This window comes from Myotis yumanensis, unplaced genomic scaffold (genome assembly GCF_028538775.1).
Source record: "Myotis yumanensis isolate MYYU_CA2020_CCGP unplaced genomic scaffold, mMyoYum1.0.hap1 SCAF_3, whole genome shotgun sequence".
Lineage (NCBI taxonomy): Eukaryota > Metazoa > Chordata > Mammalia > Chiroptera > Vespertilionidae > Myotis > Myotis yumanensis.
The window spans coordinates 15,414,276-15,558,454 of record NW_027223754.1 but is presented as its reverse complement, the minus strand read 5'-3'; the positions used below and the strand labels follow the sequence as shown (position 1 = coordinate 15,558,454).

Here is a 144,179-nt window from a genome sequence, read left to right as displayed (position 1 = left end):
CCAAGGATCACAGGACATATGAGGGAGATTCTAGAACAGACAAGCAGAAAAAAAGAACTTGAAGTAAACAGAAACTCTGCAAGGACATGAGAGTTACTCCTCACCCTTGTCAAAATAAACAACAAAAAATGATAATGATTATTCTCACAGAGATAACAACAGGTATTACCATGTAGAAACAAGAATAGAGTTAAGAAAAAAAAGAATAACAGAAAGGAAAGAAGAACCATATAGCGAGTATACTACATAGCTCAGCCATAAACAGTATTTATGGAGTCCAGTTAAGATAATCTGCTATGATAGCATCAAAACTATGATGTCACTATATCAGGAGAAGTGAGCAGTGATGGGAAGTGAAATCTATGCTTTCATTTTCCACATGGGAAGGTAAGAGCTAGTGCAGGAGATTCCAACCCACAGCAAAGATGGAACACCAGTGGTGTACAACCTAGAGGAAGTAACGGAGAACACAACTATTGCTAAAAATAGATGATTCCTGGAGGTTCCATTGTTATCATCCAACTTGAGCCCTACACCATCCAGAAGATAAAGAGATGGAATATTAACACCACACCATTTCTCATTTTGCAAAAGAGTTACCCATTTGAAAATGTGACTCTATAGAGACTTTTTTTTATATTAAACCTCATTTGCTTATTGAATTAAGTTTGATTTCAGACATAAATTCCCATTGGAGAATGCTGACCCTATGACATACCAAGACCTAAGGATGTAATAACAATTTTGAGAGAACACAATTTAAGAATAAACAATACTCTGACAAATAATAAGCTCTAAGATTTTGGGGGTTCAACTATTGGCATCTTCAGAGCACTTAGGTTGACCCAACATCAAAAACCTGGGGGGAAATTGATATATTTCATCTTTAAAGATTCACAGGGCTGCCCAAAATTTCCAGGTTTAAAAATGGCATCACTCCAACACAACTCAAACCAACTTATGCATAAGAAGTAATTTGCAGGCCCAGGTATCCGGGAAGGCCTCTGGGACAGCCGACAGAATGAAGGGCAGAGCTGAGGGAGGCCAGCATTAGGTGGGTGCTCATTATGTTCCAGGGTCCACTGGATACAGCAATGAAAACAACAGAAAAACAAAGAGATGAATATATACAGTGTGGGCAAAAGTAGACTTACAGTCATGTGTATGGAAAAATATATAATACAAGAATAAACTGTTTTACATACTCACAACTGTAAACCTACTTTTGCCCACCCCTGCAGTGTGCAAAAATAAAAGATAGTCTTGTCAGAGGACTGGGAATTGCTCGGGAGAGTAAAGAGGCCAACAGACTCCAAGGAGGAGTGGGACACGGACAGTAGGTTGCAGGGTAAACCACTGTAAGACTTTGGCTTTTGCTCTCTGTAAGATGGAAATCCTCTGGAGGGTTTGAGTAGAGCACTGACAGATGGAATAAGTGTTTCGAAACTGTGCAAGCAAACAACCACATGACCTCTTTGCTCTATGGAACATCAACTGTGGGAGGCAAAGCAGGAACAGGACAGGTAAAAAGCTACTGGAATTTTCCAGGGAGACACTTTGCTGTTTGGACTTGAGGTTGTCATGGCAGGGAGGGTGAGACCTCATCACAGCATGAGGACCTGGTTTTATTTCAACGGTGGAGATGAAAGGGCTGACGGACTCCACCTAGGCCTCCAGGAGAGAGTCGTGGTTGATTCCACGCTCCCAGGATTTTCTCTCTCCCCACACATGCCTGCATCTACCTTTCATCTCTGCCTGTCTCTTGAGTTCACCCTAACCTTCATATAGCAGGAAATAACAGTGTCCAAGAGTCCCGAATCATACCCTCCTGTTTAGCAACAGTGGAAGCAGACTTCATATTATACATCCGACCTCAGCAAGGTCCTATTTGGGTCATAATCTCAACCTTGGACCAATCACTGTGGTCAGGAAAAAAATGGGATATAATGATTGTCCAAGCCTAGAACACACACCCCCTTCCTAGGCCTGCTTGTGGAATTAGGGAGGTAGGAAAATTCTTTCAGGCAGGCACAAAACACCACCTACCATAGTCTAAGCCCCCAGCTAGAACCCAAATTGTTTTCCCTTTGAGTGCTGTCCTCTTTCCCTGGACGTTGAAGACCCTGCCTTTCCCCCAAGCCCTACACAGCTCCCAGCATGGGGCTCTCACCTCAAAGGGAACATTGTTCTTTCATTATCAAACAGGAAGAGGTCAGATTAAAAGCCATAGTAATTTTATTTTTTTAATATATTTTTTATTGATTTCAGAGAGGAAGGAAGAAGAAAAGAGAGATGGAAACATCAATGATGAGGATCATTGATCTGCTGCCTCCTGCAGGTCCCCTACTGGGGACTGAGCCTGCAACCCTCGCATGTGCCCTGACTGGGAATCAAACTATGACCTCCTGGTTCGTAGGTCGACACTCAACCACTGAGACACACCAGCCGGGCACAAGCCACAGTAATTTTAAATCCTGCCTCAGGATCCAGGTTAGTCTGCCATTTAAAAGCCGATAGAGTGCAGGAGGGGAGGAGGGAGGAAGGTCATCCCAAATTACCAGAAAGGTCCTCCATCCCCCACCAGCGTAATTGCTGACAGATAACCTGTCTCAAAGGCTTTTCTAAAACCTGCAGGGAGAAGCATTCCCAGTCTATTCTTTGAGCATCCTGAGATGGTTTGGAGCGAAGATATGCCTGCATTTTTTTTTTTTTTTTATCTTACTCAGGACTTTCTGCATTCTTTGTCAGTTAAGGATTCCTGGCCCCAAACCAATTCCACCACTAGCATTTGTATGTTTTGGATAAACTGCTGACGAATTGAGGAAATAATCTAAGGTCTGAAAGTATTTACACATTGTGGCAATACAGGATCTCAGACTGTTTACCAAATGGCAGGGGCACCGCTGGTGCGCATTAACATTCAGTGACTCACGCAATCAGGGTCTGATCACTGATCCCACCCGGCTGCCATCCTTATCCTCCCCTGCAACACCTGCTCCCACAGCCACCGAGAAAGAACTGATCTATGTTGACAGTTCTCCCTACCCCAAGCAACCTTGAGCTGTTTATAGTCAATATTGCACACCGGTGAGGTTTTATTGATCTCTTTTTTCCCAGACACCCCTCCAGCTCCTCCTGCCCTGCTCTCATTTTTGTTCATCTGCCACCTGGAAGCGGCAAAGGCTGCACCTCTTGCTTTTCTGCATTCCAGAGGCAACGATAATATTTACAGTGGCCGTTAAAGGGCCTTCCTGCTGTCTCCGCAGCGCTGGCTGGCGCTCAGACCTGCTGAGCCTGGGGGAGAGCTGAGCGCGGAGCCAGGCTCCTTCCCTCCACGCGCCCGGAGAGGCGAGGCGCTCAGTTCTGGCCCAAACTCCAGGTGCGGTTCTGTATGGGAGCCCCTCCCTCGGCCATCTGGGATGTGGCAGCCAGGAAACTCCTAAGTTTCCCAAAAGGAATCATGTCCTTGTTGGAAAAAAGGTTAGATTTCCTTTCGGAAGAGAGTTAAAGGGGAGATTAAAATATCTGATTGAATTTGATGCGTTGTCTCCAAAATAGATTTCCCGTACCCCAGAAGGAACAAAGACAACCCATTAGTGTACAGAAAGAAAACATAATACAATTTATTAAAAAAATTTTTTAGCCCTAACCAGTTTGGCTCAGTGAATAGAGCTTCGGCCTGCGGACAGAAGGGTCCCAGGTTCGATTCCGGTCAAGGGCATGTACCTGGGTTGCAGGCACATCCCCAGTAGGGGGCGTGCAGGAGGCGGCTGATCGATGTTTCTCTCTCATCGATGTTTCTAACTCTCTATCCCTCTCTCTTCCTTTCTGTAAAAAATCAATAAAATATATTTTTAAAAAAATTTTTAAATATAAGTTTTGTGTGTTTTAAAATAAACGTACTAGTGTAGAAGTGTAAGTAAAAATAAATAAGTATACATAAATGGAGGCTACATGCAATAAAATTATTATTTTCCAAAATGATCTTTATTGCTTAGGGTAGATGATCAAAACAGTTTGAAAACCATTAAATTAGGAGATACTTATGCTGCCTTCTCACACCGAAATTCTGCGGTTCTGTGGTTTTATGTCCTAGGAAAAACTGCCATGATAGGCCCGAGAAGGGGCAGTTAAAACAGATAACTGGTCTCCCAGCTGCAGCCAGATTCTGGTGGGCTTCCTGCCACCAGGACCCTTGGCCCCCTTCCCTCTCCTGGAGGGAGCTGAGTCTTGACCAGTTTGTGGGAAGGAGGTGAGCAGGTACAGACACAAGGCAGGGGATGGTCTTTGCTGCTGCCCCCCTGGAGCCATCAGCTCCACCAGGCATTGGGACCCGGCTGCACCTGATAAAAATGTGACCTCTAGTCTTTACAGACTGTGCCACCAAATGCCACCATTGTGCCCTAGTTAGGGGTAGGAGGTTTTCTACCATTCTGTTCTTTGTTTGGAGTATAATACATGATTTTTTTCTTAACCTTTCTACTTTTCTTTACTCCTTTCCCATTCAACTTTTCTCATTTACTTTTTTTTTTTTCATCATTTGCCTTGTTTTCATTATTCAATTTCACCTTCCTGCTACATTCTAAGGATCTGTGGCCAACTCCCTTCAGGCAGAACAAATTGTCAATGAGCCCATTCTGTTTGCAAGTCATTTTGTAAAGATTGTATAGGGACCCTGACCTTCATCTTAATTGCTCCCTGTTCCCTTCAATGCTTCTAAACTATCCCCCCAAACTCCTCCGGCGTGGAAAATTCTGATTTATTAGGACACACACACACACACACACACACACCACACTCCTTAGATGTCATCTCTTCCAAAAGCCCTCCCTGGTTCCTTACACACCACCCAAATATGCGCATCAATCCCTTCATTGTACTTTCTGCACACACTCTTCCTTTTTTAAATTGAGATAGTTACCATTTAGCATGATATTAATCTCAGGCGTATGCCAGAATTCAATATGAGCCTATGTTGCAAAACGATCGCCATGATCAATCTAGTTAAATCCATCACCACACAAAGCTACAGATTTTTTTCTTGTGATGAGAACTTTTAAGATCTACTCTCATAGCAACTTCCAGATATACAGTACAGAATTATTAACTACAGTCATCATGCTGTCCATTACATCCACATGGCCCTTTTATTTTATACCTGGAAGCTTATACCTTTTGACCACCTTCTGCACACACTTCTTACTAACCACACTTGGTTGCACTGATATACTTGCACGCCTGCCTCCCTCTGCTCATCCAAAAGGAAGCTCACCCAAAAGTCAAGGCTGACTCCCTGCCCCACAGCACAGTGCCTGGGACAAAGCAGTTCTTCATAAATGGAATGAAGGACAGAAGGATGTGTGAAGCCAACCACTCTTGGCTTCCCTGTTGATCCGCCAGAATGTGGCCAACTGCAGAGGTAACAACAAAGCTAATATTTATTGTATGCTTCCATTTTTTTCAGTGAGAAACCAATTAACTGTATATCTGGTTGAATGGAGACCAGTAGACCTAGTAATTGCACTCTGTTCACTAAGAAGCAGGCCCCTGCTCCAGACCGACTTTGATAAGTATGTTTCAGCCTAAATGATGGGATCCTACTTTCTTGGCACTAATTGCCAAATTGTTTCTTAGGTTCATCTCTAGCTTTTAATCACAGCCTCTACATGATTGGCCCTGGACCTTAGGGATTCAAACTGCACCAGGAATACTGACATTTTCTTGTTCCTGGAAATTCACTGGACATTTTCCAGTTGCCAAAAGGCTGAATCTAATTAAAACACTGCTTTATATGAATACAACTTCCTTTTCCAACAAGGAATATATTTTTTCAAGGCTCACCAAATTGAAAAAATAAATACAGTTTACTAACTTTGATTATTAACTTCTTCATCTGACACCTCATCCATAGGCAGGAAAAATTACACACTTTTTCTTTTACATATTTTATACACAAATTCTACCTAGTTCTCTCTCTCTCTCTTTCTCTCTCTCTCTCTCTCTCTCTCTCTCACACACACACACACACACACACACACACACTAGAGCCTGTAGCTTTAATTCCCAGGCCATGAAGCCCTTTGCACTTGTTAGTGCTCCTCTCTCAACCTGGTAACTAGCATGGACTTTGGAGCCAGGTGAGAGTTAATTAAATTAATGACGTGTGTGGAGTGCCAGCACCGTCTCTGGCAGAGTGCCCACAATTGCTAGCTATGATTTATCACCATTACTTGGGCCACTACGGCTCTCTGAGCATAATGGGCCTTTTCGGGGCAGAGTTCCAAATGTGAGTCCTGCTTGTTGGATTAGGGCAGGTCCAGAGCACAAGTTGGACTGGAGGGGTGCGTGGAAGAAAGGCTGAGCAGGCCTTTCTGCAGGACTCCATGCAGCTGGCTAACATAAGCCTGGGACACTAAGTTCCTTGGGATTACCTGACATCCACTATGGTAATGAGGTAGCTTCCCCCAAATCCACAAGAGCAGCAAAGACTAAAACCCTTACACTTCCAGGCTGCCCCCCATCAGTTGGCTTGTGGGATTGGGACAAATTCATGTGGGAGGTATTCTCCAAGCACATGTAAATGAGGTTCCACCGAGATCTGTCTTTCAGCTCTGGGGGGTACACAAGGAATGCTGAGTGACTTAATTGGCCCAAGACATAGTAACATAGGATCCAACCAGGCCAGTGGTCCTCAAAGAGTGATCCTCCAACCAGCCATGTCAGCATCACCTGGGAGCTCGTTACAAATGCAGAACTCTGGCCCCTTCCTGACCTACTAAATCAGAACCTCTGAGGATGGGCTCCAGGAAAAAAGTTAACCAAGATCTCCAGGTAATTCTTAGGCACATACAACTTGAGAACCATGGACCAAGAATCAGCCCATTCCTCCTGATTTCCTGATTGAGAGCACAGTGGCTATCAGTCTTGGCTGTACAGAAGCAGCCTAGTGCCAAAGCAACAACCCAGAGCAGTTAAATCAAAATATCTGGGATTGGACCCAGGCACCAGCTTTTTAAAGGCTCCCCAGGTAATTTCAATGTGCAGCCAAGCTTGAGACCCACTGCTTAGGAGCAAGAATTTTTTAAAAATATGTTTATATTGATTTCAGAGAGAGGAAGGGGAAGGGATAGAAACATCAATGATGAGAGAGAATCATTGATTGGCTGCCTCCCTGCATGCCCTGTACTGGGGATCGAGCCTGCAACCTGGGCATATGCCCTGGCTGGGAATCAAACCAAGAACCTTTTGGTTCATGGGTCTCGCAATGCTCGACCATTGAGCCACACCAGCTGGGCAGGAGTAAGAATTTGAAGAAAGCTGTAAGTCATTCATAGCACATGTACCTGAGAGAAAGCAGCAGTCAATCAATGCTGAGCATTCCCACCTTTCTCTTTGCTCTGGGTTTCTGTGTTTGCTTTCCCCACCACGATTTCCTTAACTGTCCCCTACAGGTTCTGTATCCCTACGAGAAATTCTGAACACACTCGTCCCCTCTTCCCATTCACCCACCCTGCCACCTTTGAATGGTTAACATTATTGAATTCGCTGACTAGTGTTAAGGAAGAGCTAAGAAGAGCTCCATTCACTCCAGGCCCTTCGGATCCAATGTGAATTTGCAAATTAAAAACAATTATGTTTCTGTCACATAAATGTCCCTTCGTCGGATGTTGTCTACAGTGTTCTTGTTATGTTTATGCATTTTATTCAGCAGGCTAATAAGACCCCATCAGATTTATGCATTCTTTGGCCTTTGGAACATTCAGACATTTCACCTGGTGCTTAACACTGGAGACAGTGGATGGCCCTTACCACACTGTTCCCTCCACTGGGCGAGGGTGGGAAGGAAAAGAGAACCCGTTCACTGTACTGCAAGAAAGCTGCTGAGTAGCCTTAAATGACACTCTCAGGTCCTAACACATGCTATATTTAAGAATGGGGCTACAGGATAGTATATCATAAAGCCTAGGCTTATGCTTTCAGCTGCATATCAATTACTTGGAAGTTTTTGAAATCTTCCAAGAAGTCCAATTTAGAAATGTGTACAGTTCATGGAGTGAACAGGTCTTAGTCGGCCAATGTAAGTCAAATGTTCCTTCTCAGTGGATTTCCTAGGTGCCATCTTCCACAAAGTCTCCAGGAGTTCTGAGATGACTCCATTTAGGGAGAAATGGATTTTGACTATTTGTCCATGTTTCTCCACGCTATCAGAGAGACCAATCCTCCTGATCTCCCTCAAACTTCCTCATTTTAGTTCTGAAAGTCCCATGTCCACTTACTATCCTGGGCAAACTGGGACAGTTGGTCACCCTACCTACTGCCCAGATTTTGCATACCAGCTCTTTCTGTAGAAATCCTCCCTGCTGTATGACTCAAGCATTGCCTCATCTCAAACCACCAGCTTAGTTAGAAAACACACACACACACACACACACACACACACACACACACACATGCTAAACACCCCCAGTTCCTTCCTCATGCTGTTAATGCAAATACATTCATTTATTTTACTTGAATTTCTACTTCTCATTTTTCTCATTGCCATCACCACCCTATGTCTCCAGTAAAATCATTCCAAAAACATCTTGTTCTGCCAGAAAAAATGTAGAGAGAAAAGGAAAGTGATTCCTGTGTTTCAGAGCTGAAACGAGATGAAAGAGCCCATCATAAAAGTTAAAGAGTGCCTTTTTATTCAGCGAAATAAATCTTTATTGCATATCCCTTAAGCGCCGGATACTGTGCTACACTACGTCCACAGTAAGTCAAGTCCTTGGTATGCAGCTAAGACATGAGACCAATGTGCTCCCTTAGCTCAGGAAGACTCACCAGCATCCTCGACTCCCTTGCTCCTTGACTTTCTAATGGCCTGAGCAAAGGCAGCTTTAGTTTCTGCCATTCCTTACCTTGGGCTGCTAGTAGCTCCTGAGTGAGTCCACTGCCAATTTATGTTTTCTAACCTCAGAGCTGCTCCAAAATTATTATAATAAACTTAACTAATTTCTCGTAGCTGTTGTGACTTCTTTCCACACTTAAGTTCCTTCATCCACCCTTAGGGCAGCACATGACTTTGTCATCTACTTTCTGAGTTCAATACCATTTGATGGAGTTTCAGCTAACTAGTACTCTCTCTTCTACATTTCCCTTTCCCTTTTTTAAGAGAAATAGTGTTCCTTTTTAAGATAACTAGCTGCCAATTTTACCCTTAGGTAACTGCAGAAGTACACTTGATGCTTGTCACTGTTTTAGATTCCATAATGCTGCACATTTATTGTTATAGATGGTGTATTTTATTTCTCTTCTGTTTCTATATCTATTGTTCCTGTGATTATTGACTTCATTCATCAGAAGATTTGTAAACATCCTGAATCGTAAATGAAGCGTACATGAATATGAATTCCATGCATGTATAAATTAAGCCTTCCACTGCAATATTTGCGAGATATTTGGGGGAGATATTTCTCCCAGGAGCGAATGCTGCCAACTGCAGGTGCATCATGAGATGCTATTTTCATCTTCCATCGTCTAGGATCTAGGAGGTTACTGGAAGCACCATGGGGTTGGGAGGGATTGCCTCAAGTCGCTGTTGGGAGAATTGTTTCTCTATGATCATACTCAGTTTGACTTGGGGATGAATTAAAGCAAATGTTCAAGAATGTTCTGCTTCCATGTTAGGTTATTTCATCTGATATCTTTTCCTCTCATACTTAAATGGGACCAAAAGATCTTCCAAAATGGAACACAGCCTTGTATAAAATCAAATTAATCTCTTATTTATGATTTATTAGAGCATATTTGTCCTCAATATTATTAGTCTGCACAGCTATTCTGTTATATTATTTTAAAGGCTATAGAAAAAAAAGGAATCGCCATTTGAAGTTTGATGTCAAAGAGAAAGCTAAACAGTGTGTTCTACATTTGAAATTCCACAAGCTGTCAATGAACTGGAATTTTCTGATAAAGAGAGATTGGTGTCCTTTGACTTAATTTCTCCACATTGATGTTTCACTTTTACCATCCCCAGCTCCCACATCCAGTCAAATGTGTACGAATCCAACACTTTCTAAGAAGCACCCTGCCCCAGCCAGGGTCAAAGGGATGCTTCTGAATTGACGATCAGTAAGGCAGCTCCCTGGCTTAACTGTTTTCACTCCACACTTTTTTATGGTTAGCAATGACCGCATCTCAGAAACACAGCCACCTGCTCTCAAGTACAGTGAAGGAAGCTGAGCCTCTGTGCGTTGGTATACATGCTGCCTCATAGAAGGAGTTATTTACATGTCTAGCCTCTTGGCAGGCTCTTTCAAAATATTCAGCAGGCTGGAGCTGACCTTTGGGGAGGGCGCTAAGACCCAAGTGGACATGATAGGAAGCAACCGCTCACTCACCTCTCGGTAGGATGGGCCAGGAGCCTGACTCATGCTAAGTGAGCACTGGCCTGCAGACAGGCAGGAGGCCCTTGCCTTTCTTAGCTGTGAAAATTGGGGCTTGAGACTCATACCTTCGGGAGCCTCGGTTTTCTAATGTGTGAAATGAAAAGTTGGGACAAAGTCAGGGGCCTCCACCCTGGCTGCACAGCAGACTCACTTGATTTTCTTTTTTTAATAGTCATGCAAAGGTCTTATTGTAGACCAGTTAAATTAAACCTCCTGGGACAGAGCCCAGAACCAGGTTTGTTTTTGTTGTTTTGTTTTGTGTTTTTGTTTTGTTTTGTTTTGTTTTGTTTTGTTTTGTTTTAAATCTCCCAGGTGAGTCTAGGTGTGGACCAGGTGGAAGGTGGCTGGGCTAGGTGACCTCCAGGGTCTCACCAGCACCACACTGCTGGCCCCGCCTGTCAGCTCTGTAGTTGTGAAGAGACTGCCCAGGCCTGAGTGCCTAAGTCATGCGGGCCACCACATCAACAGGATCTGCCGAAATCAGCAACGGAATTACCAGGACTATCCCAGCCCACGATGAGGGAGCGGAGGACCTATTGTTAAAAAGGACTCATGGTTCCCAGGAAAACTGCAGGCAGCACGGAGCCTGCTCTTCCTCAGGGAACTCTGCTTGGAGGGCTCCGGCTCCTCCTTCGCAGCCCAGCGCTGTGCTGGGAGATAAACTACTCTAATCAATAGCAAGAGCTGCATTTTGCTCTTGCAGTCATGTCACATACTTTCCTTTTCCAGGGCAGCGCCACACTTCTCTCCTCCCAGTTCTCTTGTGTCTCAGACTTGTTTTGCTCTGACTCCTTTTCAACCTATCCATCCCCGGGTCTCATCGTCCACAGATCGGCACCACTGTCATGCGCCCCCACCCCCTTGGCAGATTTTGCCTCTGGAATTTCCCATCCCCTGCTCCCCACTTCCCATGCTCTCGCCCTTCTTCCGGCTCCTTCCTTTCCCGGCCAATATTGCTGGGCCACTGATGGCTGTGAGAATGTGACAACCTGAGCCACGGCCATAAAGGGTGAATTGGGAAAGCCAGACCGAGGCCAGCAGGAACTGGGAAGACTATCTGAGAAATGCAGCACAATGCTTTAGTAAGAGGCGGGAGCACGTTACTCTCATCCTCAGAAGCCTGACACACTGTTAATTATGAAAATGCAGCTTTGACGAAGAAGAATCTACAGACATCCAAAAGCAGGCTGAGGCTTCATGCCCTGCTCGGGGGCTGAGGCTGGGAGCTCTGCACGGTGCAGACACCTGCCCACTGCACTGTACTGACCGACTAGCGCAAGGCCGGCTGGGTGCCTGCTTGCTCAGCCAAGAATATCACTGCCACGCCACGTGGGTGCAGCTGGCAGGGATGGCCAGGGGGGCTGTAAGTGGGAACTCCACACAGCAGCAAGGGCAGGAAGAAGGAAGTGGGGAAATCTGGATCTTGAGCTTATCGGAAGGGATACAGGCAGGAGGTCTGGAAGCGAGCGAAGGTTGTCTGTTGCTCTTTTGAGTCATTAGAAGCCAGCCCTCAGCTCAGATGTGTCTGATCCTAGGCTGTTCCCATTTAGAAACCCCCTTTGGACCTCCTTTTACAACCATGACTTGGTGGATGGATCTGGGAAGTGCACGGCCCAATCTGGGGACTTGCTAGAGCTGGTTGGTTGGTGAATGAGAGGATGGTAGAACAATCTTACTTTGTGTTCTTGCCACCCCTTGAGTCCTCTTCCATTTGTACTCCCAAATACTGCCAGATACATCTTTAAAATATAAACTTGGTTCTACCACTATCTTGCCAGAAATCTGTCGTCAGTAGCTGCCCATCAGCTCCAGAATAGACACTGCATTCCTAATCATAGCATCTAAGGTCCCCTATGACGTGGCCCGAACTTCCACCTCTCTCTACTCTGTGACTTGACCTGACAGTCCAGAGATGCTGAATGCTTTGTCCTTTCTGCACCCTCTGTGGCTCCGTTCCCGCATACCTTTGCTCAGGCTGTGTTCTCTGCCACCAATTTCTTTCCTACCCATCTCTGTCTGCTGAATGGACACTTCTGTATCCTCCAAGACCCAGCCTAGAAACCCTCTTTTCTAGGATTTGCTCAAGAGCCCCCATAGTGGACAAATTCTCTTCTCTTTGTGCCCCATGCTGCCTGCTGCCCACTTGACATTGAAGGATGTCTTTGTGAGCCTGGGATGGACATTCTGGGATCAGGGACCATATCCTCTTTACCCGGCAATGTTCCCAGCATCCAACACAGTTTATGGCACATAGTAGATTTGTCTAGAGAATACTGGCTAGAACAGAATAGGAATGTAGGATTACAATATTCCAATCTTACAGGCATGGATATTACCATAGTTCCTGCCTGGAACAGAGAAGTCCAGCAATCTCAGCAATGCTCCCATTCTCCATCTACCACATGGGGAGCTCCTTAGCACTTGCTCACAGTCCCCTCCCCAATCCCGATGTGCTAGGACTCTGATCTCATGGTATCAACTGCTCCCTAGTTCCCAGTCTCTTCTTGTCATCATGGGATCCTGATAGGCAGTGGAGACCCACCCTGGTGACTCATGGATTGCCAGTGCTGAACTAAATCTTTCAAGTCAACGCTTACTTCATTTTCCCTGGATGATGTCAATGTCTGAGTCAGGGAGAAAACAGGTAGAGCAGGTATGAATCTTCGTCTGCAAATTCTAATGTGCAAAGAAACACATCTTGGTTTTTTCATCACTCAAATGAATTTCTATTTCAAGTCCCATTTTTTTCCTAGGATGGCATAGTCAGTTTTCCCACCTCTCCCTTTATTCCTGGTGTGGCATCTGAGTGCCAGGAGGGTATATGAGGTGTATGGTGAGGGCGTACCTGATCTCCATTCTCACTGTCATCTATTCATTCTGGTTCCTGCTGGGAAGTGCCATCACATCTAGCACCACTGTCTACCCAGGGGGTTGCTGAGGCAGCCTCATTCCCAGCTTCTCTGCCACTACTGTGGGCCAAGAAACCATGTTGGGGTCATGGTGGGGCCTAGGGAACTCTGTAGGCTGACTAAAGCCACATATGCCAAGTCACACTATATAGTCATTGATTGCCACTTTCCCAGAACCTTAAAGAAATAGGGCATGGGTTCACTCTAGTCTCAAATCCTATGAACTTTTATGTGAGGATTTTTTGTTTGGTTGGTTGATTGGTTTTTGTTTGGTTGGTTTTAGGTTCCAGCATCCCTAACACTTGATGTGGTTACCAGGGGTCTTAGCCTCCTTTCTCAGAAACCTACCAGTGTCTATACCAGCCGTGGGCAAACTACGGCCCGTGGGCCTGATCCGGCCCGTTTGAAATTAATAAAACTAAAAAAAAAAAAAAAAAAAAAGACTGTACCCTTTTATGTAATGATGTTTACTTTGAATTTATATTAGTTCACACAAACACTCCATCCATGCTTTTGTTCCAGCCCTCCGGTCCAGTTTAAGAACCCATTGTGGCCCTCGAGTCATTGTGCCCACCCCTGGTCTATACACTCTCATAACTCTCAGTCTAATTCTCTTTCCTCCCAATCTATGACACCCTTTTCTAGGCAGTGTGTGTGTGAGGGTGAAGGGGAGAGGCACCTTCCTACTACTCATCTGACATTCTACCTATCTATTACCTCTATCCTGTTTTCAGTTCCTCAGAGTCTATTTTGAAACTCAATGCTCACAGACTCATTTTTTCTCTCTGATCTTTCCAGTGAAATCCCTTCCCAAAGTCAATTATCACCTACTGAAGTCTTGTTATTGAGTAGAGAGAAAGAGTAAGATGTAAGAGGGAATTGGAGGGGAGGTACTCTTAAGAAAGTTAGCAAACACTAATGCAGCATTTACAATGAATCAAGCACTGTGCTAAGACTTTATATACATTAGCTCATTAAATAACAGCAACCCAATAAGACAGATATGGTTATTAATCCCAATTTTAAAATGAGGAAATGGAGATAAAATAGGGACAAATTGAAGGACCCAAGACTTGAACCCAGGCAGTCTTGCTCCAGAGTCTGTGCTCTTAACCACTGAATGACAGTTTCTCATCCCTGCCACACATGTTATTCTTATTGTAGCTCCATCTTCCTTGAAGATGAGTAGGAAAAGAAAAGTTTTCAAATACTATGATAAACCCTTCTCTTTCTATTAAAAGTGCTTATGCTGGGATTTTTCAAATTTTAATTCTTATGAGAAATCTCTCACTCATCCATGTGAACATCAAAAAAGAAAAGAAAAGCCTAAAAAATGTTTAAAAATAGAAGGTGGGGGTGGGTGGGTGGGAAGAGATCAATCAAAAAACTTGTATGCATATATGTACAACCCATAGACACAGACTAGGGTGGTGAAGGCCTGGGGTGGGGCAGGGGAGCGAGGTTGGGCTAGAAAAGGTCCATGGGGGAAAGGGGGAACACATGTAATACTTTCAACAATAAAGATTAAAAAATAGAATCTTTTGCTACCGCCACCACCATCAATGCCACTGCCTCCACCTGCCTGGAAGCGTTTTATCACACCTTCTGCAGAGTTAGAGGGTGGACCTCTGGAAGGCATGTCAATACCATATATTTCACCCTATGTGTCCTTGATTTGTGGGCTTCTAATTCTTCTAGAACAAACATTCTTCATACAGGGTATCTTGGGGAGGAGTCACAGATCTTTTGCAATCTATGAAGTGCCTCCCAAGGAAAAGCAAATGCATAGAGCTGAATGCATACACAATTTGTCATAAAGTTTGAGTCAAAGTCCTGATCCCTGTCCTGTGGGTGAATTCTTCCTGGAAAGGAAGTTGCTCTGTTCATTTTAGTACCTTCAACCCCTGGCCGAGGGCAGACTGATTGAGTTAGGTGCATCCACTCCCACTCAGCCCGGCCCCCACAATGTCTCTGTGGTACCATAAGAGAGAGAAAATTTTTCTCCTTCCCTCCTCCAGCCCAGATTCTCTGCCAATGCTTGGTGCTAACAAGGACTTTGTTCTTTGTGCGTTTCAGGCCTGAGCATTTGCCAAAGAGAGACAAGCACTGTTTGCGGGAACTGAGTAGAAGCAGCCACTCTGAACTTAGGACAACTTGGGGGTTTCACATAAAACTCTACACGCCTCATGGTAGCCAGGTAGAAAAGGCTCTGCCAGCCCATAAAGAACTACTCTCCACCCTTTACTGAAGGATAACCTATCGCTGACACATGAATTGTAACATATCTTCTTGAAGAAAACAATTCATGGGGTTTCCTACATTCGAGAGTGGCATGGGAATGCAGTCAACTCAGCTCTCAGTTCTCTTATCAAGCAGCAGAGAGACCTTTTGGGTCAAGCCAGATATCATTCTTTCATTGAAGGAAACACAGAAATGGTTTGGGATAAACTCTGTGCAACTCCGAGCCCTCTGCAAGAAATCATTGTGCCCTGCAAGTGCAAACACTGGCACGATTATCACTTGTGGTTGGTTGGAGTCATGCCACCAAGTTGATTATTAAGAATAAGTGGGGCAAACAAAGCCAACAGCTAAAAGATATTGTGAAATAATAAGCATACCTTCCTCCTTCTCCTTTTCCTTTCCTCTAGAGTTGGAGATGCATGGTTTATCCCTTCCATCAACATTTTCTATTTCTTTGATGATTTTTGTGTGTGATCTCCTCTTGCTATCAAGCTTCAGGATCTTAACTGTGTTCATGAATTTCTACACCATGAAAAAGGCCATCTTTGTTCCTTTTTTTTCATCTTTGTTTCTTACACATGGTCTCAAGCCTTTGTGACTGCGCAGCCATCAGTACCTATGCCAGACATGTTCCTCATTATATTTATGATTATATACATCATGTGCATATAAACCGAACTAATACATTCCATATATTATAAAATACCACAAAAATACATTGTAGAAGGATGAGATAGGATAATTATAAATAGGCCTATAATATTTCATATTTTTCTTAATAATTTATCCATTCCCCTTTGGGATTTAAGCATCCTTCTTTGAATCACAGGCCTAGTATAATATCCAGCAAGTAAACATCAGAGCAAGGTCCTGCAAAAATTTAAAAACTGGCTGTCACTGCTTCAAATTGTGGCTTGTAATACTTCCCTAACACCTTCCATTTGTATAAGTGAACTGATAAGAAACTCTCTATTATGAAATGAATGGTTGTGTGAGCCCTGCCTCTCCCCCCCCCCCCCCCCCCCGCCCCCAAAGTCACATGTTAAAGCTCTAAGCCCCAATGTTTGGAGATGGAGCATCTAAGGATATAATTAAGGTCATAACAGTATAGCTCTGATTCAACTGGATTAGATAGGTTTGGGGACCTTATAAAAGAGACTCAAGAAAACTCATGCTCTCTCTCTCTCTTCAAGTGCTTGCACAGAGGAAAGACTACCTGAGCACTCAGCAAGATGCTGGCCATCTGCAAGCCAGGAAGAAAGCTCTTCTTAGGCACCAGCCCTGCTAGACCTTGATCTGGGACTTCTCGTCGCCAGAGCTGTAAGAAAATCAATTTGTCTTGTTCAAGTCTGTGGTATTTTGTTATGGCAGTCCAAGCAGACAATTACATTCTAAGAAAACTCACCAGATTATTAATGTACCCTAAACTTTATAAATACAGGTGTATGTGTGTGTGTATGTGTGTGGTGTGTGTGTGCGTGTGTGGAGAGAGAGAGAGAGAGAGAGAGAGAGAGAGAGAGAGAGAGAGAGAGAGAATTATGGGTAGAATTCTATAAATAGAATTCAGATAATAGAATGCTATGCAGCCACTTAAAATGCAATAGCTACTTATCATTTTATTTGAAATAATCTCCAAGGTAAAATACATTATGCTTATATTTTCACAGAATATCTCTGAAAGATACCTAGGAAATTGACAACAGTAATTGACTCTGAGTTAACTTTTTAAAAAATATTTTTATTGGGTTTTGAGAGAGAGGAAGGGATGGAAAAGAGATAGAAACATTGATGAGAGAGAAATATAGATCATCTGCCTCCTGCATGTCCCCTTCTGGGGATGAAGCCTACAACGCAGGAGTGTGCCCTGACTGGGAATTGAACCAGCGACCTTTTGGTGCATGGGGTGATGTTCAATCAACTGAGCCACATCAGCCAGGGTGAGTCTGGGTTAACTCTTGAATTTTTCTAGTGCATATGTATTAAAAAGGAGAATTTAAAAAAAAACATAGCATAAAAGAGGAGAAAAATACACACAGAACTGAATACCCAGAGAAACACACACACACACACACACACACACACACACACATGCATGCACTCACGCACAAATACAACAAGGAACCCATGGCAAAGCTACCATCATTAAACAGTATATCTCACCTTCGTAGGAGTAAAACACCTAAAAGAAGCACTCTGACTTCTCTTCTCTCGTATGTAATGACAGGACTCTAGTCTTTGCATTTGCTATAGGGTGTAGTTTGAACATTACTCCTCTCCTTTATATTCTGTCCCATCGTACATTTCTTGAAGGCCTGACTCAATCTATTATTTCCTTTGTAGTTATTATAAAATATGTAATAATATGGAGCTTTGTATATAGTTGGTACTTAATAAATTAAGATACATGAGTTACTATGTGCCATATTTTACGAGTTCGAAGTTTTTTTATGCTACTAAACTTATCTGAATCATATTACTGAGTTTTTATACTATATAAAAGTCAATGGAATACTATATTAGCTTTGAATGGTTTTAAAATTTGAAATTTCACTAATTTCTGTCATCTTCTAGGTTGCTTGCTAAGTTTGACACTATAGGAGAGATTACTTCAGGCATTTAGGAAAGCAAAATACCACAATGCAAAATTATCTTACAAGCAACCATATTAACATGTTCTTAATGTCTTCATTCTGTGTGACTTAAATACCAGCATATGGAATGCATTCTTTGATTATGTTTGTATATGTCACATTCCTAAACTTCATCTGCAATGAGGAACTCTTGGGCTGAAGGCCAGATCTGAGTATTGGATGTAGGATAGGTCCTGGGTGTGCAACTGTGGGTAGAGCATTAGACCAGATAGCCAAGCCAACCTTCATGGGGGGCCTGTCTTCAGGGACCCCTGAGTTGTGCAAATCAGTTGCAGCTGGAAATGTGAAATTGCATCCTTGGGATAGATGAAGTAAGTGGCTTTCTATGCCCCAGAGTTATCTGGACAAAATCACTTTCTTACGCTTTCATTTGTATTCCACCCAGAAAGAAATCACCAGTGAATATAAGCATGAACAGGTCTCTTTCAGATGTTTATGCTGGAGTAACTGTCCAACTTTTTTTTTTTTTTAACACACAAGTGTTTCTTCAAATGAAAGTATAAGGGAGATCCCAATGTGTAAAATAGAGGAATGTGGAATGGGGGTGGGGCACTCCAGAATTCCAATTTCTAACTCCTAGGTCTGTGGCCTCCTGGTCAGCAGTGGTTCTCAAGATTAGGTGTGTATAAGAAGCACCTGGTAGTTCATTAATAAGTATAGGGCACTGGGTCTGACCCCTGGAGAATCTGATCAGAAGATCTGAGTGGGGTCTGAGAACCTAAATCTTGACAAGCACCCCAGTGGCTGTAGAGGCTGTGGCCCACCCCACCTTCTCACAATCTGTCAGCCTTTACATGATACTCAGAGGAGCCCAACCCAATGTAAAAGTTACCATAAGGACAATCCAAAGGGAAGCTCACTGTCTGAGTTACTGAAGGGGATAGAGACCCAAGATTCTCAATTCACTGGAGTTTATTTTCCCATCACTTCCTAAGCCCACCAATGCTGAGGCAACAACCAAATTTTGTCAGGCTGGTGGAAAGAATTCTAAGAACCTGTTTACTTTAAAGCAGCAATAATGATAGATGCAGACTAAAATTCCACCCACCACTCATTTCCCAAATTATTTCAATAGAAGGAAGTGTGGCAACGGTTTGGATCATTCTAGGAACTGCTAAGGACATCAGCTGGACCCTAAAAATAGCTGGTCATGTACCGAGCCAGATCAGGGAATTCCTTCCCGACATTTGACTTCAGTGGGTGGCCCTGAACGCACAGCTGCCTGGGTGAGGCACATGGTGCGGGAACAAAGGGGCTTAGACTTTAGACACGCGGGTCATTCGTGACCGTACACTGGACTGGCTGTTTTCTTGTCTGAAAAATTGACTTTGGCTCTGGTGGGGGAGATGTTGGCGGGGGCAGGGAGGGATTGAGTAAAAAGAGAAAAAAAGAGAGAAAGAACTCATGGACACGAATAACAGTGTGGTGATTCTGGGGTGGAGGGGAGGAGGTGGTAGAGGGTATGGAGGGATAACTGGTGATGGGGAAATAAATAAATAAATACGAAAAACACAAACTAAAAAAAAAAAAAAAAAATGGCGTGGCTGTCCAGAATAGGAGAGTCGTGCAGAGCAGGAAATGCCGTTGTTCCCATTTTGGGGGTGGTTATACATCACATCAGGGTGCCCACTTGTCACTCAAATGAAACAGCAGAAAAATTACAGGGTAGGAACCAGTATATGTGTCCTTCCTTATCCAGATTCTATCATAACGTTTACATGGCAACACCTAGCGATTCGGTCCGTAGGAAAAGCCCAGATTAACAGAGGCTCCTGCTAATCCTGCTGTAAGATGGGTCCAACATCCCTTTTCTTTCAGAAGTCATGAATCACTTAGCTATGTCTGCAGAAGCTGCAGAGGCACAGTTTTATAAACATAACACCTGGGACTATATGTTGCCTAAAAACAACAACAACAAAAATCACTAAACTGTGGTAAATTACATTTGCTATTTCTCCAGGACCTGAAATTTCAGAGAACCTGAGAATCCATATAAAGAGATAGTATATAACTTTGAAATAGTCACCCTAGAAGTCTATACCTGTATTTCAGTCAAGGTAACTGCCATTTCTCAAAATATTTTTGGGGTCCTATTTTGTGAATTGCCTTTAAAGACAGGTTAGGAGCCACACAAGAAAAACTTTTTTCTCATAGATTGTGGGAAATTTGTCTAAAATCTGCAAAGCCCTTCAACTCTTGGAAGGAACATCTGGAAAAGAAAGACAATTATAAGTATTAATCTTATTTTAAAGTGAAAATTCCAGACCTTTAACATTAAAATAAGCACTAACCTTTGAAATAGTCACCCTAGACGACTATACCTATATTTCAAATGTAACTGCCATTTCTCAAAATATTTTTGGGTCCTATTTTATGAATTGTCTTTAAAGTCAGGTTAAGGAGCCCATATACAAAAAATCTATTTTATTACAACAAAATCTTTCTAATATTGTTTTATCCATTTCAGAGAGGAACAAGGAGGGAGAGAGATATATAAACATCAATGATGAGAATTATTGATTGGCTGCCTCCTGCACACCCCACACTGGGGATGGAGCCTGAAACCCAGGCATGTGCCCTGACCAAGAAACCAACCGTGACCTCCTGGTTCACAGGTCAACACTCAACCACTGAGCCACGCCGGCCAGGCCAAAATTTTTTGACCTTTTAAAACATATACACCTTTCTGAAATGTGAAAAAAAAAAATGTAAAAAGACCCTCAGCTACTCTCTATCCTGAACCTCAGATTACTGATAATTCAAGGAAGTTTAAAGTTGAAATTTATTTTTTTTCTTGTTTATTTAATGACATTAAGACTTTCTTTTTCTATTTTCCATCTGTGAATGCATTTTCAATATATATCACCAGCTCACCATCCCCGGAATTTTACTTCTCACTGATTAGCAATATGTACTATAGTTTAGTAAAAGCTTTTTTTTAGTAAAATTAATACTCAACTTGATGATTTATTTTCTTCACTCAACAGCCTACCTCTAAATGAGGCCTTAAAAAATCAAATCCTGTTTGAATAGGAGAGAATTTGCCACCAGAAAATAAGTCACATTAATTGAGGGCAGTTTCAAATGGATTTTTAGACTTTTTATATGGATATTCAAAAAAGGACAATAATTGTGTGTTCAACATCTAATAGGGTGATTAAGAAAATCAATTTTAATAGCCATATCTTCTAGATACAATTCTTTATAATACAGGTCATTATAGATTAGAGAGCAAAGTCTAATCTCCAGTTTAGTATTAGTCATAGACTGTATTAATCTAGGACTTTGAAAGACAAGCAATGGGAGAAGACATTCATATTTATATAGCATAAATCCATAAGCAAGAGCCAACTGTTATTCTAGAAACAAGTGTGTACATATGTTTGGGGAGGTAGGGGAGATGAGTTGGGAAAAGTATATATTCAAGTTTACTTCAAAGACATTTTTGAAGGCTGACCACTTCCAAATAAACAATGAGAAGAATTTGACTGATCAAAGAGAGAAGTTTGTAAACTACCTCCGCCATTTATGCAGCTTGGATATTTGTTTTTACTTAATCTGTATCCTATCAAAGTCATGCTTAAGATATTTGAAGTTTGAACAGGCATGGGTATTTATGGGATACAACTTTTTAGTGAAAGGAAAATCATAAATGTGACATTCACATGAGGAAGAGAATACCTCTGTTTTGTCCAAAGAAAACCTGATGATGATGGTGGTGATGGTGATGACCACCGTCACGGTGGTCATGTTGGTGGTATTGGTGGTGGTGATGGTTAAGCAGCTGTATCTGCTGGTGGCGGTGTGCTGGTTGAATTTTTGGTAGTGGGAGTGATCTTTCAAATTATTCTTGTACCTTTTCCCCAGAATTGAATAATGTCAATTCCTGAAGTTTCATATTATCTCAGAAGCAAAAATACAGATAACAGATTGCTTAAGTTTTGAAAGAGTAGAAGAAAATGGACCCAAAGGTGAGCCCATGTATCTTTTCAGAAGTAATACTTTTAGTCCATAGTGAACCTGGGACCAGAGCCTTCATTTCCAGACATGGCACGCCAGCCAGCCCTGTGAACTCACTGGGACATTCAGTGGTGTATTTATGCTTTGTTTTTCTCTGGTAAAGATCACCAAAATGTTCATTTTCAAGTGCTACTATGGGTTTGTCATGAAGTACATTTTTTATCAGCAGCAGGATTAACAGGAGCCTCCCAGAAGTCAAACAGATAAATCATGGACAACATGGAATTATAGAGTTGAAATCTCAGGAATTTGGTTCAAATCCCAGCTCTCTCACTTTCAAGCTGTGTGAAGTTAAACGAATTAACCACTCTGAGCCTCTATAAACCATTTTTACTCATAACACTGTGACACAAAACACCAAGCAACTCCCTAACTCTCTGGAGACCAGATGTGTGTTCTACAATTCAGTTCAATTCTTACACTAGCTGCCCGAGTAAGCATCAGACCCCACAGGTTAAGGGCTCAGTTTCACAAAACTGCTCCCATTTCAGACACCAATTGCCAGTACCTGGTTTCCCAGACTTCTGAGCAACTGGCTATAAATCAGGGTTCTCCAGACCCCTTCCTCAGGTTTAGTAATTTGCTAGAAGGCTCACAAAACTCAGGAAGGCACTATACTATTACCGGCTCATTATCTATATATATAAAAGCTTAAGCGACCAAATGACCAAACGACCGGTTGACCGGTCATTATGATGCACACTGACCACCAGGGGACAGATGCTCAATGCACAGGATTGGGCTCCCTCCTGTCTGGATCGGGCCTGCAGGGATCAGGCTGAAACTGGCTATCTGACATCCCCTGAGGGGTCCCAGATTGCAAGAGGGCACAGGCCGGGCCGAGGGACCCCACCAGTGCATGAATCTGTGCACTGGGCCTCTAGTACATCTATAATAATAAAAGCGTAATATGCTAATTAGACTGGACATCCTTCCGGATGTTCTTCCCAGGCGAAGCTGGGGCTGCAGCCACGGGATCCAGGCAGCTGCCTGGGCTGTGAGGGAGGGATCCAGGCAGCCACAGCAGCTGCAAAGGCCTACTCTTGCACGAATTTCATGCATTGGGCCTCTAGTTATAATATATTATATGCAACTCAAGACAGCCAAATGGAAGAGATACAGAGGGCAAGGTATATGAGAAGGGGTCTGGGACTTCCATGTCCTCTCCCACTCTCCCAGCACCTTGAGGTCTTCACCAGCCAGGAAGCTCTCTGACCCCCACGGATACTCCTACCCCTACAACCACAGTTTAAGGATTTTTTTATGGAGCTTTCATTATGTAGGCATGATTGATTAAATTATGGCCATTGGTGATTAACTCAATCTCCAGCTCCTTCTCTCTCCTGGGAAATCAGGGGGTGAGGATAAAAGTTCCAATCCTCTAGTCCTGCCTTGGTCTTTCTGACAAACAGCCCCCCTCCTGAAGCTATTTCGAGGATGACCCCACCCCCCACCCCCAATCCTCACCCCAGCCACCAGTCATCTCATTAGCATACAAAAATACATTCTTATCATTCCAGAATCCCAAGGGTCTTAAAAGATTTGTGTCAGGAACCAGGGACTAATACCAAATATTTTAACAGCAGATGCTCTTATCACCCCAGCACTCAGGAAACTGGGTTTCGGGAGCTCTGATCCAGGCACTGAGGACAAAGATCAAATCTATTTCTTGCTCTATCACAGCCTCCGTTTCTTCACCTACAATCGATCCATCACATGGTTTTAAGAGGATTCCATCTGTCACTTGTTGGCAAGCACCTAAGACTGGAGGAGGGCTCCTTTGTGGCAATTACCACCCGCCCCCACGCCCACACCCACCCCCTGTGGAACAACTCCCTGCATGCCATTCTCTGAGCTGGGCACTCTGAGAGGTGCCGAAAAAGGAGCAAGGAGCGGACAGGTTGCAGTCTGCCAAACACCTCAGCAGGGCTGTGTGGGCCCCTTAAGGGGACAGTTCTTTGCCGCAGGAGAAACCTCGTCTGCAGAGCAGCTGGGCATTTCTTGTTTCAGTGCAGGTAGCAGAGTGTCTCCGATGTCAATGATTAGCTAACTTCCACCCAGGGTTTAGAGACATACTTCGTGTATTTGTTTAGAGATCAAGGCCTGGGATACCAAAAAAGGAAATTGAACACAGTCCTCCCATGTGCTAAATCTAGAAAGCTAGTCAGAGCTAACGCCCGCCTCGTCTTTAAAATGGTCGTATATGTCTGTTTTAAAATCAAACAAAAAAGCAAGAAACCAAAAAAAGGAAAAGAAAGAAACCTATACAGCTACACTGGCAAGAAAGTGTTATTCAAATGAGGTCAAATATTTTTCAAGGGCTCTCTGAATAACACAGTACTCTGCAAATGTTTGGCAAGCTTCCACCTACACATTGTATTGCCTTTGTTATTTTAGCGTGGGTTGCAATCGGAGTTTTAAGGTTGAAGGAACAGGAGTCTGTCACCGCGCTGGGGAGGTTTGGGAGGGAGGGAACAGCCAGCGTGCACACATGGACCCAGGTAGGTTAGGGGCTCTGTGAAGGAGAGAAAGGGGCTGTGTGGCTCCTATAGAATGCTGTTAGCTTAAAATGCTTGAAATATTATTCTATTTTTTAAATGTCAGGGTTGTTGTTTTGTTTTTTTTCAAATTAGGTACTGAATTTGTTTTTGATGTGCAATTGAGTGCCTTTCATGGTGACCGTTTGGTGCACAGGACAATGCTCAACCAAATGAGCCACACCAGCCAGGGCTTCAGAATATTTTTCTTCAACTTTTTAACTGGATCATACACCTCCAGAGCATTGTTCCTATCAGCTCCCCAATCTGTTATGGCAGCTGTAGAAACAAATATTCCTCACGGGACCATCTATTACCACCATGGGGTACGTGGTCATGCCGGGAGTTAGACAAGATGGAGTTGGAAAGATTTATGAAGCACTCATATCCTTAAGGACAATAACCTATGTGTCAACGTGCTAATGCCAGCAATTCAATCCCCCACCCCACTGCCAATGGTAGGAACAACAGCGATTGCCTTTCCTCCTTTATTGGCATAATTTTGCACATGCAGTTCCATTAGCTGTTTAGATACTGTGGATGGTACAACAAATAAAGCCCATAAAAATACCATAGAGCAGATCGCTAGGGAGTATGGAGCAACTTAATTGTTGTTTTCAGCAAACTCGGATTGACAAACGGATTATAATTTAAGTCGTGCTGAAGGCATTCGTAGTAGACAAAAGCTGGCATTGACTTTAGTAGTTATTACTCTCCCCTGCAGTTTAAATTACTTTTTTTACTAAGAGCAAAAGAGCAATAAGAAACAGCACACACAATTCTAACTTTATGTAAATGCAGTTCTCTGAATAGATTATTTTTGCAGATTCTGGAACCACGGAGGGAGGTGCGGTTACACAAATCTAAGGAATCTTAGGGTTTCAGAGATGTGGCCACAAATATGACAGTCCAGTTCCTTAGTCAGTGCTTAGTCACCGCTTCCTAAACCGCCTGGTCATGCAGAGCCATGGCAGGGACGCTCCAAGGAAGCTGCAAGAGAAAGGGGCCTGGCACCAGGTGGGCATTCGGGAAATAGTGTTGAACTAATAAATCTCCATGGCTTATCAGTGTTGCTGATGTGAACTAATTAAAAACTTTATTTTAATAGCATAGCAAATCTGCACTAAGCATAAACCTGTTATGTGCATATACAACAAAATGTGTATTCAAATTTTTAAAAATCATCTAGGACAGCGGTTCTCAACCTGTGGGTCATGACCCTTTTGGCGGTCGAACGACCCTTTCACAGAGGTCGCCTAAGACCATCCTGCATATCAGATATTTACATGTTGATTCATAACAGTAGCAACATTACAGTTATGAAGTAGCAACGAAAATAATTTTATGGTTGGGTCACAACATGAGGAACTATATTTAAAGGGCCAGAAGGTTGAGAACCACTGATCTAGGAGATGGGGGACCCCAGGGTGGAATGCAGAGTGTGATAAAGAATCTAACTGAATGGTAAATGTATGACACAGCCCCACAGCGGGGACGGGGTGCCAAAGGTGCTGAGTAACTTTGGAAATAAGTGGAATCTGTAAGACCAAAAACAAAGGAAGTGTGCGGAAGATTGCGCTCTGGTTGATAGTTGTTTCTCATGGAGAACAGGCTAACAGTTCAGTCCTGCTATACGTGGGCACTGGGAATAGACAAGTACGCAAATACACAGCCAGGGGTGGGAGTCAGACTTTTCACTATTGGAATGAGAGTTTACAGATCAGCAGAGGGGGAAGACTGTAATGATCTATGTATTCATGGATTTACATTGGAACCTTGTATGAACTTGTTTAGCTTAATATATGTATAGGTTTATCAGTATGTACTTTGGTCACATAAAGAAACATTTATAAACATGGGAATCTGTACAAGTTAGTACACACTCCCCTATCTATTCATTGCTCTAGACAGGACCTGGCACTCAGATCTTGGTTTCTAATGGCATTCTCCAACAAAGGAGCCACGACTCATGGAGAAATGGGGCAAGAAACACTAGATGAGCCTGGAGGGTCTGAGAGTGCCAGAGAGTAAGGAAGTTCTAAGAAACAAACAGACAAAACCAACAAAACAAAACGCAATGGTAGGGGGATGTCAAAAACACGGGTGCCAACTGAAAGAGTTCCTACAGGCCAGAATTGGAATCACTTGAGTAACGAAATAAATAAAGTAGGACCTGATTCTAACCAAAGTAAAAATGAATATGCATGAGTCTATGCGAATGTAAATAAATGACTGACTGAATGAATGAATAATCGGGAAGAAGAGACATATGGCCAGTGCAGAAAGTAATTTCTGTCCTCTGCCCTCCAGGAGGCAGAGCACCGCTGTCCACGTATTAAGTGCGGGTTGTGCTTAGTGACTTCCTTCCCAAGAGGACCGTATGGGGAGGGGGAAGAAGAGTGACTGCAGAGGAGAAAGCTGACAAGCACTGCCCCAGCCAGGAGACCCAGCTCAACGTCAAAGGGGCACGTCCCTTCGATACTACGTTCTCTTGCTACCATGGGAAGAGAAGTGCCCATTATCTGTGGTCTTCCTCCTAAAACCCACCACCCCAGTCTACCCACGAGAAAAACAATTCTACAAATACCCTTCCACGAGTCCTCAAACCTGTCAAAATGATCCAAGACAGGAAAGTCTAAATGCCTGGCACAGCCAAGGGGAAGCGAGGAATATTTGACAACTCAACATAATGTGGTGTCCGGGACTGGATCCTGGAAGAGAACATGAATATTAGGGAAAGCTAAGGAGATCCGAATAAACGATGGCTTTAGTTCATAATAATGTAACAATATTGGTCCATTGGTTGAAACAAATGTACCATACTAATGTAAAATGTTAACACTAGGAGAGACTGGGTACAGGGCGTGCGGGAACACTCTGTACTACTGTTGTAGTTTTTCTATAAATATAAGCCTGTTCTAAAATAAAAGGTTTAGTTTTCAAAATTCTAAACAGGTTACGGGTAAGCAGCGAGGTATTGATGGATCTTTCAAGAAATGGTTTGAAGGCGGAGGAGGGACTGCCCAGAATGTCAGCGCGCTTTGACTTCTCTCCAGTCAGGGTTCCTCTGGCGGCGAGGTTTATGGTTTACCTGAAACTTTGGACTTTACCTAAGATAACTCCAAGGAAACTTCAAGGATTTACAATCTTGCTGTTTAAGGAGTGGAACAAAGAGGAAAACTGGGAGTTCTCTAATGATTAACCAATACACTTACATTATGCAGGTTTAAAAAAAATGTATTTACAAAGAATTAACCTCTTATCAGTAAGACTTACAAAATATTTTATTTTCATAATATACAACGACAATAAAGTAGAGCTGCTTTATTTTAGCAATAGTTCCCTGTTTGCTTTTAAAGTCTTTTGGAAGTTTTTAGTGGTGACTGTAACTATTTACGCAAATAATCCATTTAACCTCATTTCAGCAATTTCCCTCTTTTAACCTTTTACTCATTACAAAGCTAATATCCCCGGTTATTCTTGAGGATGAAAAATCTTACCAGTTTAGTTTATTTAAAAAGCCTTTTAAAATGTATTGTGCTTATTTTTCATTATATAAGGCCCATAGAAACTGTTTAATTATAACTTGTATTTTAATTCTAAGTAAACCATACTTCATCATTAATGAAATAACTCCTCAAACTAACTCCCTTGTCCAATAGCTTTGTAGACATTATAAGTAAATGATTACTTCCCCCCCTTCTTTCTTTTCTTCCTTCCTTTCTTCTCCCCACCCCCACCCTTCTCCCTCCTTCCTTCCTTCCTTGCAAAATGCTTATTGAGCATCTACTCTGGGCAGGATTTAGGAATACAATATAAATAACATATGGCTGGTATGAAGGAGCCACACACAGTCTGGTAGAAGAAGATAAACGGGCAGGTAATTAAGCCTCATTCTATGACCACTAGGCTCAGCTCTCACTTTCAGATCGCTTCTTCTGTCCCAGGTACATTCTGAAATCTGATCATTTTGCTCAACTGGCAAATACAGTTATAATGGAATCAGCCAAGACATCTTTCTTATCATGCCCCATCTCCCCTTCGTAATGCCTCCTAGGAGTGAAAAGCAAGGTGCTAGTGAAATTTTCTGGAAGGAGCAGTGACCCTCTTTCTGTCCCCTGGCCCTCTCCACAGGAAATACATAACACAGAAGGGGTTTAGAAAAGTGATTAGATTGAACTGTTTTCCATAGGAGTTAGCCAAATACTCGAGCGGAAAGCCAGATTTCTTTAAGGGTTTAAAAAGTTAGTCAAATAATTTTTACAAATATTTCTTTACAACTTCCTTCTCTGATTACGTTGTTTTGTTTTCTAAGTTCCGAGTGGGGGTGCCTGGTTTTTCGCATCAACCAAAGTGACAGCCAGTTATTCAGCCACAATTCGATCGTGCTGGTCTCAAAGACTGTGTTGGAAAAAGAATGTCCCCTTTGTACAGCTGCAAGGGGCGAAGCAGGAGCCAGTCACAAGGGTCTTGGTGTCATACTTTTGCTCCAAACGGTGCTGAATAGCACGGGCTCATGCCGTGTTCCTATGTAAGGCAGAGCCCATGTTGCCAAATAAGGGCCACCGGCAAAATATTAACAGACAATGTGAGTTCTGAAACTATTAACCAGCAACCTTCTCCAACAATCAAACTTAGCAGTAGGCTTTCTAAAGTTTGTATTCAGGGAGCGTTTACTTAAACTTCATATTTATTATTTAATTCAGGAAAAAGATGTTTCTAAGTTTGTGAACATGAGAGAGAAAAAAATTATATACATGTCAATTACTGTATACATGCCCCGCTGTACTTTATCGCATGTTTAGATGGGATCCTGCGGAGACTTGGCTAACACTGACTCTTAATCAAAGACATATATGAAACGCCCGGACTGACAGCAGAACTGTTTTCCCGAGCCCAGGGTTTCTGGAAAGAAGCTGTTACTTACAGGATGTGCTGAGTATGTTACCTGGCTTGAGTATTGGGTGTGAGTCTGCAGATGCCATTTTGGTTTACCAACAATAGTTTCGCTAAATAAGGAAAGTCCCGAAGGCAGTTCTTTGATTGAGCTCCAGATCATGCCTCTAATCTAGTCCAGATAGAGAGTTCCGTGGAGCAACTATAACCTGCACCACCCAGGGCGAGCCAGCCCTGCACGGCCTGTGGAGGAAAAGGCTGATGTGTGTATAGGCACTGTTACCGGAGAAAGCACAGAAGTTAAGGCCCAACAGAGCTCAGAGGCCTGAAGGCACTTCCTCAAATCAAAGGATGGCTTCATTCACCTCCCCTGGCAGCGGCCGCAGTGTGGCAGAGGGGAGTAGGGTGAGGCAGGAATTCAGCCAAGGGGAAGGCTGTCCAGAACCAAGGACCAAGTTCCTGCCAGCAACTCCTGAGCACTTGCACCCTCCTGCCTGAACCTTTCCCTGCCCTTCCCTCCTGTCCCCCCCATCCACTTTCCTGGGAATGACCATTACTCATCCTTTTAGATTCTAATCAGACACCACCCCTACCAGGAAATATCCCTCTGTCAGGGTGACTAATTGTCCCCATCTTCAGTCGCATGTTCCTATCACATCTTGTAGCAGATACCACCCTTGGGTGGGTGGGCACCCTGTGAATCTTCCTTATGGTGTCATTGCTCCAGCCGTGCGTGACTATCCCAGTCACTGGGTTGACCATTTGTCCAGAAAACAAATTTAAAGAGAAGTGAGAATGGTGATTGGAAGAGGCAACAGGAAATTGCTGGGCAAGAGAATGATTTGCAAGAGTGAATGCAAATTACTCTGAAATCACTGTGGGTTTCAACAAGAGAGGGGAAAAGTCTTCGGTCTGGGGTTGGAAAAGAAGAGGAACATAGACAAGATAAGGCTAATTCTGTCTCTTGGAAGCCATAGAGAGATTATAACAAAATAAATCTCAACAGGGAGAAGGTTGGAGTGCCTGAAGAGTGTGTGTGTGTGTGTGTGTGTGTGTGTGAGTGTGTGTTTACATGTATGGATATGTATCTATGCATAAAGCATATATATTGTTTTGTAAATGAGTGTACACCCTAGACATGTTTCCTTTTGCCTTTGAAAGAAATTTTCTTGGCATGCCATGACTGGCACTAATTCAAAAGAGATAATCCCAGCAGCATCAGTCACCTTGTTGCTCTCAAACCCAGATAATGTTCCAAGTTTTAAAGTAATTATTTCTGTCCTTCTCTCACATATGGTTAGGCCATCTTAATAATTCTCAAACTAATCAAAAAATGAGATTCTCGAGAAGTCTGTTACTCATGATATTGACACTTTTCATAAATTCAGGAAGACACTACTCAAGAACACGTAAGGATGACTAATTTCTGCTCAAACATGATGAACTGGGTCACAGAGACCCAGCAAGATTGTCGGATGCCTCTTCAATCCTCTAAATCTAATAGCAAGAGACCACTTCAAGATAGATATGGGAGAATGTGGTTCCCGATGAAAAAGAACATTATCTAGGCAAGTTATTTGTGAAGTATTGTTATCATATTTTTCCATAGCATAGTGCAGGGGTCAGCAAACTTTTCCTAGAATGGGCCAAATCGTGAGCATTTCAGTTTTGCAGGCCCCACTGTTTCTGTCACAACTACTCAACTCTGATATTGAGGCATCAAGTAGCCATAGAGAAATGTGTAAACAAATAGGAATGTTTTCATGCCTGTGGCTATGTCGATAAAACTTTATTTACAAAAACAGGCAAAGGGTTTGCTGATCCTTATTAATAGCTGATGTGGTATAAGAAAAAGTTTATAACTTTGGGCTTTCAAATGCCCTGTGTGCATTTTCCAGCACGCAATAATATCTGGTAGGAAAAGGATTTTCTTCTGAATCAGATCTGGATTTGAATTTTTGTTCTGCCCCTGCTTGCCTGTGTGACACTAGGCAGGTTATTAACCTTCTTAGCCTTGATTTCCTTATCAATAATACAGGTGAACAATGGTACTTGTTCCATTGGTTGCTGTGAGGATTAAATAAAATAATATGTGCCAAGCACGGAGCATAGCTGCTCAACAATGTTCTCTAACTCATGCATTTGCACTGTCCTAGGAAATGCCATGGTTGTCACCAAGAAAGCCCAGCTCTGCCGCGCCTGCCTGTGAACTGTGAGTGATTCACACATTACAGGGTGGCCCCAACCATTATGAAGTTCAGCTTCCTCCAATTCCATCCCCCCACCATCTCCTTCGGGATCTCACAGGCTTCAAGAGATAGATGTAATGGCACCTTGGTTATCTAATGATCACTTTTAAGGGTAAAAGTTCAAGCGAGTGCCTCTAAGCAGGTCTGCATAGGAAAGGAGCCTGAGGACTTATTTACATGTTTTTAAACCAATTCAGTATTGCCACTTAATTGCACATGCTCACATTTTAGTGTTTTCCTGGGAACAAGGACTCTTTTGTCTTTGATTTCCTGATGGGAAGTGTAGAGCTTAGCATACACCAGTCATTTAATAAGTGGCTTTTGAAGGAATGTGGGTAACTGGATCAGATGAGCTGAGGAACCAATAGACAATAAGTACCTGCCTGTAACTCGAAGGGTGTTTCCTGGGGACCCTGATTTCTCACCTTCATAGAGGGACCCTTCCAGAGACGGCACTGATGTCAAAAATCAAAGAATCATTTTCTCTAGCTCCTTTTCAGGGATGGATCAAAGCCAATGTCGATCTCATTCTGTACAGTCTGTTGGGGAAGAAATATGACTTGATTTTTCCCTAAACCAACTAAAATTGTGTTTCATGCCTTTACTTAGCGGTAGAGACGTCAGCCCATTCAGTTCATTTCCCTTTCTTGCCCCACTGTTGTGTCTAAGGCATTGCAGGGTCTGGGGTTCTTCTAATCCTTGGCCATCACCCATCCAAGCTGGCATCCCTGAGGCCCACTACCCTCCCTGCCTGGCCAGGAGCCACACATGTCGCATGTGCTGTCCCTCACTGCTATGCAGGCAGTTCCTTCTGAAGCAGCCCTCTTCCTGCTCCATCCCTGCTCCTGCCAGCACCCTGAATGGTCTGTGTCCTCTGTCATCTGCTGTCTACCCTTCTCTGGGACAGTAGGCAAGACTGTCCTTGGTGATTTAGAGGAAGGACAAAGAGATTCATGGAAATGTAGTGGGAACAAACGAGTTAATACTTCAGAATTATTCTGCCACATACATCATTCAAATTGAGCTGAGTGGGATAAGGGGAATGTACACCTATCTGTGTGCAAATAGCCTGCATGGCCCTCAGGTACAGGATGGGGCTGAAGGGGAGACAACATCGGGAAGTAGACTGGGCTTGCTATACCACCAAGCAACAAAACTCCGAATCAGCAGACCTACCCAAAAATGAAAGGAGCTGCTTCAGTGGCCAGTGGGTTCCTGGGCAGAAAATATTCAGCCGCAGCTCAGTGCTTGCTTAGGCAGATGCTGGAGAAGAGATTTAAGGCTTGGGGGAGGGTGGGAATAAATTGTCTTTAATATTTCCTCTAATGCAGACATTCTGCAATTCTTTAGGAAGGTGTGTGTGTGTGTGTGTGTGTGTGTGTGTGTGTGTGTTTGCCTTTGGTTTGACATTGTGGTGATGAATCCCACAAGATCTAGCCTATTGCCTTGTCATATGACCTCAGGTGAGGCTCTTCACCTCCCTGGCCTGTTTCCTCACCCACACAGTTGAGACAACAGTGCTTACTTTTTGTGTTTGTTGGGAGGCTTACATTAGGTAAAACACTTCGCAAGTGAGAGCTGCCTTGTAAGAACTCAATAGCAAGTAGAAATGCCTGGATGGAAATGCTTGCCTCTCTGTAACTGTTCGGTCCTCCCAAAACTTTTGGGTGCTGCCATTTTCAGAGTTTCCAGAAGCAACATATCTCTTTGATAGTGTGGGCCAGGAAGGTGCCACTAGGACTCGGATAGTAACGATAATGGCGGCTGCCCCTTCACATTTCCATAAGGTAGATAGGACTGCCGCCCAGGTAAGGTGACCAAGTACATGGCTGACGACTGTCAGGGCCTTACTTAGAAGTCAGGTAACCTGGCTGCAGAGCCTCTGCCATCAGCCACTGCACTCTCCTGCCTTCACCCAGATGGCTGTTCTCCCGTCACTGACTGTACATGTGAATTACGTTCAAGGTTCTCCAGCAGAATATGTGTACATATGTATGTACATAAGTGTGTGCGTGTCTATATCTATACCTATGTCTATATATGGTATCTGTATGTCAAGAGAGAGAGATTTATTTTAAGGAATTAGTTCACGAGATTGAAGAGGCTGGTAGGGTAGGCTGGCAGACTGGAGACCGAGGCAAGAGTTGCAGTTCAAGCCCAAAGGCAGTCTGCTGGCAGAACGCCCTCTTGTTCCTGGGAGCTCAGTCTTCATTCTATTCAGGCCTTCAACTGACTGGGCGGGGCCCACCCACATTATGGAGATAACCTGCTTTACTCAAAGTCCATCCAGAGCAATGTTTGACCAAATATCGGAGCACCCATGTTCCAGCCAAGTTGACACATAAATTAACACCATGGTCCACAGAACTCACCTAGGTCCTCCCTAGTGTCCCACAGCCTGACAATCAGGTGAGATCAAGTGAGTTGATTTTGAAAATAACTTCTGAGATTCTAAGATGAAAGGTGCTGTTTCATTACCCAGGTTTTCTTCTTTCTTCTCCACTTTCTACCCCCTCCTACCCCTTTTTCTCTTCTTCTTCCTGTCGCCTCCCCCACCCCACCCCCTTTTTTTTTCTGGGAAAAGGAAGAGGTTGGAGAGGGAGAAGTTTTAGCAGCAGTAGTTTTGCAATATGATACCACAGCATGTTGCAACACTATCCTGCCCGAGGCAAGTGCATCTAAAAGACAAATTCCATTTTAAGCGCATGTACTATATAATAAACCAGCATTTACATATCTTAGAACTGTTTTTCTTCTCAGGCAGGTAATTTCTAAAATGTAACAGAGTTTGAAGAATTAAAGTATGGCTCCCAATTTCCTGTGGGTAAAGTTAGAGCCCCATTCACTTGTGAAGATTTGCATCATAGCCTTATTGCAAAAGGGACTATGGGTGTCTCTCAGGCAGCCACTGCCTGCTGGGTCCCTTCAGCGGCATCTGCGCCTGCTCAGATATGGATAGAAAGCAGTGCTTTCTATCCAGGTGGGAAGCCAAAAGCCTGGGACAACAGTGCAAAAAGAAGGCTACCTATTGGACCATCTAGGACAAGTTCCCATGACCAGCCTGTCCTAGTTATGATCATATTTCAGAACAACTACGTCAGCTATGAGGGCAAAGGATAACTCCTCAGTATCAAATCAAACTAAAAGGGCAATTGTTAACCATTGCATAAACAAGTGATAGTAAATTGCTCAAAGGCCAGATTGACTTAACTTGAAAAGCAACCCTTAAAAGATGAATTCTTATTTCAAATCACCAAAACCCACAAACAAATGAAATGTTCATCAACTGGTGGAATGGGTAAACAAACTGTGGTATATCCACATAGTGGAATACTACTTAGTATTAGAAAAGAACAACTTACTACTTCATGGAACAACATGGATAAATCTCAAATGCATTAAAGACAGACTCAAAATGCTACTCACTGTAGGATCTACTAATATAACTTTTTGGAGGAGGCAAACCTATAGGGACAGAAATCAGGTCAGCGATCACCAGGGACTAGAGTTGGAATCTAGGGGATGACCTCAAAGCAGCACGAGGGAATTTGGGGGGTGACGGAACTATTCTACATCTTGATTGTTGTGGTAGTGATGTGACTATATACCTTCATCAAAATTCATAGAGCTGCAAAGCCTAAAAAGGATGAATTTACTGTAAATAAATTATGCCTCAATAAATATGACTTATAAAAAAAAGATGCATGCTAATGCAAATGCCCGGAGAGAGAGAGAAAGACAATGATTTTGGCAAAGTGTTTTCAGAGGGAAAGCAATGGGAGTTATAAAAGCCTTCCCGACCTGGCAGCTCCGCCAGAGCTCAGCTCAGCGGTGAGGTCAGGACACTGTGCAGGGATCTGGCAGGTAAAGCAGCAGACGGCAAACTCTGTTCTCCATCCAAGTCTAAATATCTCTGTCAGCGCTTTGCTTATTTATTGCACACGGTCACTATCTATTTGAAGGTTGAAAGCATGCAGTCAGTGTATACCTTCGTGGTGTGTGGAGATGCTATGGGCTGAACTCCCGGGAAGAGGAGTCCCATTTCCATCCCAGCTGGTATCATTTCTCCAGGAGGGTACCAAGCGAATGCCAGCAGAGTGTCTGTCTCTGGCCTGCATCTCAGGAAGGTATAGTACCAGTGAAACAAAAAAGAACAAGTTTTTTATTTGCCTTAAAAAACTTGCTTTAAAAAAAGTGGGGGAGAGGGAGTTGCCAAAATAAGTTAGCAAAGGAGTTTCAGGTCAAAGATGCATTGGGATTCAAAAGCAAGGACTGTTCGCAGAAACGGCATGATGAAATCCCAACTGCCTTAAGAAGATGAGGGCAGTGCCATGGGAGGCTTGACACGAGGCTCGCTGGGGGTGGCAAAGGGGAGTTGAAGAAAAAATGACAAGATCATCCAGGTCTTCATAGTTGAAAGGTACCACCCCAAATTGTATCAATGGTGACTAGAGCGACTGACTGCTTCCAGAGGATAACTTAAAGATTTTCCCTAGTGTCGAGCATGCCCCTGATGTGTGGGGTTTACCTCTGTTTTCTCTGCAGACTGAGATCATTTATACATGCTATACTGCCTCCCCACAGGGAGGCCATTTTTACAGCCCAACACACTGCTAACTGCCATTGGGATTGCAGTCTTAACTGGCTTTGAGATCCATAGACAAATACGCCATATCCTCATTACCAAGGTTGTCCATCACCTCAGTCTGCATTGCGTATAAGCTGCTGATCCCTGCCTTTCCCAAGCTGTGTGTTCTTTTCTTCCCATAGCCAGACCATTCACTGGGCTCACCTCTCTCACTGTGAATCAGGCATTGGAGCACTGTGCTAGGCAGGGAAGATGGGAAGATTATCAGAACCATTGATAGAAAATAACCTTTTATGAATAAATTAATTAGGGCCAGTAAGAGGGCTATTGTGGTCAACAAGTCTAGCTTCCAAGGAACAGCCTGCTTGTCTTGCTTTTCTCTTCTATGGTGCTTCCCTATTCATTGGCCCTTTCCCGATTTCATGTCCAGTTAAAAGCAGCCCTCTGAGAAGATACCATTCGCACTCTCATTGTCAGGTAAGGATACAGAGACCTAGAGAAGTTAATCAACTTGCTGAAGGGCACTCAGCTATTTAGAGGGCAGAACTGATATCCAAACCCATGCCAGCTCATTACCAAAGCCAGCATGCCTACCCACTAAGCGAAGACTGCCTCATCCTTGTGAAACCAACCCACCGGGCACCCCTAAACATTGCCTTCTATATTTCAAAAATATGCAGGATCCATGATTAGGAGCTGGCCATGGGATTCTGTGGAAAGGGCTGTGGCATCATATAAACCTAGATTCAAATACCAGCTCAACAACTCAGTGGCTGTGTGAACCTGAGTGAGCTGCTTGCTTTCTCCAGCTCCATCAACTCTAACATTGGAGTAACAATGCTTAACTCATAGAATTATTTTAGAGATTAAATGTGATATATGTTTTAAAATCAGTCAATAAATGGTACTTTGTTCTCCAAAAAATAATTCCCCAAAAGTCTAATTATTTGATATTCCTAGCCATTGTAAATTGGCATTAAATGAAAGCTGGACACGTTTAGAGCAACCAATTACTGTTTTTTAAATTTTTTAATGCCTAACATCCTGATGTATGTATCGAGTTCTGTACTGGAGGTACAGGAGGGGACAAAATTAGCATTGCCTTCTGAATGATCACCATGTTTTTAAGAAAGATCCATTAGAATGAAGACATCAAAACTGATATTGGGGAAACCCACACTTTCTCCAAATCTGACCTTGCACAAAATCTTGATTCATTTCTGTGTCTGAAGCTGGAATTTTATTTGTTTATAGGTGTTACATCTCAGGAAGAACATAAATGAATTGGAAACCATCATAGATTAGAAGAACCTTGGCAAGAGATTAGACTTAGAATAAAGTATTTTCTTGACAAGGATGGACAGGGAAACCATCAAAGACTCTAAAACATACCATATGGTTCCTTTTATATGCAAAGCCCACCCCTACTGAGTAAGAGGAGTGTGAATCAAGATATCTGACCTTTGGGCTCTTCCTCTCCAGGCAAGAGAGAAACCTGTGAAATGGTTAAGAACAGTTAAAGGGGCCATGGAAGTAACATGAAAGGACCAACACAAATAGTGTATGAGTTCAGAGTGGATTGGATTAAGAAGGAAAGACATGGGGGGTGGGGGCACGCAGAGAATGGCCTAGAAATGAACCTTGAAGGGTGAATAAAATGTAGATTGGAGGTGGAGCCAGTTTTATAGGTAGAACTGATTAAAATAGAAAATACGGAAGGAAAAACTCATTGGTAGGGTGAATGCGTTCTGTCAATCAGACAGATGTAAGGAGGCGGATCTAGGATGAACTTGTGTAATGAAGCTTAGGGGAAGACCAAGAGAGACTCAAGGAAAACCTGCAGCAGTAGTGGGAGAACATGAACTGCTTCCCTGGAGCCCGAAGGGGAAGACAGGTTAACCTTTGGAGGTGGAAAATGACAGTACTTGGAGAAAGTAAAATAAAGAATGTATTACTTTGCAAAGCAATTGGAAACTTTAAAGAACTTGTTAAGCTTAAAAGATATTGACTAAATATACACATTCAAAACTGTGAATACAAACTCATAGTTTATATACTCAGCATGGGTAATTAAGAGAAGTTAGAGCCTGGCCAGTGTGGCTCAGTGGTTGAGCATCGACCTATGAACCAGGAGGTCATGGTTTGATTCTTGGTCAGAGCACAGGCCAGGTTGCAGGCCTGATCCCCAGAGTGGAGTGTGCAGGAGGCAGCCAATCAATGATTATATCTCATCATTGATCTTTCTCTTTGTCTCTCTCTCTTTCCCCCCCTTTTTCTCTGAAATCAAAAAATTTTTTTTAAATAATAAAATTTAAAAAGGAGAAGTTAGACATGTGCCTGCATTTCAAAGGCAACAATATCTTTTCTAAAGTCAATGAGGTTACTCTCCAGTGACAAGACCCAATATATCCAGTCTCAAGTTACATAAGAGACTGGGGACTCCATGACACACAGATGGCATTTCTGAACAGAAATGTTTTCTAATGGCCTAGTCCCTAAAATAGGGTCCCTTGCTTCTCAAAACGTGTCTAGTTTTCTTTGAAGTAGTTTGTGTGCTGGTAGGAACTGAGCTTATTTTGTCTCTTGACTGTCTTATAAATCACTGTGCTTTCTGATCTGTTCATTTCTAGCTATTCCTCCAACATTTGAAAAGGCTTGAACGATGGAATTCGGGGTAAGTGTGGAGAAGATCCTTCTGTTTTTCTTTAACTTTGGTTAAAAATAGGTGTGTTACTAATGCGCTGTTTTTGTAGATGATTTATTTTTGTATGTAGTGTCACGTCAGAGTAGCTCACATTTAGTTCCTAGCTTTCTCTCTCTGCATCAGAGAGCCTGGGAGCTGTTGCTCTGTATTGTTAATAACAAGTTTCAATGTCATGCCCGAGTACTCCACAGAAAAGAACAGATTCTACTGTGTTAAACATTTGCTTTATTAAATGAGGGACTTTCTGGTGAGGAGGGGATGTGTGTCTCTTACCAACATTTTATTTTAAAAATATTGAAATTCCACTAGAACCACAAAGCACTATTTTTATCATGATTCCTTTCCATTAATAGAGAAACAGAAATAAACACCTTGGGGCCTTTGATATTATGTTTAACTGGCAACACATTTAAATTTTTTACAAAAGTGTAAACAGAAAAAGTGTGTGTGTGTCGCAGGGGAGGGCAGCGAAGCAGACATTGGCCCGAAGAACCCTGTCTTTGGTCATTGCGGCTTAGGGAGGGAGGATATGCCAAAGGCCTCGAGGACAAGCACATTTGCCTCATATCTGGGGCAGCCAAAAAGGAAGTTTGGTTCAAGTTATAAAAAGACAAGGCATTGCCCTAGCTGGTTTGGCTCAGTGGTTAGAGTGTCCACCCGTGGACTGAAGGATCTCAGGTTCAATTTCGGTCAAGGGCACGTACCTCAGTTATGAGTATGGAGAAGGCAACCAATCGATGTGTCTCTTTCACATCGACGTTTCTCTCTTTCTGTCTCTTCCCCTCCCTTCCACTCTCTAAAAATCCATGGAAAATATACCCTTTGATGTTTTGGAGGTTGGGGTGAGTTTTATAGGTAGAACTGATTAAAATAGAAAATATGGAAGAGAAAACTCATTGGCAGGGTGAATACATTCTGTCAATGATGACATATCTAGGGAGGCGTATCTACAAAAACAACAACAAAAACAACAACAAAAAGACAAGGCATTGCCTCCCCTCAAGACCCTAATTTCAGCCAGTGATGTCACCTGCTGCCTGTCCTGAATGCAGAGTGAGTTGTTTCTTTGCTGTGTGCCAGCTCTAACTTCTTAGCCTATAAGCTCAAACCATAGCCTGGAAGTGGTTAAGAGAATGAAGTTCAGCAGAAACCACCAGCCTGGGTGCCTTTGGAGCTGCACGAATTATTGGAGCTAATGACTCAGAATGGTTTTGAACTCTCCGAGAGGTTCGTGTCTCCGCGGCTGGCTCTGCGTTTGGCACAGATAATCAAGCATTGGCTGAAATAATCATTATGATAATACAGTGGAGAAGTTCCTCATCTCTCCCAGTGACCGCCCGCCCTTACAGGGGGATGGACACAGAACACTCCACTGGTGATCACGCTGATGTGGAATTTAATGGCTCTACAAATGGTTAAACTGGACATGTTCCCAAGCTGAAAAGTCATCGATAGAATTTAAGATTTTTTTTCTTTTATTTTATCCTCTTTCTCTCTCCTTTATTTCTGTCTCTATTGCTGTCTCTGATTGTTCCTGTTTCTTTCCTTCTTTGTTTACCTCCCTTTTCTTTTCCTTTCCTTTTCTTTCTTTCTTTCTTTTTTTTTTTTTTGAGGAAGCACCATAGGAATGTTTCCATAATATCAAACTTTAGACCTGAAAGGAACCTTAGCAGTTATTTTCTCAAATTTTCCATTTGTGGCGTGGAATAAAAAGGCCTGGGTTTTAGTCTAAGTTCCACAACCTAGTAGGTGTGCATCCTGGGTAAAACAATCTTTTTGCACCCTAGTTTTCTCGTCTGTAAACCAAGACTGCTAGCCAGGGACAGGACTGAGCTCTGCGGGCTCTCAGCCCAGTGCTCCTTGTGTTTACCCCAGGATCCTATTGGCACCTCCCCAGTTGCCTCCATAATCCTCCCTAAGGTGTCTTCCTGCAGACCCAAACTTCCCCCCTTGCATTGTCTACATTCCCTCCATACCCATCCTTGTGATGTCAAAGGATAGCTACTCATGTGCCAGAAAAGGCACTGGAATTTAGCTCTTCCAAGTTCTCAGCAATAAATATCCTGATCCTCCAAAAGGATGAAAATGAAACCACTACAGAACAGACACCCTTTTCCAAATCCTGCTTCTGTCTCAGGTCCCAGCCACCAAGTGGTCAGCCTTGATCCTTGTAATCTCTGTGACCTTGTCCGTTCATGAGGAAGACCTCTTTGACTCCCTACATGATGGGATTCCCCTACTCTATGACCTTATAGAGCATTCTGCCTTCAGAATACCTGATACAATTTGCCATCAGAAATGCGTGGTCCTGTTTGGCTCTGGCACAAACACACAACACCCCTTTATACTGTCTGATTCAGAAAATCAGAACATATCTCTGTTTGGCTCATCACTGTCTCATCAGAACATTGTTCAGAGTCTGTTTTCACCATAAAAAAATGTGCTGAATGAGTGAATGAATGGATTTAACTTTCGGATGAATGTTCTGATGATAGCCATCATTTATCAAGAGTGTAGTATATGCCAAATGCTATAGATTGGTTGTTTGGGTCTCTCTCTCTCCCCTCCCCCTACCCCAGATTTGTATACTGTAACCTAACTCCCCAAGTGGTGATATTAGGATGTGGGGGTCTTTGGGGATGATTAAGTGAAAAAGGTGGGATGCCCATGAATGGGATTTGTACCTTTATAAAGAGGTCCCTGAGAGCTCCCACGCCTCTTCCACCACATGAGGACACAGAAAAAAAGACACCTTCTATGAACCAGGAAGCCTGCTCTCACCAGATACTGAATCTCCTGGTGTCTTCATCTTGGGCTTTCCAGAGTCCTGACTGTGAAAAATAAATGTTTGCTGTGTATAAGCCCACCAGTCTACTGAACTTTGATTATAGCAGCCCAAAGGGACTAGGATACCTGGTTCTAAACTGGGCATTTTATATAGCTTAGCTTCCTTAATTTTCAAAACACCCTTTTGAGGAAGGTCTCACTGACTGTTTTATAGACAAGGACATTGAAGCCAGTGAAAGCACCGAGAATGGACAGTCACCTCAACTTCCAGAGTCAGCGAAGGCTTTCCAAAGAGTGGCAGTGATGACACCCCACTTAGTTCCTTCCACGTCCTGCTGAAACCAAGTGTAAGAGGCTGAACTTACCTGGCAACTTGGCATCTCAACCGGGAGCGATAGAGAGATCGCCCGCTGGTGTGGCTCCGTGGTTGAGGGTGCCCTAGGAACCAGGAGGTCACGGTTGGATTCCCTTGAGGCACATACTCTAGTTTCAGGCTTTGTCCACAGTAGGGGGCATTCAGAAAACAGCTGGTCAATGATCCTCTCTCATCATTGATGTTTCTCTCTCTCTTTCCTTCTCTCTTCTTCTCTGAAAACAGTAAAAATATGTATTTTTAAAAAGATAGCTATCTCACATGTATGATCACACAATCGATGTTTTTCAAAGCTCTGGTTCTCAACCTTCCTAATGCCATGACCCTTTAATACAGTTCCTCAAGTTGTGGTGATTCCCAATATCATTGTTACAATTTGAACATAATTAAAGTATAGTGATCAATCACAAAAACAATATGTAATTATATATGTGTTTTCCGATGGTCTTAGGCGACCCCTGTGAAAGGGTCGTTTGACCCCCAAAGAGGTCGCGACCCACAGGTTGAGAACCGCTGCTCTATTAGCTATGGGATCTATTAGTAAGTGAGACATAACCATCTGGAAATAGATCTGGGCTAAGCTAGTTGACCAAGGAAGGTATGGGGATTTTTTTCTTTTGCTCTCCCCTCCCCACCCACAAGGATAGCCCCTTGGAAACCAAAAACTGTCCCCTTCCGGCTCTCTGAAGATACGAACGCCAATCTGTCAAGCACAGGTTTAGCTGTATTGCAGCCCCAGAGACGTGGATCTCTGTATTATCCCCTTGGCCATACAACAGCACTGTGATGCCTGCTCTTTAATTGAATTACACACAAAGCAACACTATGCCCTGATATGAAAAGTCACATTTATCTCCATTCTGGACACTAGCTCTGTGGGATTATGTCAGTGAATGTGGCTGTCATCCCCACTCGGACTTAGTCAGCTGAGTTGGAAGAGATTTTGTATTTGTTTTATTTTATTTTTTTTGAAAGAAAAGAGATTGGTGAATACATGTCTGTTTGAAAGCAAATTCCTTTTTGAGCGAAACACCAGCTCTCCTCATCCCGGGAGCCCTGACCTACGGGTGAGAATATTAGATAATAAAAGGTTTATTTAAAGAAGAATCAGAGATAAAACTCTACAATTCCCTCATCTCACAATTGCACACTTTTCTTTTCCTTTTATGTTCTAGTGTTACATCTTTTTGGAAGCTGTTTTCTCATTCAAACAGCCCCTACTGGGCAAGCGTGTCTGGGAGAGCTGCAGGTGTCCCCTGGCCGCTGCATAAAAGCCTGCTTGTTAATCAGCCCCATCACGTGGCTTTTGACTCCCTTCCTACCCTGCCCTCTCCTCAGGTCTCCCAGACATCCACCACTGCTACTTCTAAAAGGGGGAAAAACTGAACAGCCGGTTCAAAGAGCTATTATCCTAAAGGCTCCTTAACAAGGCCTGGGCTTTCCAATAAATTAATTCAAGCTTTTGCTCCCCTCCCCCTCTCTAGACACGGTGCCCCCGTCACTGCAAAGCTTGTTGACTGCTTACATTCTGTGGGCACTGGACATTCTACTACCAAGCGTCCCTCTGGAAGCCACTCAGCACCATTACTGTACGTCAGGACCAGTTGGGAACACAAATCCTCAAGCAGATCATCCTGACTCGGATGAGGGCGGCAATGGTGACATCGTGTGCTCTCTGGGGTTTATACAGAGGATCTGGGAGACAAATTAATTCCTCCCCCCGCCCTTCAATCTTTTCTACTTGATTATTGACTGGTTTGATTGTGCAAATCCTCCCCACATCACTTTATTGAGATTCAAAATGAGAATATTAATTCTATGACATGATGACTCCGGGAGAAGTAATTTGCTAATAAAAGTCAGTGTTTGTAGGAGGCTCTGGGGTTGGCATAGATAGAGATAGGTTATCTATAATCTATGTCAATTACGTACTGTGGACCTGGAATTGAAGGAAGAGTGCCCGTATCTGCAGGTCCTAGAGGGGAGGTTTATTTGCTCCCCCACGTCACCTACCCCACCCCATGCAGAAATCAGGCAACATCTGTCTCTTGACTGAGTTCATGCTCTCAGAAACCTGAAAGGAGGAAGCAGATTAAAGGTTTTGGTTTTTGTTATTGTTATTTGGGATATTTGGGGGGGGGGGGTCACCATGTGGGGTACCATTGGAAGAAATAAGACTTTTCCCCAGAGTTACTTGTGCTGTATCAACATGGAATTTTACTCCTGGGAAGGGCTGATGCTGGTTATTAGTAAAATGCTTTAAGTGTCCAAAAGTCTGTCTTAAGATCCTTTCATGGTATATTTCCTTTGAGAACCATAAGAATATAGGTAGCAAAAGAGAAGAAAAGGCCACCTCACTTCAAGGGTGAGTAAGCAAAGGAAACACTTTGTTTTCAACAGGTTTATAAAACTTTACAACAGATGGCAAATGACATGTTCTCTTTTGATAACTAGGACGGACACACACACACACACACACACACAGACACACACACACCTGGTCTCCCCCATTGAACAATCCTCAGGAAGACTTGATTTAGAACACTGGCTTACCTTTGTGAGTCAAACCCTAAGCTATGGCCCGAGTAACAACACTCACATGGCTGGGTTTTGGCAAATGATAACTAGGTCTCAGAGGTAACATTACACAGAAGGCTCCAGGAGGAGTCAACAAAGACAACACAAAGGTCAGGGCAAGGAAGCCTACTGACCTAGTCAAACCAGAACCACCGCTGCCCTGGAGAAGGCGAGGGGAAAGTGATGGGATAATGGGACTGTGGTGCTTTTCATCCACGATTTATCAGGCAGCAATAGGCCTGGAGCTTCTGTGATTTTATAGAATTATGGATTGACCTATTCCCTACAGGAGTTTAATAACAAACGGCCTCGGGAATGACTAAGGCGCATTGACCTAAAGATAACATGAGATTTCTCAGACCTGGTTCATCTTTCACAAGGAAGGCACTTCACTTACAGGAACATAGGTGGTTTTTCTCTCTCTCTCCTTCAATTGTGATGAAATATGTATAACACAAAGTTTACCATTTTTACTTTTTTTAAGGGTATGGCTCCATGGCATTAAGCACATTAACATTGTCATTCAACCATCATCACCATCCATCGCAAAAACTTTATCTTTCCAAACTGAATCTCTACCCATTAAACAGTAATGTGCCATTCCCTCCTCCCCAGGCCCTGGCAACCACCATTCTACTTTCTGCTGTATAAATTTGACTAGTTTAGGTGCCTCATATAAATGGAATTATATAGTATTTATAGCATAATGTCCTCAAGGCTCATCCATGTGGTAGCATGTGCTAGAATTTTTTTCCTTTTGAAGGCTGAATTATATTCTATTTTTTTTTTATGTTTATTGACTTTAAAGAGACAGGAGGAAGGGAAAGGGAAGGAATAAAAGAGGGAGGAGAGGGGGGAGAAAAAGAGAGAGAGGAACATTGATGTGAGAGAGAAACATCAATAGGTTGCCTCTGACATGCCCCCTGACTGGGGGATCAAACCTGCAACCATTTGGCGTATGGGATGGTTCTCCACCCAACTGAGCTGCCTGTCCAGAGCAATATTCTATTTTTTAACAGACAACTTTATTGAGGTATAATTTATATACCACAAAGTTCAGCTATTTGAAGCGTGCAATTCAATAGTTTTAGTAAATTTGTCAAATTGTTCAATCATCACAATCCAATTTTAAAACATTTCCATCAGCTCAAGATTCCTCATGCTTATTTATAGTTAATCCTTGTTCCCATACCTCTTTCCCACCTCATACCTAGGCAATCACTAATCTATTTTTTTTCTCTAACAGAGTTGCCTTTTCTGGATATCCTATCTAATAAAGAGAGAATATGCTAATTAACCCTCATGCTGTTGCAAAGATGGTGGTGCCCACAGTCAATAAGGAGGGAATATGCTAATTGCCTTCCACGCTCTCAAAGATGGTGGTGCCCACAGTCAATAAGGAGGGAATATGCTAATTGCCTTCCATGCCCTCAAAGATGGCGGTGGCCACAGCCACAAGATGGAGGCGCCCAGTACCCTCAGCCTCCCAGCTGCCCAGAGTCGGCCCAAGGTGCAGGTAACCAGGGCCGGCCGAGGCTTGCGCTGCCAGCAGTGGCAGCGGCAGAGGTGTGATGGGGCGTCGCCTTCCCCTGATGACTGGGTTGCCTCCCACCCCTGAGGACTCCTGGACTGTGAGAGGGGGCAGGCCAGGCTGAGGGAACCCCCCTCCAGTGCATGAATTTTCATGCACCGAGCCTCTAGTTTCATATAAATGGAATCAACATATCAAGAAGTCTTTTGTGTTTGGCTTCTTTCACTTAGCTTAATGTCTTTGAGATCCATGAATGTTTTCACATGTATCAGCTTATCAGTTTTTCATTCTTTTTAAAATACTGACAAAATATTCCATTATGTGGCTGTCTACACATTGTTTATTCACTCACCAGTTGATGGACATTTGGGTTATTTCCACTCTTTATTATAAATAATGCTGTAGGGACATATGTGTACACGTTATTGACTGGACATATTTTCATTTCTCTTAGGTAGATATCTAGGGGTAAAATCGCTGGGCCTTATGACAACTTTATGATAAACTCCCGAAGAAACTGTCAAATTGTTTTCCAAAGTGGCTGTACCATCGGGGGATTTTCTTTAGGGTAACTAAACAAACCTTTCAATGTGTTTGTTTTCTCCCTGTGACCCTTCCTAATGTAAAATATTCTGCTTCTTCCCAACTCTGACCCCAGCTCAGTCAGAAAGCCAAGCAGTGGGAGTTATGAGTTAATTCCTCAAATAGTTCTAATTTTCACATCCTTAACACACAGCTGAGCTCACGTTAAAACCAAACAACCTTGCAAGTTCAGAAGAACTGTGTTATGAAATGTCCTATGAGACCTTGGACAAGTCACATTGGTCATTCGGGGCCTCGGCATCCCCATTTGTCACTGAAAGTTTAGACCTAGGTGATCGCTAATGTCCATTACTGCTATCTCTGGAAATGCATGTGGACCCAGGAAGATCCCTTTGAGGGATCCAACGGGCTTTGAGATACGCCTTAGTTCACACCACCTGCATGTGGAGGTAAAGAATTTCTCAACTGTGCACATTCCAGCTCAGTGAAGACTTAGCCCTAACTGTAGACCTTAAAAACTGGAGAAAAGGGAGGTATAGATGAAAGAATGAGCATTCTCTTCCTAGGGCACATTGAATGAAAGGACACTGCCCTTCTTACAGTGAACTGTCAGGCATTACATCTGTAGACATTAATTAGCATGTCTCCTGTATGTCATGCTCTTTTGAGTTGATTTTTAACATTTTTTTATTTATTGATTTTAGAAACAGAGAGGGAGAGAGGGAGGGAGGGGGGGAGAGAGAGAGAGAGAGAGAGAGAGAGAGAGAGAGAGAGAGAGATATTTCTTGTTTCACTTATTTATGCATTCATTGGTTGCTTCTTGTATGTGTCCTTACTTGAGATCGAACCAGCAACCTTGGCATATCAGGAGGACGCTCTAACCAGCTGAGCTACCCAGCCAGAGCTTGAGCTGATTTTTGAAAAATCTTTATTTTCTGCCCAGAAGCAATATATTCCTCATTGGAACATTTTTATTTTAGGAACTACATCCGTTTCCTAATTCTATTTCAGCCGCCGTAACAAAAATTGGGTGGCTTAAAACAACAGAAATGTATGTCTCACAGTTCTGGAGGCCTAGACATCCAAAATCAAGGTGTGGCGAGGGCCAGGCTCTTTTTGACAGCTCAAGGGAAGAATCCTTCTTTGTGTCTCCTTGCACCTGGTGTATTCTGGCAATCCTTGGTGTTCCTTGGCTAGTAGATGAGGTATTGAGGGTTAGGACTTCAATATATCTTTTTTGGGGAGGTGGAGGAACACAATTCAACCCATAACAATAACATTTTGGGGGGAAATGAGGTTTGCAATAAAGTAACTGTCATGAATACACATCTAACTGTAATTATATTATAAAGGGGGAGAAAACTGTGTTCCTTCTGCAACACCTCACATCGGAGCTCTATGACACTTGATCCCAAAGACAGATCATAACCATCTTGAACCTTTGGCCCTGAGTCCCATGTGGTTTGACATCCAGATATCCTGCAGTTATTTAAATAAAAGTGTCCAGTTTAGGAAGGAAATCTATTTGGTGCTTGGAATGTGCTACTTTAAATTATTTAGAATATTTCCTCCTGTGGAGAACTGCCTAGGACTAAAGTCAGGGAGAATGGGATGTTGAAAATGGTTTTAACAAAAGGTTGGGACACAGGACAGGGATTAACCGATAAGATTGCTTGAATTTCCACACCTCAGAGAAGAAAAAGATAAATTTGGGTTGGCAACTGAAAGCTGATTATCACTGGGAGGAAAGGGGTGGAGGGGCGTGGGGGCTGTGTATGCTTGCTAGACCAACCTCTAACTGGCTTGCTGAGATCATCTAGAACAGTGGTTCTCAACCTTCTGGCCCTTTAAATACAGTTCCTCATGTTGTGACCCAACCATAAAATTATTTTCGTTGCTACTTCATAACTGTAATGTTGCTACTGTTGTGAATCATAATGTAAATATCTGATATGCAGGATGGTCTTAGGCGACCCCTGTGAAAGGGTTGTTCCACCACCAAAGGGGTCGCGACCCACAAGTTGAGAACCGCTGATCTAGAAGGAAGCCAGAAGGGCTCCTCACAGCAATATTTTTAAAGACATTTTCCTTCCTCCCCTCCCAATCCCTCCAGGGTGGTTTTCGGACCCCAAATGCCACCAATGCAGGTCCAGGACATGTCCATGGCTTCCAGGTGTGCCAACTCTCTCACCTGGAGTCACCCTCCTCCCCTTGTTAAATGCTCCTTGTCCCACTTGCATCCTTATCAAGCCCACCTTTTCATCCCATTTGCCCTCCCTCTAATTTAGTTCTTTCATGGAGTCCTTTGGCACGCTCTCCCCCTCCCTCCGCCCCACTGATATAAACAAAGTCACTAAGAGCTCAAGCTGGTCTCAAACACTCCCCACCTCACACAATTAACTGAAGCCTGGACTTCCCTTGACAACACCTCCTCCCTGGTTATCTTGCCAAGACACTTCTCTTCCTACTGCTCTGGATTTTAAAAGTCCAGAAGAGAGGGTCCACATTTCTTTTCTTCAGGGCTTCCTCTAGATTCCTGTGTCCCCAATTTTTCATCTCTTCAACTCATCTTTGCTCCTTCTTCACCATACTCCTCCGACCTCTTTCGTTTTTCCTATAGCTCTGGACACCACCTCTGGCAGGATCACTTCATTCACCGGATGGCTACCATACACTTCAGACTCGGGAGACCACACATTAAATCCTCTGACCTCCCTGTTTGCGCTGATGATACCATCATTAATACTGCCAATCTCTGAGGGTACAGTTCTATTGGTCACCTTCTATTCCTTTCTCTCCTTCAGTAATAGCACCTACCTCAGAGTTTCTGGGAGGTTTAAATGAGAGAAAGCATTCAGCACACAGGGCCTGAGACAGAGTAAGTGCTCCCTAATGTAACTATGATTAATGAATATCTTATTGCTCATAATGAATCAGTACGTAACCAATGCCCATAACTCCCCCTTTGTGTCTTTCAAAATCACCCATCCAACATCTATCCTTCCATTCCCCCTGCCACCTCCTTATCAAGGCGCTTCACTTCCCATCTGGACCAGAGATAGAAACTCGAAGCCAATCTCCCCTCCCACTTCCTAATCCATCTGAGATAGAAGATCTCGATGGAGCTGCTCAGAAATGTCAGTGCCCTGCTGTTGGCTCACTTGGAAACCAAGCCTTTTCTGTCCAGTGTCACAATATACTCCCAGCCTTGTCGCCAACAACCACGCTCCAGCCAGACTGGTTAGCCGATCTCTGAGAAAGTCTCCGCCCCTCCCACGTCCATTCCTTGGTAGATACCATTCTCTCAGTCTGGAAAGTCCCCATTGTCCAAATCAAAATCCTCGTGTTTCAAGTTCTCTTCCTTCATGAAGCCAGGTTTGTGTTTCTGTCTTTTAACTCCCTCTCACAGGCCTTATATTTGGACTCTTACTCATGTTTCTTTTTCTCCCTGTAGGACCTCATCCAGTGCTTCATATGTAGAAGACACTCCATACATGTTTTCTGACTAAAATTGACCACCTTTCTCACTTTCAGGTGAGAGGCCTTTCTCTGGTTTTTGAGGTCTGTGCTCTGACTGGGGACATGTCATGCATGGGATCACCTTGGTCCAATCTTCACGCTGTCTAACATCTCAAATACCCTAACTAGCATTTTCTCAGTATAGTCATGAGCCACTTAACAATGTTGATAGAGTCTGAGAAATGTGTTGTTGGGTGATTTCATCATTGTGTGAACACCCCAGAGTGCGCTTACACAAACCTAGATGCTACAGCCTACACACTCAGTCTATGTGGTGTAGCTCACTGGTCCTAAGCTACAAGCCTGTACGGCAGGTTACTGTACAAAACAACACGAGATTAAATCAAATGCAAGAGAAAATGATGCAATCAAGAGCCCATTGGGAAATACCAGGTCTATGAGGCATAATATGACATACTGTTTTACAGCAAACATTTTTTAGAGTAGAAAGACTACACTCTAAAATAACAATAAATAGTATAGCAAATACATAAATCAGTAATAAAGTCATTTATCATCATTATCCAGTAGCGTGTACATAATTGTGCTATACTTTTAGGCGACTGGCAATGCAGTAAGTTTATGTCAGCAGCACCACAAACACATGGTAATGCGTTGCCCTACAACGTTATGATGGCTACAGCGTCACTAGGCTATAAGAATTTTTTAGCTTCATTATAATATTACTAGAGGCCCAGTGCACAAATTCGTGCACGAGTGGGGTCTGGCCAGCCTGCCCTGATTAGAGCCAACCTGGATGGGGGTGGTGGGGGGTGGGGGGGCAGAGCCAGCAGGGGGTGGGAGGGCTGCAGGCGATTGGCCGAACTCCAGGTTGAGGGGGCAATTTGCATATTAGCCTTTTATTATGTAGGATGGGACCACACCCATATAGGTGGTCGATCAAGTCAATGACTGAAATGTGGTTGTTAAGCCGCGTGTGCCTAACATAATGCTATGCACTTCCCCATTCTGCCCTTGTTACCTTCCCCACCCCCAAGCCCTACCTGTCCCAGCCTGTGTCCTTATTTCCTGCAATTTAACTGATCTTGTGTACAGTATGGTGCTCATGGACTAAAACCCTGAAGGGAATCACTCTTCTTCAAGATCTGATCTGTATCAGGGAACCCAAGCCCTGCAGTGAAAAGTGTCCTGAAAAATGAACTGATAAGCAGGTAGAAGCAGGATGCTGTGGATACACAAATCGCACTGCATTGCAGGATGCAGTTGGGAAGTTCAAGCGAGGCTTGTTTATTAAAATGCATGAGCTTCCCATAGCTTCACTGAGGAGATAACATACTCAACGGTCACTGGCGGAGCACTGCCTAAGAAAATGGGCATTTCATGTGGGTCTAAGGGAGCCTTTTGAAGTGCTTTTTTAAAAATTTCTTTTCATTAGGCAAGATGAAACCATCCTAAGGCCACGTTGCTGGCATAAAAAGGATGCACATTATATGTCAGCAACTACAGTTTAACGCATTTATTTTGTGTGAGCCCAGCAAAACACTTGAGAACAGTTTATTTTGCAGAAAGACCGAATTAACCCTTCAAGTGCTGTTCCTTGCCATGGAACCACCAATCTTGTCACACTAGCGAACCCTTGCTTCTTATATCTGCGTTCTTTAGCCTGTTCTTGTATTAAGAATAAATTAGGTGAAGGGAAGAAAATAAAGTGGGAAGGAAGGCGAGTGCTTCCCATGTAATCATTCCTGTCAGGTGGGCATCCCCACTGGGGCCTCACAGAGGGAGAACCTAGCCTGAAGCATGGGCACCCAGAACGTCTCAAACATTCGGATTTGCCCTCTCACATTGTAACTGAATTGCATGCACCTGCTGATGTCATGTATGTCTCCAGCACAGACCACTTTGTACCCACCTGCCTCCTGGGTGTTGGTCGATGAATGGGCTGGACCCTTCAGCTTTGCTGGACGCTGATGGAGCCCAACCACTTTTTCTTTCCTGTTTGGTCAGATGGTTTTCCCTCGCTTTGGAAAGAAAGGATAATTGGGCTGGACCCTCAGGACTCTGAGAGGGCATTGTGGCAGAGTGGAACCGCCCATCCGTGGTAGCTCTGGGTTCCAACCTCATCCTTTCCAGCTGCGGGCTTTGCATCTGTTTATGTCTATAAAATGGGGATGATGTCCCTCATATGGGGTTGCTTGGCACCAGGTAGGTACTTAAGGAATGTTAGTTCCACTCCATCCCTACGCTTTCCCCCAAATTCTATTCATACTCAGGAGAAACCCGAGACATTGGAGCACGAGGAAGTATCCTCCCTGTCCCTTCCACGTGTTTCCTTTTTCACAGAAGCCAAACCTAAAACACCTGTCTTCTCCCTCTCTCTCCCTCGGAGTACAGCTAGGTCAAGCCAGATCACAGGGAGGCGCAGGAACCAGCCTTCCTTTCTCAGCCCGGTGGGGACCCTAATTGGAATTACAATGCACCGTCTCCCCAGGAGGCCTGGAGCAGAGAGGAGGCCGCAGGTGTTTTTCCGGGTCTTCTTCCTGTTTCATCTCACCACATTCCTCCAACCCAGGCAGGAGAAAGGTTTGAGCCACCGCTGGCGGCCTGGGGCACACCCAGGTCAAGGTGTGATCCTGTCGTAGGCAGCAAAGGGAAGGGAAGGGACTGCCTGGGCCTAAGGCTGCCTAAGCTCGGTGGAAGGCGAGAAGACGTTTAGCCTGAGGACTGTCTTGAATCCGTTCTGTCTCAGCAAATGAGTCACTTGCGGGTGATGGTGTAAACACAGGTGCAATATTGGCCTGCGAAAGGCCCGACAGTCCCGGCGTCCTGGAGGATCAGCTATCTTCAGTCCAACCCTTGCATTCCATGTCGAGAAAAGTCAAATGCAGAGACTAAGCAAGTTGCCTGAGGCCGCGAATCAGTCCAGGGTCTGAGCAGGACCAGGAACCTGCCGTCGGGATTCCCAGCCTGGCTCCGTCTGGCGCCACCCTCCTCCCAAGGAAACGGTAATTGACGATCACGGTGCTCACGCAGCTTGGGGATCCCGTCTGGGGTCCTGACCTCTTCCTGCTCCTCGCGACCTCTCGTTTTCTGGTTCCCCCCCACTCCAGAGCTGGTGCTGTACCCTCCCCGTCCTCCCCACCCCCCAGAGCAGACTGGATAGAGGGGCACCTATGCATACCTCGTGGAAGGCTGCAAACGCCGACACTCGGCCCTGCGGAGCCGCGCAGAGCTGTCGGTGGGGAGGGGTACAAACGGAGGCTTGGCGCGGGGTCAGAAGGCGCCCAGTCTCGGGCTGGGGCGGAGCCCGGCGGTCGGGCGCGGGAGGAGGGGCCGGGAGGAGGGGCCAGGCGTGGAGAGTTGGAAGGAATCGCGCTGCCAAGCCCGAGACCGCCGGGAGGGAGCTGGCGGCGTGCGGGCCTGAGGACTCCCAGCGGCGGGAGCCCGGAGGCGCGGCTGCAGCCCGGCGCGGGGGCGTCACCGGAGGCGGGGGAGGGGGGGGCGGAGCCGGCTCGCAGCTGCCACCCCCGCCGCCGGGCTCGGCAGACGACACCCGCCCGCGGCCGGGCACGCACCGCGCGCGCTCTCTCCGAACAATGCTCCGCGGCGCTCGGCCGGGCGGCTGGCGGCTCGGCGACCGGCGGCCAGGCCGGGGGAGCGCGGCCCCGAGGTGAGCCTGCGACGCCTTCTCCAAACTCGGCCTCTTTTTGTCTGGCAGACGTGGCCGCAGAGGGAGCTTTCGGGGAGCGCCGGGATCGCGGGCGGGCGACCCCTCTCCGGCGTCCGCTGGGGTGACAGGCGGCCGCTGGGGGAGGATGGAGCGGCGGACCGCGTGCGCTCCGGTGGTGCCCGCGGTGGAGGCGCCGAGCCCGGAGCGCATGGGAGCCGGAGGGGTGTTTTCGATTCATTTGATCCTTGCCTTCAGGAAAACGGGGAAACTTTCCTTGGAGTTCCGGGAGGGGAACGGACTCTTCTGCTGGTCCCGCTGCTCGGTTTGGGGCCAGACCGAAGAGCTTTGGGAACGCTGGTGTGGAGACCGCCTTTCCTCCCCGGCAGTGTAGTCAAGGGAGTGGGGAGCGAGGGGCCACCCGGCCGCCCGGACCAGCAGCCCGGTGGTGATGGCTTGGGGCCCCAGGGTCGTAGCTGCCCCTTAGCGGCTCCGGGTTACATGGGGTGTGCAGAGGGACTGAATGATGCCTCTTCCCTGAGCTATGGCTGAGCCTCTGAAAGGCATGCCCTGGGCACGTTCTTCAGCCTGCCTCTGCTGCCCCTTCCCCAGCCAGGACACACCACACACCACACACACTTTCAGGTCCTGCGAATGGGAATGGAGGCAGGGCCGGCTAACCGGGGAACTGTGTATTTCTCTCAGGTAGAGAGAGCCTAGCCAGCAAGCACATAGCTGCGCAGAGCCCATAGGAGAGCCGGGCCCGGAGATCTCGCGGCGAGGAGTTTTGCAATAAGTCAGGTCCAGAGTCAGGTTCCGGAGACCTTATTGATCGCAGCCTGAACTGATGATGGTAGCAGCCCCTTCCCTTTCTGAAACTGAATTTGGACACGAAGCCCTGGAGAATTCTACAGTTATTTTCTTATCTGGGGGTCTTGTGCAACTCGGGATCCTTCTTACTGGTTAAACTGTAGTGGGTCTAACCCAGAACGCATTCCTACTGCTGAGATTAGATTGCATAGCATTGGAGAAGGAAAAAATAAAATAAAGTTAGGTGGCTTTCATAACTTACCGTGTGTGTGTGTGTGAAGGTTGTCACTCTCTCCTCTCTGCCCCGGCAACCCTTGCCAGTGGATTCTTGAAATCCAGACCCTTTCATACATATTTTTCTTTTCCATTGCTGCATTAATTTAATTGTAATATATGCACATTTTTTTAGATGAGTGTTTTCTGGTAATCTGTCATTTCAAGGTAAGGCATAAACAACTTTTGATGCAAGTCTGAGGGGCAATAATTTGAGCCAAAATATTTAAGTTTATGGACCTGGATCTGGCCAGCATTCTTCGTAGTCTTTTGGAAAGGAGGTGGGCATGTATCTGACAGCTCCAGTCTTCAAATAGTAGCCTCAGGTCTAGTGCACAGGTTTGCAGAGGCAAAGATATTTTATCATGACTTGGATCAGAAAGCATGCTGAAATCTCTTTCTAGTCTCACACTGCTGCCTCCCACAGAAATGGGGGAATTTGCATAATTCTGGGGGCTGCCTTCCCTCAGAGGTAAGGAATGTGGGCTGGGAAGGTGCCATTGCCATTCCCAGGCTGTGGAGAGCGAGCTGGTGGGCGAGGCGCGGCTCCCGATTTGTGAGTGTCACTTGAGTTCTTCACCATCTTTTACTTAAAACAAACTGAGATCCTTGCAGGCCCTCTCTAGACAGACAGAACCGGGAAAGAATCCTTTCCAGCTGGGCAGGGTGGTAAATTGTTTGCCGTGACTGAGAAACCAGTTTTGAGAGGATGCAGCGTGTCCGAGATGGTGAGGAGCCCAGGGCTTTGTTGACCTTTGCATCTCTGAGCAGTCAGTCCTGTTGGTGAAAGTTGTGCCTTTGTCAGAGAATTGCAGAGCCTCGGGTGGGTGTGGACAGAGTGCCCTAAACTGGGGGGCCTGCAGGAAGCTCCCCTGGTGTTGGTGATCCGGGGACCTCCGCACCAGGCAACCAAGACAAGTTTGTGCTCTCAGGTGCCCGTTTCAGAAACTGCTTCTCTGTGGCTCTGTGGTAGCTCCTGGGAAGTAGTTGGATGCCCAACCCCTTAGGGAGCCCAGCCTCATGGCGGGGGGCGGGGGTGGGGGGGCTTGGAACTGGTTTCCAAGCTCTCTTCCTCCAGCCCTCCCAGGGACTCCGGAGCTTCTGCCAGGGGTTCAGTTTGGGGGGGAGGGGGCTGCCTTTGCTGTGGCCGGGAGGGTAGCCTTCAACAGCTCCCAGGAAACGACCTGTTCCCTGTCTCCGAACTTGCTAAACACCAAAATGCTTCCTCCACTCCCCCCCCCCGCCCCCCCCCCCCCCCCCCCCCCGCCACCTTTTAGAAATTAGCAGCCGAGATTGTAGGAGAAAGAAAAATCCTTGCCGTCCTCCTCTGCTTGTTGAAGCTTAGTGACCTCTTCTGGGCAAGCTGGCAAGGGATGAGCCTGCCGCTTGGGCGCACTCAGCGAGAGGAGCCCAGCCTGCAGTCATCTGAGAGGGAGGGATGCGTGACAGCCGGTGCTCCAAGACCAACATTTGTCTTTTATTCCAGAGTGTTCCTTTAGCTGAAAGGTGCAGTGGGCTTCCAGGTGAACTTTGGAGGAGAAGGAGGCAGACTGAGCGTCAGCCCTTGTTGAATAAACACTCCTGCCGGTGAGTGTGGGAGATCAGAAAGATAGCGCTTCCCACAAAGATTCTGGAATGATCTTTGGGACACCTGGCTCATTCCACCTGGTTAGTCCTGTTGATAGTTAAGAGAGCATCAGCCTCAAAGCAGATTCTCACGGGAAGAAAGTGAAGAACAAACCTTAGGGCAAACCCCTTCCTATTGGATGGAAATCTGTTCACTTTAGACTCAACCATTATTTGAACCTTCCTTATGAGGAGGTCATTGTCTTTAAATGAGGGAAAGGGAGCTTTCAGTCTAACCCAGCCATTTCAACCATTGAAATTACTAATTACTAAAATTCTGTGGCACACCAAGAAATATGTTATTTGCTGATCTGGAAAAAAAAAAGCAGCTATAATTTTGACTCATTCACACCGGATGGCTTTTGTTGTATTGGCTGCTGTCATTTTTTTTATCTGACAATCTAAGGGAAAAGAGGACAGTGCCCCTGACTAAACAGGCAGGTATTTTCATGTTTTAAAAACTCCTGTGGTAACGCCGGTTGAACATCACCCGTCTGACCAAGGACATGGCTTTGAGGCTCTGCCAGTAAAGTTCTTCTCTTTCCAGAACCACCAAACTATGTGTCTAGGACAGGGGTGGGCAAACTTTTTGACTCGAGGGCCACAATGGGTTCTTAAACTGGACCAGAGGGCCAGAACAAAAGCATGGATGGAGTGTTTGTGTGAACTAATATAAATTCAAAGTAAACATCATTACATAAAAGGGTACGGTCTTTTTTTTTTTTTTTTAGTTTTATTCATTTCAAACGGGCCGGGTCCGGCCCGCGGGCCGTAGTTTGCCCACGGCTGGTCTAGGAACAGGTCTTAGTTCATGTGGTTGCCATTGTTTTCCCGTCTATATGAAGGGCATAAAGCTACCTGACAGGGTTTTACTCAGGTTAATGGGTTACTATCTGCAGCCCTTTGAGCTCCTCCTCAATGGTGAATTTATTCGTTTCTGTGATGCAAACTCTCTGCTTTCAGTTTTACTCTCAGAGGCCACTAACCCAGCCCGCTGGCTGCCCTACCTCCAGGGTTATCACTGGGGAAATTACTGTGTGATCCTCCCCTCCCTCTCTTGGACTCTGTCCTGCCACCCCCAGCCCACAGGTGCTTATGCATTTCTGTCTGTTCTCCGCTTGGCCTGCAGCTTCAGCCTGGCTGACCTCACTGAGCGCCGGGTTGAATGATGTATATGAAGCAGGGGGAGGGAGGTACTGTAAATTCCCAGGATGCCAGACCTCCTGACAAGGGTCCCCTGTGTGTGTGGGGGGGGGGGGGGGGCGGGGGGGCGGAGGGGGCAGGCAGGCATCACAGCTCTCCCCCTTCTCACCCCGTCCATCTCTGCCTGGTCTCAAGTAAGGAGGAGAGCCTGATCTCGGGGCCCAGACTTGCCTCCCCACTCACATAGTTGGTTAAAAATTGTGGCTATCCCCCGGAAGCCACCGGTTTTATTTGCTGTGCTGCTTCTTAGTTCTTATTTGCTCTGGACCCCTAGTGGCAGGGATGCCTGGATGAGCTAACGGGCTTCTCCTCCATGGGATTTCTTCGGTTTGACTGCCCCCAACCTCCAGGTGCTCAGGATTGTCAGGGACTGAAACGTCACTATGCTCTCTACTCACGTAACAGAGTCAAGTTTTTACAGAGCTTAGTTTTTACAGCTTCTGATATGGCCACGTCACGAGAGAGTGACTAAGAACCTTATGAGAAACGGGCAAGGGCCTGGGAATAAATGGAATACTAATGGTCAGCTTTTTTCTCCCCCTTTTCTCCTTCCTCCCCCTCTTCTCCCCAAAGAGTCAGACCCTCAGTGGAAATGCGCCTGTCCTCTGCGGGGAGGTCTTTGATCAGACCCATGTTCTTCCTTTCCAGGAAGTCGCTCTGCGACCCACGTCTGCCGCCCACAAGACCACGCCAGAGAGCCGGGTGCAGGATGAGCCAGCCGCGCACTGTCCGCCCAAGATACACCAGGCCATCTGACTGAACCCCGAGAGCCTGAAGATGTCTGCGTGCAGTGACTTTGTGGAGCACATCTGGAAGCCCGGGTCTTGCAAGAACTGCTTCTGCCTGCGGGGCGACCATCAGCTGTCGCCCACCTGTCCCCAGCCCAGAGCAGGCGGCCTGCCTCCTCCTCGCCTGCCCCCCAGGCCTGAGCACTGCCGCCTGGAAGATGAGGGTGTGAACAGCTCACCCTACTCCAAGCCCACCATCGCCGTGAAGCCCACCATGCTGAGCTCCGATGCCTCCGATGTGTGTACAGAGGCGAACATGAGCCCCAACGCCTCGCAGGTGAGCCTGACTCACCCCTGTGGCATTTTTACAGGGCCTGCTCCTGTGGTAACGCTTGCTGACTGGCTGGCAGCCAGGAAGGGCTATTAGAGCAAGACTCCTGCAGGATGACTGCCCGTCAGCTTATCCCGAGACCGCTCCTTCCGGACTGCTGCCCTCCTTCCCATCTCTTTCTTTCTTTCTTTCTTTCTTTCTTTCTTTCTTTCTTTCTTTCTTTCTTTCTCTCTCTCTCTCTTTCTTTCTTTCTTTCTTTCTTTCTTTCTTTCTTTCTTTCTCTCTTTCTCTCTTTCTCTCTTTCTTTCTTTTTTTAAAAATATATTTCTTTATTGACTTCAGAGAGAAAGGGAGAGGGAGAGAGAGATAGAAACATCAATGATGAGAGAGAACCATTGATTGGCTGCCTCCTGCACGCCCCTACTGGGGATCGAGCCCGCAACCCAGGCATGTGCCTTTGGCCGGAATTGAACCTGGGACCCTTCAGTCTGCAGGCCGATGCTCTATCCACTGAGCCAAACCAGCTAGGGCTTAATTGATCATTTTAAATGTGTACACAAGGAGAATATTGCCTGATGAATTCCATGCATCCACCATGATGTAGCATGTATCAACAGTCATCAACTTATGACCCATCTTGCTGCATCTCTACCCCTCACCTTCCCTTCCCATGATTTTAAAGTAAACCTAGTCATCACCTCACTTTGGTACATCTTTTTAAAAAAATGAAATCTTTTAAAAACTATAACCACAATACCATTATCACACTTAAAAATATTAGCAGTAATCTATACTAATAAAAGGGTAATATGCTAATTAGACCAGACATCCTTCTGGACATCCTTCCTGACAAAGCCACGGTGGTGGGGACCGAGGCAGAGGTGGTTAGGGGCGATCAGGCCAGCAGGGAGAGCAGTTAGGGCAGTTAGGGGGATCAGGCTGGCAGGGGAGAGCAGTTAGGGACGTTAGGGGGATCAGGCCAGCAGAGGAGAGCAGTTAGGGGGATCAGGCTGGCAGGCAGAGGCCGTTAGGGGCAATCAGGTAGGCAGGGGTTCTGGATTGGAGAGGGTGCAGACTGGGCTGAGGGTTCCCCTCCACCCCCGCCTTGCACAAATTTCGTGCACTGGGCCTCTAGTTCCTTAATATCCCATCCCCAGCCAATGTTCATATTTCCAGTTGTGAAGCTTGCATTTTTACCAGCTTTGACTTAGGGTCACTAAGTAAAACAGTTCCATCCCTAGAGAGTAGACCGTTCTGCTCATTCCACAGTGAGTGCTTGCAAAGGCATAATTATTTAGAGGGCATGGACAGGACAGCCTGCTCCAGACATGTCTACGGAGCTGGACGTCTGGGACGTGTCTTAAGAACTGCTTGCGAACTCTGTGACCTCTTTGCCTGTTTTAGTTTTCCCAAAACATCCTACTGAGGGGACCGGGAAGGGTGTGGGGGCTTCTGGGAAGTCAGAGGTCAGAGGTAAGCCCGGGGAGGGAGGTTCAGTTGTGTAAAGGCATCTCCTCTGGTGGCACCGAGCTCCCTGTCCCCACAGGGCTGCTCCATTTTTGGCAAGCTGGTCATGTCCATTCACCAGGTCACCCTTCACAGACATAAGCCAGGGACGCTTTCTGTTCAGAATCATCTTGGAAAAGAGCTGGAATGCAGGGCCTACTCTGAAGCTGATGCTAAAAGTGGGGGTCCGGGGAACTTTAGAAGTAGAGGAGGAGGGGACAGTGACTTCAGTGATGAGAATGACCAGTTCACCTTCCTAGTTCAAGTACTCCAGCCACCTGGGCAGGCCCCGGCTGAGGTCACTGCCTATAACTGGCAGCTCTTGGACACGATTCATCCCAGAAAGCATCCTCATGCCCCTGCCCCTGCCACTCACCCAAGGTGTTTTAAAAAGCCTTATAACTTTGGCTTCTTTAGGAATGTCACATGGCATGGTTATCAAAAGACTAACAAACACAAAAAATTAAACAAAATCCAAAACTCTATTTTCAAAGCCCATAGGAGAACTAACCTCATCCGGCAGTTTCTAGGGGAAAGGCAAAATGTTCTTTTTTCGAGTGATATTTTCCCCCTGATTCACAAACCTAAGCCCAAAGAATGACAGACCAAAGTGGGCGGGGCAGCTCAGTGTCTGGGAAGACCAGTGGCTGCATGGGGCCCCAGCAACGATGGGGGGCTGCGGGCAGATTGGGAGGTAGGCGTGCTGCCCAGCCTCTGCCCTGCAAGGTCGTGGCACGTCCCTCTCACGGTTTCTCTCCCTTTCTCTCTGGTGAGGTCTAATGTCTGTTTTCACCTTGGGGCTGTGTAGGACATCTGGAGATGGGCCCCCAGCAAGCTGCCCTTCCCGAAGCAGGAAGACGCGCCGATGGTCTGCCTGGGCAGCTTCCGAGGCGTCCAGAAGCCTGCTGTCCCGGCTGCCCCCACAGATGGCCACCCTCGCTGCTCGCCGGTGTACGCCATGGTCGGCCTGCACAGCCCAGGGGCCCGGGGGGAGCGGACCACCGCCTTCCACCCGCTGAGTTTCCCCGAAGAGAAGGCTGGGCGAGAAGGAAAACCCACGTTTCCCCACCAAGAGCCAACCTCCGCCCAGGAGAGCCGCCACCAGAAGCTCGCTGGCTTGGGCAGCAGGACGACACCTGGCTATGCCAAGGACCCTGGGACCCACCCCTCTCCACAGCCCCCGCGGGAGTCCCTGCCCTCTGAGGATGACAGCGATCAGAGGTGCTCACCCTCCGGGGACAGCGAAGGGGGAGAATATTGCTCCATCCTGGACTGTTGTCCCAGGAGCCCCACTGCCAAGGACACCTCCCAGGGCGAGGGGCCCCGACACAGACCCGGCAGAGCGGACCGCTCCCCCACGTGCTGGGAGCAGGGAATGTGTGGGGGGCCGGCTGAGGATGTGAAGCAGGTGCTCGGCTTCCCGAGGGAGTGCTGTGGCCAGGGCCCTGCACAGACCCCGCCCCACCCGGGCCCCAGGAAGCTGTCCCTTCCCTCAGAGGCGGCCAGCTCCTCAGACGGCCTGTCCTGCGGCAGTGCCAGCAGCGGCGCCAGCAGCCCCTTCCCCCCCCATCTCGAGAGCGATTACTGCTCCCTCGTGAAGGAGCCTGTGCCGGGAAAGCAGCAGGACTCCGGCTGCCACGCGGTGGCCTCTAACAGGTGCCTTGGGCCAACTGGGGAGTCCCAGCCCCCCACCCACCCCAGGGAGGCTGTGCAGCCCGAACCCATCTATGCTGAGAGCACCAAGAGGAAGAAGGCTGTCCCGGTGCCCTCTAGGCCACAGGGCAAGGCGGAGCAGCCTGCAGCTGGCCACAGCCAGGGCCACGGCCAGGGCAGGATGGTTAGCACCTGGACTCAGAAAACGGCATCTGGCGGTAGCCGGGACAGGGAAGGCCCCGATGTGGGCCCCAAGGTGTCAGCCACCATCACCATCATGGCGGCCTCCCCGAAGGAGGACCACCGGACCATCTACCTGAGCAGCCCGGACTCTGCGGTGGGCGTGCAGTGGCTACGCCCGTCTGTGAGCCAGGACTCCAAAGCAGGCAACCAGGAGACGTCAGCTGGGCAGGGGAAGGGCTCCAGGGAAGGCCACCATCATGCTGCGAGCCAGAACGTCCCCAAGGGGAGGCCTGCCATTCCTCCCAAGCTGTCCAAGGGGAGCCCCGGAGGGTCCCCGGTGTCCCCCTCCCCCTCCCCACTGTCCGACCTCAGCGAAGGGAGCTCGGGTGGCAGCACCGGGCCCCAGCCTTCGTCCCGGTGCCCTGCCGACCCCGCTTCTTCCTGCCAGGCCAACGGCGTCGCCAACCACGACTCTGCCAAGTGTCCCCCACCTGCCACCACTGCCTCGGCCGCGGACCAGAGGCGGCCCCGGTACCAGACTGGGGCCTGGAGCCGTCAGTGCCGGATAGAGGAAGAGGAGGAGGTGGAGCAGAACCTGCTGAGTCAAAGCTGGGGAGGAGAGACGATGGCGAAGGGCACCGCGGACCCCTCCAGCTCCTCTACCTGGCACCATCTCTGCCCCACTGACCGCGCCTCGGGGCAGAACGACAAAGCGGGGACCGGGATGAGCAAATCGGCCTCTTTTGCCTTTGAGTTCCCCAAGGACAGACATGGGATTGAGGCCTTCTCACCTCCTCCGCCACCTCCCAAGTCCAGGTGAGTCCGAGTGTCTGTGACCCGCTGGGCGGGACAGAAGGCTCTTCCGAACCTTTTCCACCTGCTCGAGGCCTCGGCCCCGGCTCTGAGTCCCGCACTCAGGACCAGCGGCTGCCCAGCCTCGTGCCTTATGTCCATTTCTGAGCGCTGTTGCTCAGGCTTGTGGGCAACAAACAAGCCCACAAGCAGCGCCCTGCTTGGGATTGGCTATTTGGAATCCATTTTTCCAAGAAGTGCTGCCAAGCTGTCGCTCTCCCCTGGTGCCCATGATTTTATACTGTGGGACTCTTTCTCTCCCTATCGCTCTGAAGTATCTTCCGTAGGCTTCTTCAGGGAAACTGAAATTCTCCATTTACTGAAACACGTGAGAGAAGGAGGCTCCGCTCCAGAGTTTGGGGAAGCAAAGGGGCAGTGCCAGTGTGTGTGCGGCAGGAACTGTTACCACGGTGGCGGTGAGGACTCGGGCCCAGAAGCAGAATAGTAGGACGCTCCGCATGGTTCGCAGCCCTCAGATGTGGGTTTTTAAAGAAAAAAAAAAAAGCAGTTTCATTTTAGCTTGCTGAAACTCACAACTTTCTCCACTGTTTCACTGCGGTCTCCTGCCACTTTAAAGTGCCTTTCAGGGGCCCCAGAATATTAAATGCCTTTTTAAAGGTATTGAGTTGCTCATGCAATTTAAATTTTAGGGGGAAACTTTTTCCTTTTATTAATGATTCCTATCAGGAAAAGGAGAAACCTGCTGTTAGTTGTTTTTTGTTGTTGTTGTTTTTTAAAAATTATAGTCTTTCTGAACAGACTTTATATAGTCAGGCTGTTTCCAGTGGTTCTGTGTTAGCTCATGCGCCTCTGGGTTGACGTCAGGAGTAGGGACTTGACCACAGAGAGATGCAGCTGTGACACTTGCCTTTGAACGTCAAGGTATCCGAGGCTGTGAGGCGCTTTCCACGACCACTGCTTTGTTCTGGCATCGCACTGGCCACCTGCCATGCGAGGTAGACGTCCAGGTCCTCGGGGGATGGTTGACTCTCCTTGGTTACAGTTTTAACTCCCTAAATGAATGAGAGGTTCAGCAGCTAAGAGGAGCTCCCATGTATATGGTGTTTACTATGGTCTGGGAATTTGACATGTTAACTCATTTGACCCTCAGACTAGCCCTAGGAGGTAGGAATCACCATCCCAATTTACAGATGACAGAACGGGATAGAGCCAAAGTCATCTGCCAAGATTACACAGCTGTACTTGGCAGTCTGGCTCCAATCTGTGTTCCTAAACACAGAGGGCACGTCAGCAGGCATGAGAAGTGAGCAGGGCATGAGAGTGAAGCGTGGGCATTGTATCTCTCTGCCTCAGGCCTGGGCAGGTGAGTGAGAAGCACGGCTTTGGTGTCAGCAACCAAGTTCATATTGCATCTGTGTCACCTGCAGGCTGAATGATCTTGAACAAGCCACTGGCCATAACTGAGCCTCCAGGTTACTCTTCTCTAAAACAGGATGACAAAAACAATAGTTCTATAGCCCCATTTGGTGAAAGCCTCACATGAGATGTACAGGATCCAATGCAAAGGTTAGTTAGTATGTAGGCAGAAGCTGTTGACTGTAGCAGGGACACCCACACCCCATAGAAACGAGCCTGAAGGAACTAAAATTTTCTCGTTTAAGAATCATAGGTCTGGAAGAAACCCCAGTCGCCATAGCAATGTGTTAAAGAACAAAAATTTAACCAAGTAAAATTAAAGATCTTATTGGCTTGATTCAACAGTTCATGCATCGGGCAGCATCCCATCTAGTAGATAGAAAGGTGCTCCAAGGAACTGTATAAAATGGAAGGTTTTTATAGGCAGAAACAGGGTGAGACAAGGAAGTTAAAGGAGTGGATTATTTCAGGCAAGGTCACCTTCCCTTAAGGCAGCGGTTCTCAACCTGTGGGTCACGACCCCTTTCACAGGGGTCGCCTAAGACCATCGGAAAACACATATATAATTACATATTGTTTTTGTGATTAATCACTATGTTTTAATTTATGTTCAATTTGTAACAATGAAAATACATCCTGCATATCAGATATTTACATTACGATTCATAACAGTAGCAAAATTACAGTTATGAAGTAGCAACGAAAATAATTTTATGGTTGGGGGTCACCACAACATGAGGAACTGTATTAAAGGGTTGCGGCATTAGGAAGGTTGAGAACCACTGCCTTAAGGGAAGGCAGGGGGTCTTATCCGGCAGATGACCTCACTAGGGTTGACCAGAAATCCCAGACTGATAGGGTTAAAATTCTATTCTTGGGAGAGGCTACAGTTGCAACTAGATTAAGTATTAAGTCTTGGTGGGGCTTAGCAAAAGTGACTCCATTTTGGGCCTATTGTTTCTTTTTAACAATTCCTTCCTTTTGATCAAATTCTCCATCTGAGAGATGTGATCAAAATTCAAGGCATCAGCGCCACTCTCAGCTACCACTCTGTAGTAGTTCTAGAAATTTTCATTGATCCTTTTTGGTTTTTATTTTTTTGTTTTGTTTTTTTGTTTTTGCTGGTAGTAACAGGTTACAACTTCGGGCTCACAGTTTTTTAGGGTAAATCCTATCAGGCACAATCCACTTCCACGAAGGTGGCATTATTAATGGATTCATTTGCAGGAATTGTTGGGTTTGCTCATTCAAACCGGGAATTAGTTAGGTTTCCTCCTAGCCTGCAATAAATAGTTTTCTGAATTCCAGAGGTTATCCACCTTACCAAGGGTGTGGCATACAGGTGATGGCATTATCTTTTACTTTGGCCAATGACAGAGTAAAGAAAAAAAAAAAGAAAATAAAGTGGTTGAGCGTCGACCTATGAACCAGGGGGTCAGGTTTCAATTCCGGTCAGGGCACATGCCTGGGTTTCGGGCTCAATCCCCAGTGTGGGGTGTGCAGGAGACAGCTGATCAATGATTCTCTCTCATCATTGATGTTTCTCTCTTTCTCTCCCTCTCCCTTCCTCTCTGAAATCAATAAAAATATATTAAAAAAAAAAAAAAGAAGAAGAAGTAAGGGTTCATGTTTAGCTGAAGTAGGAAGTCTTGGTCTGGCATCTTGGGAAGAAATGGCCTACATCAATGTCAGGTGCTTCTCCTTTTTGTCCAGAATTTGGATAAAAATTATAGGCATCCTCCTCAGTTCATTCAGTCCCATGTCATTAATTCTTGTCCTTTTTAATCCAGCTTTTTAAATTTTATCTTAATTAGTTCTGGAAATTCCCATCCAACTCTGCTACCTGATCGCAGAGTCATCAGGATGGTGCATTTGTCAAAGGTCCCCTCCATGAATCTCCTTGAAGACAAAGCATTTTGCAGGAACATGTTGATAAACCTTCAGAGTAAAACAGTAACTATAAATTGAAGATCTGGTGAGAGTTTTTATTATAATAGAATTGACGAGGAAATTTGGTCATTCCTTTAACATGCAACATTTGATAACATTATACCAGAACATACTAGACTTTAGGAATTTCAGATAACTTCTAGAATGCTTATAACATATACTTACACTAATACAACATAAAGAAAGCTTAGTATTACTTCTGATTTGACAATACTTCCTATGTATTTTAACATATCAGATGAGCCTGATTAGTGTAACATCTCCTTTTTTATGAGAAGAGAGAAAAATCTTTTGAGATATTCTAGGAGCCTTTTACAAAATCCCAAGTTAGTTTGAGGTCAAAAAGACTTCATTTGGAATTTGATTTGGGGAAATTTAAAAATAGCAAAAGGTTTTAAAACTAATGATCCTATTAGTCAAATAGGATCATAGGTTACTGTGAAATAACACTTAGTTATCTATTCAACCAAAGAAACAAAGATTTCACAGGCAAATAATAGATAGTTACATAGTTCTGAGCAAGAGGTTGCCGGGTGCTGGGCAGTGTCACTTACACTTCCTTGGATCCATCTGCTCTCTAGGGCCATTAGGAAAGTACAGAGAATGGTTTTTGGTCTGCCTGTGGTCCTGTTTTACAAGACTCTGACTTGGAAGGAAAAGAAATGGATGTTGAGAATGACGTGGCTTTCCTGTGGTCTTGTTTTAACTGTTTGGCAGTCACTTACCTGTCTGCCTGAGGTCCAGTCCTCTGGAAACTCCCACTAGGGTTGCTGAGAAACCCCTTGCGGTAATGCCATGTACGACAAAGGCTCTCAACGCTCATTTGATGAGTTGACAGCGCTTTAACTTTAGAAGGTGCTTCAGCGTGTGCCCAGCCCTCCTCCGGGGCAGGCAAGGCAGAGTCTGGATCCTTCCGCACCTGCTGCTGCCAAGGCAACCTCCTGCAGACACCAGTGCTTACCTACTTAGATTGACAGACCCCTCGAACCCCTCAGGACCACCCCTACTCCAATGTGGAGTGGGGTTAGAAGGTCAGGAGTGACAAGTACTGCTGGTTAGAAAACCAGAACCTGCAGGAAAAAAGTGTGGGCTGCTTCGTTTAAATGTCACATTTAAAGACTGAAGGCAATTTAATGAGAGCCGAAGTGCCTGGGGAAATAATTAAAATGCACAAGAATCAAATTTATTTCTCCCCTTGTTTCTTCTGAGCTGCAAGCCTGTTTTGAAATGACGTACGGCTTTTGAGTGACAAGGTCAGTTGCGGGGGAATCATCTGGTGAGCGCAAACGTCTCACAAAGAAACCCCCAATTAGGAAGGTGGCCTGAGCTCAGAGGTGGAATTAGAGGATGACAGGTGAATGAGAAATAAGACAAGTTTATGGGGTTGGAGCTGCCAACCAGTCTGGCCCCTGTGAGACTGATCAAAAGAAAGAAAAGTCTCCCCAGGAAAATGAGGGGTGACGACCTGGTTTGGCAGTTGTCACTCCTGTTGATTGTACGTTTCACCCACCGCTTAACCACATTCTCCGCCGCTGCGGGGGATTCTGGGAGCAGAGACTGATCTGTCCTTGGGCTTTTGGTCACTCTTAAGTTCCCTCCCTCCCTCCCACGTTGCTCCTCAGCAGGCAGGTGGTGACAGTGTCATAGATGCAGCTGTTCTCTGGCCACCGGAGTGGCCACTGTGCTAACCAGAGAAATGGGACCGACTTCCTTGTGTGGTCTCTGGGGAGCAGCTCTCTCAGCGTGAGGCCCGAGGGTGGGCGCAGAGTGAGGGAGTGAGGTGGGTAGTTGCCTCCAGACCCCGTGTCCAATCTGATCAGAGCTCCGCATGCTCCTCGACTCTCGTGGCACTGCCTACGGTAGCGGATTGCCAGGCAATGGCAGCAGTTTCCGAGGAAATCCCAGAGCCTTGGTGCGTAATGGGACTTCCCATGTGGCATTTTGAAAAGCACAGTTTGTATTAGAAAGCACTGTATGCCCTTAGAGCAGTGGTTCTCAACCTTCCTAATGCCATGACCCTTTCATACAGTTCCTCATGTTGTGGTGACCCCAATTTCATTGTTACAAATTGAACATAATTAAAGCATAGTGATTAATCACAAAAACAATATGTAATTATATGTGTTTTCTGATGGTCTTAGGCGACCCCTGTGAAAGGGTCGTTCAACCCCCAAAGGGGTCGCGACCCACAGGTTGAGAACCCCTGCCTTAGAGAACCTTCTCTGAGTATGTTTAGCCTTTTTGACAAAACTGAAATGAGTCGGAGGAGGTTGAGTTGGTCCAGGGCACAGCGAATACTGAGCGCACTTCAGGGGGGCAATCTCCCTTCCTCACCCCACCCCCCACGCCCACCACCACACATGGGTATCAACAATGCCACTTTATGTTCTGTTCCATACCAGGGGCAAGCTAATAGTTGGCCTCTTCCCATGAGCTTGTGGATAGACCCTAAAAACATTGGCCATCCAATGATGCCATAGCACTGAGAGTTAAAATTGATTCCTATCTTTCTATTCTGTAATTTAAAAAAAAAAAATCACTGAGTTGAAAAGTAGTATATTAAAATATGTATGACATTCTCCCCATTTTTAAAGCATGCATTCATGGCTAAGGCTAGGGATTAGAGATTCTTTAATTCATCAATATCTACTAATTGCCCACTTTCTGTTACACTTTGTACAAGGTCCTGAAAAGCCAGTGCCTTCCCCTTAAGGTCCCTGAGGGCTGAGTTGATGTGATTAAATGAGCAGATGTGTCATATGACCACCAAAGGCTAACCCCTGCTTTGATTCCCTTTGATGAGATTGTTAGAATAGCATCTGAATTCTCACCACATTCTCTGTTCTGTTCAGTAATGCAGAGGTAAGCTCAGCTTGCTGCCTGGGAGTAGTCCTTCCTTTAACTGTCTTTTGACCTGATCCAAGATCAAGATCAAGCTTAGCACAGGCATATAGATAACCATTTATTAAAGAAAAAAAAAAATGCCTGATGCTCCTTAAAGATAAAGAGCATGCTTAGCCATCTGTAATTCCATAATATCCTGTTTGGTGCCTGGCACAAAATAGATGCTCAAGAAATATTTGTTAAGTAGGTAGTGGTAGACAGAGACCACTCCCTGTTTATTTCAGTTTCTCCAAAAGTACCTAACTTTATGCTTTGCACATCAAGAAATGTCGATGAAAGGAACAGTAACTTTCAATACTTGTATCAAAGTTTCTTTCTGAAACCCAGGTCTCCTGATTGCCCCAGGGCTGCTGTGGTCATGCCTGGTTTCCTGGTTAACGCAGCGTATCTTGCATTGTATGAAATTGGATCCATGTTTGTATCTCCTCAAGCATTTGTAAACTCCTTGGTGTACAAGGACCATGTTTCATACTTTTTTTTTTAACTCTCCAACAGGGTACCTTAGCACTGTGCCTGGGATATAGTAGGTATTCAAGGAAGAGTTGTTGAATTAGAAAAAAAAGGTCAGCGTGAACTACAGAGTTTTCACTGGACACCCCATTATAATTCTGCTGCTAGCCTTGCCCAATAGAACATTGTCACCTTCAGTTAGAGAAGCTGAGGTTAATCATTATTAATGCTTCAAGGTGGGTAAAGGCCATGTGGGTACAACGCTTCCTTTCAAGGATTAATTACTCTCCAGTGATTGTACATTTCACTTTTGCTACTAGGCTCTTACTTGGCTCACTCTCCCTCTTTCTCTCTTTATTATTATTTTTTTAAGCTGAGCAGGTGTGTGGAGCCAGCCCTTTCTTGCCACAGAATGTTCCTTTCAGGTAGTAATCACCTAAGGACTTTTCTTTTTCCCCCACCAGTGAGTTGCAAGGAATTCTAGGGTGTGGTTTTGCTTCTCTGAAAACAGATTTTCCGTGTTTTCTGAGGCAGGTTGGAGAACACACACCTGCGCCATATGATCAAGCCCCTTTTGTCCTCAAGTGATCAGAGGGACTTTGTTCCTGGAATGGCCAGCCCACTTTCTGGGTGTGGAACTCACCAATCGGTGAGAAATTTGCTCTATTTGTGTTGCAAATAATTTGTTGCTCATGAGAGGATTTTCATTTCCTTCTATCAGGGTTGACAAACCAACTGCAAAGAATATTCAACAGCCCTTTCTACAGCTGGTGACTCTCAGAGTTTAAGATCCGTCTTCATCCTCCGTGCTGAAGTTGCTCATTATTCTTTTGTTGACTTTTGGGCAGATCCCTGAACATGTTGGGCATTAAGGGTGTTCCTGCTGTTTCCATACAACTCTGAACAGTTCCCTGCTTCAGATGGCTTCTGTCTCGTGCCCTGGGCAGCTCATGCTCTGTGCTTCTCTAACAGGCTGACTTACATAAACAACCGTTCTTCTTTGGGGGAGAAGGGGAACTTCTGGATCAAAGACAACTTTAAAAAAAAATCCTTCCCTTTTTACTCAGATGTTGTACTCTCCAGTTAATTTTAGTATCTATCACTATCAAGTGACCTCCCTGACTTCCCAGTAGTTTGGGGTTTTTTTAGCCATTTCATGCCCACTAATGCATGTGCTATAAAAGCTGAAGTCAGAAACCTAGCAGATCATTGACAGTGTTACCACTGTGCAGCCCTGAGCTGTAGAAAGCCCTGCAGAATGGCTCCTGCTCTTCAGAAGCTCCTTTCAACAGTCAAATGAATAAAAATACAATGACATTGGATAAATGCAAGAATAGTTTCGCTAAATTGACATATTAGTAAGTAATCCTATATAATCAAAGCCTAATATGCTAAGTGTCTGACCGTTTGTTCGACTGTTTGACCAGTCGCTATGACGTGCACTGACCACCAGGAGGCAGATGCTCTGACCGGTAGGTTAGCTTGCTGCTGGGGTCTGGCCAATCAAGACTAGGTGAGATGGGCCTGACACACCTTGGAGTCCTCCTGCAGTCCCTCACCAGCCCCAATAGTGCATCGGTGGGGTCCCTGGGCCTTGCCTGTGCCCTCTCGCAATCAAGGACCCCTTGGGGGATATCAGAGAGCCAGTTTTGGCCTGATCTCCACAGGCCAGGCCAAGGGACCCCACCGGTGCACAAATCTGTGCACTAAGCCTCTAGTTCTTAATAGGTGCAGATGAGAAGGAAGATTCTGTGACTGCACATTTTTGAACCATGAGGGTAGTTAGGTTGGATCCTCCAGAACCAATTCTAGTCAGTGGGTGTGGCCATGTGTCCACCCTGCTAGAAAGCTTGCTGTAAGCCCTCCGCAGTCTTCAGGTTTGGCAAGAGTGGAGTGCAGATGCGTATGCTGGCTATTTGCCAGTCCAGCTCTAGAGTCTAAAACTTACCATCTATAATGCAAAATCATCGGCAGCCAGTAACTGTTCCCTATACTAATTTAAGAGCTCCATATCTGGGAGAGGACCTGTGGTCTGTCCAGCCAGGTGGCTCTAAGCAAAGTGTTTGGCAGAAGGTGGTCATCCTCTTTGATTACAGCTTTGCCTATCATGCCAAAATGTTTTGTTTCCTCTTAATGAGTAATTATGAATGTGTCATGAATTTTAATGAGTGATTATGACTAGTTCATGAATTTTTTGGACCCTGTATTTTAGTAAATGACAGCTATCATTACACCTATTATCCATTATTTAAAGTCTTATTTCTTTTATGGACCTCATTGTCATTTTGATTGGCATCTCTTGGATGATTAGTGACTTTGAGCATATACATATTTTTAAAGGAGAAATCCAAGTGTATATATCCAAGGAAATATAGTATGAGTACCTGAGAGTGGGAAATTGGGAAAGAATTAGAGATGGAGATGAAGAGAAAAATTAAAATAATGCAGGTTAACTTGAAAGTGTATAATTAATTGAGGCATATGGTTATCTCACCTCTGCACTTAAAGTGAATACAAACATGAAGAGATACTGTGGATCATGGAGAGATAGAGGATTTACTTGAGCGAGGCAAGAAGTAAGAATATCAAGAAAAGTGATGAATGTTTGGAGTAGCTACTTTGGAAAATGGGAGGGCAAGTGCAAGGATTGCCAGGAGCCCCTGGAGCTACCTGAAGACGGGAAGCATGAATTCATTGTGGCCCCCGTCTGCGTGGTTGCATACTTTCCTAGAGAAGCACTGGACTGCCTGGTACAAAAGTGGAGGTTGAAGATGTTTGGAGTGACCCAGTGTGACATTGTGATTTATAATAAGAAATACATATTTGGTCTTCCTCCCCAGTTCTATCACAGAACTCCTAAAACCCTTGTGATTTCCTAAGTGCTGAATTCCCCAGGAGCCACAAAGGCGTCTTTTATTATGTTAATGAGGTGATTTTTGGGACCTGCCTACAAGTAGAACTGGTTTCCTGGGAAGCAGCCATTGTGATGAGGGGCTTGGAACTTTCAGCCCATCCCACAACCTTCCTGGAGGGTGGAAGGACGGGAGGTTGACTCCGTTGCCAATGGTCCATGATTTAATCACTTTGTCTATGTGATAAAGCCTCCAAGAAGACCCAAAAGGACATGGCTTGGAGAGTTTCCAGGTTGGTGAACACATGGCAATGTGGGGAGAGTGCACCCTTGGAGAGGGCATGGAAACTCCTCACCCTTTTCCCATACCTTGCCCGATTCATCTCTTCCGTCTGCTGTTCCTAAGTTATGTCCTTTTAAGTAATTTTTTTCTCTGAGTTCTGAGAGCTGCTCTAGCATATTCATCGAACTCAAGGAGGGAGTTTTTGGAACTTAGTTCTATAGCCGGTCAGTCAGAAGCACCAGTGACAACTTGGACTTGAGTTTGGTATCTGCAATGGAGGGCAGTCTTGTGGGATGAAGCCCTTAACCTGTGGGATCTAATGCTATCTCCACATAGATAGTGACGGAATTGAGTTGAATGGTAAGACTCACAGCTGGTGTCCAAGAACCTTCTTAAGTGAGGTGGTGTGGGGATTTGGGTGGGGAGGTTTCAGCCAAGGCTGGGGAGAGGGAGATGGAGCTGTTGAGGAGTAGGTGAAAGAGTGCTGAAGAACTGTCCTGGAGTGTGAAGGGAGCCCCACCCTTATTGGGCAAGAGGCTGGACCAGAGTGGAGAAGTAGATTATCCTTGTAGCTTTGTTACAAGTAGCTTGAATCTCCCAAGCCAGGAGGGTAGTAATGAAGTCTAATATAAGTATTTCTTAAGCCAAATAGCTGGGGTCAAGGTCTGGGTCAACAAAGTACACTTGAAGTATTTGCTGAGTCAAGAAGAGGAGAGAGATAATTCTGAAAGTGCAGTTGCCAAAACCAATAGTCTAGAAACAAAAGGATTTTGGTCAGGCACAGATCATCTTGGTGGATGGGTTCCAACAGGAATAGGTCAGGACTAGAACAGCAGCAAGTCCCAAGTTGGTGAATAACAACTTGCTAACGTTTTGGTTCAGTCGATCACCAGAGCCTTCTGTGTGTTGGCGGAGAGGATGGGGAGGAGTGTGAAGGGGAAAAACATCATGGGAGGTTCTTTTGCAGTAGGGGGAGGCAAGTTATATAATAAAAGAGGTTATTCTGTTTCTAAATTTTTGTATAATGGAGCTAAGCAACCTGGTCATTTGAGGAGTATGTCAGCTGCTGAACCTGGGATTATACTGGAAATTATCAAGCTCTTGAATATGTAGATTCAAAGTGAGGTCTGGTTGATGGTCAAATCAAATCTTCCTTGTTATTTCAGAATAATGCATGCGATCAAAAGCATCACCTTGATTAACTTTCTTCTTTGAGTCTCCTCAAAGACATAATAAAAGTGGAGGTACCAGGTAAGAGTGAAATCTCTAGCCCATCTGCTGTTTTTGGCTTCTGTGCAGGTAACACAAGGAATTATGGATTTACTGGAGGCTGCTGAAGTCCTCTCTGTGTCTCTGCCTTTTGGTGTCTCTGTTTCTGTTCCCCTCTCTTTCTTTATCCATCTGACCGTCTGTCCATCCATCCATCTATCTGTCCATCTGTCCATCCATCTACATTCATCTTTGTACATAACACCTTCTATATACCCAGTGCTGTTTGTAGCACTCGTTAAAGATTAACTCAATGAACCCAGTGAACCTTCCTATCTGCCCCATAAGTATTGTTATCCCCATTTTATAGATGGGAAGCTAAAAGCACAGAGAGATTAAGAGCCTTTCCAAGGCACATAGCCCATAAAAGCAGTGGAGGCAGGACCCAAACCCAGGCATCAGCACCCCAGTGCTCACACTCTTAACCACCACATCCATGAACTTCCTGGGTGACTCTGCAATCTACCTGGGATGTTATTCATGTGCTTAACTGTTAAGAAGAGGAGAGAGAGATAATTCTAAAAGTGCAGTTGCCAAAACCAATAGTCTAGAAACAAAAGGATTTTGATCAGGCCCAGATCAAAATGGGTTTTGATGGGTTCCACCAAGATAGATGATCTGGCTGTTCTTCCCAAAGGCTCCTGAGGGTCCTCCCACACAGAACTGGCCTGTGGGCTGGGCAGCTGGTAGGGGGTGCCCTTTCGGATTGCAGCTGCTCTGTCTGTACCTCCATTTGTTATTCATCTCTTTCTTTTCATGTTCTCATCCCATCTGCCCCTTGTGTGAACAGATGTAAGAGCTTCCTCCTTGACTTTCCAGGCCAGAAGTTGAGGACTCATGATTGTTAAGCGATTGTATTAGAGATGACAGTGTATGAATTGGGTGATGGGGTTGAGCTGCTGGGTTTTCTGCCCTCTTACCTGCTCCCAGCAGCTGCCTCTCCCTGTGCTCAGCCTTAGCTGAAACCTCTCCATCCTGGATAACTCCAAACATTTGCTGTCTCCTCTCCTGCCCCAGGCAGCCCAGAGCTGCTTTAGGAAAATACATAACCATGCAGACTGGGGCCACAAATAAACAACTCTGATTTTCTGAGACCAGAAAGGCCATCTTTTAAAAAATATTGGTATCTCTCAGTGCCAAAGTAGGTCTGTATATAGCCAGGCAAATGCCTACACATTTCCATTTGACCAATTTTAGCATTTTTATCCTTGACCAAAACCAACTACTACTAATCGAAATGTGTGTGTCTTTTCTATCTTTAAAAATAAGTATGGCTTTAGTTCTGTTTTTAAGTGGTTTCCACTGAATGCAAAGCATATTCATCTTCAGGTTGAACCAAAGGGCTTTTCAGCTTGTAGAGCCCTGCAGTCACCAGTGCATTAACTGCAATGCAAATTAATAGGCCTGCCCCAGAGATGTCATTTGACCAACAGTGAAACTGACTTCCTATCTTCGTAAAGCTGATAGAGCAGTGGGGAAAGATGCCCCCAAAGCAGACGGGACTTCTTAGTCCTTTCAGCTGGTACTTAGACACTTGCTAAATAATTCCCTTGGCGTTGTCACCTAAGAACACCAAAGGTAGAAGCAATGAAAACCTGTCCAGTGTAGTTATCCACTTTTCTCATCTCATGTCCCAGAAAACAACAACAATAAAAAACGACAAGCTCTGTGCCAATTCGCGATATTCTGGGACTGTTGTATTTTGTAGATAGAAGAAGGATCCCGCTATTGCATCCAGCTTTCCTGGGGGTTGTTGTTTGCTCAGTGTTCCTGCCTTTTGCAAGTTTTGCTGGGCAAATATAATTTTTTTCTTAAAGGAAACATTCCTCTAAGAATGATCCTCTGAGATGCCACCGAGTTATTGAAACAGAGGCAGATAAACTTAAGCAAGATGCGTTTGATAATGACTCTGTGTTCCAGCATGTCCTGGCTATGACACAGCTCCTGAAACAGTTCATAATTTGGGGGTAGTAACAACAAACCTGTTTCACATGAGACAATTAGAATAATCTCACCAGGATTCTAACTGAATGCTCAGTGATGTGAGTCAGGTGCAGTTCAATGTGAGTTCCAGAGGGGACAGACAAGAGGGATTTGTAGGTAAGTGATACTGAGCCTGAGTCTTGAGAATGGAAATGCTTTGAAGGGGAGAGAGAATGGTTTCCTGAGTCAGTGTGGGGAAAGGAGCGGAACACGGGGAGCTTTAGGGACAATGAGAGCCTGGCCCAATTGGAGCGAAGGATTTTCGAGGGCAAGTGGTAGTAGTATATTAACCAAAAGGGTGATAATTTGTTTTCCAAACAAGAAATCCAGGCGTGTGTTCTAATGGATAAACAATGGGGGCGGAGGATATTTGAAAGCGAGATTGTCAAAGGAAGTGTGTTTTTGTCGCCAGGGAGGACCTGGGTTGATCCAGTGTGGTGGCTGAGGTTGAGAATCCCCACAGGAGCTCTGGGTGGGACTCTTCAGAGTTGGCCAGCATCGAGAGAGCAGTATTTTGGACAGATTTTGAGTCAGGATGTTCTACCCAAAGCTGCAAATATTTTCGGAAGATGTGGTTGAACCCTCTGTATACTTTTTTCGAGGAGCTTGACAAATTAGAAGGGATGGTGTCTGCTCCACCCACTGGTGTATCCCCAACACTTAACACGGTGCTGGGCACACAGTAGTCAGTGTTTATTTGTTGAAAAACCTGGAATGGTGTTCAGGATAGACAGGACGGGGGACACGCTATAGGTGACACAGGCGTAAGTCTGAAACAGAGCGCTCTTATTCACCAAGCAGACCTGGTGCTTCAGCGTGAGTCGGTTAAGGATTTTGACTTTAGGATGTGGCTAAATAGTCGAGATTAAACGGGGGGGAAACTCACTGCGTTGTTGAGGGTATTTGAATCCCTCCTTCGGATGGAGCCCAGTCCGACCATTGGAGGCTGGATGCAGCAGGTCACAGCGGCAGAGCCTTCCCCACCTTCCTGTGATTTTGCAGGAAGTGCATTTTGTAGAAAAGTCAGAGAGGAACTGAGTGTGATTCAGAGCAGGCTGACAAGGCACTCGGGCTGCCTCTGCAGCTGGCCCTTCGTCCTCAGGGCTGCTCCGCGGGACCCTGCAGTCACTGGCCCGGCCTGTCACGGGCTCCGGGAGGCCACGCTGGTGAGGACGGCGCCTCGGGCTGGAGTCTAGGATGGTAAGAAGCTCTCGTTCTTTGATTTAGGCGTGACCTGATTGATTTGCCTCTGAACCCATCCTGTTCTCTTCTGGGTAATGTTTTCAGTGTATATAGAATTTTCTAACCTGTTTATGCCTTCAGAGCCACCTCAGAGTTCTCCTGCGAGTCCTCACTAAACTTAGCAGTGAACTTGACCAGCCCAAAGGCGTGGTGGTGTGCCTGCGTCCTGGGTCTAAAGAGCTCGTCTAAAACCGCTCGCTGGCATTACTTGGATTTTCATATATTTTGCCCCAGAGGCAAAAAGCCCTCAACCCCAAGGTCTGCGGACTAACCCCAGGCGAGGGCAGCGACAGTGAAAACTCGCCCCGGTCACACTTGAAATCGCACTCCTGAATGAGGGTTCTAGCAGCCAGGGGAAGCCTGCCGCACAGCCCCTGCCACACACCGGCCCGGCCTCCATTAAGGATTTCGGACATGCCGAAAGCTCGGGGGTATTTTTAGAAGAGCCTGGTTCCTACAAATGAGGAAGTCTGGCAGATGGCTCTTCCGCATGGATCTTTTTTTTCTAGCTTTCTCCCAATACAGAGTGGAGAACACTGGCCAGACTCCTTTCTCTGAGGACAATGGGGGGAAAAGCCATTCTGAAAACACTGGGCAGCAGCTGCAGGGCTCGGAGTCTCTAAGGACGCTGTGCCACCGGCCGGGCATGTCACCCTCCTCGCCCGTGACGGTGGCTAATCGACAGGGGGAGGCAGGAAAGGAAGTCTGAGCAAGAACGAGTCATTTATCACTCCGCGCGAGCAAAGACATCTGTGCGGGCTGTATTCCCTCTGCCCGATAAGAGCGTTACTCACCGCCCAGAGAGGAAAGACTGCAGCGTGTGGTTGCAGCCCATTGAAACCACTTCCTTAAATGGCATGACATCAGATTTCATCTTATAGATGGTTTGTGCCCGTTTTTTTAAAAACAAGCTATCATTAACAAGGGAAAAGTGCCCTTCAGAAACCCAAGGATAGCCTTGTTGTGCATTTTGCGTGTATTCAGATTGCCTTTTGGCCTTAGGTCTGACAGAAGAATCTATTGGGACCCAGAAGAGTCGGCTTTGGAATATTAAGCCCTTTCTGGGGATTTTTTTTTTTTTTTAAGAAATCTATTCCACGCACAGATTGAAGACACAAAACAGCCTGATGTCAGTCTCGAGTAGGGTGGCAAGCTTCTCCTTTCATTTTTAAATCTGATTGGTTTTGTTCATTCTCTGATTAAATTCTCTTACGAGTGCAGGTGACACAGGTTTCCAGGGAGGAAGATTTCTGATGCACCTCTCACACACAAGAGTCATCAGTCCCAAGATTTTGCTGTTAAGAAAAGGGGCCACCCCTTTCCCTCCCCATTTACCCCTGAGCATTCCAAAGGCCTATTGGGATTTCGTTACCTGGTGGGATCCTGGGCTTCTTGTGCCTCTTCTAATAGAGAAACTGCAGTAATGTCCCCAGAAGCCATGACAACATGAAATTGTGGCTTAGATACTAAGATTTACCAAAGTCTGCTCCAGGAGGTTCCCCACTTCCCTACACATACACACACACACACACACACAGTCTGCAGAGAATTCATCCTGCAATCATAGGAATACTCTGATTTTGTCTGCATTCACTTGGTGAGTCTTCAAAACTGACTTTTCCCTCATAGAGACTCAATGCAGAAGAACTAACCCCCAGAGTCTCAGAAGAGTTATCAGGTCTGAGAAATAACCTTTTTCACCCACGAGGCTGTTCTGTGATGGGCCAGCCCTCACTGAGCTTGCCTGTCCTGCTGGGGAGCCTCATGGAAATCCCACTGGGTCCTCCCCGTGTTCCTTCGGAGGCTCACCAACAGGTCAACAGAATGGCCATCCCTGGGCTCATTCGGGCCCTAGTGATTTTTGTTGCTTCTAGAAGTGTTCATTTTCAGTTTATCCAATATTTCAAGCATACAATAAAGTTCAAAAAAATCATTTAACAGAACTTCATGTATCTCCCTAAGATTTTCCAAGTATTAACATTTTGCCATTATATTAGATTTTTAAAATAAAATATTACAGGTACGGTAGAAAAATCCCTCCTTACCTAATTTCCATTTCATTTTCTCCTTGCTACCCAGAGTAATCACTAACTTGAAGTTTATGAGTATTATTTCCACTTTATTGCATATATGTGACATAGAAAAAATATATAACGTTGTTTTAAAAATGTATATAAATGGTATATCTACTTAATACCACTTGTATCCTTGAGTCTTTTGAAAGCTTCTTGTAATACTCATTTTAAGAATAGTTTTCATATTGGTACATTAAAATTGAGTTTATTTATTTTTTAATGCTATAAAAGATTCCATTATAAGATTATACCACAACATAACCATTTCTTTATGATGGACATTGGAGTTACAGCATTCTTTCAAGAAATACATAATCCCTATTTTATATAAACTACATAATATCATTGAAAAGAGAAAAAGTTACCCAATTCATTTTATAACTCTGATTTAACCTTTATACCAAAACTAGACAAGAAGAGTACAAGAAAGAAAAAGTGTGGGCTAAACTCACATTTGAATGTAAACGTAAAAATCTTCAGTTAAATATTAGTCAAACAGAACCCAGCCATGTGTAGTAAATTAAGTGTATGCAAAGTGTGCGAGTTATTAATGTGACTCATCACATGAACAGAATAAAGGAGGGAAACAATGATTTTTGCGTAGATGTAGAACAATCATTTGATCAAGCTCAATAACTATAAATGATTTAAGAATATGAAACCGTCAAAAACCTGGATAGAAACACTTCCTTAACCTGATAAAGAATATTGACCAACACTCCCAGCAAGCATGCACTTGGTGTTGAAGCATATTGTGTAGTGCCTCCCCTGGGAGCTTATTATAAATGCAGACACGGATTCCACCCTGTGGAGTTCCCTCATTGAGTTCCCTCTTTTCTTTCAATGATTGCTATTACTTTAAATAATTGTGTTTGTGTGTGTTTTTTTTAGTTTTATCTATTTCTATACATGTCATTGAGTGTTTTCCTTAAGTTTGTGGAATGGGGGCTATGTCAGCTCAGCAGCTATGGTGCTGGAATTTCTCTCTTGGCAATTTTCTGGGCCTGAAGACCCAAGAGACAGCAGAGACCACTCTGGAGGAGGCGGAGTAGTTGGGCTGCCATAGAGTTAGCTTCTCTCCTATGCCAAGGAGTTGTTGCTATTCACACCTTCTTATTTTGGCTTCATCTGAGAAGCCATTATGATGGATCTGATGAGGATAAAAATATTGTATGAAACCCCTATGACTGTATTTTACCATAGCCCTTCCTAAGGATTTGATATTTCCAAGATTCCTACAGTGGCATCCTATATAATAAAGATGTACAGTGGGGCCTTGACTTACGAGTTTAATTCATTCCGTGACGGGGCTCGTAACTCAAATTACTCATATGTCAAATCAAAACTGAACGAGTGAGACACGTGATGCTGGGCTGATGTTGTGGCGTTCACTGTGACGTTCGCTGCGCCAACTAGCAGTGGGGTATCTGAAGCTGGTTCGTAACCTGAATTTTAGCTCGCAACTCAAAGCAAAAAATCGGCCGAGAGATGACTCGTATCTCGAAAAACTCGATAGTCGGGACACTCCTAAGTCAAGGCCCCACTGTAATATGCAAATGGTCATTACGTAAAGACTGACCCCGTAATGACCGGATCAGGGATCAGTAGGAGGGTGGGGCAGCAAGCTGTGAGGGAGGAAAGGGGGGGCAGGGGGCAGTTACAGGAGGGCGGGGCAGCGGACAGAGAGCTACAGGAGGGCAGCAGTGAGCTAGTGGCGCACAGACTCGTGCACAGGGCTACTAGTTGAAATATAAAAATGCTATTAATCATAATATTGCCATCAATGTCACACTTCTATTTAACAGCTTTAAAAATATGTTTCATGGTGGTTCTCAGGGTTGAAGATGGAGAGAGAGATGTTTCTAGAAAGCACTTTTCATGGTAGCAAACAGACTTTCTCTAAACTTTTCTGTTAATGAACAAAGGATTCCAGTGACTGTGAAGAGCAATATAGGGCCTGGCCATGCTGAGCCAAAGAACAATCAATACATTCTTGACTGTAAGGTCACATGCATTAAACAAGGCAGTTCTGATGCCAAATCAATCCTGCATTGTATATTTCCTACAGCAGATACTGAGATATAGATCTGCTGTCGGGGGAGCAAGAATGTCATCAGGAAATATCAGTTCAGACAAATCTAGGTTACCACCCGCAGGGAAGGACCTGGATTGATTGTACTCTGTCTCACTCTGTGTTGAAAATGTCAGGTCAGAGTGAATATTCATGTAGCCCTTGGAAAGAGAGAAGGAGGAATCAATAAACTAAACACCCTACCTAATAATGGAACTGTTTTCTCCAAGGTGAAGTCCTTTGTTCTTGAACTTGGTATTCCTGTCCCTGATATGTTGGTAATGTTGTCTTAGAAATGCAGCAAAAAGATTTCATAGGAAGCCTAAGGGCAGATTTATTCCTTAATTCTGGAATAAGGGTTATGTTAACATGGTTCTGTCTAGGCCAGTGGTCAGCAAACTCATTAGTCAACAGAGCCAAATATCAACAGTACGATTGAAATTTCTTTTGAGAGCCAAATTTTTTAAACTTAAACTATATAGGTAGGTACATTGTTATTAACTTAATTAGGGTACTCCTAAGGCTTAGGAAGAGCCACACTCAATGGGCCAAAGAGCCGCATGTGACTCGCAAGCCGCAGTTTGCCGACCACGGGTCTAGGCATTGCACTAGAAGTCTGGTTAAAATTTAAATGAAGTTTCTCTTAATTCCAAGGAACAACCTAGACTCTTTGAAGTTATGTCAAGAGAGTACCAGGCAAAAAAGAAATCCTGTGTTTTTAGTCTTGATTTGCAATTCACTTGTTTTGTGATTTTGCAAAAGCTACCCAGTCTCTGCATATCTCTATATCTTGGCTTGTATGATAATATTCTATTTTTCTTTGTAGAGTTGTTGCACAGGATATAATAGATGACATAAATGTGTTAGAAAACAAGGTCAGATTATGAAGGCAGTTGCTCCCAAATCATGGTTTTGGCATTTGTCTAAATTTAATAGACTCACCTCTCCTAACCACACCCAAGAAATCTCCTGCCATGTATGTGCATACGGTTTCAAAAGAGCCCCTGTTCTCTCTTCCCAAAATCATTTTTTCAAAACTTGCTAGCATAGGTCAGGTTTCAAGAGAGAGCATAGTGCGTTCATGGTCAATCAACCTGGTTTTTTACTTGAAACTAAATTAATCACTTTCATTGTTTCTTCCAAAATTTTCAGGCACCTTTTAAAAATGAACAAGAGCAGCTCTGACTTGGAAAAAGTGAGCCAGGGCTCCGCAGAGAGCCTCAGCCCATCCTTCAGGAGTGTCCACGTCAGCTTCACCACGGGCTCCACGGACAGCCTGGCCTCAGACTCCAGGACCGGCAGCGATGGAGGTAACAGACTTGACCTTGGCAGGGAGGCTTAGATTCTCCTGAGTCTGTAAGGCCAGGCCCAGGTTAACTGCCAGAATGTGAAAGGGCTGAGCTATGGGGAAGCAGGGGACTTGGTTAGAAAGTCTGCAAGGTCGGAGGCCTCTGGGGGACCTTGCCGAAGGCGGCAGCCCCTGCCTTGACTTTTCCAAACAAGTCTAACCCTACCCCTTCCCCTCCCCCCCGGTGTTTTACTAGAATTTTTACATCTAGACTTCAAAATGTCCTCGTTTGAAAGACACTACAGATGCAGGTGCTTTCTCAAGGATGCTTACCCTGCTAATTGTATCTAGAGGTTATTTTTAGTTCAAGCTGTTGTGACAATAAAAGCCTAAGGAGGCAGGTGAACGAGGCTTTTTGCTCCTAAAGCAAAACAGCCCCTTAGCCTCTCTTTCACAGAAACGTGTGTCAGAGCAATCTATTCATCCGTCGCTCAGGGTCTGCCGGTCAACCCCGGCACTGAGCTAGACCTACTTTCTGGGCCCTGCTTTCTCCATGAAGTAGACTCTACCAAGGAGTAGTTGACTTTAATTCCCTAGTGAATGTATGGCAAGGTGCCTCATCCCATACTGCACTCTCCAGTTCTACACAATGTATCGCCTGGCAACAAGGTGGGAGGAGGCAGAGTTGAAAGCATGTTGAAAGATTCCTAATTCCTTGGGTAATGAGCCACCTATGTGTATGTCTGCTCTCCATTTCTGTCCTTGGGATTAGTTCTCGGGGTTGGGTACGTGCCAACCACAGTTTCCTCTTTCTTAGCAACCCTCTGTGTTCCTCGCGCTCTTTCTCCCTCCCCCTGCCTGGTGCTCTCTTGTGTGCGTGCATGCACTTACATGTGTTCCCATGCACACACTTGGACACAGCAGGTATTTACATAAATGTCTATTGAATTAAAAGTATGCAGGCTTCATTAGGCCACCATCCATTCCACTTTCTGGATAAAGCTCTAAGGCATAATATGTGGGTATGTCCTGATTGGGTATGTCCCTGAAAAGGAACTCTTGTTTTTCTGTCGTTGTGATGGGCAGTATTAAAACCTCTCACCCTTTTCAACACTTTTTGTGTGTGTCCTCTCCTGCGTTTCTCCTGGACTTGGTTGTAGCATGTTAGGTTTCGACATGTGCCTACATGACTTCCCCTCGCACTGTTTTACTTCTCAGTAGGCGTTGTCAGAGTAGAGAGTCCCATTGAAAAGTTACTGTCACCAATATTTTTCTATCTAAAAGACGAGTACCACTAAGGCAAACACATATGTTATAAGTCAGTCTGTGGTGTGTGCTGATGGGAAACTTCTGATAGCTCTAACTTAAAAACAGGAAATATCTCAGCCTTGATTCGAGTGGGATGTGACCAAAGAGGATTTTCTTTTTCTGCAGATTTTCCTGGGCTTCTATCTTTTTCCTCTTCCCATCCCATTGTGCAAACATTCCACAAGGCAGATTATTCCACAGAGGGCTGGGTCGGGCCCTTGAACCATGAGTCCCTGTGCTGGCCAGCCCTGCCCCGCTCTCTGGGGATGTGACCAATTCTATGGTGGGGCCCTCATCGGCCACCTGCCAGCTGGTGGTGATGAGAGCTGGACTTAATGGCTTCAGCTCTTTGCTTCTCAGAACCAGCAAATCATGTGTTTGCTCTCAGAGCTCCTAAGGTCTGTGTAGGAAGATAAGGTTAAAAACACGTGACACTGCCCTAGCCGGTTTGGCTCAGTAGATAGAGCATCGGCCTTCGGACTGAAGGGTTGTGGGTTTGATTCTGGTTAAGGGCACGTATCTCAGTTGCAGGCTCAATCCACTGTTGGGGTGCATGCAGGAGGCAACCAGTCGATGTGTCTCTCTCACATCTGTGTTTCTCTATCTCTCCCCCTCCCTTCCACTCTCTCTAAAAATCAATGGAAAAATATCCTTGGGTGAGGATTAACAAACAAACAAACAAAAAACAACAACAACACACGACACATGGATGGAATAAGCTAGGAAATTGGGCTTCCCAGAACATGAGTGCTTGTAAAGGCTTCTGGAAGGAGAAGTCAATGAGAGCTGATGGAGGGTTTGGAGAAGACTTTTCGAGAAGATGGGACTTGAGCTCATGTCTGAAGTGTGGCAAGAATTGAGGAGGAATGGGCTTTGCAGGCTAAGGAGACACTAAGGAGGAACAAAGGCTCAGGGGAGAGGGTGAGACCAGCCTGCCACACTTCCATGGAGCAGGCGGGGGAAAGGGACGTGAGGTTGGTGGGAAGCAGAGGCTGATTGTCCAAGGCTCTAGAAACCGATTGGTGGAGGTAGGAAGAAGGGAGCCTCTGGGGGTCGATGAGTATAAAGATGACACCTAACCTGGACGTTTTTGAATTAAAATGATTACATTTTTATGATTATTCCACTATTGTGATCCAGTGATTCAATGGAAATGCATTTCAGAATTTGGATTCCCAGATCCACAAGAAAGTATCCTTAGAGCAAACTATTTCTTACTACTGCTCTTGTGTATGGTTCTGTCGCCAGAACCATGAGTTGAAACTAGCAAGAGACCAAAGGGGCACTGTGTCACTCATTCTCATATTCTCTCTCTCTCTCTCTCTCTCTCTCTCTCTCTCTCTCTGTTTCTCCTTCTAACATCCCTTAAACATCGATCCAGAGAATATATAGAACCACTGGTCATGAAATGCGAGAAACCCTTCATTCAGCTTCTCATCACTAACCAAGGCCGCTTGCTTTAGGGCTGTTATTGAATAGTTATCTTTCAGTCCCATGAGTCTTTACTCACTTTTACTGCGTATCCAAAATATCACCCTTCGTGCCTCCTGTTACGATTTGTCACCTGGTGCTGAAGCTGAGAGAGTGGCTCAGAATAAGAGAGGTAGAATTAGTTCAAGCGGAAGATCCTTGAAACCAGAGCGTAGCGTCTACCTCTAATATGACATTTTGACATAATATACAGTTAGACTCTATACTTATTCTGACAGTAGGAATTCACTAATGAAACGATGCATTGACTTCACACCCACAGTCCAGGCTGGCCACAGTGAGGTCAGCACGAAGCCATTCCAGGCCATATCATAGTAGCAGCTTGTGTCAACTCCTTGGGAGCGCGTCAGGATTCAAGGTTAAAAGTTAGATTTCTACTATTCAGGCTTCGTGACAAAAAAAAAAGTTTTAAATTTTATAAGAAAAGCAAACAACTGTAATCAATAGCTTTGTCCCATTTTTTAAACAAGTCTGTCTAAATATGTTTACAGATATTTTTGTATCAATATTAACTTTATGTCTTTCCGCTTGTATCGCATTTCATGCTCCTCAAAGCACATCTGTTATCCCATTTGTCCATGTGGGCAGTTCCGTTGAACAGTGAGTCAACTCAGTAGAAGGAAGAATCCGTCTAAGCAGTTGTTTAAGCTGGTGTGGGAGGGGCAGAGGGCGCGTGTCAGGACAGATCTGTGAATGCTGCCGGGGTGGGTGAGGAGAAGGGATTGGCTAAGTGAAATGGTCTTCAGAAGACGCCTGTGCTTCAAATGGTTCCTTTTATTTATTTTTTAAAATATATTTTTATCGATTTCAGAGAGGAAGGGAGAGGGAGGGAGAGAGAGAGAGAAACATCAATGATGAGAGAGAATCATTGATCGGCTGCCTCCTGCATGCCCCCCACTGGGGATTGAGCCCACAACCTGGGCATGTGCCTTTGACCAGAATCAAACCCAGGACCCTTCAGTCCACAGGCTGACGCTCTATCCACTGAGCCAAACCAGCTAGAGCCAAATGGTTACTTTTAAATATGCAAATCTTATGTGCTGCTAAGATGATTTCCTTTCTGGTTTAGGATAACAAAATTCAGTTCGGCAGTTTAACAAGCATCTATGGATGTCAGGTTCCCATAGTCCAGGAGATTAGAGAGTGCTTCATTGAACTGAAACTCTAGGCACGGACACTAGATAAGAGGTCTAATTATACAGTGAACACAGTTATAAGTCGCATGAAGCTTTGTACCAGGGCAGTGTCAGTATTCGTATTTTGATAGCTAGCAGACCAAAGATACAGAAAGTTATTTAAATATCTTGACAGTAGTCAGCTTGTTGTTCTCAATAATAATGCCAGGTAAGTTTTTAAAATATATATATTAATTCAATCATTACTTTGATAGATATTTCTTGAATGTAAACTGTGTGCTGGGTACAATTCCAGATGTTGAAGATACAGCGGTGACAAACCCCCACCCCCCCCAAAAAAAAATGTCCAGTCCTTTCATGGAGCTCACATTCTAGTGGGGAGAGGTGGACAGTGAGGAAGATAAAGGAGTGAAGTAGCCAGTGTGTCTAGTCACACGGCAGTAGGTGCTACAGGGGAAATCAAGCCAGGAAGTTGGCGGGGAGAGTGGGAGGACCTGTCAGGGGGAGAGGCAGCAAGTCCACAAAGATCAGACATCAGTCAGAATAAGTGGCAGCCTGACCTTCACTGAGCCTTTGCTCCCCACTCAGGCTACTATCTGAGAGGAAATAGTATTTTTTAATATATTTTTATTGATTTCAGGGGTTGAAGGGAGGAGAGATAGAAACAGCAATGATGAGAGAGAATCATTGATCAGCTGGCTCCTGCATGCCCCCTACTGGGGATCGAGCCCGCAACCTAGGCATGTGCACCGACTGGGAATCCAACCGGTGACCTCTTGGTTCCTGGGTTGGCGCTTAACTGCTGGCCAGACAGAAATAATATTTTTTTAAAGGCAGTCTTGACAATGGGGGAAAAAGGAGACATATGTAGTACTTCAAACAATAAAGAATTTAAATTTTTAAAAAATATATATTCATTTTAAAATAAAAAAATAAAGGTGGTCTTGAAAAGGGCATCTAAAACTCTCTAGCTACAAATAGTGTGTTTTCAGACCATTAAACAGACTTGTTAAAGCACTGGATCCTAAATTGGTGGATTCTGTGCTGGGAGATCAGTCACCGAAGGATGAAGAAGATATCCCAAAGGAAATAATACTCGTGTTTAAGATTGTGGCCGGAGCTTCATCTTTGTTTAAACCAGCGGTTCTCAACCTTCCTAATGCCGCAACCCTTTAATACAGTTCCTCATGTTGTGGTGACCCCCAATTTCATTGTTACAAATTGAACATAATTAAAGCATAGTGATTAATCACAAAAACAATATGTAATTATATATGTGTTTTCCGACAGTCTTAGGAGACCCCTGTGAAAGGGTCGTTCAACCCCCAAAGGGGTCGAGAACCACTGGTTTAAACTATTTCCATTCAAACTGCATTTTAAATATATATAATTACTTCATTAAAGTCAGTACAGGTCTATGGTAAAAAGTAAAACAATGGGGAAAGGGATGAAATGAAAAGTCACAGTGTCCAGACACCCCCATCGCAGCTCCCACCCCCACCTTGAACATACTTTTCTGTATCATCTCAGAAATTTTTACCCATGTTTTAAATATTATAAACTTTATTGCTATGCATTTTTTTATTTCTATGCATTTTTGTTCTTAATATATCCTGGTGTCTTTTAAATCACAGCCTCTAGCTCTACCTCGCTTTTTTTAATGCTGCCTAGTGTTTCATTGTATGAATCAGTTAAATAAACCCTTCCCTTATCAATGCATGTTTAGTTTATTTTCATTACAAGTCTATAGTAAGATCCTGTGATACACAGTGAAATAATTTCATTGGACGTATATGTAAGATAAATTCTTACAAGTAGGAATTGATGTGTCAAAATATATACGCGTTTTAAATAGATGTTACCACATTATCCTTTAAAAATGTTGATTTACACGTTCCTCAGCAGCGTGGAAAAGGGCTCTGAGCTAGCTTTTAATTTCACTGTTAATTTGGAAGAAAACCCTTAGCGGTTGTGTTGTAACAGGGATGGAAAGATCGCGACTCCTGAGGCGCATGGGCTGGAGGCATGGCTTGTTTTCCCCAGCCCTTTTTCCAAACCGAGACAGTGTGTCTCTTTTGCATGTAAATTGCATTCATGTCTTGATTATTGTTCCTTGGGATGATTAAGTGGTCCGGAGAGGCTCCTCACCAATGCCACATTTCCCACCCAGTTGTAAAATGCTAATATCATGCTTCCATTTTCAGACCACGTCTACCTTCTTGAAAAAGCAAGGATTCCTTTTAAAGGAATGCTTTGTTGCCTTTTTTTTTTTTTTTTTTTTTTTTTTTTTTAATGTTCAGCGTCGAGACTATTCAGACTGTGGGACCAAACAAGAGGTTACACAATTTTCCTCTGGAGGAAAAAATTACATGTGAGGCTAGAACATTCCCTGGCCCCATCCCCTCGCATCTTCTGGGGGTGGGGGAAGGGGTTTGGCAGAATCCTGCAAGACTGCTGCTTCCTGTGTGGAACTGGCAAGGTGCCTACACAGATGGCTGTGGTTTTCTCACCTTGAACCTGAGGGGCTTGAAGGAGCTGCAGGGCACGGCGAGATCTTCTCCATCTGCTTTGTTCCCTGTGCCTTTCATTGAATAGACGCTCAGCAAATGCTGACTGATGAATGGATAAATCTATGCAGCCATTTCCAGCTATACAGTGTATGATCCTCATTTAAAAAAAAAAGAAAGAAAGAAAGAAAGCGATAGTGCAAGTTTTTGAGCAAAAGAAAGTTCTGTTTGCTTTACCTTCCTGGAAGTTGGAGGATAGTCAGCCACAAGAGCTCGGGTTTGGAGCTTGGGGACTCTTCGCTGGGACTCTCTGTCCTTTGCCTCCACATTTGCTCTGGCCCAGCTGCTGCAAGAAGGCAGCACTGTGCGCCGAGGAAGCCCAGCCGTGTTCATTCATTCGGCTCGAAACTGGACTGACCACTTCCTCCTTAAGCTCAGCTCTCATTTTGTCTGCAGAGAACAATGAAAGTGCCTATTAAAAGCCAGCAAGAGAAGGACCCTGCAATAAGGAAAACCTCACAGCCCTGCTGGGTTTGAACTTTTGGCCTGCATTTCTGCAAAGGGGTTAAGCTGCCTTTCCTGACCATTGAAATCCTGATGTCTCTTCTCTCTAACTATAATGGCACGAACTGGTGTACCTCCCCCTAAATTCCTTTAAGATCCCACCCAGTGCACCATGGGCGATGGGTAGTTTCCCACAGGAAACACTCTCTCTTCCCTAAAGATGCGGGGGTGTTCTCTGTAGTCAGCCCCTGCTTCACATGCAGAACTGGAAATTGGGAGGAAACCTTAGGAGCTGGGATTTGGAGCTCTCCGGCCCAATTAGCATGCAGAGTCATTAAAAAACCTACCTTGATGTAACTATGATGTAGGCAGACTTCTCAGAAAAGTATTTCCCATTTTCACCCCTTTTTTACCCTGATTGTAAGCCAGGATTTGGAAACGGAGTGACCTAATGCCAGCATAAAACCAGGACATGGAGACATACCTCATTCTACTGTGCTTCTACTTTATTGGGCTTTGCAGATGAGCCACTCTTTTTTTTTTTTTTTACTTTAATTTTTACAAAGGGAAGGCCAGACTCCTCCCTCCCCCCCCACCAGCAAAAAGATCATGACTCGCTCTATTGCAAGTCTCGCTTTATTGCGGTGTTCTGGAACCAAACCCCCAGTCTTTCAAGGTGTGTCTGTATTCGAATCCGTCTCATGTGCCGTTGGAGCTGAGTCTAGGAATATGGGCTGTTGGCCCAAGTTTTTCAGGATGATTTTAGGCACAATTTTCTGAACTAGTGGTTTGCCTGTGAATTCTGAAACTGTTTTAGGTGTGGGGGCATGTGTGTTCCCTCTTCTTTTTGGCTCCTCTAAACACAGAGTATGGCAGCTGCTGCAAATAGTAAGGCTCTAGCTGCTGTGTTTAGGAGGCGGCTCCCCACATAAAGAGTCAAGAAAATGACAGAGTCTGGGTGGGTCTTTAGGGATGGCCCGATCCCATAGGAGACAGCTACCGCGTGACTCCTGGGGGAGAAGCCAGTTTCATTGAGAAGCGCCACCTGCCGGCATCTATTTCAGGATCGCCCTAAGAAGATCAACCGCTGAGGCCCACGTGGCCCTGGGGTGCCCAGGGGTGCCCAGGGGCTATCAGAGGGAATTGTGGTCTTCTCACCTGCTCCGGTTCCACATCTGGAGAGCAGCCTCAAGGACCCGTGCTTTCCGAAGGGTGCCTCAGGTCGGAAGATGGTGTGCCTGCTACGGAAGTAGGCAGTACTTTTTTCCCCGCCTACGAAAAGCACAAGATGCCTATGTAATGCCCGCTATACGGGCAAAGTGCACACTGCGGGTGGGCCGTGAGCCCACACACCTGAGAGGTCCTTGTAGGTACAGTTGTTGCCATCGGCTGGGAAGTGGCTGGTTGAGGAGTGTCCTTCTGTAGTGCCATCCTCTTGATTATTTTGCACCTTATTCAGGGATTGTTGGGTGACAAACACTAGCATCTAAGAAATACCGAAAAACGAACCAGCCCACACGCTGGTCCTTGAAGCCACACCTCTTCCTATTACCCAGCACTCCTTGCCTAAGTGGTCATGGGATACGAGTCTGATCCTTGCCTCAGTGGTCATGGGATATGAGTCTGATCCTTGCCTAAGTGGTCATGGGATACGAGTCTGATCCTTGCCTAAGTGGTCATGGGATATGAGTCTGATCGAAGCTGCTGCCTAGCCCAGGCCCCACAGTCCCCAGGAAAGCCAGAGAGCATCCTTGCCTTCCCACTGCCTGGCACATGAGTTAGTTTTCGTGCTGAAGCAGAGCCTCTTGATTCTCGGTGGCAGTCTGTGGAAGAAGAGTGTGCAGATAGGGTTTTCAAAGATTCCTGCTGTCCTTACAGATTGGAGAGTTCACCATCGGCAGCTGTGGGAAGAGATAGGGAGGGAAGGTTGAGCAGCATAGCCATCTGCGTCGAGGTATTTTATTTCAGGGGCAGCTTTGAGACAAAGTGCATGTTAGGAGAGGTCGAGATGGAGGGAGTGGCTGAAATTATAGACTATTGGCGCTGGAAGGGGCCTTCGCGGCGCTGCCATCCAGTCCATTTTTAAGTGAGGAAACTCGGCGGTGGGGAGGTCGACAGCTGGTTACGGTTCATCCCTCAGAGCAGAGCGGAGGCAGGAAGGGGCGTGTGGAGGCATCAAGGAGACCCTTACAAGGAAGGCAGCCAGGAAAAGCCAATAAGGATTGGGCCATAGAGTAAGCACAGGTTTGACAGAGGGGACTAAGGACTGATTGGTCAGAACCTCCCCAGTCGCTGGACTGGACCAGGAGTCCTGACCAGAGGCAGGCTGCCCCTGTTGCTGGAGGCACTCATTAAAGCATGTACTGGGGATTCTCATCACACTCTGCTTTCTCTCCTCATCCCCCATCTTCTGTGTGTGTGTTGTTGTTTTTTTAATATATTTTATTGATTTTTTACAGAGAGGAAGGGAGAGAGATAGAGAGTTAGAAACATCGATGAGAGAGAAACATCGATCAGCTGCCTCCTGCACATCTCCTACTGGGGATGTGCCCGCAACCCAGGTACATGCCCTTGACCAGAATCGAACCTGGGACCTTTCAGTCCTCAAGCCGACGCTCTATCCACTGAGCCAAACCGGTTTCGGCTGTGTGTGTGTTTTTTAAATATATTTTTATTGATTTCAGAAAGAAAAAGAGAGAGAGAAATAGAAACGTCAATGATGAGAGAATCATTGATCGGCTGCCTCCTGCACGCTCCTACTGGGGATCAAGCCCGCAACCCAGGCATGTGCCCTGACCGGGAATCAAACCATGACTTCCTGATTGGTTCATAGGTGGACACTCAACCACTGAGCCACACCAGCCAGGCTCTTCTGCATTTTCATAATAAATGAGGATTCAGCAGCTCGATGGGGCAGGCTTCTGCTGTCCAGAATGCAGAAAGGCTGGGAATGGACATGGCTCCGCTCGGCCCCTTGTTGCTCATCACCTGGGTGCTTGGTGGCTGAGTCTCAGGGTCCTGTGAGAGCCCCACACTAAGGAGTCTTGTTCCTCCCTTTTGTAGCCTAGGAGTTAGTAAGCGATCCTCCCCCTCTCCGCCTGTGCTGCTCAAGGAAGGAGGGAGGAAGTGACTCACCACCCAGCCTTCGTCTGTCCCCACTGCTGACCCAGCCCTTGGAGAAGAAAAGTTTCTTAACGGGGAGCATGGGGTGGGGACCTATGACGCCAGGGTTCGAGCTGCGGAGACTGGCGAGATAGGCTCTCCCACCTCTCTGATAGGCTCCTGTGTGCCCCATTCAGACTGTCGAGGGGAGAGTGTACACAGGTGTGTGAAGTGGGCTGGTCCCACTGCGCCACTGTTGCTTGATTTATAATTAACCTGGGCCTGTTGGAAGGGACAGAAGTCACTCATTCAGCCTGGGCCCCGCCTGTCACAGCCGGCGGGTGAGGTGGGTAGGGACACTGTCTACGATCCTGTACTCCTCCTGGGCCCGGTGCCAGATGGTGGGTGTGGGCCCTGCCAGCCTCGCTCAGCTACACAGGCTCCTCTTGCATGAGCCTGTTGGTTCCCAGCTCCTGTGTTCAACACGCTGTGTGCACCGCCTTTGTGCTCCTGTGAGCTTTGCACTCAGGGCTGTACTGGGCAGGAGGCTCCTGCTGTCACGCACTGTCGGGGGGTGTCTGGGTGGCAGTGAGGCTGGGGCATGGGTGTCAGCATCCACATTGCCCGGGGCAAGGTGAGCCCTGAGGACGCGGTCATTCACCTTGCTCCTGAGAGGGTCCCTCCTCCCTATGGGGCATCCTAAGTCAGGGACTCAGTGTTGATCTGAAGGGCTTGGTGCCAGTGCTTGTCCTTGGGGGCCACCCTGTCCCCATTTGGGTTGGAGAAAGCAGAGAAGGACTCAGTGTGGGCATAGAGGCTAATAGAGCCCAGCCGGTGTGCCTCAGCAATTGAGCGTCAAACCCAAGAACCAAGAGGTTGCCAGTTCGATTCCCAGTCAGGGCACATGACTGGGTTGCGGGCTTGATCCCCAGTAGGTGCATGCAGGAGGCAGCCGATCGATGATGATGTTTCTCATGGATGCTTCTATCTCTCCATCCCTCTCCCTTCCTCTCTCCGTAAAAATCAATAAAAACATTTTTTTTAAAGAAGGCTATTAGGAAGGTCGTGTGCGCCCGAGGGAGGTGATACAACACTAACAGATAGTTCGCCTCCTTTGGGGCCTTACACATGGGCTTCAGGCCCGTGTGTTTGCTGTGCCTCCTCTGCTAGCCATGCTTCGAAGGCGGGAGTGGTCCAGGCACACGCGGTGACGTGGCCCCGTGAACTAAATGAGGGGTGCACGGCATAAGCACCCGTTCCCTTCCATCGAAGACCCCTATTTCTTTCGCATTTTAACCTTCAGGATTACAGGGTGCATTTTCCCATCTATGAACACAGTTAATGTTGTTTTTACCCTCCTGAAAGCTGTTATTAAAGTAATGGGTACATCTTGCAGTCCGTTCTTAGAATGACACAGATGAGGATTATTTCAATTCACCCTTTCCCGTTTCCAATGTCCATGGCTTTTTCTTACATATTTTACCACCTGGCTTCCTGTTTCACTGTAAAACCTCCACGTTGTACATCGGCACAGAGAGTAAAGTGCAGTGTCTGCCCTGTCTGGGCCCTTCATCTCATCTCCGGGGACGATGCTGAACGTTGCCGTGCTCTGTGGAGACCTGTGGCCATGTGGGACCTTCCCCCAACCCCGGGCACCACTGTGGGACTGCAGGCTCAGGACACACTTGCTTCCCCTTGAGATCTGTTTGCTGTTGTTGTTTTTACTAAAGTCACCTTCCTGCGCCTTCTAAAATGTCTGTGGGCCAAACCTGCCCCCGAGCCACCACACTGTCAAAACTCCTAGAACAACACGCTAAAAGGGAGGAATTTTACTGTAGGTAAATTGTAGCCTCTATAAACCTGACTTTTTAACAAAATCCAGCCAAACCGCACACGTTCAGGTTTGTGGCTGCTGTTGCAGCATTGTCTGCAAAGTATCGGAAGCAACCTCAGTGACATTCAAGAGGAGACTGGATAAATGGATTATGATACTTGCAGATGATGATATATGATCGATAGCTGTGAAATGGAGCTAGATAGATCTGTACACCTGCTGTGAAGTATCTTTAAGACATTGCATCCAGTGAAGAAAAGCAATATTACATACAGTGGACAGATTTGCTTTTTCCTGTAAATGTGTGCACGGTGTTTGTTGGTTTGCTTGGCGTATCTCAAGAAGGATGCGTGGGAAATTGCTGCAATGGTTTCCTCTGAGGGCCGGGGAGAAGGAAGACTTCGTTGGCTCTATACACCGTTTTGTTTTTGTTATCCTTGCTCAAGGGTATTTTTCCATTGATTTTTAGAGAGTGGGTGGGAGTTGGGGGCGGCGGAGAAACATCAATGTGAGAGAGACACGTCGATCGGTTGCTGCTTGAATGCATCCTGACTGGGGCCAGGGATTGAACCTGCAACCTAAGTACATGCCCTTGATCAGGAATCGAACCCATCACCCTTCAGTGTGCGGGCTGATGCTCTGTCCACTTAGCCACACCAGCCAGGGCTGTACACTGTTTTTGCATTTAAATTGTTTTCATTGTGCGGATATCGTCACTTCGAGAGGTAAATAAAAATAAAATGAATTGCTTTGAGATAGCTAGCTTGCTAGCTAGATGGATGGGTGGGTAGACAGACAGACAGACAGACAGGTAGGTAGTAGGTAGATGCAGGCCCAGGGGTTCTGGGATGAATGGCATTGACCTCCAGCCTATTTGTTTCTCGATTTCAGGCCCATCGTCTGAGCCGCCTCACTCGCCCACCAACAGTGGGAAGAAGCTCTTTGCTCCTGTTCCATTCCCTTCGGGCTCCACCGAGGACGTGTCCCGCAGCAGCCCCCTGCAGCCCCCGCCTCTCCCCCAGAAGAAGTTAGTGAGCCGGGCGGCCTCTTCACCCGATGGCTTCTTCTGGACCCAGGGCTCCCCCAAGCCGAGAGCAGCAAGTCCCAAGCTGAACCTCAGCCACTCGGAGATCAACGTCCGTGCACATGAGGAGTCCCACTTCGGCCACGGGAACCGCCACCATCACGCCTTCTCTTCGGAGCCTCTGGAGAGAACTTTCAAGGGCAATGGCCACTGTGTCCCAGCACCGGGGCTGGCAGGTGGCAGAAGCGGCAGCGGGAGCCCCAGCCTCCAGTGCAAGGGGGTGCCCTCGGCCTCATCCTCCCAGCTGAGTGTGGCCAGCCAGGCCTCCACCAGCAGCAACCAGTTCCAGCTCCACGGCCTGCTGAACAGCATCAGCAGCAAGGAGGGCACCCACGCCAAGCTGGTGGGGCTCTATGCCCAGTCCCTCGTCCGCCTCGGGGCCAAGTGTGAGGACTTGTTCATGGGCCGCCAGAAGAAGGAGCTGCACTTCAATGAGAACAACTGGTCGCTCTTCAAGCTGACCTGCAACAAGCCCTGCTGTGACTCGGGGGATGCCATCTACTACTGTGCCACCTGCTCCGAGGACCCCGGCAGCACCTACGCTGTGAAAGTAGGTACCACCCTCCTAATCTGCAGCACAGCCAGCTGGTCCTGGCTTTGGCGGGATTGTGGCTGCAGCAAGTCCTCCCGCCTCTCCAGGCTTCGGGAGGAGGGTTGAGTCCGAAGGTCCCTTTTGACACTTAATGTTCAGTGATCTCACTCTCTGCCTGGCGAAGGTCATGGTGCAGAGAGATTTGCACTATGAATAGATGATTCATTCTGTGCTTCCAGGCATGAACTTAGGTGATCTCGTTGGATTAAGATAGCAGTTGTCTTTTAATGCAACAGAGAGTTCCTTCACTTATTCAGTGGGTTTTTACTGAGTGCCTACAATAGGCCAAGTATTTTGTCAAGGTCTGAGTATAGAGAGGTGGACATAGGTTCCTATGGAGCTTATAATCTAGCACAGAAGATGGACAGTTAGGGTATTGTCCTTCAGATAGAGCCAGGAGACTTCGACCTAGAACAATAAGGGTAAGAACATTGACTGAGCATTCACTACACAACTAGACTCTTTTCTGGCTGCATTAACTACATGACCTTGAATCCTCACAGGGTGGGTAGGTTTCACAGATGACGACTCTGAAGCTTAAAATGATTAAGTAATTTGCCCATAGTCAGCTGGTGGCTGAGATGAATGCTTTGTCTTGTCTATGTTACCATCTGGTCAGTTAAGACAAATAAAGTTCAGAGAAGCTAAGTGATTAATCCAAGGGAACACAGCTCTTTAATCTTTGCCACTGGATCAGGGCTGTTGCTGCCACACCCCACTGCTCTCTCAGGGCGCAGTTCCGAGCCAGCTGGTTGAGCGTCTGCACATATCTGGCCATTTGGATCTTGGCCACTGACTCGACTCTATCCGTGTGACTTCTTTCTTCATCTCCTTTTAGTGGCCTTGACTGTCTGATGGGTCTATGGCCCGTCTGTAAATGTAGGCTTTTGGTTGGGAATGAGGAGGGGAACCCTGAGCTCTCTTTGCCATCATCTGTCCCAAGATATTAGAAAAAATGTAAATAGTGAACGAATGTGAAATAGCCTTGATGGGGCAGCTTCCTACTTATGAGTGAAATTTTTAAAAAAAGATTACAATTATTAGCCAAGGAAAATAGCAATGAATTTTACGTTGAGATTTTTCTTTTAAGAAATTAGTGACACCACCCTAAATTATAGATGGGGAACTGCTGATTTCTATGTCCAAGGAACTGTATATAATTACCTGCTGCCTTCCTATGAAAAAACGAGGGAGGGGTGGCTACTAGGAAGATCCAGTTATTGTACAGAAATCAAGGCCCTGGAAGACTAGGGGCTGTGGCCAGATGGTGGGCACTAAACGGAAGAAAACACAAAGGTGAGGAATGAGAGTCCGTGGACTTCCTGAACTTCATTGCCTCTTTATCTCTAACCCCAGCCGCTACTCTCTTGGTGAGGTCCCTTCCCTGCCACGCCCCCAACCACGATTAAAAGAAGAAGAAGAAAAAACAATGCCGGCATTTCCCCTCCTATTGGGATGGTGCTGCATCCAGTGGAGGAAGAAGTGAGTGGACCCTCCAGTGAACTGAATGTGATTAGCCCCTGACCACCTTCAGCCCAGAGCCAGGGGTCTGTATCCTCCCAATGAAGGGAACGTAGATTTGAGATCCCTGAATGCCAAGGCGGTGGAGGCGCCTTTAGGAAGTTCATTCTCACTAGCCCCAGTGAACCTGAGGAAGGGAGCTGTGAATCCTCCCTCTGCGTCTGCCTTTCTGGTTCAAGTGCACCCGTCATTCTCCTCGTCTCCTGGGCTGGACCTGGGCGCTCTTTCACTGTCAGAGACAGCTGACCTCTCCATCGAGAGAGGGAGAGAGTGGAAGAGGCCTCGTCCCTCTTGCCCCTGGGGTTAAAGCGATGTGACCCTACTGCTAAGAACCAAGGGATCCCCGGCACAAGATCTGCTGGGGTTTGGGGTTTTATGCACGTGACTGTGACATGCAGCTTGCATTCTAGAACCTCCTGTCATAATGTAGAATCGGCTATGTTCTCTGACGACCAGTGCAGAAAATCCAGCTTCCCCAGAGGATGTTAAAGGCAAGCGTTGCTTCTCATTTCGGTAGGAAAGTAAACGGTGAGGGAACGGGAAGATCAGCCTTAGTCTTCGAAGGAAGAGGGGCCCGCGTGTCCCCCATCTGACTTTGCCAGACACTTGGCAGTGCAAGGATTACCTCTGTACCGTGGAGAAGGAGCTTTGGAGAAGAGCTTGAAATGTTCAGAGACGGGGGACAACAATATCCGTTTGCACATGTGCCCGGCCTGGTGCTGGGGGCGGCGGGCAGGGTGTGGAGCATCATTTCCCACGTGCAGCTGTTCCACCTCATTAGCTGCGTGGTCTAGACGGGAGTACAGTCGTCTGGCCTTCGCGAGCGGGGGAGCGGTCCCCCTTCCGGAGCCTGTCTGTCGCTGAGCTCATTTCATCTGCGCCTGGTGAGCAGGAGCCTCGGTTGGGAGCCTCGTGAACCAAGGCCGGCTCGCACCTGCTCCCACTAATGCTGGGCCGTGGTTCTTGGAGCAGCAAGGAGAGGAAGGCAGAGAGGAAGGCTGCTCTGTAGCCCTGCTCATGCATATAGGGCAGGCAAAAATCATAAACTGCGTGTGAGGTTTCAAAGCCCGGTTCATTCCTCAGCCACCTAGAGCTTCAGTTGAGTAATTAGGGACCTGTGTTGAGCCAGCTGGGCCTTTATTTCTTATTGAACAGACGAGACTTAGCCCAGATTCTCAACAGTGAATGAGGCTCAGGCTGCAAAGTTTAAAGTGAGACTTGGCGCAACAAAACGTTTGAAATGTGAGCTGAATCAAAGGTTTGTGTGAATGTCTTGGGCCAAAATACCCCAGGGCGGACCCCTGAAAATGAAATGAGGGGGTGGGGCAGATGGGGATGGGAAGAAAGCCTCCTTCCCCCTTCCTGTCCCCTGTCCCTCTACCCAGCTGTCTGTGCAGCCAGGTGACCCACTCACTGATTTTTGAACCACATCCAGCCCAGTTGCCGTTGACGCTGCTCCTTCATTTACATCTCTGTGCAAACTGTCAGCCGCTCCACTGGGAGTGTTCGCGGGGCCCAGGCCTTTGAGACCCTGGAGAAAGGGGATCCTTGGAAACGTTTCCCATGCCCCGGGCAGCTGCGCCCTCCGGTTGGCACAATGACCTACACACCAGCTCTGGGGTGTGCACTGAGTATGGTTGCAGCCAAACCTGCCAGAGCAATCACCATAGCAACCTTTTCCAGCTACTGCTCACCTGGGCTGGGCACGGTGCTGAAAGCCACACCCGTGTTGTGTCATTTAATGTTCCCAGTGGCCTGCGAGGAAGGAGCTGTTACTGCCTTATACACAGAGGAGAAGGCAGACTTTTGAGATAAATACAGTCAGTCCTCACTATATGGATTCCATGTTGTGAATTCACTGCTAAAACTCATTTGTAACTCAAATCCTTATGGCATTTTTGTGGTCATTTCTGGACATGCACAGAGTGGGGAGGATTTGAATCACCCAGTCTGCAAATTCCCAGCAGAGGTGGCACAAGGGGGCGCTCCACCTAGTTTCAGCTCTCACTCCAACAGTGTCCCTTCCCTGGTCTAGTTACTGCCTCATTCTTCACATTTTTGGGCTTGTTGGTGGTGATGTTGCTGTTTAAATGGCCGGGCTGAGCGCGGAGGTCCTGTCTAGCGCTCCTAAGTGGTGTGGTGTGCCCTTGGGAGAGTATTGGACCAGCTTCATTCAGGCAGGAGGTAAAATGCTGTTGGCTGTGAGTGCAATGTTAATGAATCAACAGTATCTGTTAATGAGGTATCTTTAAACAGAAACCCACATAAAACAAGGTTATATATTGGCCAGCTAATGAAAATGTTGTAACCCGAGGCTTGCTAGAACTTCCCTTTGCATTTCCTTTGGGAGCAGTGGTTCAGTATTCGTTAATTCAGTGTGTGTGTGTGTGGCTACTTCTTAGAACAGAACTGCTGCAAGAACCAGACGCATTGGTGACTTGTCAGTGTTTGCAGAGCTTATATTTAAACCAAGGTCTCTTGCACTCTCAAGCCCACGCTTTGACCTCTCAAATTCTTGTCGGTTGTATAATCTTGAGCAAATTGAACCTCTTGGACCCTCGGTCTCCTCTTCTGTAATACCATCTACCTCATTTGGTGGTTTGAGATTTAATGAGACTTAATATGTAGAGGGCTGAGTAGACACAGTGCCTCGCACACGCAGGAGTTCAGAAGGTGGCCATGTGGTTGAGATACCCTCACTGGAGGGAGGGAGCCAGACATCAGCTGCGTTTCCCACATCCTCATAGATAGCGCTGCAGGCCGGCCCATGCGCAGTGGTTGGTATTTACAGACAAGGCTATTTGTGAGGACCACTCCCCTAAATTTTCTTTAGGTTAATAGTGTTCCAGAAGCCAGCCATTTATTTATTTATTTGTAATATCTATATTTTTTTTTATTTCAGAGAGGAAGGAAGAGGGAGAGAGAGAAACATCCGTGATGAGAGAGAATCATTGACCAGCTGCCTCCTGCATGCCCCACACTGGGGATCAAACCCACAACTGGGACCTGTGCCCTGACAGGGAATCCAACTGTGTGAACTTCTGGTTCATAGGTCGACGCTCAACCACTGAGACACACCAGCTGGGCAGAAGCCGGCCATTTAAAAGCTAAAGATAGTTGAATAAGAAAAAGCCTGCAACAATGCCCTTTAGACAAGCTATTCCAAAATCATGTTTGCTGGTATGGAACCAATGTCTGGGATAAATGCACTTCCCTTCTATTTCTATTCCACTTCTATAGCAGAGAAATTATTAGATTAATGTGTTACCTCCCCCGCCTCCCAATTAAGTTCATAAGTTTCCTAAGAGGCTGAACTCTTTTATCCCAGGTTTCGTGCTGAGAGGTTTCTATAGCTGCAGCATAAATAAATCTCTGGGAAAAGTGCTTGCTGTGGAACTTCTAGAAACAGCACCTGTGAGCATCATGGCGCATTGTGGCCATTGTAGTCACCTGAGTGGGGCTGCGCAGCCGCCCGAAGGGTTATTCTGGGTTTGTCGCAGGACGATGTTTCCTGGGTGGATGCGAGAAGCCTTTCTTCTGGGGATTACACACTGATCCTTACCTTCTATAAAGCGAGGCTGAGGCTGTGCACTAGCCTTTGGGAGAGGAGATCACAGACCATCTTCAGTCCCTTTCGGTGTAATTACAGGGCACTGGAGGCCCAGGGCGTCTGGCTCAAGGCTCTCCAGTTGTGCGGCGACCCGATGAGGATTAGTGCGGCTAAAGGTCCCGGGTGGCCGGCATTGTCATTGGTACAAAAAGATGTGGAAGAGACGGTTGTGGGGATTCCCCAGAGGAGCTTGAGATCACCTGTTTGTTTATTCCTACTTTCTGCTCAGAGGGTGCCTTTGGCCCTTGGGGTTCCCCGGCCCGGGAGAGCTTTCTGTTTTCCTTCAGCCACTCTGACTCACATAGCAGTTTCATTGAAGTCAGCCCTGCAGGTCATGCCAGCTAGTAGGCAGTGCATATGTACCTGGATCTAGAAGCTAGGCAGCCTCAGAGAACGTGGCCAAGGCCCAGAAGCTTAGGGCCTGCATCTGCCCCTGAGGTTCCCAAGAGGGATGCACCCCCGTGGTCAGGCAGGTCTCCTGTCAGGTAGCTGCCCATTCAGGTGCGAGGGGTGGGCAGCAAGGCCGACTGCCTGTGTCGGCTCCGATCTGGCTTCCTGAGAATTTGTCCACCGTGGGCAGAGGGAAGTCTTCCTACCAATACCAGGGGGCCACACTGTATGTTGTTGCTCAGGGACCCCACTCTTACTGGGTTGTGTGATCATTTTACTTTTAATTTTTTAAGAAATTGCCAAACCGTGTTTTGAAGTGACTACACCGTTTTTACAAACCACCAGCAATACATCAGTGTTCCCATCTCTCCACATCGTCATAGACACTTGCTGTTGTCTGTCATTTTTCTTAGAGCCATTCTAGTGGGCGTCAGCCAGTATCTCACTGTGGGTTTGATTTGCATTTCCCTAATGACTCATGATGTTGAACATCTTTTCATGTGCCTATGGTCATTTACATATTTCTTTGGTAAAAATGCCTGTTAATATCTTTGCCCTACTTTTTCATTGGGAAGTTTATCTTATAACCGAGTGGTAAGAGTTTTTTTGTAGAACTCATTTATCAGATATGTGTCTTGCACATATTTTCTCCCAGTCTGTTGCTTGCCTTTCTTTTTTCTTAAAGGTATATTTTAAAGCATAAAAGTTTTGAATTTTGCTGGGGCCAAACTTAATCAGTTCTTTCTTTTAGGAACCATGCATGCTTTTGGTATGCCACCAGATGTCTTTGCTCAACCCAAGGTCTCAAAGATTCTCACCTATGTTTTCTTCTAACATGTGTATGTTTGGGCCCTTACACCTGAGTCACTGTGACCATTTTGAGTTCATTTGTGTGCATGGCGTGAAGTAAGCTTCAGCTCACCTTTTCACGGGGGGATTTCCAAATGTCCCAACACCGGTTGTGGAACAGATGATGGCTCCCCCTCTTGACCTCACCTCTCCTTTTCCCCGCAGATCTGCAAAACCCCCGAGCCCAAAGTGGCCTCCTACTGCAGCCCAGCTGTGCCCGTGCACTTCAACATCCAGCAGGACTGCGGCCACTTCGTGGCCTCGGTGCCCTCCAGCATGCTCGCCTCTCCGGACGCACCCAAGGACCCCGCGCCCGCCCAGGAGCAGGACTGCGTGGTGGTCATCACCCGCGAGGTGCCCCACCAGACTGCCTCCGACTTCGTGCGGGACTCTGTCGGCAGCCATCGGTCTGAGCCCGAGGCCTACGAGCGGCGCGTGTGCTTCCTGCTGCTGCAGCTCTGCAACGGGCTGGAGCACCTGAAGGAGCACAGGGTCATCCACCGGGACCTGTGCCTGGAGAACCTGCTGCTGGTGCACTGCGCCCCCCAGGCCTCCCCCGGGCCCCCGGCCTCCTCTGCCACCGCCAGCGCCCCTCCCTCCACCACGTGCACTGCCCCTGCTGCCGGTCCTGCCCCTGGCCCCTCCACCGCCCTCCCCGCCAGTGTCACCCCCAGCCCCCCAACGGCCCCCACCTGTGAGGGGGTGCCCAGTGAGAAGCACCTGCCCCGGCTCATTATCAGCAACTTCCTGAAGGCCAAGCAGAAGCCGGGCGGCACCGCCAACATGCAGCAGAAAAAGAGCCAGGCCCGGCTGGCCCCCGAGATCGTGTCTGCCTCCCAGTACAGCAAGTTCGATGAGTTCCAGACAGGCATCCTCATCTACGAGCTGCTGCACCAGCCCAACCCGTTCGAGGTGCGGGCCCAGCTGTGGGAGCAGGACTACCGGCGGGAGGACCTGCCGCCCCTGCCCACCCTGTCCCTCTACTCGCCCGGCCTGCAGCAGCTCGCCCACCTGCTGCTGGAGGCCGACCCCATCAAGCGCATCCGCATCGGGGAGGCCAAGCGGGTGCTGCAGTGCCTGCTGTGGGGGCCGCGGCGGGAGCTGGTGGAGCAGCGGGGCACCTCGGAGGAGGCGCTGAGCAGCGCGCTGCACAACTGGATCGACATGAAGCGCGCCCTGATGATGCTGAAGTTCGCCGAGAAGGCTGTGGACCGCCGGCGCGGGGTGGAGCTGGAGGACTGGCTCTGCTGCCAGTACCTGGCGTCCGCGGAGCCCAGCGCCCTCTTACAGTCGCTCAAGCTCCTGCAGCTTCTGTGAGCACAGCCCCAGCCTGCACTTTAGCTGCCGTTTTCTGTGTCTGCCCCCTTCGCTTCCAGCCCCTTCCTGGTGTCCGCCCTGACCCCCGTGCCCTGCCTGCCTCAGAAAGCTTCGTGTCTCCCTGGGAAATGGTACAGTGACTGTCCTACTTATATGTAATATGTATATAAAGTGTGTAAATGTAAAAGGCTGAGGCTGTTGTTGCCGCCTGGGGCCGCCCTGCTCCCCGGGGGCCCCTGGTTTCTCCGCTGTGATGCGCACTGTAGTTCAGTCCAGGTCCTGGGGACGGTACAGTGCTGCCAGCAGAACGAAGCCTGGACTCTGGACTCGCTGCCCCATCGTGGGAGCTCTTCACCTTCCTGTCCAATTGTTATTTAAAAAAAAAAATGTATTAAAAATTTTTTGATTGAGTCACGAGCAAAGCTCTTTTATCCCCAAATGTCCACGTGCATTACTGTCTTGGGTGGGTAGAAATGAATACGAGCCCCTGAAGCAGTGGCTGGGCCCCCTGGAGTGGCCTCGGTCTTACCCTTCTCATGATAGAGCAGCAGGCCAACCCCGGGCTTGGCGGGGCCAATCTTCCCCGCTTCTCCCCGCTGGCCATCTCAGAGGGATCTAGACGCGGCTGGTGTGGTCCCACAGATTGGGGATTCAACCTCACTGCTCCAAACCATTTCCACTTGGCTAACGCTGGTTACCATTTGTATCGGTGAGAGGCCTGGCTGAAAATAGAATCCACTCCAGATACTTCCAATGTAAGAACCTTAGAAAGGTGTGGGCAAGGTTAGGGGAAGAGACAATGATGAGGCAAAGGCTGGCATGGGAGAACCACCTACTCACTCTGTTGCCACCTGTCATCTCCAGGCCAAGACCAACGGGACAGCAGACAGCCAGGTGGCTTGGGTGATGCCCTGGGCAGGATCACCTTCCCGCACAGGGAAAGGGGATGAATGGTTGGGGTGGCAGTGGGCACACGGCTCACTGTTCTTACTGAACTAGGTCATGGAAAGGCAGCAACAGAACTCAGGCTCTCACTCCCAGACCAGCGCTCTGCTGTTCTAAGCTCCTTCCGGTTTCCAGTTTTAAAACTCATGTGCTTAACCCTTATTGGCACCTGCTATCTACTATAGTCAGTGTGTTACCATGCCTTTAAAATGCACAGAACTAGGGAGCACCAGGACTTTCCTCTTCAAAGTGACACGAGGTCAACCATTACTCATTTGAAGGAAAACAGCCCCAAGGCCCACGTATTCTTATCGAAAGGATAATCTTCCAATTTCCCAACTGATTTCTAAAACCATGTTGATAATTATGGACAATTTGAAACAAAGGAAAAGATTTTTTTAAATATATTTTATTGATTTTTCACAGAGAGGAAAGGAGAGGGATAGAGAGTGAGAAACATCGATGAGAGAGAAACATCAATCAGCTGCCTCCTGCACACCTCCTGTTAGAGATGTGAATCGAACCTGGGACCTTTCAGTCCGCAGGCCGATGCTCTATCCACTGAGCCAAACCAGTTAGGGCCAAAGGCAAAGATTTTAATGGATGTCCTAGAAATCTGAAGATGTGGCTTGCAAGCAGGGTGGGGAAATCTGCCAGATCCCCGTCTGCATGTTAATGTCAGTGCTTTTGCAAGCTCCGCTGTCCTGCCTGGGACTGTAGGGAAACATCCACATTTCCGAGGATCTGGGTGAAGACGGCACCTGTGGTCACATTTCTTATTTCAATTGTTACTTGAGCATTCAGGAAAGAACTGGCTGAAACCCGCTTCCAACTATGTTTTTGTACAAGAGAAAAGAGTCTTTGAACAATGGAATTGTAATTCTCCACAGGACCTAAGTTTCAGAGGGCATAATTTTGTCAGTTGTTAGTTCCTGAGATTTTCCCAAGCAAACCCTCCACTTTGGATTTGCTGCCCTGCTCTCTTGTCCTTTCTCACTTGGGGGAAATAAACAATGGAGAGGGAGGAGACAAATATTCCACCAGGGGAGTGCGGTGCCATTTGGAAACACATATCTCAAAGGCACATTTTAAATCTCTGAATTAATTGCACTTTTTTATATGCCACCCACTTCATGGGGAACGGGAGGAGAGATTGTAAAAAAGTTTTAAGAACCAAAATGAACCAAAAAGTAAAAATGCGAGGGTGGGGAGCGGGGAGAAACTAAGCAATAAATTCTGGTTGAAAAGAGTGATAGCCCTCAAACAAAACGTCCTTCTGAGCTTTCCACCAAGAAAGGAAAAGTAGAAGACAGCTGATGGCACAATTCTGTGTGTCATTTTAGGAAACAGTTCAGTTCGTCAGGAGGAAGAAACCCATTCCCAGTGCTTGGTTCTGAGGTGAAGTTGTCAAGGACTTCCATGTTTACAGACATTTTTCTAGATGGGGCAATTTCATACCCATCACCGGTGAAATCCAACTGGGTAGCATTCAAGCCAGTTCCATCAAGGAGGTTCTCTAGGGTAGAAACCATTCATCTCCATGGGTTGGCTTTTCCCATCAATGGTAAGCCATGTGGGTCATGTGGCTACAAATACTAGGTTTGGCAGACAGCTCCAGTCACACTAAATTCAGGGGCTCAATATAACTTCTTTTGTAACTTCAAAATACACCTGGGATGCATGGCTTCATCTCACAGAAAGCTCAGCACCAACTAGGTTAAGTCCAGAAACAACAGCGTATTCCACAAGACTGAGGTTCTGCACTAAGCGTATTAAATAACCAGATGTTATGATGACAGTCTCATAACATCTGGTTATTTAATACTCCTGGTATCTGTGAGTTCATCTTTTTTCTTGGCTTTAGATCCAACTACTGGTATTGAAATCTTGTGGTTCTTTTTTTCTCTCTCCTGCTCTGAGTCAAGTCGCCCCCATATCCTCTTCACATTTGTAATTTCTGTTGTTAGCGTGCCTTTCCCTGTTTCATGCCAAGATGTGGATTCTTTTTTTCTTCTAAATTCTTTCCTGTAGGCGTTATGAAGCTGTATATCTGAATTGTTATATCCTTGCCAGAAGCAAAGATAAGCACTTCAGAGATTATTTATTTATCATAACCCATGGCTCAGATCTGAAAAGATGGGGCTCTGGGGAGCTGTAGTTCTTCCTGATTTTCAAGAACTTAGGGTTGAATATACTCTTTTGTGATGTCCACATATCCACCAAACAATTAGGAGAGTTTTGAAGAGGAAAGACACATGTTACTTGAATAACTTCTCCAAAATTTGTTCTTTAAATATATAGCCAATAAATGAGGCAGCCCTTCCCCACTCTGTTGAATAGCTATAAATCCTTGAAGATCTAAAGATAAACTTATTAAATAACTCTTACTAAAAGCTAGTAGCTTTGTAATGTAAAAATCTGCTTGGCATATTTAATAAAGAGTGATGTGAATGGAATTGATTCATTAGAAACCCAAATCTAACCCAACTGATGTCATTGCTAAAAATAAAAGACAAGAATAACACATTTGGGGGAATTTCCATGGGGTGAATGTCTTGACAAATTACTCTTTCTTTCCTTCTCTCTTCCAATGCTAATTAGTGAGAGTAAAGGACAGCAAGGAGAACTATTCCTGGCAGAAGATATCCTAGAATTCGTGCCCTGGGAAGGAGGTTATGAGCTAGCCTGATGGTCCAAAGAAAAGGAGTCCAAATTAACCCAAACATCATTGATTTAGGGGAACCTGGGATTGGGCCAGAACTTCCATGATCAATTGAATCCTTACTGGATCCTGGATACTCAGTCTTCTCTGATTTGCATCTTTTCTCCTAGGACTTGACTACATATATTCCACTTTCTGGAGTGGAGAAAGCAAAAGTCAAGTTTACTCAGGATTTTTCTGCATGCCAATGGCTGACTTGGTATTGGACTATCTCAGTGGGGACATATACACTTATCACATATTCTGAATTCTGGATTTAAATCTTTCTGGATCCTTTACCGGATGTGATTACAGCTATCTCCTACAAAAACACTGTACTGAATACTAGATGTGGTTAGACTATCAAAACTTTTATGTATGGTATTAGGACTTAAAGATTATTCTGCAGAATCCTGACTTAATACATCATTATGGATAATCAGGCATGGAGATAGGTTGAGAGAACTAAGCAAGGAGGTTTAAGGAGAGAAGAGAAGGTAGGAAATGAGAAAACAAGATTCAGAGACAAACCACCTGCATTACATTGTCCTGAACCCAGCTCTGATAACTTCCCACAACCTCCAAAAGGCTAGTCACAGATCTTAGTCCAGACATGCTTCAGTAACAAAAAAAATACCACAGACTAGATGGCTTATAAACAACAGAAATTCATTTCTCACAGTTCTGGAGGCTCGGAAGGCCAAGATCAAGGTGTCAACAAATTCGGTGCAAGCCCACTTCCTGGTTCATCGATGGCCGTATTCTTGCAGTTTGCTCAAATGACAGAAAGGGCAAGAGATTTCTCAAGGGTCTCTTTTATAAGGGCACTAATTCCACTCACGAGGGCTCCACCTTCATGACCTAATTACTTCTCAAAGACCGCACCACCTGATACTATCACATTGGGAATTATGTTTCAACATACAGATTCTGGGGGGACACAAACATTCAGTCTATAGTGTCACACTTGTCAAGCCCTCCCTGGGATCATACAAATACCTTATATGTCTATTCAAAGATTTCCAGGGACGAGGAAGCTATAGAACTCTAGATTGTGTAGATTTCCATTTCAGAGCTTTTTTCAGATTCCTTAAAAGCCAGAAAAACTTTAACATTTGTGCCCTTTATTTATGTCTTTATTTCCTGACCATTCCCATCATCATGATGGAAACAATTCTCAGCCTTACTGGTTTTATTTTGAGTATGTAAAATATAACATGACACTAACACCAAAATGATTTTAAAAAATACTCAGGGAAGTATCACTCTCCCTTACCCTGTCTCCATTCCTCCACCCATTCCACCCTGCTCTCACCCATTAATTCATTAATTCATCCAACCTTCAAAGATCCCCCACTGGTATTGTTTCTTGGTTCTCAGGACAACACATTCTATTTCCATTGGGAGTTACCACTGTCTTTCCTCCCAGATGGAAACCTTGAGACTTGCCCCCAAACCGCAGTCAGCATTGGCAGCAGACCCCTGAGTTAAAGGAAGAAATTCATCTGTAGACCCTTATTCATTCCTGGAGTGACGCTGCTAGGCCCTGCACTTGAAACCCAATGCTTCTTTGATAAACTATACCTGGCTCCCGTACAGCAAACTCAACCTGGGAACTATGGCCAGGTCTCGAGGAAAATACTTCCAGATGATCTTCCAGAAAGATGTTGAAGAAAGAAAGAGATTGTGCTCCTCTGTGGCTTGGCTTTCCTGAGGCTCCAGTCATGGCTTTCCCTGACTTCAGAGAGCTGCCCTGAAAGCAACAAGGACTCCACTCATTGGAATCCTTCATGGAACTTACAGTTAACTCTTCAACAAAAGAAGCCTGACGCTGTTGGTCTTGGCTGAGTCCAAGATGAGTCATCTACTGTTTCAAGTACCTGATTGAATATGGATAGAATGAAGGGGCTCGCTGGGTGTTCTGGCCAGTGGAACAGTTCCATGCAGAGACGAGGGTTGGGGGAGCCTGTGTTCTCAGCACAGAAGGCACGTGGGGCACAGAGCAGCTGGGCTGGCAGCCTCCTCCAGCTATGAGTCACTCATTTGATCGCAGCCCTCCTCCTGCAAACAGGCCCGCCCTGCGCCAGCTGCTGGGCCCTTGCTTATCACTGGACAGCCCTCCTTTGTTTCAACGCTGAAAAGGCAACAGCCCCAAGGAGAAAGCTTTGGAAGGAAGAAAACCAAGGGCATTTCTAGACAGCACCAGCTCACTAGTGCTCCTACAGAAGGGCATTCGGTAGGGCACGCGCAGGCCTCAGGGAGCTGCTCTCCCGAGCAGTGGGCTCGAGCCGTGTGATTATCACCTTCCAGGTCCTGTGAAGTCTGGCACTTCTCCTTTGTGGTTCCTCTAAAGTGACCATGAAAGGAAAGAAAGGATGTAGGAGAGACACGTATTCCTGGAGTGATGTTAGAGCATGCCGCAAGCCCTGGGGATGGCTGCAGGTGGCTCTCCTTGGTGTCTGTGTGCCATTTAGCAAACAGAAACTGGCCATCTAATCCAGCCCCTTGTCTGGTTTTCACTCACATACTCCTGTGTTCTGAGCACCAAGAAAGGAATTCCTTCATACGAGCAAATCCTTCATTCATAGACTCCCTGGGTTGCATAAACAGAAGTTCTTAGTTTGGAAAAAAAAAAAAAAGTTCTTAGTTTGGTGTCTAATGAAAACACTGAAAAACTATGAATGACATAATAATAGTCTCTTTGTTTACCTGAGTTCTCTGTTCCAAAAGACTTAAAATCCTGGTATTTAAAATATCATTTTACCTTCTAACAGTATTTCTCTGATATATGTAGGAACCAGGATGGGTGACCTACATTTTTAAGAGAAAATTGAGGTCTGGAGAGGTGAATAGATAGGTGAGTTGTAAATGCAGGGTTGCATGCCTTCTGTTCTCCACTAAGCACCCCTGTACCACGTGTGGTCGAATGTTTGCTGATGACCCAGCAACGTCCTGGCTGACCTTGAACATTCAGCTCAAGCTTTACCCTGCCCATAAAAGCTAGCACCCATTCCTCACCTGCACTCCTCACTCCGGGGTCACTCTTTGACTCACTATTGGGTCAGTCTTGCGGATTCAGGTACTGCTTTTTATTTTATTATAATGAGGGGTGATGTAGCATGTTCTTTCTCACTAAGTAGCTTGCGAGGCCCCTGCGGTCAACGGCCATGTCCGAAGCCCCTTTGTCTCCCCATCCCTTAGCTCCTTGTGTTGTATACAGTCAGCTCTTAATAAAGTGTTGATGCCATTTATGATGATGCGTGGTTTACAGTTGATGACAACAGCCACTACTTAGGAAAAATGATGCCCCTCAAATCATACAGGGTTTTAAGTTGCCAAAGCGCTGCCCCAGGCCTTATCTGATACCAGCACCCGAAGGGCATACAATATCCCCAAGTACAGAGCATGACAGTGAGCCTCAGAGACTGTGACTTGCCAGACAGTCCTATGACTGGTGAGTGACAGGACTCAGCCTGGAACCAAGTCTGTATTCAAAGCCCGTGGTCCCTCCCCCACAGCACAGCCACCACCGTTGTTCACAAAGAATTGCGCACCTGCCTCCACACTGAGGTCCCCGAGGCCCTGGTACACCGAAGCTGCTCTGTATTTTCCTATCCTACTGAGCGGCTTCCCCTGGAACGGTGCTCCATTACGAACACCAAACGTTAAAATTGAAGGCACATTTTCTATTTTCTTAGGCATGTCATGCAAACACAGCCTCTCTGATGAGGTGGGTAGTAACAGCTGTGCACAAATTTTATTAGAACGTTTTCAATTGAATTACCCTAGATACACTCCCGCTGTGACAGTGTGCCTTGCGGTACCCCAGACAGAGAACATTCTGTCTTGGATCATCTGGCCAACCCAGGCCAGTGCTCTTCCAAGCTGCCAGCCTCCATGATGCCGGGATGGACCTATCACATGGGCACGTGGGGATTTCCAAGGTGTCTGCCCAGTTCTGCCCCTGCCAGGCCCTGCACCAGGCTCTGCTTCTGGCCTCCAGGCTGCATGCCTGCACTGAAACCGCTGTGACTCCACGGTCCCCTTCCTAAGGTGTCTCCCTCCTCAGACTTGTCAGCCTGGTGCTCAACCCCAAGCAGGACAGCTGGACAGAGAGAGCAGTGAGGTTTTCGTGGACGACTGCTCTCAAACACCAAATTCCACCTGGCTGGCATGGCTCAATGGTTGAGTATCGACCTATGAATGAGGAGATCACAGTTTGATTCCAAGTTAGGGTACATGCCCAGATTGAGGGCTTGATCCCCAGCAGGGGTGTACAGGAGGCAGCCAGTCAATGATTCTCTCTCATCACTGATGTTTTTTTCTCTCTCTCCCTCTTCCTTCATCTCTGAAATCAATAAAAATATATTAAAAAACAAAACCGACCTAATTCCATTTTCTGCACCAAACTGAGGCTACTGGGCAGAAAGGAAGCAAGAATCTGCAACTTCCCAAGCTTTTGACTCTTTATTGTGAGATTTTTTTTCTCTTTCAGGCCGATTCTGAATGTCATTAATATGCCAGCTTGGTGGGATACCATGGGTGTATGATGAAACTGTTCTGATATTCCCAGCAGCAGAACCTCCTAAACAAGGGTCCGCATAGATGGGCTCAGTGCGGAAAGGCATCCTGGGCACAGCGTCACTCAGCAGGTCAGCAGGCAGCGTTTACAAGAGATTCTCAGGGGACTCCTCCTACAGGAGGGATTTCTTTCTTCTTCAATGCTTAGGTATCATTTAGGATGAAGTTTGGTGAAAGCCACCTGAATCCAGTATTGTACATAGTTTACAAATCATTGAAATGTGTTTCCATGATTTTAAAGAAATACTGTGGATTGAAAAATGTCATTATGTTGTAGGGTCCTGCTCTCTGGGGTCCCCACGCTTGGATCGGCTTTAAGACACACTTCTATTTCTTGGCAGTGGCCCAAGGGTGCTTTGCTTTTGAGCTGCTTCTCAGTGTTATGCTTTTACTGCAGGAATTCAGTTTTCCAAAGCGATTTCTCAGTCTTTCTGGGATAAAAGATCCATAAACCTCCAGAGCTTACCCAGTGTCCCCAACAGTGACACTTGGTAGAGTCACACCTCTGCCTGGTTTCTCTCCATTTCCAGTCACAAAGGTCTGTGAAGTGAGCTAAGTCCTCAGCAGATTATTTCATCAGCCCCAAGACAGGCATGTCAGGCCTCTGCCAGCAAGAATCTGGTTTCAGCAGCAACTTTCCTTTTAAAGGGCCAGGGTAATCGCTTCTACCCAAACCCCAGAGGATCGCATTGCAGGAAGCAAACACAGGATAGCAGGGCATCTTGGCGGACAAGCTCCTTCCCTCTCCCCCTTGGCCTCCGAACAAATGGCTCTCTGGGGGCGTGATGTCTACATCAAAAGCTGCTTGTCACTCAGTGGGCCTCCCAGATGGGGAAGTGTTTGCTTTGGCTCAGGACGAGTGTGTTCTCTGCATCCGGAGCCAGGGGCTGGATGCTATGGACACTTGCTGGCTGCAGCAGGGCGGGCTGGCGGATGCCGTGCCTTTCCCAGCTCCCATCACCCAGAAAGGTCAGAGGGAGGTTAGACAATGCAAGTACTGAAGATCTCCCCCGGCCAGAGTAGCTCAGTGGTTGAGCATCAACCTATGAACCAGGGGGTCACGGTTCGATTTCCGGTCAGGCCACATGCCTGGGTTGCAGGCTTGATCCCTAGTGTGGAGGAGTACAGGAGGCAGCTGATCAATGATTCTCTCTCATCATTGATGTTTCTCTCTCTCTCTCTCTCTCTCTCTCTCTCTGAAATCAATAAAAATACATTTTTTTAAAAAGATCTAAAGATCTCCAGTCCAGGATGCTAGGTGAGCCACAAGGGTTATAAAATGTCTTCTTAAGCTTCTGAGTTGATAATATCCAGCTCTTGATAAAAGCATACCATAACAGACAGAAACAAGTAAATATTCCTATTTAATTTGTTCGTTCTTGCATCCATAGAATCTGCATTAAAAAGTCAATGACACAGTGGCATACCAGCATCCTGGGGTGAGAAATTGTGTTTTCTCTCTGTCAGTCGCTGACGGTAATGGGATCACCGTTTGATGTTCTGAGCCCTAAACAATTTCCTCAGTCGTTGCCTTTTTCATTGATAGAAATTTGTGGCACCATTCAGCGACTAAGAGCTATGTCAGCCTCAGAAAGCTCTCCTAACTCACTTTTACACTCAGGTGAGACCCTCACTCCCAGCTCTGCACCACGGGCCCAGCATCCTTAGTAAGGAAGGGGCTGGGCATGTGGGAACAAACCAGAGAACAGAGTCACGATTGTGTCCTGTGACTTTTATACATGACAATGATACAAACAAAGAGGGATTACTGGCTTAGGATAGGGATAATCAAGAAACAGTGGCCAAAATACATTAGAATTGAGGCAGGTCTTAAAAAAAAGTTATGGTCATTTTCTTAGAGAGTTCTAAGTGCTGGAACTTGAAGGATCCTCATAAAATAATATAACACTTAATATTTGCATTTTTACCTTTCACAAATGTATCTTCTTTAATCCTATTTTCGGGGTGCCTTGTCTCACCAATCCTTGTACAATTTTTTCAAGGAAAAAAGACTTTATTTCTACATACTTTACATCCTTCAAAACGTGCCCCACGAGCCAGCAGCGTCTGCACCCACTAGAAACTTGAAAATGCAGAACCTCAGGCCCACCCAGGACCTGCTGACCAGGATCTGCATTTGAACAGGATCCCCAGGGGATTTGTAATTTAAAGTTTGAGAAGTGCTGCTGTGCACGTTTATATCTCCAGACCACCAGTCTTTACACATAATCCTCAATTATGATATAAATGCTTCATTTTCAATGTCACTGAGATACAACTTGCACACCATGCAATTCACCCATTTGTAATGTATCATTCCATGGCTTTTAGTGCTTTCACAGACTTTTGCATCCATTACCACCCAACCCTTCATTTCCCCGCAACTCTGGCCAATCCGAATTTGCTTTCTGTCTTTATAGTTTTGCCTGTTGTGAACATTTCATATAAATGGAACCACACAACATATACTCTTTGTGACTGTCTGCTTCACTCAGCACAATATTTTTTTTAAATATATGTTTTATTGATTTCAGAGAGGAAGGGATAGAGAGAGAAACATCAATGATAAGAATCATTGGTTGGGAAACCAAGATGGCGGCATAGGTAAACACCGGAGTTTGCTGCCTCGAACAACCACTTCAAAAATACAACTAAAAGACGGAACGGACATCAACCAGAACCACAGGAAGGCTGGCTGAGGAGAGACTCTTCAACTAGAAGGAAAAACAACAGCATTACGAGGCTCAGAGGAAGCGCAGTGTGGAAAATTTAAAGATACGGTGGTGTGGTGGTGAGGTGGTGCGCGCGCAAAGCCGGCTGGTGGCTGAGGGCGCGGTTGTCGTTTTCAATCAGGAGTGAGTCTCAGACTCTGGGCTACAGATCCGGGCGAGTCTCTAGAGACCCAGACTCAAACGGGAGAAGCGGGACTGTCTGGCTACGGTCCCTCCGAGGTTTGCAGCGGTTGTTGGGGCAGAGAGGCGGAGCCCCTGGGGACGGACTGAGAGCAGCCATAGCTGTTCCCTCCCTCCGCCCTGTTGAGCCCGCCCTGCCCAAGCCCTGCGCAGAGCCATTTGCCAATCGCCTCAGGCAAAGGCTGGATTAGCGCCTCCCCAGAGGACTGAAGTTTTCCACACAGCTGATTCCTACAGCCAGTCGGCCTGGTGGTCAAATCCCTCTAGTGTTAACTACAACAATTAAGGCTTGGCTAGAACAAGACTGCGCACAAAGACCACAAGGGGGTGCACCAAGAAAGCATAAAAGATGCGGAGACAAAAAAACATAACAGAAATGGAGGATATGGAGCTAAAAATCGCAATTTTGAGGGCTTGCTATAAACTTGAGCAGAGCCTCACGAAAACTAATGAGACCCTCGATGCTACGATAAAGAAATTAGAAAGTAAGCATACACGGACTGAAATAAAGAATATTATACCCATTAGCAGACCAGAGGAGCACAAGAATCAAACCAAAGATTTGACAAAAAACACCCAACTGGAAAAGCAAAATGAAAAAAGAATCCGAGAGAGACCAAGATGGCGGCGTAGGTAAACACCGGAGACCGCTGCCGCAAACAACCATTTCAAAAATACAACTAAAAGACTGAACGGACATCACCCAGAACCACAGGAAGGCTGGCTGAAGAGAGACTCTACAACTAGAAGGAAAGAGAACAGCAAATCGAGGCTCAGAGGCGGCACAGTGTGGAAAATACAAAGGTACCGAGGTGCGCGCGCAAAGCGGGCTGGTGGCTGAGGGCGCGGTTGTCGTTTTCTGCCGGGAGTGAGTCTCAGACTCTGGGCTCCAGATCCGGGCGAGTCTCTAGGGACCCAGACTCAAACGGGAGAAGCGGGATTATCCGGCATCAGTTGGGACCTGAGGGCAGCTTTCTCTCCGAGGTTTGCAGCGGCTGCCGGGGTTCTGAGAAGCAGAGCCTCTGGGAACTGGACTGAGCGTGGCCATAACTGCTCCCTCCGCCCGCCCTGTTGATCCCGCCCCGCCCAAAACCTGCGCACAGCCATTTGCCGATTGCCTCAGGCAAAGGCTGGATTAGCGCCTCCCCAGAAGGCAGACGTTTTCCACACAGCTGATTTCCACAGCCAGCCGGCCTGGTGGTCAAACCCCTCTAGTGTTAACTACAACAATTAAGGCTTGGCTAGAACAAGACTGCGCACAGAGACCACAAGGGGGTGCACCAAGAAAGCATAAAAGATGCGGAGACAAAAAAACATGACAGAAATGGAGGATATGGAGCTAAGAATCGCAATTTTGAGGGCTTGCCATAAATTTGTGCAGAGCCTCACGAAAACTAATGAGACCCTCGATGCTACGATAAAGAAATTAGAAAGTAAGCATACACGGACTGAAATAAAGAATATTATACCCAATAGCAGACCAGAGGAGTACAATAATCAAACCAAAGATTCGACAAAAAACACCCAATTGGAAAAGCAAAATGAAAAAAGAATCCGAAAGTGTGAAGATAGTGTAAGGAGCCTCTGGGACAGCTTTAAGCGGTCTAATATCAGAGTCATTGGAGTGCCAGAAGATGAGAGACAGCAAGATATTGAAAACCTATTTCAAGAAATAATGGCAGAAAACTTCCCCCACCTGGTGAAAGAAATGGACTTACAGGTCCAAGAAGCGCAGAGAACCCCAAACAAAAGGAATCCAAAGAGGACCACACCAAGACACATCATCATTAAAATGCCAAGAGCAAAAGACAAAGAGAAAATCTTAAAAGCAGCAAGAGAAAGAGGCTCAATTACCTACAAGGGAATACCCATACGACTGTCAGCTGATTTCTCAACAGAAACTTTGCAGGCCAGAAGGGAATGGCAAGAAATATTCAAAGTGCTGAATACCAAGAACCTACAACCAAGATTACTTTATCCAGCAAAGCTATCATTCAGAATTGAAGGTCAGATAAAGAGCTTCACAGATAAGGAAAAGCTAAAGGAGTTCATCACCGCCAAACCAGTATTATATGAAATGCTGAAAGGTATCCTTTAAGAAGAGGAAGAAGAAGAAAAAGGTAAAGATACAAATTATGAACAACAAACATGCATCTATCAACAAATGAATCTAAGAATCAAGTGAATAAATAACCTGATGTACAGAATGAACTGGTGATTATAATAGAATCAGGGACATAGAAAGGGAATAGACTGACTATTCTTGGGGGAAAAAGGGGTGTGGGAGATGCGGGAAGTGACTGGACAAAAATCATGCACCTATGGATGAACACAGTGGGTGGGGAGTGAGGGTGGAGGGTGGGGTGGGAGCTGGAAGGAGGGGAGTTATGGGGGGAAAAAAGAGGAACAAATGTAATAATCTGAACAATAAAGATTTAATTTAAAAAAAAAAAAAAAAAGAATCCGAAAGTTTGAAGATAGTGTAAGGAGCCTCTGGGACAGTTTCAAGCGGACCAATATCAGAATTATTGGGGTGCCAGAAGATGAGAGACAGCAAGATATTGAAAACCTATTTCAAGAAATAATGGCAGAAAACTTCCCCCACCTGGTGAAAGAAATGGACTTACAGGTCCAAGAAGCGCAGAGAACCCCAAACAAAAGGAATCCAAAGAGGACCACACCAAGACACATCATCATTAAAATGCCAAGAGCAAAAGACAAAGAGAGAATCTTAAAAGCAGCAAGAGAAAGAGACTCAATTACCTACAAGGGAATACCCATACGACTGTCAGCTGATTTCTCAACAGAAACTTTGCAGGCCAGAAGGGAATGGCAAGAAATATTCAAAGTGCTGAATACCAAGAACCTACAACCAAGATTACTTTATCCAGCAAAGCTATCATTCAGAATTGAAGGTCAGATAAAGAGCTTCACAGACAAGGAAAAGCTAAAGGAGTTCATCACCACTAAACCAGTATTATACGAAATGCTGAACGGTATCCTTTAAGAAGAGGAAGAAGAAAAAGGTAAAGATACAAATTGTGAACAACAAACATGCATCTATCAACAAGTGAATCTAAGAATCAAGTGAATAAATAATCTGATGTACAGAATGAACTGGTGATTATCATGAATCAGGGACATAGAAAGGGAATGGACTGACTATTCTTGCGGGGGAAAGGGGAATGGGAGATTCGGGAAGAGACTGGACAAAAATCGTGCACCTATGGAGGAGGACAGTGGGTGAGGAGTGAGGGCGGAGGGTGGGGCGGGAACTGGAAGGAGGGGAGTTATGGGGGGGGGGGGTGGGAAGAGGAACAAATGTAATCTGAACAATAAAAATTTAATAAAAAAAAAAAAAGAATCATTGGTTGGCTGCCTCCTACACTCCCCCTACTGGGGATCAAGCCTGAAACCTGGGCATGTGCCCTGACAAGGAATAGAACTGTGACCTCCTGGTTCATAGGTCAATGTTCAACAACTGAGCCATGCAGGCCTGGCTCAGCATATTTTCAAGGTTCACCCATGTCATAGCATGTATCAGTACCTCATTTCTTTTTATTTCCAAATAATATTCCATTGTGTGGATATACATTTCATTTGCCCATTCATCAGTTGATGGACTTTGGGGCTGTTTCTTTGACTATCATGAATAAACTTTCTGTGACCATTCATGTTCAAGTGTTTGTGTGGACATATGTTTTCATCTCTTTCAATGTATCACCCAGTAGAATTGCTGGGTCATGCTTTATGTTTTTAGAGTATTGTCATGTGTTTCAACGAGGCCAGCTATCCCCATTTAAAAGATGAGGAAACTGAGTCCAAGAGGTTGACTTGCCTGTGGACCTATAGAGATTATATCTGTCTTTTGACTCTATGTTGGATTAGATTGGTGAATGGTATAATTAAAAGAGAACAGGTTAATTGGTTTTTCCAAAATCACCCAAAACGTTTAGTTTAATAAAGGAACATTGTGATCTTGGGTTGACAATATTCCTTCTCAAAGTCCTATATAGTAACTGGGAGTCTAATTCAGTCACTCTTCTATTTAGACTGAATGAAGTGTTTCTTCTAATCAATGTTTTACTTGTACAAGGCAGTCTGAAGGGGAGGCATTTTAAAAGACAATTACACAAAAGCCAAGTGTAAGACAAGCTCTCTATTCCCTGTTTCCCCTTTATTACAAACTAGAGGCCCAGTGTATAAGTTTGTGTACGGGTAGGGTCCCTCAACCTGGCCAGAGATCGGGGCCGATGGGGGCCGGCCAGGGGGAGGGACCACAGGAGGTTGGCTGGCCTTGGGAGATTGACTGTGGGAGCACACTGACCACCAGGGGGCAGCTCCTGCATTGAGCATCTGTCCCCTGGTGGTCAGTGTGTGTCATAGCAACTGGTCAACCAGTTGTTTGGTCATTTGGTCATTTGGTCATTCGGTCGCTTAGGCTTTTACACACACACACACGCACACACACGCACTACTTGAGTTGTTCCTAATTAAAATGCATGGCTCTCTCTGCTTTTGCCAGGAGTGGAGAATTTATGTTATGGTGAGTTGCTTGCCTTTAGTTAAAATGCAGCTTTATGCATTGCTTTATGATTTATTTATTAAGTTTCTATAGTACTTTTCCACATAAGAATTCACAGTACTGGTCATGTAATCTTTAGGATTCTATTTTTAGACATTTCTAAGCATCTTAATGTCTTGATTAACAACAGGAATGATTCAAAGTGTAACTAAAGAAAAAGACAACAGGCCTGGCCAGCGTGGCTCAGTGGTTGGGCATCAACCAATGAACTGGGAGTTCATGGTTTGATTCCCAGTCAGGTCACATGCCTCCATGTGGGGTGTACAGGAGGCAGCCAATCAATGATTTCCTCTCATCATTGATGTTTCTGTCTCTCTCTCCCACTCTCTTCCTCTCTGAAATCAATAAAAATATGTTTAAAAAATAAGAAAAAGACAACAAAGAAATTATTAGAGTGACATGAATATGAACTAAGAACATATATATGAACTACAATGGAGATATGAACTAAGGTACAAAGAGAGTACAGAGGAAGAGAAAGCTGACTCTTCCATATGAAGTAGGGGAGAGCAGAAATCAGGAAAGATCACAAAGGAAGTGATATTGGAGGAGAGTTTTAAAACATAATTAGAAGTATTAAGATAGATAGGAGTGGAAAGAACACTTATTTTTAAAGCTATCTTGAGGTATAATTGATATGTAATAAGCTGCACACATTGAAATTTCAGATTTAGTAAGTTTTGACATAAGTAGGCACCCATGAAATCATGCCACAATCAAGATTTTCACCATATATACTTCTCACTCCCAAAAATTTCCTGTGGCCCACTGTAATTCCTCCCTCCTGCCTGGCCCCACCCATTGCATGATCACCCTGTCCCCAAGCAGACATTGATATGCTTTCTTACCACATTCATTTGCATTTTCCTAGAATTGTATGTAAATGGAATCATAGAACATGTATTCTTTATACTCAGCATTAATTATTTTGCGATTGATCTATGTGATTATGTATATCAGCAGGTTATTCCTTTTTATTGTTGAGCTGTTTTCATTGTGTGGCTATACCACATGGTATTCATCACCTTTTATGTATACTTGAGTTGTTCCTAGTTTTATAAAACTGCTGCAAGAACATTCATGTACAAGTCTCTGTAAGGACATACACCTTCTTTTCTCTTGGATAAATACCGAGGAGTAGAACGACTGGGTCATAGGGTAGATATTAGATCAACTTTTTAGAACCTGCCAAATAGTTTTCCATAGTTGTTGTACTGCTCTACACACTCACTGGCAGTGTACGCATCCCAGTTCATCCACATAACTTGGCCTGGGCAAACTTTATCATCTTCATTTTACACATGTTGTGTGTGTGCAGGGGGCACATGTTCTGTGAGTCCCTTGGGAAAAAATCATTGAAGCAACAGGAACATTTAAATCTCTTATTTTATACTAGAGACCCAGTGCATGGATTCATGCACTGGTGGGGTCCCTCGGCCTGGCCTGCAGGGATCAGGCTGAAACTGGATCTCTGATATCTCCTGAGGAGTCCCAGATTGTGAGAGGGCAATTCCCCCAGAATCAGGCTCCCTCCTCTCTGGTTCCAGGTGCATCACCCAAGAACCGCAGCTGCCAAGTCACTGCAGCTTGGCAGCTCCTGCATTGAGCATCTGCCCCCCTGGTGGTCAGTGTGTGTCATAGCTACCAGTCAAATGATCGGACAGTTGGATGGTCACTTAGGCTTTTATATATATAGGTTGCAAATTGTCTTCCATAAAATTCTTTATTTATTTACCCTCTTAACAAAGTTTTCATCTTACATACCTCTTGAAATCCTCCTTCATTTCCCTCGGAATTCCTGTATGGAAAGACCTATGTCTCATCTTTCCTGTGGAGCAGTGTGTGGAGAAGGGCTGGGGGATGGGGAGGTTGTTTTGCTCATTTGGATATTATCTTTAGCCTTCCTGTGGTCCCTGCATTGCCAGGTATCTCTGCAGAGGTAAGGGCTCCAGGGCACAAGGTAGGAGGAGTGGTGAGGTAGAGAGCAGGACACACAGGCTGCAGCCGGGATGAGGGGCATTGTTATGAGCGTCTAGAGTAGACCATGGGCTGTGTTCTTGCTCAAGTGTAATGAACTATTTGGTGTTCCTTTAAACTTGAATAAAAACTAAAACTTCTCTTTTTCCTCTCTCAGGCACCACCTCACTATTTTTGTCACTTATAACTATGCTTATTTTTCATCATCTGTCTGTCTAAAATCTTTTCTGAAAAATTTGGCCCAGGGGTTAGATTAGAGGGTAATCTGCAATGGGTTTTCCAGTTTTGTGGTTCTCCGGGGGCTATTTCCCTTTAGAAAAACAAATCACTCCTGCTTCTGTCTTTTGAAGCAGTGAAGGTTTCCGCCTTTCACAGATGTTAGAGAACTTGATCGTTACCGGCACCGCACCTTGACCTTTCACTTGGCAATGGAGGCATTTCTTTTTCCCATCAAGTATTAACCCATGATGATTCTTCACATGGACCGTCTGGAGGTATGTGGAGGTTTATCTCCCTAGAAAATGACTCACCCCAACCTGAAAAGGGACTGGGCATGACAATTCCTTTTAAACCCCAGCTAGACCCAGCTGAAAACCCTGCACAAAGGACGGGGCTTCCTGGCCCAGGGGGGACTCTAATCAGAGGGAAACGGATTCGATTGAGAATTAGTATCTACCCCTTTGTTTTGACCAGAGCCTCCATGTGGTTGGTGGTCCTGGGTGGCATCTGAGTGGGCCTTTTCTTGTGCTCTGTAGGTGTTCTGAGGGCCTTGTCTGGGGGTGAGTGGGGAAGTACCAGATAGCTCTTAATGACTGGAAGCAGCCTCGCTTTTAATTTAAAATACACGAGTGGTTAAGATCCTCTTTCTCACCACCATTCCTCTGGAACACACACCGTAGTCTCTGTGTTCAGTTGAAGCATTTCTCCAAGAAGCGGTCTTTCTCAAAAGGACCGAATGGCTCAGAGGAGGAGAGACTACTTTTCTCCTGATGATGAGTCTGTCTGCCCTGGGCATTGATCCTTTCTCCTTTCCTCTTCTCGCATTATCTTTCCCTTCCCCCTCTTTGGCTCTCTCTTGATTTCCACCTTTCATTAGGGCAAAGACATCCCCTTGTTCCAGTGCTGCCCTAAGAGGTGCCCTGTCCATAGGCATTGCCCATCCATCCCGTCTAGGTGGCCAGCCCTCAGGGGACACCGCATTTCCTTCCTGAATGGGCCCCGAAGAACAACGGTCTCTGATAAGGGTCACTGGCCAAGTTCCCAGGAAAGTTGTCTTCTCGCAGACAGAGGGTGTGAGGGAGGCAGGAAGCTGCCGTGGTCACGAACCAGTGCCCTGAGTGCCCTCCGGACAGGCGAGGTCAGGGCCGACTGCTGAGGTCAGCCCAGGGGAATGTTCCCAGGTGACACCCCCTCCTTGGCGAGGGCGGTGAGTCACAGGGAGAGGGGAGCCCTCCCTCGACGTTGGCAAAACTGCACACTAAGGGCAAGACCAGGGAGCAGGAGGTTAGTCACTCCTCGGCTTGGCACAGGTCCATCTACTGAGTCCCTCCCATTCTCTTTCTCTAGCACAGTGGTTCTCAACCTTCTGGCCCTTTAAATACAGTTCCTCATGTTGTGACCCAACCATAAAATTATTTTCGTTGCTACTTCATAACTGTAATGTTGCTACTGTTATGAATCATCATGTAAATATCTGATATGCAGGATGGTCTTAGGCGACCCCTGTGAAAGGGTCGTTCGACCGCCAAAGGGGTCGCGACCCACAGGTTGAGAACCGCTGCTAGCAAATCCAAGTTCTGGTCGCTCCTCGCGTGGATGGGCTCTTCCAGGCTGTTGGGAGTGAGTAGGAAGAAGCCGCTCACCTTCCCCGGCTGCCTCCATGGGGAAGGAGGAGTCCATTCAGTTGAGGACAAGGGGAGGAGGTGCCTTGTTCCTGCCACAAGCTAGAGAATCGGCAAACATTTGCTCACTGAGCTGAGAAGAGGGAGTCCACATGGCACCGCCGTCCGGAGCTCTCTCCTCCACACTCTTGTAGAATCGCATTTTCTCAGCAGAATGGATTGGGAGTCAGATCAAGTCTCTCACTCAGAAATGGCACCAATGGCCTTGGCTGGCTTGGCTCAGTGGATAGAGCGTCAGCCTGCGGACTGAAGAGTCCCAGGTTCAATTCCGGCCAAGGGCACATGCCTGGGTTGTGGGCTCAATCCCCAGTGGGGGGTATACAGGAGGCAGCTGATCAGTGATTCTCTCATCATTGGTGTTTCTATCTCTCTCTCCTTCCACTCTGAAATCAATAAAGAAATATACTTCTTTTAAAAAAAAAAAAAGAAAGAAATGGCTCTAGTGGTCTCAGAACTTGCAAGTGGGCTCTGGCAGCTGGGAGAAGACTATAGTGGCTATAAATGTGGGTAATGAATAAGTTAGCCAATGAACGACAATATCTGACACAATGAATGAGAAACAGTGAGGAGAAATAATAACTAACACTAAAGTAGCCGTCACTATACAAGCCCGTTTCTAAATATGGAACATTTATTAACTCATTGAAGCTTCATGGAAACCCCGTGAGTTGAATACTATTATGAACCCCACTTTACAGATAGGAAGACTGAGGCACAGTGAAGTAAGGAAAGTAAAGAAGCAAAATATAGCTACATGCAATATAAGAATGAGTAGTCTGCATATAATATAACAGAAGGTCAGAAAAAATAATTTACCTACAGGGTTCGGGAACATTCCCCCTTCCTCCCTCTGTCCTCACCAGGGAGGGCTGCATCATATGGAGTGTCATGTCCGCTTAAGCCTGAGGGCCTCCAACCCTGGGACTCAGACCTGGGCAAGTAGCAGTCTATTTACGTGAAAATTAAAACGACTCCTGGGGCAAGAAAAACACACACATAACACTGGTCCTGAGGGAGAGAGGGGCAGGCAGACCTGCTCCTTATAAGACGCAAGAAGGAGTGATCCAGGAAAAGGATGGCTGTGTTGATCTTTCAGATCTGTTTCCTGGTCCCGCCCCGTGGGCCCATGCCTGACTCTTATTTTAAACAGAATATAAGCAGAGTAGCATAAGAAAAGGGAATATAGCTGCTTCACAAAACCTGGGCACAAGCTGTTGGACCAGGTTAATGGCCCGTAACATTAAAAGGGAGTCAGGAATCCGCTCCCACTTTTCCAAGGAACATTATGCACCTCAGCACCCTTTCCCCTTCCAGCCCTGAGGTTTCGACACCTCAGGACCTGCTGTATGGGCTCCGGGGTGTCTTGGGCAAAAGTGAACCGTGGGAGGCAATGATGCCCCAGGATGGCAGAGACCGTAGCGCCCACAGCCTCGCAGCGCCCAGTGGCGTGGCCTGGCACCCAGTACATGCACGTGGTATCCAGGAGAGGCCGCAGGCCCCGACCAGAGCCCTGCTACCGAATAAAAGCTCCTGTGGTATCCGCAGTGATGGTGGGACTTGGGAGTTAGGTAGGCAGAGCGTCCAAACAGAGCAATGGAAAAAAGAGAAATAATCTTATGTTCAGATAAACAGAAGAACAAACCCCACGGGATTTCTGAGAAATAATTGTTGCAAGAGCAATAAACACAAGTGATTGCTGTGAATATAACCTCCAATTTAAGAAAAAAAAATTAAATAGCCTCATAGAGAAGTATTTGAGTTGCTTTTATTTTAACTTCGATTTTAGGCAAAATCTGTATTTTAACAGAACAACATGTTCGCCAATAATAATTTTCCTGAAGCCAAAGAATATATTTTAGGTTATCACAATATCAACCCAAAGGAGACTTATTGTTTTGAAAGGCAGTTTCTTAGGAATTCGTGCTCATTTTTGTTTCCTTAAAGTTTTGCTAACTCCTGGTGAATCTTTTCTGTTTCCTATTGTTTGAGTAACATTGGTGTTCCTGTGGACGAAATCCAAGACTCTAGATGCACGAAGAAAGTTCATGGCATTTGGATCAAGGTTTGCTACTTCCCTCTTTTCCCCCTGATATTGATTCATTGTGGTCTTGGAGGCATGACCTTATATATTAATCTGAATGACATTCTGGTTTTTGAAAGGGCAATACTCCGAATGGCAAATAATGCAATAAAAGTATGTAATCTCTTTAGTCCACCTGTGTAGCTAGAAGACTTTATCTGAGAGGGTATATGTGTAAGCAGCGCTCTCAACTAACTCTCTAGTGATCACCTGGGTTATACCTAATGCAACAAATACTATTTAACTTCTACAAAATAAGAATTGTATACTGTCTGGCTTGTCCTTAATTCTTCCCTAAGGGTCTATTTGGTTTAGCATCAAATATAAGATTAAGAGACTCCAAACTTCAGCTAAACAGCCACTCAAGGGATTTAGAGATGATCTCTTTACACAACAGAGAGTTAGCAGACATCTGACATCCCTGCATGGAGAACATAGGCTATGCATAGAATAAACCCACTTGTCCTAATGCTGTTTATTTGAAAGCAAAATAAAAATTACTGTTACTATACACTCAAAAACTCAACTTCAATTGTGTAAAATTTTGGGCAAGACAAAAGTCTCTATCAATTTATACTGAGAAAGAAAATATTTACCGTTGCAGTGACTAGGTGATCATAAAAATGTGTGTATCTACATGTGTGTGCATACATGTGTATACTGGTGTTTGCATATATCTTAAATTCGCAAAGTATAAATAAAATGGGAAAGTCAAACCTCGTAACATTCTCAACAGGAATTCACGCTTGGGTCTTCTAAGACCGATTCTAGTGTTCCTTGCCTCACCCTAGACAGTACCCAAATGGGGATAGAAACTCGCAGGGCAGAGGAGAAAAAATGCAGGGGAATATGGCTGAGGCCCACCTACTGGCTAAGAATGAAGTATTTTTGCAGAAGTAGTGAACCATAATATGCATTTTTCTCATGTATTCAGACTTAATGAAATTGTTCTCAGAGTTTTTTTTATTTTCTTTATTGATTAAGGTATTGCATATGTATCTTTATCCCCCCATTGCCCCCCCACACACACGCACACACTCATGCACTCACCCCCCTGTTGTCTGTATCCATTGGTTAGGCTTATATGCATGCATACAAGTCCTTCCGTTGATCTTCAGAGTTTTTTTTAATGTATATTTTTATTGAGTTCAGAGAGAAAGGGACGGGGAGGGAGAGATAGAAACATCAATGATGAGAGAGAATCATTGACTGGCTGGCTGCCTCCTGCATGCCCCCAACTGGGAATTGAGCCTGAAACTGGGTATGTGCCCTGACCAGGAATCGAACCATGACCTCCTGGTTCATAGGTTGACACTCAACCACTGAGCCACACCGGCCAAGCAGTTCTCATCGTTTTAAAGAGAGGAAAAGTAGAGAAACAGGGAAGGAGAAGGAGATAGATGGTAATAGAGAGAATGAAGGGGTATATCTCTTTCTCTGTGTCTTTCTGTCTCTGTCTCCAAAGATATCATAGAACTATGTAAAGAGCTGCAAAATTCCACAGTATAGCACCACAAAGTTACAAACCAGAGAAGTGGATTTGGACACGGGAATGGAGGAATGCAGTAGGAAGGTTCAGGAAGGCAGAGGCGCCTCAGCAAAGGCACCCCCCAAACCCGTTGGCCAGACCTGGCTCAGTTGGAGAGGTTTCCATGTCACGATGCACTAGCAGAGCAAAGTCCCTCCTAGTTTATCTGCAAATGAGAGAAAAGACATAGTTTAATATTTGCATTGTGTGTGCAGGGTCAATGCAAATATTTGTGTACAAACACGTTTAGATGACAGCGATTGATTGTTACATTTTCTAGAATTAATCATTTCATGTTCATAATGCTAGACTGCATGGCGAATTGTTGGGTGGAAAGCACAGCTGTTGTATCCAACTCCTTCATATACAGAGGAGGGAATGGATTTGGGTATCCCATATGGTTTGCATATGCTAGCTTATGTAAAGTGATATTTTTAAACTTGAGGGCGTAACTAAGCGTTCAGACCTATTTATTTAAACTCTCTTGGCTTTCTTTGATTCTCCAGAGTCCTAAGTTTTCTACAAGTGGAATTAGAGCAGTAATCTTTGTAACAACTTCATTTCTGCAATGTCAACTCTTCCTCTAAGCCGACCTCTTGCCCTAGGAAGAAATGCTGATGGTATGGCAACAGCAACCAAATAGAAGGTTAGGTGCTGCTGGGGAAAGAGTATTACTCATAACTTGGTATACATCCTGTCAATTATTGTGCCTTGATGAATAGTATGTGACGGGAAACCAGGAAGTGGCAAAAGACCTACCAACCCCATCTCTTTGACAGGGAAGGTGGAGCGGTGAGTGATTGCATACCAGGCACCTTGCCACACTCACCACAGAGCAGGGCTGGGTTCATTCATCACGAAGACTGCAGTAGACAGCCTCCGCTCTGCTACAAAGTATAGGCATAAAAGGGTTTGACATTCAGGGCTAAGTAGATGAGCCAATGGTATAAAGAGTCCAAAATGAATATCCTGTCTCAAACCAAAATATTAGTTAAGAGTGAGGGGAGAAGAAAAATCATGCAAGCAAAAAGGGTAGCTTTGCTTCAAAAATGCATCTTTTGCCCACTGTCTTTCCCCAGTTTGTAAATAACATAGTCTAACCCAGTGGTTCTCAACCTTCTGGCCCTTTAAATACAGTTCCTCACGTTGTGACCCAACCATAAAATTATTTTCGTTGCTACTTCATAACTGTAATGTTGCTACTGTTGTGAATCGTAATATAAATATCTGATATGCACGATGGTCTTAGGCGACCCCTGTGAAAGGGTCGTTCAACCGCCAAAGGGGTCGCGACCCACAGGTTGAGAACCTCTGATTCTAACCAATGTGTCACCATTAGAGTGAAAAAATACTTTTTTCATATCTCTGTGTTGATGAATAGTGTGTAACTTGATTTTAGAGCAGCAGGCCCTGAATTGCAGGGATCCTGGTGGCTTTGACATGGAAGATCTCACCCAATGGAGGGACTCCTCCAATACCCCGGGGACTGACACAGACACAGTTCGTCCCTGAATGTTGCCAGTGTTACCGGCAAGTCGTGACCTACCCAGGCATGTCATTCTACCTTCAAACAGTTCTAATTATTACAAAGGCCTATGTAATAGGATGAGGCTGGGTTTTAGATACTTCTAGAAGTTCACATGTCCCTCACCAAGTATATTGTGCATGAAGTAATCGGATTGGGAGCTTTGTTTGACCAAAAGAAGGAGGTAGAGAGGGAAGACAAAGAGAATAGAGACCACACAGAGTTCCACTCTAGCCCTTTGGCCTGGCTGGAGCCCTGATAGAAGTGAGGATTAAGGGCCGGAAAATGATAAACTCTGAGCACAAGCATCTACCAACTGGGGTCAGCTGAGAGCCTTTCCCTGCCGTTGTCATGGAGCCCAGCTCTGCTGTGAGCCTTGATGACGGGCAGCTTGGGCGCGGGGGGGGGGCGGGGGGTACACACACTGATCAAGGGCACCTGTGCAAAGACATTGGCCTTATTTGTGGCCCAACCGCTATAGCAAGTATCATTGTGAGGCCTCTGACCTGGAGAAGGGAGACAGACTAGGAAATGAATGCAGCAGGTGTTTTGGGGGAACTGATGTAGACAGGCTGGGTATTGGGAAAGTTCTAGAAATATTTTGGTTGGGAGTCAGGGGGACAGGAGGTGTGGGTGCAGGGAACTGCCTGTGAGTAGCAGTGTGGGCAGACCGATCCCCTGGGTCACAGGTCTCAGAGTATCCAGGCTGGTGAGCCAGAGGAACGCTTGGACCGCATTTATGGAGAATCACAGTCGCTTCCTTTGCAACAGAAGCTAATTAAATTGCTACTCATTTACAGAGACCGTGAGGGTCGAATGTGTTATTAACTCTGAGCAGTTGTCTTTTAAGTCACAGAGTGCTTTTGTCAATAGAAATAATTAATGACTCCCATATTTTCATAATATAAAGCATACTTTAATCTCAAACAATATGAGCAGTGAGAAGCAATCAAGTTAAAAGCTGTCAGTTAAAGGAAGAATGACCATATAATATATCATCCAAACCAGGACACTTCTGAGAGTGAGAGTGTTATTATTATGCTGAGACAAGAAACAATAATGTGGACTGTTCTGGGTAAACTGGGCCATATGGTTACCCTACCTACAAGTGATTCCTGCTTGGTAAGACACATATGGGCACTGAAATCAAGCCTCAATACTTGTATTTACCCAACGGCCTGGAATGCAGCCTGAATGTGCCTGGGTCATCTTGAAGCCTTGGCATCCTCTGCCAGCTGACGCCAACCTTCTCCACCACCACCAACAAAGAAAGGGGTGGGGGGACAGAATATTCTAGAAATCTCAAAGAGTAATATAGATTTTTTTCTTGCAATTTTATTTTGTATTGGTTTCAGGTGTAAGCTTAGTGGTTATGGAAGGAGGGTGCTGAGCTTTCATGCCTTCTCCAGTGGCCACTCTCCCCAAATCTACACCCAATGTTCATCAACTCAGAAGCTTGCCAAACCCAGTCCCTTCTGGTTTTTATGGAGGCCTCATCACATACCCATGGTTGACTAAATCATTGGCCATTGGCTATTGATTCAACCTCCAACCCCTCTCCCTGCCCTAGAAGTCAGGGTGTGGGACTGAAAGTTCCCACCTGCTAGTCACATGATTGGTTCTTTAGGCAATCAGCCCTTATCTTTAGGTGAGGTCCAAATGTCACCTCCTTAACATAACAGCACTTAGGAAATTTCAAGTTTTAGGAGCTTTATGCCAGAACCAGGGATGATGACCAAAAATATATTTCCTTTTTTTAAATTGTATTTTAAATCTTTATTGTTGAAAGTATTAAATATGTCCCTTTCCTCCCTCCCCCATTGATCTCTTCTAGCCCACCTCCACCCTGTGCCCCAGTATATTTCTTATTATAAACTACTAGAGGCCCGATGCACAAAATTCATGCACAGGTAGGATCCCTAGGCCTAGCTGGTGATCAGGGCTGATTGGGGCCTTCCTTCCCCCAGCTGCCAGCTGCTGGTCGCTGGCTGGGGCCTTTTTTCATTCCATGCTGCCCCTGGTGGTCAGCATACAACATAGCGAGCGGTCAAACTCCTGGTCAGTCAAACTCCTGAGGGGACAATTTGCATATTAGCCTTTTATTATATAGGATATTAAATATCACACAATCAGGAGTAAGTGGAGGGAAAAAGCCAACTAAGGCTCTTATATTTTTTGGAGGAGGGTAAAGCTATTGATTAACTGTATTTTTTTAAAAAAATTAAATATGCATGTTCTATTTTCTGGGTCAATACTGAAAAATGGAAACAGTGTATCACTTAAAAATACCAGAAGGAAAATATTAAGAAATGGAACAAAAACTTAGTCCAAAAGAGAGCAAGAAAGAGTATGAGGGAGAGAAACCTAGAAGGAGAGAAAAGGACAATTAGAAAATACAAACTAATAAGCACACTAAATATAAATGGGCTAATTAATATCTCCAGTTCAAAGTTAAAGATAGATTAGATCTTTTCAGATATACAACTGCACTCTGTTTGCAAGAAATCAACTTAACACTTTAGAACACAGTAAGGTTGGTTAAAAAAATAGAAAAAAATATGCTAGGCAAATCCTACAAGAATGAAAGTAGGATAGCTATTTAAATACAGATGAAAGAAACTTTAAAGTTGAAAACATCAATGACAATGAAGAAGATTACTACAGAGTGATAAAAATTTTAACTCACCAGGAAGATATATCAATTCAAAATTTGTATAGCTTCAAAATATATAAAGCAAAATTTGGAAGAATTACAAATTATACATCAATCACGACAGTGACAGATTCTAATATACCTCCTTAGCAACTGACAGATCAAGCAAGTAAAAAGGAGTAAGCTTGATCAAAAAGTCATTATATCTAAAAATCATATTTGAGGCCATAAAGTAAGCATAACAAATATTTTTTAAAAATCTATTTTCTATAGACAATCTCTGGCCATAGCACAATTAAATTAGACACCAGTACTAAAAAATTAATTCCACACTGCACCTCTCAAAAACCAACTCGGGGAATTAAAATAAATAATCTATGGGTTAACTTCTTAGAAAATACATAGAATTACAAAGTAAGGAAAATGCTACATCTCAACACTCCTGTGTTTTGCAGTTAAAGCAGTACTTAGCAAAATAAAAGACTTGTGTGCATTTTTTAAAAGATGAAACTATATGAGCTAAGCATTCCATTTAAAAAGGTAGACAAAGAATGTCAGAATCAACCCAAATAATACAGAAGAAAAGAAATGCTAACTATTCCTTCCCTGCTATTTTATGGTTATTACATAACATTGTTGTCCCTGTTTTAGTTTTATTGGTCTGATCTTGTTGCTATGCATTTCATATTCATCTTGTTCATTTAGAAGTTCTGCCATCATATTCCATTCCATTAATGGCCTGGGTTTTTTTCTGTCCTATAAATCAGAACAAATGCCTCTATTGCCCTATTCTTTCAAAGCTATTTCTCCCACCGAGACTCACTAGTTCCCCCACTGATTTCCTTCTTCTCATTTCTCCACATTTTGCTCACAACCTAATGGCATGAAATCTGTAGAATCCTTTCCTTTTCCCCCTTTCTTCCCTCCCCCCAATTATCCCTCCCCTCCTAATTAAACTCTGTGAGGTTTTTATTTCCTCTTGCACTCTTAGTTGTAAGGTTTTGCTGAAGTCATTAAACACGGAATTTCACTTCATGCTTGTTTGTTTGTTTGTTTTCAGGGTGCACAAGTGGATCCATTACATGTTCTACCTCTATTCATCAATATTTAATGACATATTTATAAAATCAATGAATTAGTTATCTCCAATTCTTTCCTACTTTACCTTCCCCACCTTGAAGTCTCTGTTTTAGTTCATTGGGTCTTTGGAAAGGTCCTTTCCTCAAGTGTTTACCTCAGACGGGGAACACAATGGTTTAGTTTCTGATTAGTACATGTCTTCCAATATCTTTCACCTTAACAGATAAGCAACTGTAAATGCCTAGTGTGAGATTCTTGGGGTTTCATTCAATCACCTAAACATGAGTCCACTGTCCTCTAGCTTCCTGTGTGGCAGATAAGAAATCCAATGATGCCCGGCTGGCATGGCTCAGTGGTTGAGCATCGACTTATGAACCAGGAGGTCACGGTTTGCTTCCCAGTCAGGGCACATGCCCTGGTTGTGGGCTCGATCCCCAGTGTGGGGCATGCAGGAGGCAGCCAATCGACGATTCCCTATCATTGATGTTTCCATCTCTCTCTCCTTTTCCCTTCCTCTCTGAAATCAATAAAAATGTATTTTAAAAAAAAAGAAAAAAAAGAAAGAAATCCAATGACAGTCAAAAGGGAAAAGCCTGGAAACTTCTTTTACCGGATGTATGTCTGTCTCATCCATCAAGACTTCCGAGCCTTTTTACTCTGAAAGCTTACACCTTTCTTTGGCTTAGAAAAATTTCTCCTAAGTTATTGCAAATTAGTTCTTCCGCTTCATGTGCTCCTTCCTTTACTTTTAGAATGTGTTGTCCACATGACAGGCATCCTGCACCCGTTTCCAAATCTCACCTCTTCCCTGGTGATTTCGATTTCTGCCTGCTTTGCTCTGTGATTTGTGATGCTGATGGCGGCCCATTTTTCAGTCAACTCATGTAGTTGTCATCTGTCACCACTCACCCTCTTGACTCACTTACTGAATTCGTCAGATTATTAAAAAGTCTTTTTACTTTATGTGCAGTTTTATAGTTTTGTCCTTAAGTGCTTTTTTTATAAGATTTTTTAAAAAAATTTTTTATTGATTTCAGAGAGGAAGGGAGAGGGAGAGAGAGATAGAAACATCAATGATGAGAGAGAATCATGGATCAGCTGCCTCCTGCATGCCCCCTTCTGGGGATTGAGCCTAAAATCCCTGACCGAGAATCAAACCATGACCTCCTGGTTCATAGGATGATGCTCAACCACTGAGCCACACTGTCTGGGCATTAGTACTCTCTTTAATTTTTTATTTAGGAACCCATTTATCTACTCCAGCAGATCTGTTCCGTTGGGGGTGTGATATGATCATCGTATTTATTTGTCCTCTCTTTGGCTCTGGACACCTTTGAATAGATGAATATTTTTCTCTGTTGGCCAATCAGAATTGAAACCTTTCCCTTTTCTGATACTACTCTAAAAATCAGGAAACCCTCAGGCCACAGGGTCCCCTCCCTGTGAGTGTGGCATAGAGGCTGACAGCCCCTCGGAGGCACCACAGGAAGTGCTGCTCTCAGATCACTCTGGGCTCTCCCTGCACGCGTGGCAGAAAAGATTTGTCAAAGGCCTTATGTCCCTTAAGGGATCCTGGTATAGTCAAGGAGGACAGAGTGCTACCCCAGGGAGCTACGCTTCTTGATTGACAAGCCCTGTCCCTTTCCCAGAGCTCATCTAGCTCAGCACCAGTTCTTTTACCAAGAAAAGATTTTTAGCCCTAACTGGTTTGGCTCAGTGGATAGAGCGTCGCTCTGCAGACTGAAGAGTCCCAGGTTCAATTCTCGTCAAGGGCATGTACCTTGGTTGGGGACACATCCCCACTAGGGGGTGTGCAAGAGACAGCTGATTGATGTTTCTCTCTCAACGATGTTTCTAATTCTCTATCCCTCTCCCTTCCTCTCTGTAAAAAACAAACAAAACAAAAACAAACAAACAAACAAACAAACAATAAAAATATATTTTTAAAGAAATTTTTAAAAGGATGGGATGGAGAAGAGTATTTACTGAAAGCCCACAGCTACTGTAGGTCCCAACTCTGTAAAATGAGGAAATTTAGACTAGTGTTAGATAATACTTACAGGCTTTTCAACTCCAATATAATATTTGTAAATCAGATATTAAATTTAAAAAAAGGTTCATGATTATGATCATTTATGGGATTAGAAGTGTCATGCAAGAAACACTTTAGAACAAGTATTTTAAGGAAAAGACTAGTGTTTGAGTTGTAATGCTTTTATGAAAAACAAACTAATCTGGAGTCAGGAGATTGAGTTTGAAACGATGGCAAGATCCTCTGAGTTTTCAAACTTCTTCATCCTGATCCTACAGGAAAGGAAAATGTTTGTTCCCATAACCTAGAACAATGCCTCTCAAACTTACTGTATGTACAAATGACCTAGAGATGTTCCAACGCAGGTTCTGGTCTGGGGGAGTGCCTGAGAGTTTGTATTTCTTACCCAAGAGCATGCCCTCACTGCCTGTCTGAGGCTCAGTTCAGTAGCCAGGCTTGGAATATTTGTAGCGGTGAGTAGAGACCTCTGGCGGCCAGAGTAGAAATATACAATCACGTTGTCATACAGCTCTAAATTCTTTTTCTGGGAATGTTAAAAAATATATATCCCCCAAAGCCAGCAACTGATATATTTCTATCAATTAAACATGATATAGGCAAAGCCAACATTTTATAAATTTAGACTTATTAACCTGGAATTTGGTGTCATTCCAACAGACCACACTGCTAGTGATAATCAAAGATGGAATGAAGTGCTAAGGCAAATTCATTTCTTCTTAAAAAAATGAAAGCAAACCAGTAGTAGCCTTTATATACAAATAATGAATGAGTTATAGATGATTGTCTTTGTTTTATTGAATTTTTTATTGTCTAAGGCTTTTAATTTGATTCTCTTCCCCTCCCTTGTTAAGGGCTGCCATAAATTACATTTCTTATAAAGTGTCCTCTGATTCAGGCCCTTTTCTGAATAAGACAAGCCTACTCTTTAATTAGGAAAAATGACAGTGGTTTCATAGTAGTTTTAAGTTTCCCAGTCTCCTGGCTCCTCTCAGTCTGTACTTCTCAACAGAACATAAAAAGTGCTCTGCTGTTTGACTAACTCTTGTCAGGGGTTCAAATTAAACAAAGAAAGATATTCAATTTGGGGGATTATTTTTCTCTATTGTTATTTTTCTAGCTACAAATATGTTTCTTATTTTGAATGTCAATAGACATATTCCCTGGCTTTGCCATGATAAGCCGATAAATGTTCCAGAAATCATGCCTTCTTTCTGAGGTAACAAAGTTAGTAACACTCTAGGAAGGAAGATAAACATGCTGCACGAAGGATGTGCTTATTCTCAAACATGAAGCCATTTCATTAACACAAGCTTGCCAGCTGATGTCAGTAGGAAGTTGATGTTGATATGAACCTCTGTCTCATGAACCAGTCACTATCACTAGACTGGTTCATGGGACAATGCTCCATCCACGGGGCAGTTATTGAAAAATGGTCGCTTGGCTAATGGAGATTTTCCTGAGTCCACTCATGTTCTAGTGTCCTTGCATTTGGATACTAAATGGGACCCCAAAGCAAGTCTGTTTCCTTTGCCAGCTTCCACAGGATTATCATACTCATCTATAATAATAAAAGTGTAATATGCTAATTAGACCGGACGTCCTTCCGGACATCCTTCCAGATGAAGCAATAGCGGCGGGGGCCAAGGCAGAGGAGGCAGAGGCAGCAGAGGCGGCAGAGGCCCCCCAGCCTCCGCTGCGGGGGCAAAGCCCCTTGCAGGAAGTTCGTGCATCAGGTCTCTAGTTTATTTATAAGAGTTATACAGATCTTTCCTATTGTAGGAAGTTATATATGTCTATGCAACATTTTTATCAACCGGCTTTATAACAACATCTAGAGTTGTTGCTACTAATGATCTGGACTTGGCAGTTACCGACAGAACTGCCTGTGTAGATCATTTAAAAGGCACATATTCTGGGGTTCAGGGGTATGGGATGCTTTCTCAGTAAAGGTTTGGTGGGAAGTGCAGGTACGTGGTGAGACATCATAGCAAGTATTTCTGTATTCTTAGTCTCCAAAACTACTCAAAAGTTCACATGCATCTCTGACTCAGAGATAGGCATGTGTTTCATGCAGATAACCACCCATCACCTGGCAATAGCCCCTCATTGGTTTGCTAGAGGGAAAATACCATCCCTCTGTCCTCTGCTCACCATACGTTGACAGCAGGAGTGGGGTTGTCCCCACATCCACCAATTCTCTGACACCAGCTGGTGACCTGCAGTTCAGTTCTGTCCGACACCATCTGCCTGGAACTAGTCAGATCGCACAGGTGAGAGACGGAATCCCACCCACCGCCCCCACTTCGGATGCCAATTTTCCAGGTGGCCCCGGCCTCTGTCGGACTTGGCTACAAATTGGGGTTCCAATGACCCTTTCCTTTGGGTTCAATAACTTGCTATGATGTCTCACAGAACTCAAGGGAATACTGACATTTACTGATTTTTCTTTAAGAGAGAATATGGTAAATGATAAATGAACAGTCAGGTGAAGAGACACATAGGGTGAAGGCCGGAAGGGCCCCAAGCATAGCAGCTTCGGTCACCGTGGAGTTGGGAGTGCCAGCCTCCCAGCCATGTGTCCACGAACTTGAAATCTTTTGAACACTGTGGTTTAGGGAATCTTAAGGCGGTTTCATCACAGAGGCATGATTACTTAGTAACTGCAACTTCTGGTCCCTCTCCCTGCTTGGAGGATGGGGAGCAGAGATGAAGTTCCAAGCTTCCGGCCCAGGCTTGGTCTTTCCAGTGACCAGTCCCCATCCTGACGTTATCCAGGAGCCCACAGAGAGTGACCTCATTGAGCCAAAGATGCTCCTATCACCAGGAAAGCCTGAGGGATTGAGGAGCTCTTTGTCAGAAACTGGGGTGAAGGACTAACATTGGAACAAAAGATTCTCCTAGCGCCTTTAAGGCTTACAGAGATTTGGAGAGCTCTGGTCTGGAGCCAGGGACAAAGACCACAATATATTTATGTATTTATTATTACAGCACAGTACCCCACGAACCTTAATAGTTCATTGCATTTTAAAATCCCTGCCGTAGAGGTTAGTGGGGGACTGTTAACCAGCAGGTTTTGTTTATCTGCAGTTCCTAGCATTTCATTACCACCAGGTCTAAGGAAGGAACAGAACCTCAATTGACATCTACTAAATTCAAGACACCGATTATTTTGCATTTTAAGGTCTAATTGATTCCTTTCTTAGGTTTAATTTATTGTCCTTCTTGTCTTTCATTCTGTGGAGCTCTTTTCTACCGAGTGAGGCAGAAAGCACTAAGGTAATCATTGGAAGCAAATCGCTCTGCACGCCGGCCCTCGGCGACCACCAAAAGAAAAAGCGGAGAATCATTCCTGGTTAAAGCGAATCTATGTTTTGGTAGCAAAACACCCAAATCACACACACAAAAGAACAGAATATCTAGATCCTGTCATATCTGTGTGCCCACTATGACAACCACGGAAGCCATTTAAAACTGGAAACACTTATGGGCTCTGTGATTTCAGAACAGAGTGAGGGAGGAGGTGAAATAATAGGCAGCTCAAGGAGACGGGACAATCCACCTTCGGGGTGGGGAGGGGGGAGACTCACCACTTCGAGACTTCTTGGGCCCCAAATATTTTACTTTGTGTGTCACATTTATATACTTTTTTAATAAAGATATAAATAAATAAATATATTGATTGATTTTTTTAGAGAGGTAGGGGGAGAGAAGATAGAAGCATCGATCGACTGCCTTCTGCATGCCCCCTACTGGGGATCGAGCCTGAAACCCAGGCATATGCCCTGACCAGGAATCAAACCAGCAACCTTCTTGGTGCATGGGACGATGCTCAATCCGCAGGCGCATTTCGAAGAGTGGGCCAGGCCATTTATGTACTTCTAAAAACTAGAAATATATTTAAGAGAAGCTTAAGTGTTAATTAGGTATGATTAATTCACCCGTGAGAGGGAATCAATTCAATCAGATGGCTTTCTTCTGCCTCTTCAGAACAACCACGTTCAGAGGGCTCAGGAAAGAAGGTGAGTCTGAATCACAGAATTCTCCTTGGCAATCACCCTCCTGGGGGGTGGGGCCGGCGAGGGGCACCCTCAGTCTCTGGGTTGGGAGAGGTCAGAGGAAGGAGGCCTCTATTGCTGAAAGTTTCGCAAGGTGCAGACAGGTAATTCGGGAAAGTCAAGTCCCCAAAGGAATGCAAAGTCGGAGCCAAAACAAACCTTCTAAAGTGGGTCAGCAACCCCAGAGGCCAAATCGTGAGCGACAACTGAGATAAGAAGCCAAATGGGTTAGAAAAACAAAACAAAAGAGGAGACCTGAGAAGTGGAAGGAGCAGGCGGGACCCACGCAGGCAGCTTTTCGAGGTCAGGCTGACGGCATTTAGAATTAAAGTAGCTCAGAACTAACTCCAACCGCACCTCCCCCACCCGGCTTCCTCCTGTGGGGGTTCCCTAGATTTGCCTGGTCCAGGGCTCTGAAGCCTGGATCATGCATTTCCAAGGCGATGGAGGTTCCTTGCCATTGTCATGGGGGATGAGTTACTGGAGCTCTTGTTGGGATCGAATGTTCAGGAGCAGTTCGGAGGGTGGGTTGGGTGTAGCAGGGACCTAGGGGGCACGTGGGGATGTTTGCAGAGAGGAAGACTAGAGACAGAAACTCACGGGGATGGGGGCCTCCGGCAGCTTGAAGACCCCAGTGCTCCTCTGGTTTCTGATGTGTCGGGTCTGAAAGATTCTGGAGGAGCCCCAGGCATCGTCCACTGAGATGCCCCCCTTTAGGAGGGACAGCTACCACTGTAGGGCTTACTTTGACCCTGCACATCCTACAGCATTTTCTAGACATCTTTCTAGGTGGCACAGTGCCTCCCACCCCAGGTACTGTTAGGGTCGCCGAAGGAGGAACGCACGAGGCCAAAAGTGGTAAAGGATCATACATTTATTAGGTCATCTGGAACCCAGGTGGGCTGGGCCCCAAAATGGCGTCAGCACCCAGGGATGGGGATGGGGAGTCAGAGGTTTTAAAGGGCGCTAGGTGGGTTTTCTCTGGGCAGAGAATTGCCTGCGCGGGTCCGGATCCTGGGCAGGTCCGGAGGGGAAGGATAATGGTCTTAGCAAGTGGAGTGTGGTCTCAGCGAAAGGGAATGTCGATTGTGAAGTGCCTAAAGGTCAATTCCCAGGGGAGGAGGTATCGATTGGATTATTTGAACAAACCTAACATGTCCGTGTCACCTGCCAGGCCTGTGGCTACAGATGGGCTATTCTTGGGGGAGGGGTACAGTGGATTGTTACAGCAAATGCCACTGCGCTGAGGTGAGCGCACTGGTTATTTTGGCTTCTGTTCTCTGCAGATGCTTCCTACGTGGCCCTTTCCCCAAAGTAATGTGATTAATTATTTATGTGAGTCTAGCACAGCAATAGCGCTTGGCATGCGATTCTCACAGGCCCTCCCCAGCATCCGGGGCCCTGTGCCTCCTTCCCCAGAGCCCTCATTCTGTTCCGTGGTCCAAGAGGCCCAGAAGTCACCTCTCGCTCAGCACCTGGGTGGCCCTGATTTGTCTAAGGGTCCTCCCTTTCCTTTCACCAGTTTCTGCTTCAGGAATGAACATATGATCAACAAGACGTGAGGGAGACGCGCACTCACGTTTCTGGCAGCGTTCCCTCACTCCTGAGAAAGTCTGTTCTTTCTCTGTTTTGTGCTGAACTTTGACCTACTTCCCGGAATCTGCTGCTTCTCAGAGGTCGCACACAGGGAGGTGGGTAGATGGAGATAGCTACAGAGAAGTGCAACCAGGGTCCTGATAGAAGGTCCGTGGAGCAGACTGCTTTTACTAGTAGCATGTGATAACAAATTTCACTGTTTACGCCGCTTTAATCAGGGCTTTCTGTTTAGTGCCTTCAAATCATCCTATGGATACAACAATATAAGTCAGGTATTTTTCTCCCTATTCTATAGATGAGAATATGGAAGCTAACTTAACATTAAGCAGTGTTTCTAAGGGTAGACAGCTCTTCAGGTAGGGTAGGGATTTGAACCCAATGTGGCCCTTCTGAGACTGTTTTCTTAACACTGAGAACACAAAGCCCCTAGTACAGTGGTCGGCAAATTGTGGCCCCTTGAGCGTGGCTCTTCCACAAAATACCACATGTGGGTGTGCACGTACAGTGCGATTGAAACTTCGTGGCCACACTCAAGGGGCCAAAGAGACGCGTGTGGCTCGAGAGCCGCAGTTTGCCGACCACTGCCCTAGTTGATGTGATTAATCCGACTCTGGGTCAGAAGGTTATGAACGCAGAGGGCTTTGGTTCTCCAAGGGCTCCCCACCCAGGTGGCTGGCACTTCGTCAGTGTACTTGTCCTGGGTTGGCCTGGTGAGGACGGTGCTTTCCAGGGATAGAGCCCAGGACAGCTTGACCCAGGGATTTACCTGAGACAAAGAGAAGTTCCTGGCGAAAAATAGAAATCTCTCTGTTACATAAAGACTCCTTAAACACCACTTTCTCGGTGCAGGTGTTTTCCTACATCCCAGGTTTGCGCAATCACAGTACTACATGCGCTCACCAGACCCTTGTACTTCTCCAGTTATTAGCAGGTGTCCACTATCTGTCTTCCCTGTAGACCAGTGGTTCTCAACCTTGGCTGCACATTAGAATCACCTGGGAATCTTTTTAAAATCCTGATTTCTGGGCCTCATCCTCAGGATTTAAAAAAGATTCCCAGGTGATTCTAATGTGCAGCCAAGGTTGAGAACCACTGCTGTAGACTATAGACTACACATTCCTTGCCCTCTGGGCTTCCTTTCCTCCAAGCCCACCTCCAGCCCAGCTATCTGTTTGGTTGTCACACAAGGTGACAAGTGCATCTGCCAAACAGATAGGACATCTATGGGGACGGGACAGTCCTGAGCGCCGTGCTGCGTGTAGGCAGGAGAGTGGTTCCGAGGTTGGGCCGCCGGGGGATGCTGCATGCCTGTGGGTCTAGGGAGAGCGTGCCACGTTGACAGGACATAGAAAGGAGATACAGTGGGGCCTTGACTTACGATTGTCCCAACTAACGAGCCGTCTCTAGGCCGATTTTTTGCTTTGAGTTGCGAGCTAAAATTCGGGTTACGAGCCAGCTTCAGATACCCCACTGCTAGTTGGCACAGTGAACGTCACAGTGAACGCCACAACATCAGCCCAGCATCACATGTCTCACTCGTTCACTTTTGATTTGACATACGAGTAATTTGAGTTACGAGCTCCAACACGGAACAAATTAAACTCATAAGTCAAGGCCCCACTGTAGAAGGAAGCTACAGGTGAACCTCATCCATTCCAGAGTTTGGCTGGAAACTCCATACGTGGAAAAGAAGTAGTGCAGCCCTGGCCGGTTTGCTCAGAGGATAGAGTGTCAGCCTGTGGACCAAAGGAGCCCAGGTTCGATTTGATTACAGGCTCCTCCCTGGCCACCAATTGATGTGTTTCTCTCACATCGATATTTCTCTCTGTCTTTCCCTCTCTCTACTCTTTCTAAAAATCATTAGGAAAATATCCTCGGGTGAGCATTTAAAAAAAAGAAAAGAAGAAGTGTACAACTTGTTTACCAGCAAGACAGACAGATAGATACACACACACACACACACCAAAGGGACCTGAGCTAGTTCTTTCATTACTTCCTTCAGTTACATTTGATTTTCTGGACTGGTTTAAAAAGTTAACTGTCATTTGTAATTTAGTTCTGATTAGAAAATACTTTGAGAGTACCCCAAAATATGTACTTCATACAGACTTTCAGTAAAGTATAATTATTGCTTTGTATTGAAGTGTGTTTTTTTTGGGGGGGGGAGGGATGATTTTGGCTCCTTCAAAGACAAATATATTGTATGGAAACCAGTAGGTATAGGTGTTCAGTAAACAATTATTGAATTTAGGAAAGAAAGTTGATCATTAGTTATACTTTATTTCTATGCAGAAAATAAACAGAAATGAGTTTACTTTAACAAAGAGTGTGTATTACGAAGGATATTACTGCAACCAATACTGACTGAAGAAGACACCAAATAGGGAACCTCAAGGTTGTCAGAAGCAAAGGGAAGGTGTTAAATGCTGTGTTCAAGGCCAGCTCAGGGCCTGCTGTTTCTTCTTCCTTCATCATGAATAGGCATCTGTTTGGTACTGTGCTGGGCACATGGGGTGTACATGAAGAGATGTACTATACAGTTCCCATAGGGAAGACATCACCACAATCCCACTGATCTTTGAAAGTCAGAATACGCTTGTATAATTCTCCCACTTAAAGACATCCATTGATGTCATCGTGTAGAGAGAGCAATCTTTAGCCTATGTGTGGTACCTAACTCACAAGGTATTCTCAAGTGGCTCTCCTCCCATCTGTCCTACATCCCTATTGGTCCTGCCATCCTTTGAATTCCCAATTCTCCCATCCATACAGTTCTATCTGCCCGAGTGGCTCCCCTCTTCCTTACAGTTAATGCCCACTCATCCCTCAGGTCAGATCAAACTTCACTTATCCAGGGAGACCTTCCTGGACTCCCTAGACTGGGTCTTCATTGTGAGGCAACACTGATCGAATGAGAAATAGCTATCATCCTCAAAATAAACAATGTCATAAGCTCCACTTTCAAACAATTATTGAAGAGTTGGTAGGATTTAAAAGACAGCTGAGCCCAGCTATCATTGCTTAGTGGTTGAGCATCAACCTATGACCCAGGAGGTCACGGTTCAATTCCCAGTCAGGGCACATGCCCAGGTTATGGGCCAAATCTCCAGTAGTGTGTTCAGGAGGCAGCCAATCAATGAGTCTCTCTCATCATTGATATTTCTATCTCTCTCTCCAGCTCTCTTATTCTCCATGAAATCAATAAAAATTTATTTTTTTAAAAAAAGGATCAGAGAATGAGAGTAACCCTATGACAGTGGTCGGCAAACTGGGGCTCACGAGCCACATGCAGCTCTTTGGCCCCTTGAGTGCGGCCATGAAGTTTCAATCACACTGTATGTGCGCGCCCGCACGTGGTATTTTGTGGAAGAGCCACACTCAAGGGGCCGCAGTTCACCAACCACTGCCCTATGATAATGCAGGAAAAATAACATTCTACAAACCTACCACTCTTTTTTTGTTTTTGTTTTTTTTTTTGTTTTTTGGTTTTGTTTTTCTTGCCTCTCTTGAAAATTAGTTATTTTTATGACTTCGGAGGAGAAACCCTATATTCTACTACTTTCTATAGATAGTCAGAGAGAGTCAGCACTAAAGAACTTGGGTATATCTGCTTGATTTGAATTGTACTGCAGCTAGTGAGTATGGGGGCGGGGTGCACATACCTTGCA

The 144,179-nt window shown here is 45.5% G+C and overlaps 1 protein-coding gene across 3 annotated transcripts; it reads left to right on the top strand.

The window, feature by feature from the left end:
* Nucleotides 1-54,089: 54,089 nt before the first annotated feature.
* Nucleotides 54,090-104,761, top strand: PRAG1 (PEAK1 related, kinase-activating pseudokinase 1). Of its 3 annotated transcripts, none has more exons than XM_070408316.1 (6): nucleotides 54,090-54,189; nucleotides 58,747-59,163; nucleotides 61,472-63,315; nucleotides 82,959-83,116; nucleotides 95,868-96,610; nucleotides 103,188-104,761. In XM_070408316.1, the coding sequence occupies exons 2-6, from the start codon at nucleotides 58,876-58,878 to the stop codon at nucleotides 104,337-104,339; spliced, it is 4,185 nt and encodes a 1,394-aa protein (XP_070264417.1). In that variant the 5' UTR covers nucleotides 54,090-54,189; nucleotides 58,747-58,875; the 3' UTR covers nucleotides 104,340-104,761. The 3 variants fall into 3 exon arrangements, with proteins under 3 accessions (XP_070264417.1, XP_070264419.1, XP_070264418.1); XM_070408318.1 differs by lacking the exon at nucleotides 54,090-54,189 and adding an exon at nucleotides 55,929-55,997; XM_070408317.1 differs by lacking the exon at nucleotides 54,090-54,189 and adding an exon at nucleotides 56,812-56,856.
* The last annotated feature ends 39,418 nt before the right edge of the window (nucleotides 104,762-144,179 follow it).

What these genes read in the sequence shown, in the direction of transcription:
- PRAG1 (XM_070408316.1), top strand. Translation starts at nt 58,876, where the DNA reads ATGTCTGCGTGCAGTGACTTTGTGGAGCACATCTGGAAGCCCGGGTCT. An exon ending in TGAGCCCCAACGCCTCGCAG is followed by an intron (nt 59,164 to 61,471) that starts GTGAGCCTGACT and finishes GGGGCTGTGTAG; the next exon opens with GACATCTGGAGATGGGCCCC. An exon ending in CCGCCACCTCCCAAGTCCAG is followed by an intron (nt 63,316 to 82,958) that starts GTGAGTCCGAGT and finishes CAAAATTTTCAG; the next exon opens with GCACCTTTTAAAAATGAACA.